Genomic DNA, 121,896 nt, shown 5'->3' with positions numbered 1-121,896 from the left:
CAGCTAAAAAAAAAAAAATTCCTGAGTGATCCTGGAAGTCACTTTCTTATAGCCAACAGCATAGAGGCCAACAGCATAGAGAATGACTCGGGTTTAAAAGCAAGAATTTATCAACTTACACTGCTTTGTGAATTGGCACAGTTAGCCAGGAGGTTTTGGTGTTTTGCTGATGAGTGTCTAGAACTAGGCTTCTCTTGGGGACTTTTCCATTTGTAATGTCCAGAGCTTGGGCTGGGAAGAAGAACACATCTGGGGTTGGTACATTGAAGGTCTCTAGCACCTCTCCTTACCACAGGGAGTGTCTCTCTTTGTGGACTTTCTAGCATGGTGACCAACGGGATCCAAAAGTGCTTGTCTCAGGTGGAATTGTCAATTTCATTTGTGATTAGCTGCTCTTTGATTAGGAGGCTGGTCTCCATGCTTCTTCCAGCATGCATTTCTGGGGGCCAGAGAGAAGTGCTGCCAGGAACCCAGGAGACAAGCCAAACAACCTCATAATCAAAGGATACATAGGCTGTTAGAGAGTCCAGTGGATCTAAGTTTCTCCTACGTTAAGTCAAACAGACAACTTGTGATAGATCTGTGGAGGGTGGAGGTATAGCTGAGCCGATGAGGCAGAGGGATTCGCCTGGTGAACACTGCCATGCTGCCCACACAGAAGATGGAGGAAGACTAAGTCGCAACTGGTATTATGCCCTATCTATCGCTTTGAGCCCGAAACTCACAGCTTCCTCATTCACAGTGCACTAGCGAACAGATAATCATCCAGATCGTAAAAATAGTATTTCCCCCTTTACTGTCACAATAAAGCCATCTTGAATGAGGCAGAAATATTGCCAGTCAGTAGCTTTGCTTTTGCCTGACTTTGCCCTTGATCCAAATCAAGCTCTTAGATCTGTCACCCAATCTCAGTGGTGGGCAGGCTATGCTCAGTCAAGAATGGTAGTAAGCTAGTTGCCATTGGGATAGTTACCAGAAACCATTGCATTTGTATAAGACAGGTAAACATGTTGTTCTATACTCTTTTCAATTGTCATACAGTTCATCAAGTCAGGGACATTCTACCCCCGTCCTTCCTTTCTCCTCCCTCTTTCTCCCCACTCTTCTCACAGCCCGCTGCACCCCGCCCTCCTGCTCTCATGCTGGCCTCACCACTTCTCTTTTCTGAGTTGGAGCCCAGTGCTTGCCCAAACTCAATGCTCCCCCAGTACAACAGTGCTGTCCATCAGACACTTAGGATTTGTGGTGGTTGCTGTCTTCAACAATTTGTTGCTGAGCTAAACTTTAGGGCAGGACAAGGCTTTCTTCTTATTTACCCTCAAAATCAAGTGTGCTGCCCATTCCCTAGTGGGACCTGAAGTTACAAATCAATGTTGTTTGTTTGTTTGTTTTTTTAACTATTGAATTTCCCAACCAACAAGGCCTTGAGAATGCTGAGATGATTAATTAATGTGCTGGTTGAACTTGTATCTCTTATGCTCATTGTGAGCATTTGGAGTCTAACCAAAGGAGCTACATTGATGTTTGAAAACAAACTTCTCCCATATAATTTCTTCTTTTTAATGAAATATCTTCAAGTGCATTCTACGTAAGAAAGGACCGGGGGAAAGTGGATATATAAGAATGTGAACTGAATGCTGAAGCCCTAGCATTTCCACACAGACATTATCACTTGAAATGAAAAAAAAAAACCCATAATTTTGGGTGGATTTCTGAAAGAAATCTGAAGACCAGAGGAAACAAGCACTGAGAGCTGAGCAGTCAGAGTTCCCTCTTCCCAGGGCGACTTGCGCCCATCTCGGTTTCCCAGGGCGACTGACCAATCTCCATTCCACTTTATCAAAGCTTTGGAGACTGGATAGGAAGGCAAGATTTGTGACCTTCCTTCTTCCCTTCAGGGTATCACCAAATGACGCCACTAAAGTCATGTGACTGCTGTGGTACATCCGAGGACCAAATGTATTCAGGAAGCACTCACATGAGTCCCTGGAGAAGCCCTGATTTCTTCCCTCATGAAGAGTCACGTGACCTTTCAAAGAACATTCCCAGTCGAGGAGAATTGACCTCTTTAGCAACAATAAATCTGGGCCTTATCCTGAAGCCTGGGGTCCTCCCCAGATACCCCAAGCTTATCTCTGCAGGCATCCTAGCAACCCCTATCCCTCCTCCCCAGCATCCACATCGGCACCACAGGCCTTGGCTTTACCCTCAACTACTTTTTGTTTAAAATCTGTTTCCAGGAAGGCTGGAAGACTGACACGCACCGCTGATGTCTTGTTCTGCCTTCCAACTACCTTTCCAACTTGGTTATATAAATATCTCCCCATTCACATTTATTTTCAGAGCCAGTGGCTTCCTAGCCATGAGGGTGTCACAACACACTGGCGTGCTTCCATGGGCTGTGAGCAGTGGAAAAGTCATTTGTTACTAACAATAGAATGTCAGTCTGCCAGGGGCTTAGTTATAAATATATAAATTAAAGGGGAGTCAAGTTAATCCCTGCCAAATGCCACACTCTGTTGCTCTGTACATAACTTCTGAAAGCCTACGATTGGAATGACGGCCACCTTTCCAAAGAAGCAATTTTGAGTTTTTAAGAGACATCACAGATCACAGTGCCTGCCTTCCATGAATACTGTACCTCAACGGCAATTCTAGTACTATAAGGACGGAGTAGTACAAACCTGTTCGAGTCTTCTCTTGACCTGCTGTGTAACCGCAAATGAGTTACTCAGAGTCCCTGTGTCCTTATGCTACATTACTGGGCATGGCAACATGCACCTTGCAGAATGCCGTGAGAATTACACACGCTCGTGTTTGGCAAGGACTACAAGAATGCCTGCACTGGGAATGGCTGGCCTTTGAGCGTTACCATTTGGAACAGTGAGCTTTTCCCCTCCCCCTGCTGTCTGCTCAGTCTGTTTTGGGTGGGAAGAGCAAACGTGCCTTTACTGTGATGGGTACTGTACTGTAGTTGGAACAAACAGGTGAGAAAGCCTGATTTCAACAGGCAGCTTGTCACGGGGCTGCAGGGTGGTTTCTTTGAGGCACTAGCTGTGTCACCTCTGTTCCGGTTTCCAGTGAACTGCTCCTTGGCTTGTTGGGACCCTTCCTCCTCTCTATCTGCCTGTGCCCTCTGCCTTTGTTGTCCTAGTCAGGGTCCTCTGTTCTTCTTACCTCACTGGCTTCTTTCTCCCAGTGATCTTATCGAGTCAGGGCTTTGAGAGCACACACAGCTGGCAAACATGGCCAGCGGAAGGAATCATCAGCTCCCCTATAGTGTTCAGTGAGGCAAACTGACGTGCAGACTGGACCTCTTGCTCTTGGAATAGTTTCATCATCTCCCCATGTAGCCTCTGCAGACGGACTGGGCTTCACCGAAGTGGGCGAGTCTGCACTGACTGTGACTGGGGTGCGCCCCAGGACTGGTCTTCTTTTACAGTGGATACTTGAGTGAGTCTCTCCATGTATACCGGACTCCCATGGAGAAAATAATATCAAAGGTTCAGCTTTGAAGCAAATACTGAAAGTGCTCTATGGGTAACTTCTTAGAGACCCGGTTGTGTTTATTTCATCAGGGGAGAGAGGAAAAGAGAACAAACTTGGGTCTGTGTGAGTTTCAAGGGAACCACGGATCAGTGTGTGTGTGTGTGTATGTGTGTGTGTGTATGTGTGTGTGTGTGTGTGTGTGTGTGTGTGTGTGTGTCAGCTTGCCCGTAACATTGTTTTAGATTCAGCTGTGAGTAAAGACACAACACTGGACCACTGTGGCATCCAATCAGGAGAATCCAGAGGCTCAACTTGATTTTCTCTGACTTTCACATTTGAAGCAAGTGAGAACTGAAGAAAGTTCGGAGTCAGGGAGGACACTGGCCTATAAGTATCATTAAGTTACTGTGTTCGTCCTCAGACATCCCACCAACACCCCCATATAACCCTCAAGACTGGCTGGAAGCCAGTAGCATGTGCAGTTACAGGACCAAGGATAAAATCTCATGCTTAGTGAGACTGCTTCTTTTGTTGACTGTACTGTCAGAACAAACTGCTCCCCCCCACACACCCGTCTGAATTTTCATCTTAACTCACAGCAGTAGAATTGGGGGTTCTGTTCCTCTCAAGACTGCTCAGAGGTCACACAAAGTATTCCTCCCAAGGTTGCTGGGAACCTACTATGGTTTTCACTGCTCCACAAGCAAGGTCAAGGCCAGTAGCACATGACTCCACTTTGGCTCTTCTGAAGTAGTATTGATTCTTCAATGCACGATGGCCACAGGTCAGGGACAGAAGTCAGTAGGTAGAACGGATGCAGTGAGTTCTCTTCTGAAAAGACCAGTTCTCTTCCCCACTATCCTCCCCTTACCTGTTGTTTGCTACAAAACTTAGTCAGAGCTTCATGGCAGGCAAAGCAAAGTGTTCCCTCCCTGAGTGGTATATACACTGATTGGGTCCATCTGCAGCTGCCCTTCATCTTTAGTTACTTGACAGAAAAACAATGTCCCTTGTCAGGTCATCTGGACACTTGTTTAATAAGCAAAGTAACTAAACCTCTAAGCACCTTGATTTAAAAATATATCTGTAAGATTATTTAAGAATAATGACTGTTTGAAATGAACAGTGAATGCTTTGGGTGGGAGAACTTTCCTCAGTCTGTGGCCTACTCACATATCAGGTTTAGATATGTGTCTCAGAGTTTAACCAAACAAGACCTGGATTTGCTTACGAAACAGATATGCGTTGTGCATTACTGATAAGCTTTTTATTACAACAAATGCCCTTGATTATCAAGAGAAAAATTCATTTCGGCTTATGGTTTGAGTCATTGCAGTCCGTGATTGGCTGGTTGCATTACTGTTGGCCTGTATATTTAAGTGGAAGGACACAATAGAGCAAAAGTGTATACTTTGTGCCCAGGAAGTAACTTGCTTGCTAGGAATCGTGATGTGGAAGGTTGATGGGTACTCAGAGATGATGTGGAGACCACTTTGGGCAAGTTTGGATGCTTTGATGGATTACAGGAGAGAAATGACAGGAGCTGATAAGCCAAATACCTAGGATTATAGATTGATCAAGTTTGAGGAATTACAAGGAGGGAGAATGACTTCTTGTATTGGGAGAATGCTTAGTTGATCAGATGAGGGCACTAGAGAAAACATGAGTTGAGATTTGGGCATTTGAGGCACCAGGGGAAATTCTAGTACAAGTATTAGTGGGCAGCGATGTATTTGGCTCTGAATGCCAGGGAGGGGAACTGAGGGCCCAGGTTTAGATATGTGTAGCAAAGAAGAAGATTATTAAGCTTTATTGTCAATGTGAATAAATTTAGGATCCACTAAGAGGCTGAGGTACATGTCTGGGTGTTTTGTGCCAGTGTATACAGGAAGATTATTTGAGGAAAAACACATCCTGAATATGTTAGCATGATCCCACGGGCTGGAGGCCTGAGTGGTTCTTCTCTCTCCCATGACCTGGCTGCCATGAAGCAAACAGCTGCCCTCTGCAGCACACTTCACTCTCAACATATGTTGCTAATCCAGCATCAGAACATTGCCTGGGGAAAATGGAATAAAAAGAAAAGAGGAAGCTTTCAAATCCTGGGGAACATGAGTACTTGTAAACAAGAGGTACTTTCAAAGGAGAACAGAATAAAAGCAGACAAAAAAAAATCTAGTGTACCCATGAAGCTGATAATGTGGAGGTTATTAGGACTGTGGCAGGAGGAAAGCTGTAGAACATTATATGCAAATGCCAGGGTTCTGTGAGCCTAGGAGGAAGATAAGGACCCAGGGACAGCAGGTAGAAGAACTCTGCTGAGAATATCTATGGATGACGGAAGGATGGTACTATTAAAATACTGCTCTGAAGGGAGACACTACTTAAAACAGATAATTGACCATACTTGTGACTGTTGAAATCACCAAGAAGAATCAAGAATGAACCACGCAAATAGTTAATAAGGATAGAGTGAGACACCAAGATAATAGGATGGTGTAGCCTGTCAACCAGAAGAGATGTTGGGTATGTGAAGGAGCCTTTCTCTCTTTTGTGAAAGGGAAAGAAACCAAAGGTAAGTCACTGAAAGATATGACAGCTCCTTCTAGAAGTATTCAGTGACTTGATGGGGCAGGAGAAACTCTCTTCTAGGAATGAGAGGGTTGGTGACATGTGCCAGTATAAGACATTAGTAGATGTTTCCTCCATCTGCAATGGAGAATAGGGTGGTCTTGTTGGTGATAGAACTCAGGATCCATAGGGCTTCCTAACCTTCTAGGTTGTGGTATTTCCCTAGGAATTCTTAGCAAGATGGCTGCGAATCTCAGAGCTGAACAGTGAAATTTTGCTATGTGGGTGAGATTGATTCAGGCAGGGAAGGGAGGTCGGATTCTGCCAGAGTTCAATGGTGGCCCTATCAATGATTCATAATAAGAGACGGGAAGCACCAGATTGGATAACGTGGATTGTACAATACAAAGGCAAAGGCAGATGGGGGTGGTGAAGAGATAAACGAAGAGAGCATACACCTGGGTAGATAAGATGGATTAGGGATGGAGAAGGAAATAGAAGGAAACGAGAAGCCTGTTTCTCAGAACTGTGAAGACAGGGTAGGGTTTGATACAGTAAATGATGAATGAGGAATGAAGGACTATTATGAAGGACAAGTGCTACAGATATAGGGTTTAGATGGGGGCAGAAAGAAGCTCTAAGAAAGTACAGTGGTTGGATGTATGAGCCCACCATAGAAGGCTTTAGGTGGAGATCATGGATAAGCACTGTATGTGATGGGGACAGACTGGAGATCTTGGGAAGACTAACACAAGGCTGAGTAAAGGAGACACGGAATGGCTGCATGAAGCCTCCCCAATATTCTTCCTGGTACAATTTTCTATTGCTGTGATGAAATACACAAGATAACTTAAAAGAAGAGAACTTTATTTTAGCTTACAGTTTCAGCCCAGTTTTAGCTCAGTTGCTTAAAGGTGAGAAAACCTTGGTAGAAGCACATGGGCAAAGGAACCAGCCCACTTCGTGTCCGTCAGAAAACAGAGGAGGGGGTAGGGGTTCTGCTGTCTCCCAAATACTGTCCTACTTTGCCCCTAAATACTTATTTTCTATAACCAGACCCATTTCCTAAAGACTTTACTTTCCCTCAATAGTGTCACTAGCAGGGATTATGCACATAATTTTTGTGGGGATATTTAAAAATCTGAATTATAACATTATATAACTGTCCCTGAAAGTTTCATGTTCATCTCACAAAGCAAAATGTATGTAGCCCTTCACCAAAGTATTAAAATATCCAGTATTGTTCAAAATCCAAAAAAAGTCACCTTTGAGATCTAAGGGAAACTCTTAGCTGTGAACTGTAAGCTTTTTAAAAAATAAGTTACACACTTCCAACATACAATAGCACTGGATAGACATTCCTATTACAAAGAGGAAGAAATTAATACCAATAACACTGGACCAAACCCCAGTCAGTGAACACTAAATTCTATAGTGCCAATGTCCCCTTAGTCAAGCCCTACTTCCAATAGTACCAATATGAGAAATCAAGCCCTTAACCTGTGACCCTTTGAGGGACAGAGGGTCAACCTGATACAGGCCTGTGTACTGGTGACAGAAGACTGACCATATATTTTGTGAGAATGAGTCCCAGTTTTCCTCTTTGTCTGGGGGTAAGTGAGAGGAAGGCTTGGGATTCTGGTAAGGAGCTAACGGAAGCATGCTAAATGCTAGCAAGTTCTGATCCAAAGGAGCTGGTGGTGGATTCTTGTCTTCCATTAGTCCCAAGACCACTATCAATATGGATGGGTCTCTGCCCTTTGGGTGCTGTCTGACCCAGGCAGATGTGGGAGCACACTGAAAGTCATATCATGGGCTATGCATTCTGAACTTTTCATAGCCCGTTCATAAGGTAACTCACATTCAGTCCCGTCTGCAAATTTTGCTCTTATTTCCTCAGAAGTCATGAGAGCTGTACCCAAGCTGTGCAAATACATGGCTTAGGCTGAATCCAAAGTGTTTCCTTCTCTCTTCTAACTGCACCTAGGCCTAGGTTTCTAACCTCTGTCCAATCTAATTTTCCCAGTTGACTGATTCGGTCCAGTTTCTCTTGGCTTCTGACTAAATTGCTCCTCCTGGCCTCGTACTAACTTCGGCGCTATGTTCTAATGTTCTGGTTCCTCCTCGTTCTCTGGCTCATTCTGCCTTATCTGTGTCTAGCTTTCTCTCTTTGCATCCTGTGTCTGTAAGACCGGCCTGGCAAAACTACCATACCTACCCACCACCTACCACCCATTTTTTTTCTCTCTTGCTGCTCTAAAGTGGTCTCTCTGCCCTTGCTATTCCCATGTGAGTTGGGTGTACCCTATCTCTCACTCATTCTGCCAAATCTTTCTCTGATTCATCACTTTGTCTGCCCCTCAATTAGACATCACTTTCAAATGTGGCTGCTTCCTTCTACAAACTGACCTTGCCTTCATTGTTAGGGATTAAAGATGTGTACCAAGAGCCTGTCTGTATCCTGGCTGGATTAAAATCCCTCTACACCTTCTTTCATTCCAAATAGGATTTCAGATGATCTTATTAAAACATGCTATCTGCAAAATACAGGCTTCAGACATTTGCTTTTCCCTGCTTACTGTGACTCCTCCGCATTCCTTCTTTCTATTTACACACAAAAAAATCTATGCCTAGTCTACATTTTACTTCCCTCTGAAAACCCGTCCATCATGCCAGCCATCACGTCTTTTGAATTTAGTCCTTATGTTCTAAATAATATATTTTGTTATGTGAGCGTATTTTGCTTTCATTTATTTTGCCTCACCAATTAGACCTATGCTCTTCCACGATAAGAGATTTGACATATGAATTATTAATGTCTCTAATATATGCTAAGGCATTTGGGACTTAGTAAGCCTTCGATAATTGGAATTATACTTTAGTTTAAAGACATGCACTTCTGCCAGAGTGACGGGCTGAGTACTATAACTAAGCCTAATAATAAACTCTCTGGGGAACACTCATGGGGCTCACGGGGGTCTGAATACTTTAAGTTACAAGGTCAGAATAAAGAAAGACACAAGATAAAAAAATATAAAAAGCAACAAAGTAGCAGTTTATATATTTTCTCCCCACTTAAGAGATACGTTAAAACAATGACAGGCTAATGCTGGAGCTTTGCTGGAAGCCAGTTGCTACACAGATAGATAGATCTTTTGTACCAATTTAAGTTTCAGTGAAGTGACAGGACTATTCTGGTTCCTGTCATGGTAGAAGCAGCTGTTGGGCCAGGAAACCAGAATCTGGAACTAACTGTAGGGCACTTCTTTAAAATAGAGCTCAAATGATCTAGCTCCAGAGAATAAAAATTAGCACCAGAGATTCCACATTTGTCTGTTACCTATGAATAGGAAAACAGTGGGGTGGGGGACAGAAAAGGCATTTGGAAGATCCAAAATAGAACTTTAAATGGTAACACAGAGGAGGCCAACTCCTAGCATGGCCTCCCGTGATTCTGCTTACTTTCTTCATTACTCATTTGATATTACTAAGTTTTGCCTTTCTGGATTACTTGCCTTGATGTAGGATTTTATAATTTTAATCTTCATTCTATTATATCCTCTGCCACTTATCCTTAAAGTTGCACACAAAGTGACTTCAACACAAAGCTTGTATTTCAGTGGGCAAAGTATAGTTTTATAGTGAGAAGAGGATTGGTGTTTTGTTCAGGGATCAGCCTTGGAACCTTTCTTGAGTAGTAGTTCTTTCTGGTTCCTGGCTTAGATTGTTTCTCAGACTAGTATTCTATAAGGGTCACAGTAGGAATTATCTTTCTGGTATACCATAAAAGCAGAGAGAGCATAGTGAAGGAGCTCATGGCCAATACTTAATTTAAATTCACTATAACCTTGTAGTGATGCATGTGAGTATGCACGATTTTTTTGCTTTTAAGATTTATTTATTTCATTTGTATGAGTACATGGTTACTGTCCCCAGACACACCATAAGAAGGCATCAGATCCCATTACAGATGGTTGTGAGCCACCATGTTGCTGGGAATTGAACTCAGGACTGTGGAGGAGCAGTCAGTGCTCTTAACCACTGATCCATCTCTGCAGCTCAACATGTTTCGTTTTTTTTTTGTTTTGTTTTGTTTTTTGTTTGCTTTTTTTTTTTTATTAATAAAATGTAGCTTTTAGTTTGTCAGTTTTTTTACTTCATATCAACCTGTATGTGCAGGTACTGGCCTAAGAACACAGAGCTGAATAAACTGTATTCTGGCTCTTTTAGGTTTTTAAAGATTAAATCAAGTCTGGCATATTCTCTAAAGACTTCATTTTCAGATTCCCAGGGAGAATCATGCTAGGCACCAGGGCAGCAGGGATTTCAACCCCCCCCCCTATTTTTTGCTTTTGGATAAGATATTGCTGTGTAGCACAGGCTGTCCCCAAATGTGATATCCTTTTGCTTTACCTCACCCTGAAGTGTTGCAATTGCAGCTATGCCTGTCAAGATCATCAGTTAAAAAAAAAAAAAAAAAAAAAAAAGCCCAAACCAAGCAACGCCCCCTCAACAGCGCACACTTCGCCTGTTTGTTCTCTGTGGATTGCATCACAGGAGAGGAACTAAGATCTACTGGGTCCACCCCACCCCTAAGTAGTCCTTTTCTAGGTCAACCGTGCTCATTTTCAGCCATGTTCTGAGCTTGGGTCAAAGCTGCAGTTAAAGATGAGTACAAGAAAGAGAGATTTGGTTTCTTCCAGAAACTCAGGCCATGTGGAGAACGTGAAAGAGCTAGGGGCATCATGTTACGGGTGACTGTGGGTGACTGTTTGATTATGCTGTTTCCTGTTAGCATTTTGTCTAAGCTCCACCCCACAGTTACCTGGCAACAGGCAGGTATGCCTGACTCACTATAAAAGAGGCTGCTTGCCCCCTCCTCTCTCACTCTCTTGCTCTCCCTCCTGCTCCTGCTCTGTCCCCTTGCTCCACCCCCTCCATCTCTCCATGCAGCTCATAGCTGCTCTCTCTCTCTCTCTCTCTCTCTCTCTCTCTCTCTCTCTCTCTCTCTCTGTCTCTCTCTCTCTCTTTTCCTCCCTCCCTCCCTCCCCCCTCCCCTGCCTCTATTCTATACTATATCTTTGTGTGGCTGGTCCTTCTTGGGAAAGGGAGGCCTCGGTATGGCCCTGCCGAGGCACCCTCTTCCCAACACCTTACCACATCCACCAAAACATATCCTCCCTCTCTTTATCTTTTTATAAACACACCACCCATCCATTCATTTACTGAACAATACAATTATCTGACAATTGTACCAAAAGAAATGTCGTGTGGTTCCTCCCCACCTCCACCCCCGTTCCCCCACCACAAATTCCCTCACAGAATTTGAAGCATGAGGAAACTTTTTCTTTTCGCTTTTTACACACTTTAATTTTTTCATACAGTATATTTTGATCATTTCCCCTCCCTAATTTCTCCCAGAACCTCCCTACCATTCATCTTCCTACCCACCTCAATTCTCTTAAAAAATACCACTCAAAAGCACAAAGATGAAATCTAGAACAAGCAAAAGTTCAGTACAACAATAAGATGTCAAAGTAAAACAGAAACTCCACGAAAACATAAACACAGAGTTCTCCTTTTTTGTGTGTATTGGCCAAATACTGGTGGGCCTGAGGCCTGCCCTGGAATGTGGCTGGCACTCCCCAGGAAAAACTGACTGGGAAGCAGTCCTTGACGCTCCACATCTGAGGGACAAGCAATCGAATACTGTAGTCCCATGTGTCTTCTAATTAATAAGCATGTTAGTGATGAGATTACGGTTGATGTCTTTGGCAGATACGGAAGTAAATTTCTTTCAATCTGGTGGGTTGTAAATTTAGTATCAACCCCATATATAACACTGTATCAACCCGATACCTTGTTTCACAGTACAAGCATCTGTATGGAACCGTCAATCACTTTTTTATAGAAGTGTCTTGTTTTTAATACATAACTTAGTATTCAAGCTCAGGAAACTTACAAAGCGCAATATAGCGGTAAGTCCTTTCACAAAATCCGTTCTTTGTGCCTGAGTTAATGAATGCTCATATTAATAAAGTCGTGAGCAAGAGAAGCCAGAGCCTCCTGAAACCCCTGTAATTACAGTGGAGAAAAGTGGAACGATGTGCCTTGATTTCCAACATCCAGACTTCTTGGAACAAGCTCATTTGGACAGGAGCCAAGAAATAAGTCTGCTGCAATTCTCCACGGCTTTGTGCAAATAGCGATGGGCTGGAGGCAAGGAAGGTTAACTTGGAATATATTCTATTCTTTCTTTCTTTTCCTTCTCTTTTCCTGGGCTTCTTCATTAAGTCCTACATTCTGCTATGAGAAAATTCGTTTTCAAGTGTCGCATCTTTTAGCATTTTCCATACTTTCAGGATACATCAGGTAAAAGTAACATGTGGATAACCTTCCCTGGCAGGCCCTTCTCATTTATGACTTGAGTTTGGGTTCCCACCCAGGCTTTCAGTTTACATTCCCGCTCCAACCTACCGGCCACTCATTTGAATACTCGGTCCAGTCCCTGTTTCTCATCCTTGAACCAGAAAGCTGGCTGGCTGGTCTAGAGTGGCGAGGTCACACTTTACCCCGTTAGTTTTCTGCACAAGCCTAATGCACAGAGCCCCGGGGCGCACGCACGGGGCCGTCCCGTGGCCACCCGGTTCCCGCTCCGCGCGAGCCCGCGCCACGGCCACCTCATAACCCGACCGCCCGTTCCCGAGGGCGCACGGCCGCTTCCGGGAGGTCGTCCACGCCGCTCCCCAGGCCGCCGGTCCCGCCCCGCTTGCAGGCCGCGCGTGCGCGCTTGGCCGCTGGAGCGCGCCTGGGCACGCGCGCTGGAGGGGCGGGGCCTCGAGACTCTCAAGTGTGTCCCCGCCTCCGCCCCGCGGCGTTCCGTTGTTGCCCTGGCAACCCGAGAGCGGCAACGGCGGAGGCGCGGGAGTCCGGCGCCGCCTCCCGGCCGCCCCGCAGTAGGCAGCGGCCGCCCGGCCCGCGCTGTTCCCGCCTCCCGGCCCGCCCTCGCCGGCCAGAGTGAGCGACCGCCAGTCCGCGGATCCCGGCCGCGGTCCGGGCGCGCGCAGCTAGCGGGCGCGACTATGCCAAGATGGTCCTGCAGGCGCGGAGCAAGCACCGGGACGCGGCTCCCAGGCCGCCCCGGCCGGCCCGCTCGTCGCCGCCGCCACTGAACGGGGCATCCGAGGTGGCCGCTAGGGAGCTGGGACCGGAGCGCGCGCCGCCGTCGCCGGGGCGCAGGAGCACGGCAAGCAGGAAGGGGCCCCGCGCAGAGACCGCTGCGCCCGCCCCGGACGGCCTCGCGGGCCGCCTGGCGGCCGGGCTGCACTGGGCGCTGGGCCTGCGGCGCGGGCGCGGCCGGACCTGGAGCACGCTGCTGCTAGGTGAGCCTGTTAACAGCTCTCTCCGACTTTTCCCGGGACGCTCCTGCCTCCTCCCTACTCCTCCTCGCTTCTTCCGGGGGCTCAGCTCCACTCATCCTCCTCCCCGCTGGCCGCCCGGGCTTTTAAAAACATGGCCCCGAGATCAACAGCTGCTCGGCTGGCCGCGGGCGGGCTGCTCCGCGCGGAGGAGACCCTCTTGTGCCTGCAGCGACAGTCCACTCTTTGCCCCTGCCTCAGCCGCTACTTCGGAGAATGGTTTGCTTGGTGATGTGAGCGATTCCTGGAGCTCGCAATACTCAGGTTTCCTGTCTTAGAAAGTTGCCAAACTTATAATTAAATTTTAGCGTGCCTTTTCCCTTCTTGGCCGCAAACACTGAGGGTGGCACTTCGTGGTTCTGTCACTTTGCAGGCTTTGTCGTGTTTTGGATGCCTAAGCTTTAACCTTGCCTGATGGCATCTCTCTACCTTCTTCCATGCACCAAATGTAACTGTGAGCCTAAAAGAAATAAAGTTGAAGCAATCACGTGTGGACCGTCTTCTGGGTTCGTTCTCGATTAACTTTGTTGGATAAGGCAAGTTTATAGAAGTTTGGATTAATAGGCCTAATTTTTCCAAGCCCGTCATAAAGATTCTGTAATATTTTTTCACTATGGGATTTAGCTGTTGAATTATGTAGTGATATTTTCTTACTATCTTTTCACCAATGCTTAATGACCTCTGAGAGCATGGGGTGCTTGAAGTTTGCGGTTTAGACAGACTATAGCAAAATCAGCCTTCTTGTGGGGACAACCTCTACAGCAGCCACATAGTTACTGAAAGCCAGTCATGGCAGTATGTGGGTTCACGAAGGCTGGCCTTGTTACTAGAATTTTTTTTTTAATATTTGGGCCAAGATTTGGCAGATTCATAATTTTCATCATGCCTTCTTCCAGCGGATAGCTTGAGAAACTGGCAAGTGTACAGGTTAAATTCACCTTGGGGAGGCAGCGTGGTACAGTGGATGAGATCGAAGGCACCCAGACCTGGTGCAGAGTGCTTGATTTTGGTTAAAGTCTCACTTTGAGGGCCTTTCCTCCTGTGTTATGTGGAGTTATCTCATGCCCTACTTTACCTAGGGATGTCTGGAGGAGCAAAGCTAAAAACCCTGTGGGTGATGCGTGTTTGTGCCCAAAGCACTCAACAGCATCAGTTCCTATGTAAAAGCAAACACATAACCCTGATTTCTGGTCCCACGACAGAATACATCTCCAGTTTTCGTGAATGGCTAGTATAAACATCAACCGTAGTAAAGTAAGGGATGACCCTGAGTATTTTAGGGAGAGATAATAATAGATTTTAAAGGATACAACCTTTTTCATGTTTTATGGTACAGTCCTTTGGGGTTTCTTATACTGGATGTCTTATATTTGGATTTAGTAGTGCCCTTGCAGAAATACTGTTTTGTTCAATGCAGCAGGGTAGCTTTTCTCTTGATCTGCTCTTTTTGACATTGCAAGTGGAAGTAGAGTGAATGTGGCAGATCATAGTCTTAGGTGTACCCTGGATAGAGGTCACAGGGGTGTGGCGTTAGGAGGAATACCACAGTCTTTGTCTTCTTGCTTGACCATCTGCTGTGAGACTACACAAAACATGGAGAGAAGGCTCTGCTGAATGATCAGACCTGGTGTCCTTGGTTCAGCTCTGGCCCTGTACTCTCAAGACCGGTATCCACAGTGATATCCTTTGTGCCACCATGTTGTCAAAGCTCAGAAAGCCGCTGATCCTGAAGTGGTTCTAGCAATTCCCTTGTGTTTGTAGGCTGCTTCGTTTCCTCTGATTTCGTCGTCCCAGTGTGGAGGAGTTGCACTTCAGGGTGGACCTTTAAAACAACTTTTGGTCCTCCACGTTGAGAGGCGTTGCCACCCACTTGTTGCTGGGATTACTTGTAGCTGCTCAACTCTAAAAACTACATTTTAAGCTATCCCAAAATGGCTTTATTTGTACTTTATAATAAACTTCCTGACTTGAAGAGCCATTGTAGCAGCACATGTTAGAACTGGTTAGAGGTTTTCTTCCTGTGTGCTGGTCCTGATAAGTCACCCATCAAGGTGGCTCTTCCCATTGCTCTGCAGTGATGAGCATTGCCTGTTTTAGTAAGTACATATGCTTTTCTTACATGTGACATTACTACTTATTTAATGGTGACGATTAAAGAGGTTCAAAATGTTTATTTTTAGAAGTTTTAAATCACTTGCTTCCAGCAACAGAAGGCAGTGGTGGAGGAAGAACCTTGAAAACGTTTTTTCAAACTTTCCTGACCACAGTAAACAATACACATTGCCTGCAGCCTGTTCCAACCATAGAAAGGCCATCCTAGCACATGTCCGTATGGATTTCTGGGCTCAGGCTAGAATAATTGAGCTGTCTTCAGAGGTAAGGGCAGGGTTTAGAAACCTAATTGCTGGCAAGGCCATGAACAGTGGGAATGTAGTACTGGAGAGGAAAGAGCAAGGCTTGGAGAACTGTCCCTGTCAGGCGGGGTGCTGCTGTGCTTGTGGGAGCCCACCCAACCTTCCCACACTCTGGTCTCCTGCTTGTAGTGACCTTGCAGGCTACTGAAACAGTCTGTGGAGCCACCTCCTGGGCCTGGGGTCAAGGCCCGGGTGGAGGATGGACAGTCACCAGCAAAGTTCCAGCTCAGACTCCCTTTCAGAAAGTTCCTTTTCTTTCCCTCTGAGCTGGCTAATTTTAACTGTCAATTTGACACTGCTTTAAATTACCTGGGAAGAGAGTGGTAGGAATTATATATCTGCGCTCGGCCAGTAGGAGGTTGTCTTTACTGTGGACTGATGGGAGAAGACCCAGACTATTGTTTGCTGTTCCACTCTACTCTGTAGGCCGTGAGAGAGAGGAAGCCGGTGAGAACAAGCAAGCGGAGATGAATCCACATGCTTCTGACTCCCAGCTCCTCTCTGAATGTGGTGCTTTAGGCTCTGAGCTGCCTTCCCTGGGGTTTTAAGCCAAGTAACAGTGACTAAGACAGAAGGTTATATGTGTCACTTCCGGCCTGGTTCCTGTGGCAACTGCAGCCCCCTTGAGCTTCACGATGTTTGGGTGGGACTGTCCTGTGTTCTGAGGGCCTGCGTTCCCTCTCCTGTGCTGCTTTCGGTCAGGATATTTCACAATAGCGAGAGAAATGAAACTAGGGCTTCCCTACAGCCTCATGTCTCTCTTTCCGGGCTAGCTTCAAACTTGTTGGGCTTCTCAGCCAAGAATTTAGCTTTTTAAACATTCGGTTTAGGGGTGTGTAAGATGAGAGATCTGGATGAGACCAGCAGTTCTTAACCTGAGCGCTACACCGGGGCTCTCTGAACCCTTAAAATGACCCACGTATCAGAGCACTTAATTGTGTATCTAGGAGTGTGAATATGGCAATGGGGGAGTGCACTGATGGGTTTTAAATGCTTATTTGCTTTTGGTGCTGGGGATTGACTTTGGGCATCTTCATACATGTTAAGTAAGTCCTGTACCTCTGACCTTTTGGAAGCAGATGAGTACCCCCAGGAAATGGAATTTTCATGGCTGAGATTTACTGACACTGTAGACCCCAACTTTTCTTTATTTTTCACTTATTTATTGTGTGTGTGTGCACCCCTACACGTGCGTGTGCATATGCAAGTGTGTATGTGTATGTATGTATGCATGTATGTATGTGTATATTTGTGCATGTGTATGTGTTTGTGTGTGTGCATACATGTGCATGTTCATGTGTGTGTATACATGTATGTATATGTATGTATGCCTGTGTGTATGTGTATATATGTGTGTGTGTATGTGTATATGTGTATGTGTGTGTATGTGTGTATATATGTGTGTGTGTGTGTGTGTGTGTATTGCAGTGCTTGCATGTCAGGATAAAATGCAGGTATCGTATCAGTTCTTTCCTGCTGCGTAGATGTTTGGGCTAGGACTCAGGTTCTCTGGCTCCATGCAGGGCACCTTTACCCACTGAGCTTTCTGCTCTGCTCTACCCACTTTGTTGAAATAGATGCAAGAACTGTCCAGTTGCTATAGTTCCCATAATCTTCATTGTTTCCTCAAAGTGGGGGCTATCGGTTGCCACTTGTCTGATGGAGCCTCATCTTTCTTACACCTACCTGTATCCTTCACCTTATTAAAGAAAGAGGAAAAGTTCTGGTAGTTGGAGAGGGCTCTGTTTCAGGGTGAAAGTGAGAAAAATGTGTACTGAACACATACACATAATAGCTAGCAGTCCAGGACTGTAATGTAAGATGCCGTTTGTAAAAATTGTTAAGCTGTAATGGGTGCTTTGAGTAAAAATGGCCCCCATGGTCTCACATATTTAAATGAAAATGCATGGAAGAGGCATGAATCATTAGGGAGTGGTACTACTTGAGAGGGATTAGGAGGAGTGGCCTTGTTGAAGTAGGTGTGGCCTTATTGGAGGAAATATGACCTTGAGGGTGGGATTTGGGGTTTCAAAAGTTCAAATCAGGCCCAGTATCTCTTCTTGCTATGGTGGATCCAGATGTAGAACTCTCAGCTTTCTCTCCAGCACCTTGTCTATCTGTGGGCTACCATGCTTCTTGTCATGGTGATAATGGACTCACCTTTCAAGCTGTAGGCCAGCTCCAGATGAATGCTTTCCTTTGTAGGAATTGTCATGGTCACGGTCATGGTGTCTCCTCACAGCAGTAACAGTGACTAAGAGAAAGGTTATGTCACTTTTATACTTCTGGCCTGGTTCCTATGGCAGCTGCAACCCCCTTGAGCTTCATGATGTTTTGGGTGGGACTATTCTGTGTTCTGGGACACTGTCGTGTGCCTTGCACAGGGTTTAACAGCGTCCCAGGTGCTACCTAGTGGCACTTCTCCAGTGGTGGCAACCAGATACTGGCCAGTGTAACTGGGAAGGCAGCCACCATACCGAAACTACTCTTTCAAAAGTCATGGCTTACGAGAGCCTGTGACTAGCCAGGGATAGGGAGGAAGCCTATAGAGGCAGGGAGTTGAGTCTAGCTGGGCACTGGGACCTGGGATGAGCCAGCAGAGGTGTGGTGTGATGTGGTGTATGGTGTGATGTATTGTGTGATGTGATGTGGTATGTGTAAGCCACCTGGTATTTCAGAGCTGACCTACATTGCAAGCCTTTTCCTACACTCAGAAGCTGTTTGAACTCTTCCCCAATGTTTTCCATCATTGTTTATTTTTAAGATGGGGATAGTAAATACTTTGATTAGAGTAAAAGAATAAGTGAGATAGTGCATGCCAAATAGTATGCGTGGTTTCTTTATAATCCCCATGTGCCAGGTGCATTCTGGGAAAAGATAGCCAAGGAAACTAGAAGCCTACTCCTATGGAACTTAGATTCTGAAAGTAAGAAGACTGTGTGACTTGGTGGTTTCACTTCGTAGGAAGGGCATTGGAGGAAAGGAAGGGCTTCTGCATTGGAGAAAGTGAAGCAAAGTGAACAGATGAGATCCCAAAGCCAGGGAATGTCCATGTTAATAAAACCAAGAAAAGCTGTGTAAGGTGCTGTGTGTTTGACCTTTGCCAGGTGGTGAAGAAGCAGTGGGACCAGTCTCAAGGCTAAGCTGGTGGGAACTGTATAGAGGATGACAGGGTGCGTCTCTCTCCCAAGGACGTGTAGGAAGGGAGGGACAGGTCTCAGTTACCCTCTCAAGGAGGAAAGGCAGCCCGTGTACCAGATCTAGAATGGAGCTGGGTTTATTCCTGTAGCAGTGGGAAGCCCCTAAGGAGTGTTGAACAAGACAGGGTCATGTTTACATTTTAATTTTGAGAACTCTGTGCTAGAAAAATAGGCTGAGACAACGCAAAGACAGTGGAGGCCTCTAGCACCACCCTCAGGTGGGGCTCTGCCAGGGCCCACAGGAGTTGTCCTGCATAGAGGGCATGGCTGTGGAGATGGTAGGAAGGATAGCCTACAGATGGGTTTTGGAGATGAAATGGTAGAACTTGGAGATGAATAGATCTTGGCGTGTGGAAAAAGGAGGGAGTGTTTTTTAGGGGAGACAGGGAAGACTGTAGCTGTGGAGCAGGACAGGTTTCATGGAGAAGAGCAAGGACTGTACCCCAGACACTGTTCTTCAGGTGCTTATGGGACCTTCAGTTGGAAATGTCAGGTGGTGATAGGACAGAGGTTCTGACCGGAATAGACAGTGGTAAGTTTCCAGCGAAGAGGTGCTGTTCAGTCAGGTTAATTGGCTTCGTACACCACAAACATCGTACACCACAAACATCGTACACCACAAACATCGTACACCACAAACATCGTACACTATGTTGGGTGCATTGCTGCAGATGGGCTCATTAACAGTAGACTTGGGGCTGACCATGGTGTTATGACTGTCATATTTAATCAAAAGGGGATCCAAAGCACATAGGTGCTTAGTGCCTTATGCAAGGTTGCTCCTGGAATTTTTAAGGTCAAGATTTGAACTCAAGCCTGGTGTCTTCTGAGTGCATGTGTTTAATTGCTATGTGGTGTTTCCTTTGGTGAGCGTGCAGCAGGTAGACCACATGAAGTCCCCCAGCCTGTTCTGGACAGCTCGGCAGTTTGTGCAAGGACAGACTTCTGCCTTGTTTCTTTCTTCAGAAGAAGTAAAGAAAAGGAATTATATGTAGAGAGATACCAGAATGAAGAATGGGAAGAAAGCAGCTTAGTAGTTGGGCTGTAGGAGGAGAGCTGAAATGTGAAGCCCAGGGAACACTGCCCCCCTCCTGTGCTGATTTCCAGGCTAGAACTTGTACCCAGCCAAGCAGGCAGCTGTGAGGGTGTGCTTGTGTTAATTACCGGAATCCCATCAAAGCCAGGGAAAGGATGGGAATTTGGGGGTTTGAAACCAATTTCTCCCTTTCTAAAATAGACTCTGGTTAACTCTTAAGAATATTTAGAATCACCTAAATATGCCTTGTTATTAATAAGATGCTCTAAACATGAAGTCTCTGAACATCAGGCGCTCCCAAGCACTAAAACTTCATGCAGTGAACTTAGTTCACGTCTTTTAAGTATAAGGCTGTATTCTTTATTTGTGATTTCTTTTTGTCAATAACAGTACATTGATACTGAAAGAGACTGAAATTTAATCTGTCTTTTCTCTCTGTCTATCTCCATCTTTCTTTCTGTCTGTCTAACTCACTGTCTCTGTCGATCTATGTCTCTCTGTCTGTCTGTCTCTATCTGTCGGTCTGACTATATCATCTCTCTATCTGTTTATCTCAGTTGCTGCTGAACAGCTGGGCATTTTAACCTTATCATATTATATTGTATTACTACCTCTTATGAGTGTAAAGATATATTAATGTCTTTTGTAAGTTTAATTAATGACATTTGCATTGCATAAACTACAAAGCTATATTATTTATGTATTTGTTTCTCAATTTATTTATTTTTTGGATCATCTTTTGCCATTAACTGTGATTTGCCATTAGGACATTTCTAGGAGATAATCCGTCACTTTCCTTCATTCCAGTATTTACCAGTGATCAGACCTAGTAAATGTCTCATCCACTTCTAGATACACACCTTTAATCTCCTGAAGAAGAAGCCAGTTTCCTTTGGGTGATCTTTTATAATTCAGTCAAGAACCATTTCAGAAGAGTATATTTTAAAAGTACAATTAATTTTGAGAATGCATCATTCTACAACAGTTGTGGAATGTGCTTTAATAATACTTCTTTTCTTACCACTATTATGATTAAGTGAAAAAAAGAAATAAAAGGAGGACATGACTGTTCCTAAGGGGTTGAGATTTTTATTACCGACATAAGGGAAAATACAGGCAGAGGCAGGGACATCGGGAGACTCCAGAGTGGACGTGACCAGGAGACTGGACCTGGCCATCTGAAGAGAGTGCAGAGGGAGAAGGAAGACCGAGGGAGAGGGTCCAGGAGCAGTGGCCAAGAGGCCAAGGGACCAAAAGATAAAAAGAGGTGAATAACCAAAATGGCTGGGTTATATAAGGAAGAAGAGCTGGGCTGTAGAGTTCAGGGTGTGCCAGCCTGGAGGAGCCTGCCACGGGTGGGGACTGAGGGATGCCGGGAGAACCTGGGACAGTCCACTTTGATAAGTTTATAGGCATCTCAGCCTTCTGTTTGAGGTTGAGACCTAAACCAGGCCCTTTAGGGAACAGGTAAGTTGTCCATCTTTGTTTGTGTCTTTCCCCCTGTTTGACTTCTTCTGAATTGGCTGCTTGTCAGGTGTGTTTTGTAGCACGAGAGCCATCACAAGAGGAGTATTTGGACCTCAATTTATAATTGTAACTTAATGTAGAGCTATCTGTTGACACAACTGCCCCCAAAGCATTGGCAAGATTTGTATTTGGCTCACAGCCTGATAAGGAGGGAGGTGGTTTAAATGCTCACCAACTGCAGTTTCAGCAGATCTTAGAGCACAGCGCATGTGCAAGTTGACCAGTCACTTTTAGAGTTTGCAGCCTACGTGAATTTCTAATTTGGGAAGATTTTTGAAATTCATAAAAAGTGATGTTTGATTTGTAATTTTATAATAATTAAATAATTATGTGACTGCCCTACCCTCATTCTTGCTCTGCATAGGCTTAGTAATCAATCATGGCTGTCTACTCAATCCTTACCACGCCTCTTGTTCTACTAGTTAAAATTTGATTTTAGAAGATCTTGATTTTTTTTTTGTTCCTCACTCATTCTTGATGTCTACAAAAATCTCCCAAGTAGTGTTATTGTTGAGAACTTTACCCCTGTGGGCGTCGTTCTTGAGTTCCCTGGATGAGGTTGGCCTTGCAGCCAATTCCTTGTCGGTCGGTCGTATTGGTCAATTGTAGGTCTCAGATCTGCAGCATAGACAACAACCAAAGGCCCATTGGTGGGAATAGGATCTCAGATTCCCTGGGACCCATTGACTCGTTAGAGAGCAGAGGTTTCTGTATCTGCAGGTCTGTCCACCCCAACTCATCCTTTTGGTTTGCTTTTGATTTCCTATTTAATTTAGAAAAATGAGTAAATTCTGCATTTAAGGGAGGAGAGTTGGTTGTCTGACAGTGCTGTAAAAATGATGGAGAATAAGTCATGTTTCTGACTCACTTAAGTTAAATGATAAGCTAGGCCTTCTGATACCCACGGGCAGTTTGCAATTCAAAGGGGTTTCATTATCCTAACATTAGAATGCTTTACCAGGGAATAAGCTCTGTGAAAATTACTAAAGACTTAGGTCTTTCTGTCCCGTCTTCCCCTGTGATCCCTGATCTTTAGGTGAGGGAACTGGATTTTAGATGCATGTGTCAGTTGGTGCTGGACACCAGCCACATGGTCCTTGTTATCTGCATCTGCAGTCACTGGCTGTGATTTTCTGTAATGGTTTCAATCTGTTGCAAAGAAACATTTCTTTGATGAGTGGTAAGGACTGCATTATTGGATGGGTATAAGAATAATAAATATTTAGAATATAGTTAGGGTTTATGCTGATTTATTAATAGTAGCTATAGGTTCTCCTTCAAGATTTGTGACTTCCCTAGCTCTGGGAAATTGGCTAGGTTCCCAGTACCCGATTTGACTTCCCCCTTGTTGATTGGGCCCTAACAATCAGCTGTTGTTTACCACCAAGATATGCGTGCTGCTGTTACACTTAGGGACATTGTGCCATGGCATCGTTGTTTTGGTTCAGAGGTGTTACAGTTGAATAGAGCATTGGCTGTTTTCCTCCCTTGGGAACTTGCATGGTGCTTTTTGATATCTCGAAAGCTAGTCCTTAGGGAGGAAGCGTTCAGATCAGCAGCAACTTGGATCCTCTGTTCATGCACCACGCTCTAAAGTCAGATGCATACAGATAACTTTATGTGAACCGAGAAGGGGTGTGTGTGTACCTGTATTTGTCCTTGTAACTTGTCCTATCTTAAAGAGACTTGCTTTCTATACTTTCCTCCTGGATTTATCAGGTTTTGGAAGTTTCCTCTACATATTCAGAAGGATATTATTTTGGTTGTATACTTATTCTTAAAACAGTACCATGCATTGTGTTTTGCTAGTGAAGAGGAAGTTAACATATAGAAATTATCAATTCGTATTACTGTTTGGTTTAGAAATATTTGTATAAGGCTAAGACTTTAAAAGGAGGATAGAATTCACTGCCTTTAAAACGTGCCTAGTGTAATCATGCATTGCCTACTCTAGTGTTTGTACACACATTCATATTTGAAATGTGAAGGCTGGCTTTGTGTGCTTTTCTGTAAAGTCCAGCCTTCTGTCTGCGGTGTGGTGTGCAGACTGCTGTGCTCTGTTATTTTCCTATCGTCACTTAGTCACTTCATTGTTTCTTTGACTTGGTTTGATTTCTAAGACATTTCTTAGACATTTACTTTACTCTCTTGGCTAATGTGCTCAATATTTTCACATCTGCACTTGGAGTCAGGGAGTCTGAGCTCTCTTCTGTGGTTTGTTGTGTCCTTGCTGCATGAGACCTTAGGCCCGGTGGGGAAATAAAAACCACTAGTTCTTTATACGGACTCCTGGATCTCTTATGTAAATATTGATGCAGACATTACATATGATCATTATAATCAGGAGTTCCGAAGTTTTTCTTAGCCAACTGTTGGTCATCATCCCTTACCACTGTGAGTTCTAGATCTTACCAGAAATGGTTTCTTTCAATCAGGCTGTGAATTTTAAATGCAGCTTTGCTTCTCATTTTGAGACTTAATGTCTCTATTAGTAAAGTGAGCTTGTGCCTTCTTTTTCCTATTAAAAATAGAATGTTTTCCCCAACCCCAAAGAGGGAAAAAATGGAAGAGATCAAACCTATCAAGGCTTTGAAGTTTTCGAAACAGGAAATGCAGTGCTGGTGGTAAGAGTTCTGGGCCCTACCTACGTTAAGCACTGGAGGCTGAGATAAGCCCCTGGTCCCCCATTTTGTACTCTGCAGATGAGACTAAGTCAGTGATGTCTTATAAAACCTGGAAAGCATTTCTGCTTAGGAAGGGCTTTAAAGTGAGTTTATGAATTTAAACTCTTTCCCTTTCTGAACCCTCATTTGTGACCTTTTGAATTTGGACCTTCCTTTTCCTTATCCCTCTCTGTCACTACCCTCCAGGACTCCATAGCTTGCCTGAAGGAATTGTCAGCCTGCTCTTCTCACTGGACTTGCTATCATAACTGTACCATGTCCCAAAGTGTGGACTATGTGAACCACTTGAGGTTTACTAATAATATATTGCTCAAGCCCCTGTACCTGTTGAATCAAGAGCAGGACCCAAGAATGCAGTGGTGGTGTGCTCCTCCCATGTGGAGGTCTGTTAGGGAATGTCACTGAGCTGTCTATGTCTTCCTCAGGCTTCTGAAATGTTGATTGTTGGTTAGGAGGCAAGGGTATGGCCTGAGATTCTGCACTGTCACCTTGCTCCTGGGTAATAAATGCCTGTTGGCATTCAGGAGACTTACTAAGGGACCCTTCTGTTCTCACAGTAAATCTTGTACAGAGTCCCTAACCTTTGCCCCAGTTGTTCTGTGATGTCAGTTACTTTGCTATCATTTGACTGTTAAGTATATCCCATAAGCATATGTGTTGAACTACTTTTTCCCCTATTGGTGGCTCTCTTTGGGGAGGTTGTAGATTTCTTAGAAGGTGGGTCCAAGTAGAGGAAAATGGGTCGTGAAGGCTGAGCCCTTAGGTTCGTAGCCCCTGTGGGAGCAGTCAGGTTCCAGTGGGCTATCTACCTTTCGACTATGGGTCCTGTAATTGGCTCTAACTTTCAGGAAGTAAATGGAAAAAGATTACATCTAGGTGTGCATCTTAACAAAAGGGTCAATTTTACAGGGTAGGTTTAGTTTATACCTTCCAATCAAACTTGGTTATACACAGTAATTTCTAACTCATTTGAACCATGTGTGTGTGTGTGTGTGTGTGTGTGTGTGTGTGTGTGTGTGTGTGTGTGAGCGCGCGCGCGTGAATGCAGGCTAACTGGAGTTAATTCAGGAACTTTGTTTACTTAAAAGTTTTGTTGTATTTTTCACCTCAAATTCCCCAAGATTGAAATTGATCAGGGTAGCATAGTTAGGAGTTGTAAGAGCCCAGTGCCTGATTGAGCTTTCATGTGGGCACTATGGATGCTCCTAGTCAAAGTAACAGGGCTTTCAACACCGTCATAGTAAGGGGCAGGATCCTGCAGTTACCTTTCCTTGACCTCCTTTAAGTTTTTTTTTTTTTTTGCAGATTTCTTAGAAGTTTTATTTTCAGTAATAAAAACTCAGCTACTGAGAACATGGAAAAAGCATGCTTATTTAAGTGGAGAGTAGCTTACCTATATTGTTAGAGGCTCCCCACATACACAGACCAAATAAAAAGAGGCTAGTAATTACTCACATTGATTTAGAGAAATTAATTTAGAATATTCTTTTATGAAGCCCAGAAAAGTGGAAATGCTTTTAGAAGTTTCTGTCCCTTTGTCTTTATTCCTAAATCACATGTTCATAAAGCAGTATCTTCCCGGAACTTCAAATGGCATACTATGTGTCATTTCAAATAAAGTATCTTCAGACTTTAATATAAAAAATTTAATTCACATGTGAACCTGTGTGTGTGTGCATATGTCTGTCTGTCTGTCTTTCTCTCTGTGTGTGTATGTGTGTGCGTGTGTCTCTGTGTGTGTGTGTATGTGTGTATGCACGCACATGTGTGTACCTCTGTGTATGCACCTCTGTGTGCATGCCTGTATTAATGTGCTTGTGCCTGTAGAAACCAGATGAACCATGGGTATTATTCTTTAGGAGCTGTGCACTTTGTTATATTGAGACAAGAGTCTCTATGTGGCCTGGGGCTTGAAGATTAGACTAAACTGGCTGGCCCATGAGCCTACAGAATGCTCCCTTCTGTCTCTCCAAGGCTGGGTTTGCAAATGCCATTGGTTACCACACCCAGCTTTTCACTTGGATGCTGAGTTGCTTATCAAGTTTGTGTGGTCAACATTTTCTGGCCTGAGCCTTCCCCAGGCTCTCATAATTAGTAGCGTCTATAAAGTATATTTCCTATATTGAGGGATTCATTGCAACAGTTTTGTTCTTTTCTATTTAAATTAGTGAGGGACTGAGACTAGGAATTCTTTGTGGACAAGATGGTTGAGAATTTGGCACCGTCTTCCTTTCTGTTCTCTAATGTAGAGGCCGTACAGTTTGTGGATTGTAGGTTGGAAGTCTTAAACCTAGCCCATTAGTTTGCCTACCTGTTGTGTATCATCCAGCAAGCTACTCAACTGTAGTGTGCTCCAGTTCTTACTTACTAATTGAGGACTTACTTATGCCCACACCACAGGGAAGCTCTGGGTATTTATTGATTTCCTGCAGGTAATCAAAAAGGTCATCCAAAGAGCTGGTAGGTGTGTAGTAAATGTTTGATGTTACCACTAACTTGAATGGAAGAGATTGAAAAGTGCCAAGACTTCCCATTGTTCAAATCGGTGCTAATGGAACCAATTAAAGGCACTAAAGATGGGGATTTAGCTCAGTGGTAAAGCGCTTGAGGCCCTGGGTTCGGTCCCCAGCTCCAAAAAAGATTCTTAAAAAAAAAAAAAAAAAAGGCACTAAAGACATCTGGCATCTTCCATCTTCTTCCAACAGATTGTGGTATTTTAAGAATGCAAAAGGTGCACATCTGCTAAAATATGTGGGCTACTAGGCGAGTCACCCTACACATCTTTGGTTGATGGTTCAATCTCTGTGAGCTACCATGGGCTCTGTAGATCTCACGGTGTCCTTGACCCCTCTGGCTCATTTAATCCTGTCTCCAGCTCTTTCACAAGATTTCCTGAGCTCTGCCTGATATGTGGCTGTTTGTCTCTGCATCTGTTTTTATCCATTGCTGAGTAAATCTCTCAGGAGACAGTTATGCTAGGTTCCTGTCTGCAATAGCAAAGTATTGTTAATAGTCACCAGGGGTTGGCTCTATCCCGTGAGATGGGTCTTAAGTTGGGGCAGTCATTGATGGCTGTTCTCTCAGTCTCTAACTTTTCTCTTGAATATTTTGTAGGCAAGACAAATTTTGTGTTGAAGGATTTGGGGTTGGGTCCCCTAACAATAGGAGCAGGGATTGTCTTGGTCTCTGTTCCCTGCCATTGGATCCCCTTCCCCTAACTGGATTGCCTAGTTGGGCCTCAGTGGGAGGGGATGTGCTTAGTCAAGCTGGGGTAGATGTTCCAGGGTGGGTGGTACCCAAGGCTGTTTTCCCTTCTCTGATGAGAAGGGAAGGAGTAGTGAGGGGAGGAATTTCTAAGAGTGGGACTGGGAGGAGGAGGGGGGCTGTGATTGGGGTTTTAAGTGAATAAATTAAATAAATTAATGAAAAAGTGCACAAAAGGAAGGTGACCTTGACAAATCCTTATTTTCACTACAGAATACAAGATGAAACTTGTTCAAGTAAGAGAAGTCAAGCTTAGCAAGGTTTTTTTGGGGGGGTGTATTCTAGATGATATTGGCCAAGTGGAAGATGCTAATGGTAAAATTATAAAACAGAAAAAAATTAACATTTGCTAATGATATTATCTAAAATGGAGAATTTAAAATAAGCTGAAAATACTATACTCAGTGAATTGGAAGAAATAAGCCAAGCAGATGCATCTCCAATCACTCTGCACAGATTTGTACATCAGCAGTGATGCGGGTTAGCATAGAAAACATGTCACGGACATTAGAAAAATTAAAATAGAAGTAGGGCGAATACTCCTAACCTGAAATCCCAAAGCTCTAACGTCTGTGCGCACAGGTGTTAACTATCACACCTCACCTCAGGATGAACCCGGCAAAAATGCATGCGGCCTAAAAATCCGCACCTCTGTGTTGTTGTAAAAAAAATAAAAATAAAAAAATAAAAATGAAACGGTAAATGTTTTTCTCTGGGTGTTTTACCCTGCTTGGGTTCCACACCTCAGTGCCCCAGATATCTGCTGGATATCTTGGCAGAAACACAGCCCAGCCACACACTTTCTTACACTGAGACTCTTACATATAAAAACACACCACACAATAATCTTAGATCCAATTGGTAAGATATAATTGCCCACTTAAACATACAAAGCCCGGTACCATCTATCCCTTGCACCTTTTATTTACCAAGTCTCCAGCTTCTCCTTCTCCCACAACGACTCCTTGCTTCTCCTCTCTCTCTCTCTTTTCTTTACTCACTCTCCCAAATATATCAACTCTTTTCATGCTTTAGTTTCTCCTTCTCTTACAACGACTCCTAGCTTCTCCCCTCTCTCCATCTCCTGTCTCTTCTAACTCTTCTCAGTTCCCCATCCTGTCTCTAAACCGTTCCCTTCTCCTCAACTGTTCCATCCTCTCCCCCTCCTGCTCAGGTTCCACTGGCTCAACTGTCGCCAACTGTCCTCTCTAACCCTATTCTCTGAATCTAATCCCCCTCTTGCTCCTGACTTTTCCCTCTGTCCAAATCTCACGCTCTTGCCTTTATTTAACAAATTCAGAGAAAATTTCAAGGCAAACCACGACATTTCCCCCTTTTTGTCCAGTTAAAAAACCTTTCCCCTATACATAGGTGAACTAAGCATTATTACCATTCTGCAATTTATAAAACCAACAATATGCTGATCACCCAGTCCATCAATTCTGTTCATTAACCATGTTATCTATATTATATCTTGGCAAGCTTGTATACTATCTGATAACTATCCAATAAAATATGTATATTCAGATTTATACAGCCTGATAGGCTATGAGACTATAATCAGTCTTCAACCCCGTCAGAAATCTGGGAATGACCAAATATCTATACACATAGGAAGCCTAACACGGCTTCCAGAACTGAGAGGTTGTAGAGACAAATCTCCACTAGCACAGTCCCCTGTTAGCAACATGTGAGCACAAGTCTTCAGCCTTCTGGCCCAAAATCAACTGACAGACTCTTGAAATGCAGATTTTGAAGGGCTGATCACCCTGTCTTGGCAGAGTTTATCAGTCAACCATTCTGCATAATTTATCCTTTTCTGTACAGTATTAGTCTGCAGATGAAGCAGGCAGTTTTGTCCAGTGACTGCCTAGCCACAAAGTATTGCATCACCTGGAGGTAGAGATGTTCACATTCTTCGTTAAATCCACCGAAGGGGAACTGTTAGGAACAGATATGTCTCAACAAAAGATAAATAACCTTAAATCTCAAATTTTGTGGATTTCTGACGTTTTTGAAAACCACCTATCTATATAAGACAATCTGTTTTGTTGTCTTTATATCTTAATAAAATCTTGAAAGTTCTCTCAAAAAATCAGGGCCATGACTTTGCTATTTGGATCTTAACTCACAGGTGTAATCAACTCAGAAGTTTGTAACGACAACAATAGAAAGACTGGCTCTAAACCTTGTACTTTTAAACTCTTTTGACAAATAAATTCTATACCAAAGCAAAGATATGATTTCAGCTTAGTTACCAAATGAGATTATGACTGTACAATTCAATCTAGCTAATTCCTCCCCGTTAAATTACAACCAATTTTCAATTCCTCATAAAAACAACTTTAGAATAACCATTTTTAGCCCCCCCAAAGTCCAGAGAATTGGGGCGACGACTCCTCCATAACTTCTTCAAGCTGTACATGGGCGTTGAGATATCCTTGGGGGTAGGGGGTAGGAAGAATGAAGCAAATGCTGTAGCTGATGTGTGACTGGACCCAGCTGAAAGTCCTTGAGACCAGGATTCCAAGTAGGTAGGCATGCTCTGTAAAATACAACTCTCAAGACAAAAGTTTAGAATCAAGATATCTTTTTGTTTGATTCTCTTGAATAAATTTTTCAGGCGGTCTACCTCTATCAAATCTGATCAGTATGACTCTGTGAGGTTTCCAGAGCCTAATCACATTTTTTAAAAGCACAAAGACAAAATCTTTCTCCCAAAATACTGTGTTCCTTAGTCTGAAACCAGAAAAGCTTGTATCTTGCACTCTCTCCCAGAGTAATAATATAATCATAAAACTCAAAGTCACACCCATCATGAATATTAAACAATTTCTTTAGAAAGGAAGTAAGCTAAACAATGAGCCTGATAGCCTTTGTACTCTGTAATATCGGGAAATTATCCCAAAATATATCCATCTGTTGGGAATTTAACCCAAAATATATCCATCTGTTGGGAATTTAACCCAAAATATATCCATCTATTGGGAATTTAACCCAAAATATATCCATCTGTTAAGCTCCCTACCCAGAGTCACAGATTTTTCTTTAACTTCAATAACTTCTAAAATATATGCCTGCATTCACTCTCCTTGGTGTCACAGACATTTCATCACAACTCTCTACTTGGAGTAAATGATCAATTTTTCCCTATCCAAGCTCTGAATCGTGGATGAAAATCCCCACCTGATTCAGGTATTCTCTTTACTCTCTTCTTTCTAAAAACAAACTCAATCACCTTTTAATAATACCTGTAATTAAGAAGTAGCTTGTCTAACTATTATCTCAGGTTAGTTGAGTTCTAATAGATTTGTTGGGCGCCATATGTTGTAGGGATAGATGGTACCGGGCTTTGTATGTTTAAGTGGGCAATTATATCTTACCAATTGGATCTAAGATTATTGTGTGGTGTGTTTTTATATGTAAGAGTCTCAGTGTAAGAAAGTGTGTGGCTGGGCTGTGTTTCCGCCAAGATATCCAGCAGATATCTGGGGCACTGAGGTGTGGAACCCAAGCAGGGTAAAACACCCAGAGAAAAACATTTACCGTTTCATTTTTATTTTTTTATTTTTATTATTTTTTTTACAACAACATATGGCGCCCAACAAATCTATTAGAAAGGGATAGATGGTACCGGGCTTTGTATGTTTAAGTGGGCAATTATATCTTACCAATTGGATCTAAGATTATTGTGTGGTGTGTTTTTATATGTAAGAGTCTCAGTGTAAGAAAGTGTGTGGCTGGGCTGTGTTTCCGCCAAGATATCCAGCAGATATCTGGGGCACTGAGGTGTGGAACCCAAGCAGGGTAAAACACCCAGAGAAAAACATTTACCGTTTCATTTTTATTTTTTTATTTTTATTATTTTTTACAACAACACCTCTGACGGTACAGTAGTTCAGAGACATAGTTGATTTGTATTCAGACATTGGTGTCATCCCCAGCTATGCCATTGTACAGATATTTCAAAATGTGAAAAAAATGATATTTAAAACACTTCTTGTCACAAGCCTACAGGATAAGAGTTTCTCCCTTTTCTCAAGGGTAATTGAGAAGTGATTTGAGTAACTGAGTGTGTATACTATGTTTATGAACACAGTCTATAGTCACATGTGTCTCCAGTGATCTTTGTACTTGGGCAGAACCTGAAGCGTTCTGCGATGTGATCTGTGTTACCGTTGGCCTTACCCTGAGTCTGTCTGTCTGTGTCCTTTTCTCCTTCCACTTTTACGGGAGTGCGACTTGCTGTGGAAATCCAGGCACTAAGGTAGTTTGCAAAGGCGGTGGTACTTTGTGTGTTTATTTCCATGTCTCACTTGTAGCCCACGGTAATGCGGCTCTTCGTTCTAAGGTACTTTAGCGGTGGACTTTGCTCCTGTGGGGTCTCTTTGAGGTGCTTTTGACCTAGCGGCTCCTGTACGGTATTGGCAACCATAGGGCCTCTCTGCTGTGTGGAGTGTGTGAGGGAGGGATGAGGACTGTAGCTGGAATGTAAGCTGCTCTCTCCGTGCTGTGCTTTTGAAGAGTCCGTAGTGCCTCCTAGATGCTAAGCCTGGTCCAGCCTTTCCTCAGCTTAGGCTTTGCACGTTTATCTCCAGTATGTTGATGAGGTCTACAGCCCTCTGCCCCGAATGTGCAGGATCTCATTGGAAATGCTTATCTGTAAGGAGAGAGTTTTCTTCATGCTGAAATAGTAATATAAATTTCTTTTTCTTTCAGCTTCCTTTGCAGCCCTATTGCACTGGTAAGATTGTTTTTCTTCAATGATATGTATTATGTAAATGTTCATAACTTACTGAAGATATGGCCCATGTATTTAAAGGGATGGCTTCTATAGCAGAAGGATGGATGTATCTTATCTGTACTATGGTCTTCTGAAAGATTTGGTTCATTGATAGAATTAGAATAATAAAGCTGTTATATAAAGTATCTATTATTAAAGAGGCTATATTTGATACTCTAATTTGCTTAACATTAATATGGTATACATCTTGAATGTTAGATTGATGTTTTTAATCTTCTGGGTGGAGAGATGTATGAATTTTGTGAACCAGGCAGTTTCTGAATGGTACCCAATGGCACATTCAGTGCGTTCTATATTTTTATAGTACATCACTTAAAATATCGTTATGGTTTATTTTAATGTTAAAATCTAATTGGAATGTGTTTTCTTATGGCGAGGACTTTCAGTAGAATTGTTAAAACCTGATAGAAAACAAATATAGATACAATTGTTTTTCAGTCTTGTTGCAAACTGTCTGCAATCTGTAGGATTTTCCTTTGCCTTTAAAGTAGCTCTCATAGCCTCTGCACTGCTGCCTTGTGTTAATGTTTCCAGGAGCCACATAACGCAGCTCTTTGAAAATGATCGGCATTTTTCTCACCTCTCGACGCTGGAAAGGGAGATGGCTTTCCGCACTGAAATGGTTAGTTCTGTGTGTGTGTGTGCGTGTGTGTGTGTGTGTGTGTGTGTGTGTGTGTGTGTGTGTGTGTGTAGTAGTTCGTTGTAGTATTTTGGGACTCTAAATACTTTAAAGCTTTTTTGGCATGAAAATTTTCAACAAGACATTCCTAAATAAAAGGAGTAGACAGTTCTGCCTCCTTATCTTGTAGCTTCAACAACAGACAGCACACAGTCATCCACATTTCCTTACCCATCTCTGTTTAAAGGAAATTAGACTTAACTTTTGTGCAACTACATTTGAAGTTACTCAAAGGACTTTTTGTCCCTAGCAATTCCTTAGCACCATCAGATGAAAATGTTTGAATGAGCTGATCGGTGCTTGGAAGCAGCTGCTGTCCTAACTGAAGTTGCAGACTGCACTCAGGTTTACTGCTGGATTGCTGGGCCTTACAATCTGTAACTCCCTCTTTATATATATTTATATATACATATGCCAGTTCCTCAACATACATGTAGTATACATGTATGCTATATATGCTATATAGTCTTGTCTATGGCTGTAACTCATGTTCTCTTATCCTGTGTTTTCTGAAGACCAATGGAAAATATGACTACTTTCTCGAAGGACTACTTCACAGCTGATGCTGGACCCTTTTAATTGTAGCATCTCAAGGTTCACACAGGGCACTGGTTGACTTCTCAGATGTTCAGTCTGGGGAGTAGCTTAAGGAGTGGTCTGGATGAGTTGTCTTAGAGCCCATCTTGTTAGTATAGACACTGTCATTATTTTTCTGCACTTGCTGACTTGTAACCCTGGAAAGGATTTTCCTGCAACATTGCTCCAGTTTTTTTCTAGGCTTACTAGTTAGAAGAAAGACAAGAAAATGATCCATTCTTTTTCTCATAAAAATGAATTGATTCTCTCACATCTTCTAGTTAGAATCAGTAGACTGATTGGCACGTACTGTGTAACCCCTGGTGTCTGGAACTGGCCAGTCTCTGCACTTGGCTGTGCTGGCCTCGGTGTGACCTCACTCGTGTTTCTTTGGTGTTCAGGGCTTCTTTACTTTGGGTGCTGTATGACATATCCTACCCAGCTGGCAGCAGGCAGTTTTCCAGGGAGCTTGGGCTCTTTTCAGCTGTAGATGGCATGTGCTGACCAGGACTTCTGTGCCGCAGGTCCTCGCTGCTACTGTAAGGGGCCATGGAGACTTGGCCTTTCAGTGAGCAGAATTAGGAAACTGCTTCTTTTTAAATCAAAAAGACCAGTAAGTCATAAGTTTATATTAAGAATTTTAAATAAAAATTTAGGATTGGATCTTTTTTACTTGGTGTTAAATTTGTTTTAATCTGAGAATATTAATTTCAAATTATTTATTTAATAGAATAAAAATGTCAAGCTCAGTACTAGAAATATAATTATTAAACGAGTTTTAGAGTTTTCTGGAAGTCTGCCTCGATGCAATGCGATGCTGTGTTCCACATAGATCATCCAGTAGGGTCACTTAGTATTCTCTTCCAATTTGATAATTAATGCCCTTAAACATTTTTGTTACATAAATGTTTAGGTTGTGTGTTTTGTGATTAAATAACATGTTAATATGTTTCTAAAGTGAAAGAGACAGGAAGTACAGTAGTTTGAGGCTTCTGCCATAGCAGTATCTACCCAGGTTGAAGGAAAACAGTGGGGATCTGGCTTCGGACAGTCCCAGAGTCTAGAAGGGGCAGACCAGGCAGTCTCCATGAGGCCGACTGTTGTTTTCTGCCTGTCTGGGTGTCCGTGGTTTACTGATGCACTGCTCTTCAGTGTCCGCTTCTGTCCTCTTGGTCCTTTTGTCCTTCATGGACATCTTGAACAGCTTGTTCTTCCTGCCTTCAGTTCCTTAAGCACAGGGCTCATGGCGTTGGGTGTGTAATAGTGGGCATCAACTCAGAGCCCCCTGCGTGCTGGCGAGTTCTCTGCCAGGCCAGCCCCATCCTCAGCCCTGCCTCATATTTTTTTTGTTTCATGTCGTTTCAGCTTTGCTACAACCCCTTTCAAAGGAGCATGTCAGAGTAAACTTTCCTACTTCTCTCGAAATGCACCCTCCCGGTCCCCAGTGTCAGCTCTTGCGCTGTGTTGCTGTGGGAGAAAATGATCTGTAAAATTATTGTTTAATAGGAATGTGTATAATGTGCAGTCTTCTTAAAAAACGCATTTAGAGTTTTAAATGTGAACGTGGAGGAAACAAGGCTGACTTTATCTATTCAACTTTGGGTATTGAATACACTCTGCATACATGGCATATGCTGAATTGCATTTATACATATTTAAATTCTGATACGGTTTTTGAAGCTATTTTGCATTTGATTATTTTAATTATGATGAAATTCTTATAAAATGTACTTTTTTGTCGCCTAAGAATTTATAAATGATCAGAAACCTGTGAAATTAATTGTAGCTATTACCTGCTTGACTGCTCACTTTTTCAAAACCAGTACTCTTTTAAATATTTGTAATCTAAGAAGATGAGTAACTGTGTACTTTTTATTGTAACTGGAGTGTGTCCTTCTTTCAGGGGCTGTATTATTCTTACTTCAAGACCATCGTGGAGGCGCCGTCGTTTTTGAGTGGGGTATGGATGATAATGAACGACAGGCTAACTGAGTACCCCCTAGTTATCAACACCTTAAAAAGGTTCAACCTTTACCCCGAGGTGAGTTACCGCTGTGATGCTTCATGAAAAGTGCCTTCTAAAAATTACATGGGAGTCTAACTCTTACTTATTTTTTTTTTCTTTTTTTCGGAGCTGGGGACCGAACCCAGGGCCTTGCACTTCCTAGGCAAGGGCTCTACCACTGAGCTAAATCCCCAACCCCGGGAGTCTAACTCTTAAGGTCTGATTACCATGAGTCAGTCTTTCTCTACTGAGAGGACTTCACTTCTGGATCAGTGATTATTGATCAATCAGTATGAATGCCCTCCATAGTTCAGTGTTGTCCCACAAAGTACTGCTCTCGAGTATTTCCTGTGACCATATGCAGGTAGACGTTACACACATGGGATTGCAGGGTGTGCAGTGTCTTTACGTGTGCATTTTGTCTTTGGGGGATGTTTGTAGCCACCCTCTCCATCACTTTTATTTCAAGACAGGGTTCTCTGTGTCACCATGGCTGCTGGTGTGCCTTTTGTAACGGTGGTATGCATGATCTTTTACGGACCTCTGAACTTTTCACACTTGTGAATATTCTAAGCAAAGTGGCAGCAAACTTGCGTGACTCTGACTCTTTATTATACATATCTGCCTTATTTAGGTTTTCCTGCTTTAGTAGAGCACTACGACCAAAGGGAACTTAGGGAGGAAAGGGTTTATGTAGTTTATCTAATATTCCCAGTCCATTGAGAAAAACCAAACTGGGAATTCAAGGCAGGAACTTGGAAGCAGGGCAGGAACTGGAGAAGAGATCATGAAGAATGTTGCTTTCTGGCTTGCTCCCCACAACCTGCCCATGAGTGGAATGACCCACATGAGCGGGGCCTTCTCACATCAATCATTAATCAAAGAAAAGGTTCCACAGACTTGCTCACAGGTCAATCTATTGTCAGTGTTTTCTCAAATAAGATTCCCTCTTCTTGAAATGTCTAGCTTTGTGTCAAATTGATAGAAACCACCAGTAAAATACTTACTCATTTTCAAAGCTATAAATTTGTGAATATAGCCCGTCAGTTCAGCAGAATGTGCATTGTAATGATTTGGGGGCATATTGCCAAAAGCCTTCCATATAGGTTATACTGATTGAATCCCTGCCAACAGCAGTTTGGGAAATGTTGATTTGCATCCTTGCTGATTTTGATAGACAAGGAAATTATAAGTAGTTGGTGCATTTTATTTAATTCATGTATATGAATGCATTTCAGTGCTATATAAATATCCATCTCTACTTTGAAAAAGAATTCCTGTTTATGCCTCCTTGTATCTGTTTCTATTGGGTTTCTTAAAGACTCATTTTTTATACATAAGATGTTATGATTATGACATTAATGAAATATTTATCTTTTTAGCTATAGATATATATTTTCTATGCAACATTTTATGCCCATGAATCTTTTAACTTATTACTTTTAAATATGCATGTAAAATATTTATTCTTATAGTTATATACGTATGTTTATATTTTTAACTCATTTGGAATTTGTGTTGATGCATTTGTAGAAAAGGATATTCTTTATACTCGTCTTCGTAACTGCTGAGGACAGGCCCGTCTTCTCACACTGACTTGAAGTAGCTTTCTCTTCTAAATGCACAGTCAGTGGACTTATCAATGACTGTCACCTGCGTTTGGATTTTATGCTCAGTATTGCCTTATTGAGGTCCTGAAAGTGGGCTCTGAATGCAGATTTGCTTGTAGCCAGAGTATGAGGGAGTACCCTTGGGCTGTACCTGCAAGAGGGTGGTGGAGGCAGAAGGAGGTGAAGCAGGGTTGAGCTGTCTCTTCAAAAGACCAGCCCCAGTGAATCCCATGGCTTCTCTGGGCTGGGATAGCTTACTTAGCACAGTTATGCTTCCTTTGGCAAAGGCCCCTGAATACACATCACTTCTATTGATTAGCTTATCACAGGCTGCAGTTTCCCTCGTGTGACCTTGAGCACATTACTTTCTTCAGCCCAGAGCAGTTCTGTAGAGTGGTCAGTGGCTGGGCTGGGAGCGCCTCTGCCTGGAAGGCGGATCAGCTTCTGTCTGCTGCCTCACGTATGACATTGATCAGTGTGGGAATGCGTCTGCCAGTGTCTGCTATTTTAGTTACTTTCCGTGAGAGACCTTTATATTCACCAGGACATTCCCCCTTTATTCTTCTATTTCTCTAAATTAATCAAAGATAGTGGGATTTTGGCTGGGATTGTTTTATCTTTTTTTAAAAAGATTTATTTATTATATATAAGTACGCTGTCACTGTCTTCAGACACACCGGAAGAGGGCGTCAGATCCCATTACAGATGGTTGTGAGCCACCATGTGGTTGCTGAGATTTGAACTTAGGACCTCTGGAAGAGCAGTCAGTAGTGCTCTTTGATTTTACATCTTGAAAAATTAGACATACACATAATTTGTTTAAGTTTTTTATATTTCCTGGTAGAATTTTATATTTTTTAAAAAGTGTTAATCTTGAAGATTTTTTTATTTAGTTTTTTTTCTTACCTGTGCATCACCAGTAAAAGACTTGACTACCCGAAGAGTCTGTGGGAGAGGCTGGGCCTCTTTAATTACAGTCCTTGTGGGGGAGGCTGAACCTTGCTTAACTAGATATAGAAGGAGCCAAACAGCAGGAGCATGAAAAGACAGTTTGACAATTATGAAAAACTCAAAATATATCTAGTAATGAAAACTTATTCCCTTTCATTTTGTTTGTTTTTTGTTCTGTTTGTTTTTTTTTTTAAATCAAGACAGGATTTCTCTGGGGAATCCCTGGCTTTCCTGGAACTCACTCTGTAGACCAGGCTATCGTTAAACTCAGAAACATCTTCCTGCCTCTGCCTCCCGAGTGCTGGGATTAAAGGAGTATGCCACTACTGCCTGACTTGGAAATTATTTCTTATGATGTCTTTATTTTTTTTAAAAGGTGATTTTAGCCAGCTGGTACCGGATTTATACCAAAATAATGGATTTGATTGGTATTCAAACCAAGATATGCTGGACAGTCACCCGAGGAGAAGGACTCAGTCCAATCGAAAGCTGTGAGGGTGAGCTCCTTTTCATGTCGTCTGGTCGTCTGTTGGCCTGCAGTCGGCTTACTGCAATCTCAGTGATATAAGTAGCAGACATTTTATTGTGTTCTTGGATTCTGCAAGTCGACAATTAGAGCAGGCTGGTTTGCTTCCATGGTCTTCACATGGCTGGGAAAAGTGAACTGAACAGGAAGCTATTTTGGTCATGTTTTGATCTTTGGGTGGAATAGTTCAGGTATTCAGAGAATATTCAGGAATGTTTAGATGCCACCTTTCCAGGGATTTTGAGCTTTTTTATAGCAAGGTACCTGGCACAAAGTAGCTGTGCTCTTCCCAGGGTAGCTTCACTCCGGCCGATGGCTGTGGCTGCTGAAGCGCTCTTCCCAGAGGCAGGGCTGTTGCGTCTGCCTTACTCTGCTGTAGCCCAGCCTACCCCCGTTACCTCCCTAAGGTGTATCAGCAGGCTTGCAGCCCTGTCTGCAGACCGGCATAGCTGAGTAGTGCTGTTCTCATCACTGTTCTGCATGCCTGTCCTGTTTTCATATGGGAACCAAGGAAACCATTTATCTGGCAACCGTTTCACAGTGAGCACAGTTTCATGTAAATTGCCAGACTCATAACATAATTTGTGGCTAGAACATATGCTTTGTTTATTTTTAAAGGACTGGGCGATCCTGCTTGCTTTTATGTTGCTGTAATTTTTATGTTAAATGGATTAATGATGGCACTATTCTTCATATATGGCACATATTTAAGGTAAGATATCTTAGAACGTATTTGCAAAATACAATGTTATTAGTAATTATTGATAACTTATTGCTCAATTTTAATAGTGTTTTTGAAATACTTATGTAAACACATTTCAGATTGTTTTAGAGCAGTGATTCTCAACCTTCCTCATGTTGTGACCCTTTAATACAGTTCCTCTTATTGTAGTCATCCCCAAATCATAAAATTACATCACTATTACTTGAAAACTATAATTTTGCTACTGTTGTGAGTTATAATATAAATATCTGGTAAGAAACGACCCCCAAAGGGGCATATCTCTCAGGCTGAGAACCATGTTTTAGAGACTTAAATAGGATATGGTAGGCGTATGTGGTAAGTGCTAATGGTTCACAGGCCTGTGACCATCTGCAATATGCATAATTTTTATGAAATAGAAAAGTGTCACTTTTATCAGATGATAGTGATGTCCACTGCTTTGCTAGTGTTCAAGGGTAAGTGTACTCCACGCAGTCCGCCTGTCTTCATAGTTAAGCAGAGTTCTTGCAGTGGAAGTAATGATAGTCTTTAAAGGTCTTACGTTTGTATTTTCCTTTGCACTTTGATGATAAATTGCAATATGTGTATGCTTCTCTGAACTATTGTATTTCACTTGTGTGTACATGCATGTGTGCCTATGTGAGTGCAAGAGTTTGGAGGTCAGAGGACCATGTTGAATGTCTTAGGTACTGCCAAACATTTGAGACTAGGTCTTTTGCTGGTGATTCCTCAAGTAGGCTATGCTAGCTAACTGATGAACCCTGGGAATCAGTCTGTCTCCTTTTCCTGAGAGCTAGGATTACCCACCTTTCCTCATGGGTTGTAATGGATTGGGCAGAGGTCCTCACGTTTGCAGAGCAAGCACTTAATGCCTGAGCCATCTATCTCCTCAGCCGCTTGAGCTTGTATGACCTTGAGAAGATCTGAGACATTTCTGTCTACTGCTTGCTGACTGACTAGTGTAGGACTGAGTGCATATGAATGTGGTTTTCCACTGGAGTTAATGGAAAGGAGTTGGGCTCCTGTAGGGTCCTGTTATCTTCTTTGCATTTTCAGTTTAACGGCTTGAAGACCTATGTTTTTAGGTCGGAGTTTGAGGTCACAGTAGTTACTTGATAAGTGCTTATCAAATGGAGAAGCAACTAGGTCATATTGAAATATATTTGCAATTTATAGTTTTATAAATATATTTATAAATAAACATTAAATATATATCTGTAAATAAATTGTATTATATAATATAATTACATCTGTATAATTATATACATTATATAAATGTAAAAATATAACCAGAAATATTATATAAATATTTTATATGTACTTATAGATATAAGCATCTATTATTTATAAAATAAACATAAATATGTAAATAAATATATTTATAGACACATAAGTATATATTTATATAGATTTAAAATACAGACACTTTACTGTATTTAGGAGACAATTTAAGATAAAGCAAATATGGTTACTGTTAGGTGTCACAGATAGCTCTGCTTTTATTGTTGAAAGACTCTCACCCTTGACTAGAGGAACACTCACAGTGATTTCTTACCGTGTTTGTTGTAACTTTGTATCAAGGGCTAATGGGGTGATATCTGCAGAGAATAGAGGGTTCTGGTACTGTTGAAGGGGTCTCAGTGGCACTGCCATGTGCAGCTTTCTTAAACTTCAGCCATACCTTTCCTGGTAAATAAACACTTCTCCGTATAGGCAGTGTGTGTTCAGTCAACACCTAAGATACATGTTCTTAAGAGAGTGGGCCATGACAGGATTGGAGCAGGCAGAGAGGCGAGCATGGTGGCCTAATGCGTATCAGTGGGAGACAGAGGCAGCAAGAAAGGGAGGGAGTCTGGAACCCTGAGGAGGGACAAGCTTGTTCTGACTAGCCCAGCTCTGAAGAGTAAGAGGGTTTAGATAGGTGGAACTATCCAGGAGGTGCATCCCACCGTGAGGTAGAAGCTGGAGCAGACAGCAAGCTGACAGTTTGATCCGAGTGTCCATGTTCCCCAGGGTCAACCAAAGCTGCAGCTGTGTGTGGGCTAGATAGGCCTTAGTGCAAGGCTGTTTCAGACTTACTCTCAAGTGAGTGAGGAAGTTAGCAGGTTAACAGACGGTGGGTCATGATTCAGGTTGAGTGACTCTTAGAAGATCCCTAAGTGTCATCTGTCCCCAGAGGCATTCAATGGACACTCAGCACTGTAGGATACTAGAGTATACCACCTGCTAGGAGCTTTGAAATCAGTTTTATAGGTTGGCACTCCAGTTGTCCTCATGGAAAGAGTATTTTAGGGGCTGGGGAAACTTGCTTTTCAAGCATGGAGACAGACGTTTCACCTAAACCCTCATGTATTGGTTGCTTCTCTGTGGCTGAGACAATATGCCATGGAGAAAGCACTTACTGGTGTACCGTCTGTTCCGGCATGGAGGCATCCCAGCAGGTGGCAGGCATTGCAGAAGAAGCAGGCAGCTAAGAGAGCAAACTGGAAGGGAGGCGCACTATAGATTTTCAAAGTCCATCTCTACTCTCCAACAGGTTATTGGATCTCTCCAGGCATCACTGCCACTTGCGGCCAAGGTCTGAATTGTCTGAGCATATAGGGGACACTCTCACCCAAAGTGCTATACCGCATGACACACAGCAGCAGCTACAGCAACAGCCACAAAAAGCCAGGCATGGTGGCACACCCTAACCCTGGGAAGGCTGACACGGGTGGGTCCTGTGCTCCTTGGCCAGCCAACCTAGCACACTTAGCCAATTTCTAGGCTGGCGAGAGACCTTTTCTCAAATATCAAACAAAAATTATAGATAGCACCTGAAGACTTACCCAAGGCTATCCCACCTCAGAGATTGTCCGCTGTCCTTTAATGCAGGTACACGCACACACAAACACACACACGCGCACACACACACATGCACACGCACACACGTACATGCACACACACACATGCACACGCACACGCGCACACACGCACACGCACACACAAAGGCATTCCTGAAGATGTTGTACAGCAAATGCTAGCCTGTACCATCTCCAGGAGTATCAGTACAACTTCGGTTATTCCACGCCCATGTGTGCTGGGTTATTCTGTGATGCTTTCTCTGTCTGCAGTTGCCGTCTTTCGAGGTCTACATTACATTTACGCTGGTGGCAAGGGAGCAGCTTAGGTTCAGAGCATCAGAACACCTTCTCCTAGGGTCAAGGCCTCCAGCTTATTTCAGCACCGCCTCCTTCCCGGCCTTTGGCCTCTTATGTGCTGCCCGAGCTCGATGCCCACCCGTTGCCTGCGTTACCAGTACACACTCATTTTCCAGCTGTCTTTGCTGCTTGTGTGACCACAAACTAGAGGTCATGTTGCCTGTCCCCACAGATGCCAATAAGCCAAGCTAGGAATTACCCTTTAAACTGCAGAGATCTGGGAAGGCAGAAGAACAGCATCCTAGAAACTACATTCCATCCTGTCTCCTGACCCCAGGTTCTAGGGTATGACAACAGGGGCTATCCATCATTCCACAGTTAGCCTTGTCTCTAAGGTTCCTGGCATTTCTGCTTCTGGTTACTCGCCCTCTACTTTCCCCTCTTATGGCCTCTTTGTGCAGTGGCATTTGGATGCCCCCAAGGCCACTAAGCCTTGAGCATCACTTGGTTAGAAGCTGCTTGGAACAAACAAGCCCTTAGTCAGTCTCTCCTCACTCTCTCTCTCCCTCCCTCCCCATTCTGTGTAGATTCCTCCCTGCAATTTGAAGTCCAGTATATCCTGTCATTTTTAGTAAGCCTCAAGTAATTTTGTTAGCTTGCCACCTTACTCAAAGGTGTCTCTGAGGATAACTAGAAAAACGAGCCCAGTTTCTCTGCTCACAATCTCAACACCATCAACACAGAGGCTTCTTTGACAAGTCTTGTTGTTCACTTTGGCTGGATGGCTGCGGGTGCAAGTTTGATGTCCTGCTGGTTAAACTGGAGGAAATGTGCTTGTGTTGCTGGCTAAGTCTACGGTGTTGCAGTATGGGGTGCAGTCATGTAGGGCGGAGTGTGGAGAGCAGTGCGGGCCTGCTGCTCTCTGATTGCCGTTCTCGTGAACCTTCTTTCTCTGCTAGGTGTCTGGAAGCTTCCTAAACTCAGGACTTCTTGTCATTTAATGGAAGCAGTGTCCTGTAGGGAAGATTGAGTCACTGCTGTCAACTTGCGCTTTGACCACTTTCCCATTCCTGGATCTCGGAGGTTGAGAATAAAAACTCCTAAACCCTCAACTCTGCCTTCAACTCCTTGTGACCAGCTCCCATTCCTAAACTGTCTAGGGCCACCAAGCTGGTTTTTAGATGAAGCTGAGGTTTAGATAATATTAAATAATTACTTTATTGGAATTTGAATGTAGACAGAGCTTCAGAGTGTGTACTCTGAATTTTAAATGTTTCTTCTATAGGAATTAAATTATCCATAGCTTTATTTAATTTATTATTTACATATGCTGAGTAATGAAGGCAAAAGAACTGTTTATTCTATTTTCAAGGAGAGTGCTATTTTATTTTTAAAAAGTTTCACCTAAGGTAAGGTAAGGCTGAGTGGCGTTCAGAAGGGTCCAGACTTTGTGTGCCCTCCCGCCTCACAGTTCTTTCCTACATCTCCACAGTCCTAGGCCTGAGGTGTTGTTAGGAAGACTGGCCTTCCTTCCCCACGTGATACCTACAGGCCCACCCTTTGAGTACTGCCATTTATCCGGTTCGTCCGCCTCTCGTCTGCTCTGTTCTCAGTGCCACGCAGGGCTTGTGATCATGGGAGCCTTTCTCTGGTTGACTTCTTTTCTTGGTGTCATTGTATTGACTTTCTAACTACAGCACAAACTGGAAGAGAAGCAGCCATGCTGGCTGCAGTACATTTGTGACCTTACGGTCCCTGTGATGTGCCCAGCCCAGGTTCAGTCTCCAGTCTTTATCACCCAGCCACGACTCTGGAGGTTTAGATGACGTGGCAGTGTTTGCCGCAGTCTATTTCACAGATAGCTTTTCTTGTAGTGGCTTTTAGACTAAAAGTAACAAAAACTTTAAAGTTTTTTTGGGGGGGTGGTGATAGGAATATTGTTCAATACCATCTGACTGGAATATCTGTTCAGTGCCATCTGGGACTCTCCTGTGCCTGAGCTTCTCAGTCACTTGCCTGTCAGAGCAGCGGGCGTCCCCGTATCTCCTAACACCACGTATCTCCTAACGACCCCGTATCTCCTAACACCCTGTATCTCCTAACACCCCGTATCTCCTAACATCGTGTATCTCCTAACATCCCCGTATCTCCTAATGACCCCGTATCTCCTAACACCCTGTATCTCCTAACACCCCCGTATCTCCTAACATCCCCTTATCTCCTAACATCCCCGTATCTCCTAACATCCTGTATCTCCTAACATCCCCGTATCTCCTAATGACCCCGTATCTCCTAACACCCTGTATCTCCTAACACCCCCGTATCTCCTAACATCCCCTTATCTCCTAACATCCCCGTATCTCCTAACATCCCCGTATCTCCTAACAACCCCGTATCTCCTAACATCCCCATATCTCCTAACACCCTGTATCTCCTAACACCCTGTATCTCCTAACACCCCCTTATCTCCTAACATCCCCGTATCTCCTAACACCCCCGTATCTCCTAACACCCTGTATCTCCTAACACCCCGTATCTCCTAACATCCCTGTATCTCCTAACATCCCCGTATCTCCTAACATCCCTGTATCTCCTAACACCCCCGTATCTCCTAACATCCCCATATCTCCTAACACCCCCGTATCTCCTAACATCCCCGTATCTCCTAACACCCCGTATCTCCTAACATCCCTGTATCTCCTAACATCCCCGTATCTCCTAACACCCTGTATCTCCTAACACCCCGTATCTCCTAACATCCCGTATCTCCTAACATCCCTGTATCTCCTAACACCCCCGTATCTCCTAACATCCCTGTATCTCCTAACACCCTGTATCTCCTAACACCCCCGTATCTCCTAACATCCCCGTATCTCCTAACGACCCCGTATCTCCTAACACTCTGTATCTCCTAACACCCTGTATCTCCTAACATCCCCTTATCTCCTAACATCCCCGTATCTCCTAACATCCTGTATCTCCTAACATCCCCGTATCTCCTAACATCCCCGTATCTCCTAACAACCCCGTATCTCCTAACATCCCCATATCTCCTAACACCCTGTATCTCCTAACACCCTGTATCTCCTAACACCCCCTTATCTCCTAACATCCCCGTATCTCCTAACACCCCCGTATCTCCTAACACCCTGTATCTCCTAACACCCCGTATCTCCTAACATCCCTGTATCTCCTAACATCCCCGTATCTCCTAACATCCCTGTATCTCCTAACACCCCCGTATCTCCTAACATCCCCATATCTCCTAACACCCCCGTATCTCCTAACATCCCCGTATCTCCTAACACCCCGTATCTCCTAACATCCCTGTATCTCCTAACATCCCCGTATCTCCTAACACCCTGTATCTCCTAACACCCCGTATCTCCTAACATCCCGTATCTCCTAACATCCCTGTATCTCCTAACACCCCCGTATCTCCTAACATCCCTGTATCTCCTAACACCCTGTATCTCCTAACACCCCCGTATCTCCTAACATCCCCGTATCTCCTAACGACCCCGTATCTCCTAACACCCTGTATCTCCTAACACCCTGTATCTCCTAACATCCCCGTATCTCCTAACATCCCCTTATCTCCTAACATCCCCGTATCTCCTAACATCCTGTATCTCCTAACATCCCCGTATCTCCTAACATCCCTGTATCTCCTAACATCCCCGTATCTCCTAACATCCCTGTATCTCCTAACACCCCCGTATCTCCTAACATCCCCGTATCTCCTAACGACCCCGTATCTCCTAACACCCCGTATCTCCTAACACCCCCGTATCTCCTAACATCCCCTTATCTCCTAACATCCCCGTATCTCCTAACATCCCCGTATCTCCTAACAACCCCGTATCTCCTAACATCCCCGTATCTCCTAACACCCTGTATCTCCTAACACCCTGTATCTCCTAACACCCCCTTATCTCCTAACATCCCCGTATCTCCTAACACCCCCGTATCTCCTAACACCCTGTATCTCCTAACATCCCTGTATCTCCTAACATCCCTGTATCTCCTAACATCCCTGTATCTCCTAACACCCCCGTATCTCCTAACATCCCCGTATCTCCTAACACCCCCGTATCTCCTAACATCCCCGTATCTCCTAACACCCCGTATCTCCTAACATCCCTGTATCTCCTAACACCCCCGTATCTCCTAACATCCCTGTATCTCCTAACATCCCCGTATCTCCTAACACCCTGTATCTCCTAACACCCCGTATCTCCTAACATCCCTGTATCTCCTAACACCCCCGTATCTCCTAACATCCCTGTATCTCCTAACATCCCTGTATCTCCTAACACCCCCGTATCTCCTAACATCCCCGTATCTCCTAACGACCCCGTATCTCCTAACACCCTGTATCTCCTAACACCCCGTATCTCCTAACATCCCCGTATCTCCTAACATCCCCGTATCTCCTAACAACCCCGTATCTCCTAACAACCCCGTATCTCCTAACATCCTCGTATCTCCTAACATCCCCGTATCTCCTAACATCCCCGTATCTCCTAACACCCTGTATCTCCTAACATCCCTGTATCTCCTAACATCCCCGTATTTCCTAACACCCTGTATCTCCTAACAACCCCGTATCTCCTAACATCCCCGTATCTCCTAACGACCCCGTATCTCCTAACATCCCCGTATCTCCTAACACCCTGTATCTCCTAACATCCCTGTATCTCCTAACGTCCCCGTATCTCCTAACATCCCCGTATCTCCTAACAACCCCGTATCTCCTAACATCCCCGTATCTCCTAACAACCCCGTATCTCCTAACATCCCCGTATCTCCTAACATCCCCGTATCTCCTAACATCCCCGTATCTCCTAACATCCCTGTATCTCCTAACACCCTGTATCTCCTAACATCCCCGTATCTCCTAACATCCCCGTATCTCCTAACATCCCCGTATCTCCTAACATCCCCGTATCTCCTAACACCCTGTATCTCCTAACATCCCTGTATCTCCTAACACCCTGTATCTCCTAACACCCCCGTATCTCCTAACATCCCTGTATCTCCTAACATCCCTGTATCTCCTAACATCCCTGTATCTCCTAACATCCCTGTATCTCCTAACGACCCCGTATCTCCTAATGACCCCGTATCTCCTAACGACCCTCTATCTCCTAACGACCCTCTATCTCCTAACAACCCGGTGCTGAGGGATGTGTACCTGATGTGGTAGTCATTGCACACTGAGTGTCCCTGACCCGACCAGAGAGATTTTAGATTTGGCTTTTATATCTTAGAGTATTTGCATAAACATGTGAGGTGGCATCTTTGAATGCCGCCAAAATCTAAAAGTGAAACTCATTGTGTAAAATATTGCTTATTATTTTGATCTCTCTGGTTTTCTATATTCTGATCAATCCTCCAATTTTACAACCGAACTCTTAAGTTCATATATTTTTACCCTTTATTTCAGCACCCGGCACCTCTGTGTTTCTCTCCTAGAGACCCTCTGTGTGCTTGCACTAGGTGGGCCATCTCTAGACCACCTCCCCTCATCTGTGTGTCACAGCCTGGGCTACCCACGGGCTCCACCGTCCTGAGAGCTGTCACCTTTGCATTTGTCCTCAGTTGGAATTCTGTAGTGGCCTCCTCTTATATATCCTTTATTTTGGAGAATCACATTCTCCAAACAAGAAATTCTAGAGATCATTTAAAAATAAATGTCTTGTAGATTTTCATATTTCTTAATGTATTTATTTATTTATTTATTTATTTATTTATTTATACTCTGTTGCTGTTTGCCTTGTTCCAGATTCTGTCTTTCCTTAGACATTGAAGGCTTGTTTTGCTTTTTTCTCAGCTTTGTTGTGTAATACTGTTTCAGGGAAGATGTAGACAATGTACTCACCTTGGATAGGGAACTGGCAGACTAACACCTAAAGATTCCACCGAAATCAGCTTGCTAAACCACTGAGTTTGATTGCAGTTACTTACAGGAATAAGGGTGAGGGGTACTTAAAGGAGTAGAAATGACGCAAAGACAGCTGCTTTGCCATGGCTCCCTCAAGCATGGGTGACAGCTCATAACTTGGAGCACACTGCACAGCCTGCACACAGCACAGCATACTAGAGAATATCCTTTCCAGGTAGCTCAGCTGCTCTGTTTCTCCCAGGCAGCTTATCTGAACTGCCTTTTCAGGGGATCTCAACTTGCCTCTCAGTTATATATATTTGGGGAGGGGGGGGCACCTGGTGAATTTGATGAGTTTCAGGGACTTCCTGAAGTCTTTCAGTTTACTTTCTGGGCTTAATGAGCTTCTCTACAGGATGGAGTATTTTACTTCCTTTTGATATTCTGTGTCCAAGGTGGAGGTTTTTATCTTGACCAAAATTGCTGCACAGCAGGGATGCATGCTATCAGTTCCTTCTGACCCCCCCTCCCAATTTGTTCCCTTTGTATCCATCTTTAAAAGTCTCAGTGTAGCAGATGACAGTTTTTTCTGTATGTGGCACTCTGGGCCCTGCATCTTGGACAATGACTCTCCTTAGTCTGCATGAACACTTTGTCTGGTTTGTTGTTTTCCCTCTTGCTTTTAAAGTGAGTTTGTTTGAATATAAGAATTTTTTCAAAATAAAATTTTAGGATTGCTTTTATCTCCCATTCTATCGGTTATACTTTCTGTTCCTTAGTAAACTTTCAACTTTTTAAAGAATCTGGATTTACAATTTTCTTCTGACTGTGCATGCGTGTGTGTATGCATGTGTGTTGTTTCTTATGGTTGATTTCCCCTTGAATTGTAGTTCCTCATTTTCTAAGTAGAGTGCAGCAGGAGCCTGGTGATCCTTAGCGCAGCTGGAGCCTGGTGATCCTTAGTGCAGCAGTTACAGTTTGGATGTAGAGAGCTTTTAGAGCCGGAGAAGATGGTTCTGTTAAGGGAGTGGGACTTTCAGACCAGCAGACACCATGAGTCTGGAGAGCTGTCTGTAGAGGAGACCCAGACTCCTTCTGTCTGCACCTCTCTTTGTGCCTCAGCAGTGTCTGCATGTGGAGAGCAAGCAGCAAGGAGAATCGTAACCGTTTTCCTTCCTCGTGAGTGTGGTCTGTGGACAGGATACCTGTATAGTGCTGCCGTCCACACAAAACAATGACACTGAGTGTGCGCACTGCCCAGGCAGCGCATGCTCTCCTGGTCCTCCTTTTGCCTTCACGCCGTGTGCTGAGCTAGCTTTCTTAGAACTGATGTCTTTTTTTTTCTCATGTATTTCTGTCCATTTCATATCTGCTGACTAGGGTTCCTGAGGCCACTGTGATCTGTCTCTGATGTGCTCCTCCTCTTTCTTGTGTCGTCTCAACTCTCCACTGTTTCTTTGGTTTTTGTAGATGGAGTTAGTCAGCAAAAAGTGCCCTTCCGTCAGCACATGTCCCCGGCAGGCTTCAGAGCGTAGCGTGTGTGTCTTTTGCCCTTCTCTCCTTCCAGCCTCCTTGGTCACTGAAGGTCAGAGTGGCTCTCTTGGTAGCAGAGAAACGTTTTCAACACGATTTTATTTCTAGATGTGTTCGAAAAGGCCCCAGGGCTTGGAAGACTTATCTGTACCCATCTCCCCCTTACTTCTGAAGGGAGCAGTCATTATAGTCTCGTGTCTCCGTGTCTCCGTGATCCGGCTCCAGGTCCTGATGAGCTGTTCTTTTGAGGCTCTGTGGTAGAATGAAATGCTCCTTATATCAGTGTCTCAGTGCCGCACTGCTTCCTACCTGCCAACTGTCTCTACTCTATACCTGTCCTGTTGTGCAGTTGTATGTGGTATTTTCTACTTCTCACCTTACCTTAATGCAGGCACTCACTGTTCGCCCACACAGGAGTTGGTAAAGTGTGTCTTAAATAGGCTGTGTTGCACAGTCTGAACCTTGGCCAGTTACGTACTTTGCTGAATGTTCTAGTAACTTGGCCTGCTGTCACATCTTTCATCCAACCAATGTGGTTTAACAGTTGTATATGAATATTTAACGATAAGTATTTCACTTTGGTATGTATAAAGTGATGAACGTTGTTGTTAGAAAATACTAGCATCTTTTCTCCAAATTCTTTCCCTGGTATGACTTTCCCTGTCTTAGCAAATGACACTTCATTCATAGTAATGCCTATGCCTATTCCTGGCTTTCTTTCCTCTGCCCTTGGCTCTAATCCGAATGGGTCAGAGCATCTCAAGTCCATGCACGTTCCTCTCCATCACTGTCATTCCACACACGAAGCCTCAGAACACTGGCTGCCCAGCTAATGCATCAGCCTTGCCCTCACCACACTCTTACAGACACTGTACTCCATGTGGGCATTGAGGCTGCCTGAGACATGGCAGACAAATGCAGATATTTGAACATGTGCTGATGTTTAGATTGGCATTGAGACATAGAATGGTAGACAAGTTTTGGGAACACAGAGGTGGCTTGTGCAGTTCATTTATGAAGAGTTTTGTGGACAGTGGCCACCTGAGCCACATTTTTATGTGTAGAGAAAGGTGACAGGCCTGGGAAAAGGAGGCTATGAGGCTGTAGCCCTCTGCCTGGTGGAAGAGGATGGCAGCCTGGCCTAGTGTGTAGGAGAGCTATAAAGGAAGTGTGTAGACTGCAGACATTAGCAGGCAAAGCTGGAGAGTTTCCAGGGAAGCAACCACACCAAAGACATGGTGGTTCCAGCAGTTGCTGGAGGAAGCCCCTGGGAAGAGGCTGCTGGGTATCACAGTGAGAGCTCCCCTGGCTGGAGGGCATAGTGGAAAGGCCTCTAGTGTGCAGAGACTCCACTGACTACAACTGTTGACCATGAATTGGCACCTATGTCTGGGCAAGTGGCTAGGGACAACATTGGCATGTTTGACAGCAAGCATGGCAAGCCAGTGAGCACCGCAGGCTGCTGGGTGGGTGCCAAACATGCACTTGTCTATGTCAGCTGCCATCCCTGAGGGTCTGCCATGCAAGGCTTGGTCTGGTACTAAGTGTGTGGTTCCTGTCAGGTGATAGGGAGGTTTGGTTAAATGCCTGCAGACACAGTTAAAGCAGCGACATTAACTAGTTATAAGATAAGCTGGAGACCTGGACAGGGCCAAGCAGAGAATACTTTTTAAAACCCTATTTAGTTGTTATTTCCTTCCCTGTCTTTACTTTCTTCTCCTTTTAAAATCATTATTATTGTGCACACATGTGCACATGTAACGCCATGGTTCGAGAAAGGAGGAAACCCATTGAGTTGCTTCTCTGCTCTTACCTTTGTGTGAGTTCAAAAGTTTGAACTCAGATTACCATGCTTGAGAGGCAAGAGCCCTCTCCCCGGCCAGCTCTTCTCTGTATTTATCATTCCATTGAGTTCCATCGCTGTAGGGAGAAGGCTTTCAACTCAAGCCTAGCTGCTGTTTTCTTCACTAGGCCAGCAAGAAGTCAGAGACTTAGTTCCCACACTTGGACTGAAGATTCTCCATTTAGCTTCCATAGTTGTTTCTTTCCTATGTACTAAGTGTTTATATAAGAAAACTTATTCCACGTGTTATTTACTATAGCTTTGAAACCCTGAATGTGCTTTTCTTTTCTCCAAATACTATATTTTGTATGTAGTACTACAGAGAACAAATTAACATTTGTTAATCATAGGATTAATAAAATCCATTAAAATTTGAGAATCAATTTCAGTTTTTAGAAATCAAAGAGTAAGAAAGATTATAGAATTATTCAATTTCAGAAGTAGGAGTTATTTTAATGGATATTTTAAATTTTAAGCTTTAATGCCCTGCCTTAATTTTCTATCTAAAATCATTGAGGCTCAAAGGGTAATTAAAGAGGCCAGGTAGACTTCTCAGTCCATAAAGTGCTTACTTGCACAAGCACAATGACCTGAACTCAGGCTCTGTAAAAAGCCATGCAGTACAGCAGCACATATCCGTAATCCCCAGTGCTCGGGAGGTGGACATGGATGCCTGGGGCTCACTGACCAGCTAGTCTGCTAAGCTCCAGGGTCACTGAGAGGTCCTGTCTCAAAACAGGAAGGTGGAGAGTCACAAAAGAATATACCCAATGTCGACCACTAATCACACACACACACACACACACACACACACACACACAACACATAGAACACATAAGAAAAGGTGAGTGAAGTCTATTGAGTGGAGATGACGGATGTTCAGGAAGCTTAGCACATTTTATAAATTTGCACAGTGGTGGTTTTCATGCTCTTGATGGTTAGTGATAGATATTGCAAAAGAGGAAAACCGAGACCTCAACTGTAATGGGGAAAATTAAATAATTTTAAATATCTTAATTACCACATCTTTACTGGTTAGCAAAGTAACATTTTTGTGGCAGATCAGAATCATAGCTTAGTATTAGGGACACTAATTTTGATTTTTGTTTTTGCAAGTCACATCATTAAATAGTGATTGCAACTCAAATTGTTCCTTATAGACAAACCAGTGCTACTCCACCACCCAGCTTGGCACATTGTGGAAGTGGGTCAGAAAAACCTGCCTCCCCGGGTAGCTAGGCACAGAAGACAGAAGGTGTGGGACTGGAACCTGTGCTGTGCAGTTCAGTGAGAGAGATGTGTCTTTTGGAGAGCGCACAGTCCCCGAGCCTCCAGCCTCGGGCTGGTAGCAGCTGGGAAGGGTAAACAGCTATGGCAGTACCAGCCTGAGATTGGTCAGCCTTTGCACTTCTTTCGTGTTTTGTCTCCCTCTGCTTTTTCATTAAGAAAAACTAAAGTTAGAAAAGTTTAGCTTGGCTTCTGATTTGCTCAAAGGAAGTCTTAAAAAGGGAATTTTTAAAATTCTTAAATGTTTCTTTTTGTTTTATGTGTTTTACTATAATCAGAGAATGAGTTGTCTCCAGAGCCCATTGCTATAGGAACATAAGAAATAACATACTCTCTGTACAGTCAGACTACTGTGTATTTTTTATAATTGAGCATTTTGGCTGTCTACATCAAATCTTTGGCATGTTTTCCTTGGCTTATGTGACCTGGCACATTCTGAATGTGTGAAAACAACCAGCATGGTCAGATTTCACCACATTCTCTGTGTTTATAGAAGGATTATCTTTAGTACTTGACTGATTTGATGTTCACAAAACTTTTTTTGGCATGATATAATTAAAATTAAATTAACGGTGAGTGGCATCTTTAGTGATTTAACAGGCAGAACAGTCTATCACAAATTGTATATAAGCTCAGTGCCATTCTGATGAAAAACAACATTTGTTTTGAAAAGGGGGCTGTTAGATCATACTCTGCAGAATGAGTTGCTGAGGATCACAGAAAACTGTCTCTATGAGTGGCTAGGCGTGGGGAGTTCTCCTGAGGCGTAGTAAAGTAACCAAAATCTTACAGGATAAAAATGGTACCATGTGACAGAAAGAATTACAGAATTAAATCAATTGATGGAATGGAAAAGGTTGTAGATTGTAGGAAATTACTGTTTGAGACAGCCTGGGTTGTATTTCTCTGAGAAAGGAAGGATTTCTTGCTTGGTATTTTGGCATGAATGGTGACTTTGAAGAGAATAGATTAGAGCTCTCCAGATAAAAGATCTAAGTGGGAACACGTGGTACTTGAGGAAATTTTAGGTAGCTATCTATAAATTTTTAAATGGAAAGAACCTTCATAGACAGGGCAGGCCATGAAGAACAAATAAAATTATTAACATACTTACCCACATAATATTTTTCAAGTTCTAACTGAATTACACTATGAATTACGTCAGTGTACTTTTCGACACATAAGACAGCCAGCCATTTGATCCCCACAGTCTTTAAGCAGAGAAGCACACAGTCAGAACATGAATACTTATGGGCCGTTATAGGCAGCTCATGGAAGAAATATGTGCATTTCATGAGAACAGTACAGTAGTCTTCCATACAAACAGGGAGGGAAATATAAGTTCAGATGACAGTGTGGGCTCTGCTTCTGGAGTGAGTGACCAGGTGCTTAGCAACATGGGTCACTCTGGTCTCCTGGGGGAAGAGACACAGGAGCGTGTGCATTCCCAAGATGTAAACATGCGACCTAGCAAGAGGCTGAAAATATCTGCACATCCATTAAGAAGAAATGTAGGAATTGCTGTGTTCGGAGACTGTGCAATAGTTAAAGATGTCTTTGGTAACAAATATTGATTAAAAATAATAATAATAAAGTAGAAAAGAGCAAATATCAAGTAGATGTGAATGGCACAGTTAGACTAGAAAGTGTATGATTATAGAGAATGGTTTAGAAGGAGACCCATGCAAAATGCCACTGACTTTCTTAAATGATGTCTCTCAGTCCCCCATCCCCTAAACCCTGGAGTATGCATATTTTGTGGGTGGTAATAAAAGTTGTTGTTTTTGTTTTTCTGACACCAGATATTCTTGTGTAGCTAAGTCTGGCCTTGAACTCCTGTTCCTCCTGTCTGTGTCTCAAGAATTGGGTCATGGGCATTTCTCATCTCAGTCAGGTGTAAGTTCTTTTGACCAGTGATAGTTTGGAAGAAGTCAAGCATTTTATAAACAAGCTCAGGTGAGGTCTTTTGTGACAAAGCCGTCTGTGTCGGTGGCAGGTTATCGTGGTACTTTGTTTTAAGGTTCAGATAAGAATTGACCTACCTTTCTGACAGGTAGTGAGTTACATTTTCCTACCCTCTTTTGCAGTGGCAGCCGATTGGGAGGCCTGGTCACAGTGCTGTGCTTCTTTTTCAATCATGGAGAGGTAAGTAGTCAGAATCACTACTGGAATACCAGCTGCTTCTGATTCATTTTCTTACATTTAATCTGTAATGGTGTTTCTTAAACATTCGATCCAGTTATTTTGACCCAAATTTTAGTGTTAGTGGTCTCTTAGGTGACAGAGTCTTACTGATTTGAGCAAGTAGTCTGATTTTAAAGCCAGTGATTCTTATGTTAGGGCAGTGTACTTTTAAATATCCTACGCAGATATTTGCCAAACCTATAAATGTGTAACTATCCAAGGCTGTGCAAAGATAGCACCATTGTCAAGTGCATTGTCTCTGGATCTATGCTGCCTGGGTTCAAACCCTAGCTTTTCCATTTATTATCTGTGTCACCTAGGCAAGTCAGTTAATCTGTCTGTGCATTCCTCTGCTTTTAAATGGGGTCATGATGTTATTTATCTCATAGAGTTATTACATAAATCAGATGATCCCATATGCTTGTTAGCTCGATTGGTAGTTTTATTAATCATTAATAGTTTTCAGATAAAATTCTAATAAATCCATATTTTCATTTCATTCCTTCTCCTGAGTTAATCGTACTTTCAATGACCTTTCTAGTGACATGTCTGTCTAGACTTCTCATGGAAATGTTTGCAGGGGAAAGAAAATGACGTGTAAGATAGCTCCATCTTTTCTCTTCCTGCCTGGAGTATCTCTAGTCTTTGAACACACACAGGTTTGAAGCCTGAGGAACGAGACACAGAGCGGCCTTGACTTAGAGTGTTTGAGTGTGACCGCAGCAGCAACCGTGCACTGCTACAGTTTGGGTTTGGGCCAGTGGTGAGAAGGAGGGCTTTGCCTTTTTCCTGACTGGATTCCGCACATTGTAATAGCCTGGATCATGGGATGTTTTAAAGCTGGTTCTGAGAATGGTGTGTGGAATGGTAAATGACTGCTGACTAATGGAGAAAGGAGCATTGTATGGTAAGAGGAGGATGCTGGGGCTTAGGCTATTATTGAATGTGGAGGTCCAGGAGAAAGGCACTGTTGTTGAGCACAGAGGGCCGTTGTGCCCCTCATGGTGTCCTGGGTTATTAGTTCTCTTCCTTACAGTTTCCTTACATTCATCCCAAGTAGTAGGAACATTGTTTCTTAAAATCTTCAATTCTAAAAAGATTAGTTGATTTTTTTAGGTTGTTTTTTTTTTTCCTCTTGACATTTTTTACCAGTTTATTCAAAACATGTTTAGTTAGATACCATTTTCTTTGGAAAAGGTACCTAGTAATGTTTGTAGAACATTGCATTGTGAAACAAATTGTATTGTGCATACAGCATAGTATTCACGTGACGGCATTCACGTGACGGCACTGGGCAGCCTTTAGATGTGTGCTCTGTGGATGGGGTGTAGACTCGGCGGCTTCGGGCGCCTGTACCTGCTGAGCCGTCTCCTGCCCCAGCACTTAACTTCCTTCGAAGAGATATTTATTCACATGCCAAAATACAGATGTAGCTTGTCAGTTGCTTTAAGTTCTGTTTTCATGAGCTAGTTGTCTTGGTAGTGGATCTAAGGTAATACTTGATGTACTGTAAAAATTTTTCCCACAGGTGATAGTACAAAGAAATGTTTGCCTTGATGGAAGAACTGTTCTGTTCATAAGGCAAGGGGCATTGCTCCCCTCAGAACCTCTCAGCAGTCTCCCTCCCAACTTCATGTTCTCTTTTTAATTATTATTATTTTAGTTCACTGAATCCAATCAGAGTTGCGGACAGGTGCACGGGTGTGGGGCAGCCTGCTGGGACACTGGCAGCCTAGCACCTGCCACCCAAGAAAAGCAACTCTCCCTCCCCCACAGCCATAAACTAGCAAGGGCTCCTCAGCTGGGTGTGGGGCCTTGGTAGCTCCTCCTGCAGCCTCCCCCTGAGCCCTTGTGTTGTTTAGCACCTGCAGTCTAGGCTCTGGCACTGAAAGAAAGGGCTGTGTGCACTCTGGAAAAAGTGCTTCGTTACAAGCCCACCCTCTGCTCACCGGTGGGACTATTTCACGTCCACATGGCTCCCATGCTTGGATCTACCTGGGTTGTGCAGGTAGCCATACCTGCTGTGAATCCATGTGTGCAGTAGCGAAGTCATGTGCAGAAGACTGGGTCACAGCTCCTCCCGCATCCAACCTCACCTTATGCTCCTCTTAGGTGATGATCCCTGGGCCTTTGGGTGGGACCAGTTGGTTTAGGTGCCTGGTAAATAGTAAATAGCTGAGCACTCTCGTCTCTTACTCTGAGCACTTTAAACAATTAAGAGTCTGAGTTAACCATTACCCCCCACAGTCAGACTGAGAACAGCCTAGATCTGTGGGTGTGAACATCAATTATTCCTAAGGCAGTTTGGTGGGGACTTCCCCAGGACTCTCAGTAGCCACTGGTACAGTGGAGGAGAACCCCAGCAGCTCCCCTCCGGGGTTCACAATCACCTGTGGACTCCCCAGGTTTGCTCAGGCCGAGTGCAGGCAGCCATAGCTGCAGTGGCAAATTATACACAGGAGACAACTTTTCTCCTGGTCTCACTGCTCCTAAGCTCTTTCCATCATGTCTTCCAAGATGTTCTGAGCCCTAGCTGGTGTGGGATGAAGGTTTTGTCCAGGGCTGAGCAGTCACCCTGCATCTACATTCCCTGCTGCTCACTGCAGAGAGAGATCTCTGAAAAGGATGGGGTAGCATTTCATTCCTTTTCATCTGTTCTTTCAGTCTGAGAAGATTTTCTTTCTGGTACTAAATGATGCCACAGGATCACCTTGTCCCAAGATCCCGAACCAACTGTCTTCACAGAATCTTGTATCCCGTTAGGGAAAATGGTATTTGGAGATCATACTTTGATCTGTAAGCACTTGATCTCCCCCAGCAGTGAGCACATCTTCATGCTAGAACAGTCACACTTTTTTAGGTGTTTTGAGATCCATCATGGACTGTTGTAACAAACACCCATCCTGTAGCCCTTCTATTCTCAGGCGTATCTCCAAAGGAAATACAACTTTTATCAAAATTTACTCGCACTCCCCAAATTTACTCGCACTCCCTGGGTTTGCTACAGCACCAGTCACAATACCCACGATGAAGGATCAACAACAAAGGTTAATTGATGCTCAGATGCGGAGTAAGCCGTGTGTGCATGCATGTACTTCACATGTGCCTTGACCCCGGTGCCTCTGTCCCAGCATCACTTCCCAGCATTTGTAATCACAGAGAGCCCAGCACTGGTGTGCACTGCACCTGTGCTCGTCAGAACCTTGAGTAAGTGCATCCTGTGGCCTGTTTGCTTTCCAGTGTACCCGAGTGATGTGGACGCCGCCTCTCCGAGAAAGCTTCTCATACCCATTCCTTGTACTTCAGATGTTGCTTGTGACTCATATTCTCAGGTAACGTTAACTAATTTCTCTTGATGGGGTTTTGTTTTCCCGTAAACATCAAATTAGAGTTTTGTACTTTTTTAAAAGAATATATTAAGTTTCCTTAATAAAAATTGACATAGTATATTAAGGTGATCTTGTTATGTTGAATTAATAAAGATAATCTTAAAGTATTTTTTTAAATGTAACTTGAAAGACCTTTTATTCACCTGCCCTCTGGTCCTTTTTCCTTCTGTGGTGACTGCTCAGGTAAATCCATTTTTGCTTTTACTCTCCACATTCCCTGGGCTTTCTCTTCTATCGTGTTAGCTGTCAAACGACGGAGGAAGCTGGCCATCCTGAGCCCCATCCTGCAGGAGCAGATTCAGAGAATCCCAGTTGGGAGAACTAACACACGGACTCTGTGTCCTGACGGCTGTCTAGTGTCTGAGTATCAGATAGCAGCTATAGAGAGCAACTGCCTCCAGTTTCTGTGAGAAATCCAGGATTGAATTAAGTTTACGTCTTACTGAGAAAGAGCAAGAGCAGCTGGTGTTTCAGTAGACACAGTCTCAGTTGAGACAGGCACTGCCTTGATCCACAGCGCCAACGTGGACTAGGGCCTGTGGGTCAAAACCTGGAAAAATCCCCAGCCTTCTTGGTCTGAGAACCCCACTGCGTGGTCTGGTGAACGCTGGAGAACAGTGGGGCAGGCTGCGATGCTAACCCTCTGGGCAGTTAGAAGGCAGAGGGCCTGTCCACAGCTTCCTGTCTCATGTCATGCAGCCTCACCAGTCAGACCTTCTACAGGTCAGGTTTGTGGTGCCTTTTATCCTGTGAGCTTTTTAAGTCCTCAAAGCTCCACTGCAGCCCTCCCCTGAGCCCTTGTGTTGTTTAGCACCTGCAGTCTAGGCTCTGGCACTGAAAGAAAGGGCTGTGTGCACTCTGGAAAAAGTGCTTCGTTACAAGCCCACCCTTTGCTCACCGGCGGGACTATTTCACGTCCACATGGCTCTCATGCTTGGCTTTCCCATTCCATCTATAGAGACACTAGACTGCTCAGGAGCGTCTGGGTCACTTCCTGTCCACTCCCACTAAATCTGATGAGGAGGAGCCTCCCATTCTTCTCCCTCCTTCCCTGTTCTGGGCCGTGGCTCTGTGGCAGCTGAGAATGAATCAGAATGGATCGATCCTTTCAACCTTACGTGCGTGTGGGTCTGAGGTCCTAAGCTGCAGGTTCTGGCAAGGCTGCACTCTGCCTGGGCCTCTGAGAGAACCAGTTTCCCTGATCCTTTGTGTGTTGGTTTCTGTTCCACATGAAAGCCAGCAGTGGAGAACTGTGCCTTTCCCCACATTCACACTGCCCTGCTCTGCTGCCGTTTTTCTACTTCCAAGAACCTTGTAATTACCTGGGTTCACCTGCATAGCCAGGGCCCTCTCCTTTGCCTTAGGCTGGGCGATTAGAAATCTTAATTCCACCTGGACATGCCTTCCTCTTTGCCATGTCCTGTGACATCACAAGGCTTCAGATACTTCTCTGGGTGCTGATCCTGTAGCTGTGGCCTGCTTGTCTCTGGGTCACTTTCTAAGGTCTTCCTCAAGATTCTTCTGTGGTGTGTGCTCCCCACCTCCTATTGTTTCTGTCTCCTTAAGGACAGGAGTACTTTCGAAATGAGTTTAGCAATAGGTTTTATTTTAGCGAATTGTTTTGTGCAGTTTAGCATTTTAAGTGGCTTTGCACATCCAGGTTTTATAGAAATCGCCTTTCTCCTCCACCACAGTGTGTTTTTTTCTTGGTTGGTCTTAGGAATGTTTGTTTTTTCGTTTCTTCTGTCCAGGGCTGGTGGTGTATTGATCATCACCAGCTGGAATTCCTTTGGTTTCTTTTGGTTTTTATGTTCTCTGAGTGCATTCTGAATCTAGCTGCCAGATTAGTATTACATTCTATCGCCAAATCCATAATTTCCCTTGTTAACTATTAAATGAAAATGGAGCCTCATATTCAAAACTAGTAGAAAATGCTTTGTTTTAGAGTGGTATGAGAAGTAAGTATTCACTGTGGTCCCACACATACATGTGAACAGGCAGCCATATGGTATCGTTTCCCAGGGTGCAACCCGATGTTGTCTACTTCATTGCAAGTGCTAGCTTTTATCCGCTTACTTGATTTTTAAGATTGCCTGGTGCTTAAGAATTCCTGGATTAGATTAGAGCAACAAAGCAGGCTTTGTCCAGTTCCTTGGAGAAGTAGTAGTCTAGGAAGACAGCTATGAAGGTACCCTTCACTGCCATGCCGGCTCCCCACCCCAGTATGCTAGCCTGCACGCTGCACACTCGTGAGGATGATGGCAGGCTGATGGTGGCACACTTGGGGACTTGGCACTGGCTCACCCGTGGGAGTAAAGGCTGTTCCTGAAAGTCTGGTAAAGTACTGGTTGGTCCTAACATGGCACTCCTAATGGTGGCTCTAAGACAGCTCCTTCCCTTGCCTCTACTTCTCTTTTCCAAGGGGCACCTGCAGAAGACTGGCTGTCATGCTGCTTCCTGGTACTGCTGTCTCATTCTATACCCCATCCCCACACCCTGCGTGGCTCACAGGATAGACCACGTGTCATTTCTCCTAGACACTCTCTTCTCCAACTCATGAGTCTGCTGACTCAACATTTAAAGAAGTTTGATTGTAATTCACAAAAATACAATGCAAAAAAAATAATAACTGTACTCATCTGGCCTCCCTCCCTCTATTTGGCAGGGCTTTGTGGTTTTGAAGTAATAATAGGTATTTACTTTTTATAGAAAATGATTGTAATTGAGAATCCAAAGGTATAATTTCTAACCCATTGGTTCATCTTGTACACAGTTTATGTGAACCCCAGATCATGTTTGTGATTCTAATAGGCAGCAGTTGGGAGCCATGCTGGACTGTTTTGTAGTTAAACCTCCTGATATTTGTCTTTCCAAGGACTACACAACTTTACAGAGGGAGTTTGATTGCACTCTGCATTTCCAATGTATTCTTCATGCTTCCTTGGCAGTTCGCCCAGTTTGTGCTTCTTACTCAGGTAAGGGGGACACATTTTTAAACTTAAGTATTTGAACTTAGGGCTTCTGATTATGTGAGCTCATTTGTATGAAATTATAACCAAGATTTATTTTTTTATTTTTATTTTTTGAGGATTTTATATATGAGGACTGCATTAACACCATCCCCCACTCTTCCATCCAACCTCCCAGTGCACCTTTCACATTCAGTGCTTCTATATTTATAAATGCAGCCTGCTGTCTGTTAAGTGTCAACTGTTTGCACACGACTATAGGGCTGACTGCTTGGATTGGATCACCTGTCATCATCCTTGGAGCAGACTGATTCTTCTTGTTTCAGGAGTCTTAAGGTCTAAGGTTGTCTAGGTCATTCTTATAAAGAAAATTCAGAGTAGACCTTTGTAAGATTCATTATTACTGTATGTTTTTACTTACTACTAGAACTCAGGCATGTAGGTATGCTTATCTGTTATTCTGTAATTGTTAGTGTGCTGGAAAGAAAACCCGTGGTTAATCCAAAGGACATCTTAGTTCCGTGTGTTTCCACTAGGATTAGATGTGTAAATATTTTGCCAGTATTCATACATACATAGCACTTATTTGCGTCAGAGCCATCCCCCTCACTCCCTTCCCTTCAGTTTCTCCCTTCCACACTTTCCTCCCAACTCATGTGCTTGGTGCTCACTGACCCCACCCTGGTGTGCTCTGCACCCTGCCCCTCTGAGTGCAGTTGGTTCTGTCTGTCTGTGCACAGGCAGGAGGGCATGCTTGGCGTAGCTTCCCTAATTGCCGGTTATTTATCATCTTGGCAAGGATTCCCACTTCTCTCTTCCAGGTTTATAAAGCAAGGTAGCCCTCTGAGAGAGGAAGCTTTTGTGGGCTCAGGTGATTCTGGTTTAATGAAATTAATGAAATTATTCTTTCCACATTTATGTAACACTGGTGGAGAGATGCTTTTAAATACTCAGATACCTTGCCTCAGAAATAAAGGTAGATGATCTGGATTTAAATTTAAATATTTACCACCTTCTTAGACAAAACAAACGAACAACCCAGAAAGACAGTAAGAAAAAGAGAACAACACCTTAACTTTTCTTTCTTCCAGATTAATCTCTTCTGAAGCTCAGGGAACAAAAGTGTGCACTTTCCTTGGTTGGTTAGTGTCACATTAGTGTGTTTAGGTCTCAGTCTCAGAGCCAGCACCCAGCCAGATGTCAGTGAGGTTAGCTACTTTGCTTTGTTTTATTTTTTGAGGCAGGATCTTGGTGGCCTCCAAGTGATGATGTGCTAGGTCAACTTCTCCATGCTGCTGAGCTGAGCTGAGCTGAGCCGAGCTGAGCTGGAAGCTTCTCCATCCACCAGGCTCTGCTAGTTGCTGTTTTAGTATTTAAGAAACAAAAAGGTTAGGGTTTTTTGTTTGATTTTTAAAAAAAACATTTTCTCTGATCTTATCTTTGAGACTTTGTCTCCTTTAAATTCCATTTAAATTCATTTCATCGGCTGAGTTATCCTTGGAGTCCCAAGATTGTGCCTCGTAAGTGTGCTGCTCTGCTCCAGGAGTGAAGGGGGCTTTAAGTTGCTTCCAGGTAGTAGGATAGTCTGTGTAGAGTGGGAAGGTGAGGGATATACAGAAGGGTCTACCCTGCCCCTAGGGGGGCTCACACAGAACAGCACTCACCTGCCCACATATCCTCTCATGTTAATCCCCATGGGTTTTCATGCTTTTATCATCATCACCATCATCACCATCACCATCATCAGTAGTAGTAGAAACATTTGTATAGAGACTTGGAAATAAGAAAGCAAAACCAAAACAGAACTTAATGGTTGGATAGGTTGTATTTACATATTATTTACATCATATTTATCTGTTAACAGTTTTTTCATGTTTGCTTGTGAAGAGGTATAAAATTTAATTTAAGTGTGTGTGTGTGTGTGTAAAGAGTAAAGAGACACTGCCATGAAACCCCCCTACATGAGCAAGAGTATCATTTAATCAATGAGTTCATATAAATTTAGAAATTTTTGAATTGTGATAATTCTGAGAATTTTAGAATTCTTTATAAATAACAGAATTTTCTTCAAATTGAAAAAAGTTACTTGTAGTATTGTTTCAAATTCAAAACTTGAACTTTGATGATTTATCTGAATCATACATGATACTAACGGAGGTGACAAGCTGGGAGACTTAATGTGTTTTTACATAAAGCTACTTTACCTAATTACTTTTTAGTTTACTGTGTCTTCGGTAATTATGTCCTAGTGGTCATGTTATGATTATATTCTCAAGTGTCTGATTGGCTGGAGGACTTTTTAATTATATGTGTTGACAGTAGAGTTAGGCTGATATCACGATGAGTGCTGTTTTGGGCAATCCACAGAGCAGACACTTCCCACCGTGTGCAATTGGAGTGCTGTGTAAGTGCAAGATCAGTTAATGGTTATATTCAGTAATAAGGTGCAGGCAGAGGGAAAACGAAACCACTCCATCCCCTGTAAGGATAAACAATAAGGTAGTCTTGTCTTTATTTGTGTGGGTATTTGTTTTATATGTGTGTGTGTTATTTTAACATAATTTCTTTTTGATTTCAGATTGCATCATTATTTGCAGTGTATGTCGTGGGATACATTGATACATATAAGTTACAGAAGATCATTTACACACATATGGTAATGAGTTCTCTTGTTTGTTTTCTACTTAGTCTGACCTTAATAAACTCCTGATTGAGATCTGATTTGTTTATTTATGAAACTAGTTTTAATGTGTTTCTTTAATGAATCACTGTCATTCAAACACTGATACTGTTGCCCTTATTCTTAATAGACTACCAAGAAAGTTTTCATTTGGATCTCATTATCTTTTGTACCACGCTGGGCACAGGGAACATGGAGTGGAGCACTGTCCATACACAGAGCTTCTGTTAAAATGAAGTGGGATGTCCACTCACTGGGCTTGTGAGACATACACATGGCTAGAACTGCAGTGTTCATGCTTCTGACCTAAGCCAGTGGGAAAACTGGGAACATAACGCATGTTAGAAAGCGGTTAAAAATTTAAGAGTGGTAGTCTAACAGAGAGCAGGGCATATTGAGAGCACAAAGCCAGCCACAGTGGAGGCCTTGAGGAGGAAGTGCTCAGCCCAGGTAAGGACAAGCAAGACAGAGGGTGGAGGCCAAGCAAGTGACAGACAGAGGACAGCAGTCTAGGTTGGAACAGCTGGATGAAGCCTCCAAGGCTGGTTGGTTTATGCTGGTTGCATGTTTGTACTTTGAAAGCATTTGTCTTCTCTCTGTCACGCTGCCTTTTACATCAGTAAAAGTAAAGTCAGTGTTTTCTTCTCTGGTGATCTCAATGTTATGGCACTGGACTATAACCGGCTTTTCTTCCAGTGCACACTTAGGGATGTTGGTTTGGTTTGTTACAGGAAGCTTATGAATAAAGTTATAATATTAACGAGCATGAGTCTGCTGTCCTAGCAAAGCATAGGCCACTCTCACCTCTCCTCGAGGTGACCACTGTCCTCACTGAGCTGTCAATGAGTGGTTTCCTTCCCGTCAGCGATGTCAATATTTTGAAGTCGTCCACATGCTCATGAACTAGAAACCTAATTTTTCAGGCTGATGTAGATAACTTTTTTCTGAGACTGAAACTTTCTCTCAGGTTTCTGGGATTTGCAATATTCACTCCTATGTATTTTCTGTGGCACAAACAAAACTATTGTTTCTGTTTCATTGTTGAAGACCATTGAAGTTTTTGCTTCCACTTCTGTCTCTTCATTAACAAGTAATGACGTGTAATTTTACTCGGATCTTCTGGGACAGTGTTTAGGCATGTCTCGGGAGTCTTTACCTAGTGCTGTTCTATGCCAAAGTATTAATATGTTCAGCTTGGTAACTATTAAGTTAGTTTCTCAAATGGTGATAGTATTTAATAGAGCAGTGCATTATGGCTCATGACACTCCATTTTCTTTAAATATGTTGTCTGGTTATAGAAAATAGTGTAATGCAATGATAATTTACATTTTTCTCTTTTTTCCCACGAATCTGTGCATCTTGGTGAGTTTCATTTGTGAGGCCTCCTGCTCAGATATCTTGGCGAACTTTGTCTTTGGTTAGCAAGAGGTGGGATTTCTGGTTCCAAGTGGTGCAGTGCACTGTGTTGGCTTTGTTGTGTGTATCACACCAGGTCCAGCCCTGTTCTGTGTGCTGCCTTGCTCTCCAGCTCCCTCTGAGCTTTGACTCTTTAGAAGAAACGAGTCTCTCGTGAAAGCCTTCCTTCCTCTGACTACGTGGTCCATGCTACCCCGTCTTCAGTCTGTTCTATGGTGATGTCACAGTAAATGAGCCCAATTCCTAACAGCTGCTATGTTTCTACTTCTCTTTGTGAATTCTGAGGTTAAACAGGTTTTTTTTGGCTTATTACTCTTTCAGTTTTATTGTTTTACCTTTTTAGTTACATATCGGAAGTTGTTCTGAAGTAAAAACATAAGCATTTGACTTATTTATTCATTTTTAACATTTATTGTCTTAAATATGGTTTAATTTTTCTCCCTAAACTGGTTAATCATTTTTTTACTTTGAAGTACTTGGGTTGTTTCTGGTCGTTAGCTACAGCCGAACGCCCCTGTGAATATGAAGATGTCTTTGCCGGTTTTCAGACTGGAATTGATCAAGGGGCAAACCTATTTTTATTTTTATTTATTTATTTAGAGAAATGGTGACACTATTTTTCTGTAGTGATGGTGCCATTTCACATTCTCTGCAATAAGTAGCATTTATTTTGTCTCTAAAGAGTAATTGCAGACAATCTAATGGCAATAGGACATCTCATTGCAATTTTTCCTTGTTTTAATTAAGAGATTGTGTTTTTTAGAGCAGATTTATTTAGGTTTACAGCACAGTTGGGCAGAAATTCCCCTCTGTATGACACCCTTAAAGTGGTTGTTCTGGACCAGCATGGCACTGCTGTCGTAGCTGATACACCTGCACTGACAGGTGATAAGTTACACCTGCACTGACAGGTGATAAGTTACACCTGCACTGACAGGTGATAAGTTACACCTGCACTGACAGGTGATAAGTTGCACCTGCACTGACGGGTGGTAAGTTGCACCTGCACTGACAGGTGATAAGTTGCACCTGCACTGACGGGTGGTAAGTTGCACCTGCACTGACGGGTGGTAAGTTGCACCTGCACTGACGGGTGGTATGTTGCACCTGCACTGACGGGTGGTAAGTTACACCTGCACTGACGGGTGGTAAGTTGCACCTGCACTGACAGGTGGTAAGTTGCACCTGCACTGACGGGTGATACATGCCTGCTGTTGAGGCTGCATCGGGGCGCACTCTTGGCATGGTGTATTGTACAGGATCTGATAGGCGACACATCCTATGAATGGGTTCAGTCCTGGAAGCCATCCAGCCTGCCTCCCCGTGTGCCTAGTAACTCCATCTTTGTATTGTTTTGTCCTCTGCAGAAGGCCATGCGTTTGGAGTTAGATAACTCCTAACCTTTTGCAGATAGATTCATTTTTTCCACTTACTGAATTGAGTTAGCTTTAGTCTTCTCTGCCTTGATAGCTCATTTTTTCATAACTGAACAACATTTCGACCTTTTCCCCCTTTCTTTTGGCTATGCCATGGTTTATCCACTTACTTACCGAGGGACATCTTGGTTAGGTCCAAGTTTGTATAGCTGTGAGCAAAGCTGCTGCAGCGACATTTGCTTGCAGGCTTCTTCATAGATTTAAATTTTAAATTCATTTGGAGAAATACCAAGGAAAGTTATTGCTGAATCATAGGGCAGCTGTTTATCTTGTGTTCAGAAAATTGCCAAACTGTTTTCAATAGTAGCTGTACCATTTTGCATTCCCACGGTAAGAGAGATGGACAGGGAAGAAAGAAAGTGGGATGTGAGAGAAAGAAGAAAGAATGGAAGGGGCCAGCTGCTTCTCCAGCCTCCTCCTCACCCAGGGTCAGCCGTTGGAAAGGAAGGGTCATTCATCCCATTTCTGACTTGGTGTGTGTTTGTTCAGGTCTTTGCTGTTGTTTAATTTGCTGTTCACATTCTTATTGCTGAGTTTTAATAACTCTTTGTATTATTTTATACATTTATGTATTTTAGTAGTTGTTTAACCGATGGCACCTTTCTCTTCTTTCTTAGCTGGATACTGGGATTGAACCCAGAGCCCCCTGCATGCGTCACCTGCTCCCCCAAGCTTCCGCCCAGCTCGGATGTACATTTACAGCCATCTTTCCTCCGTCTGTGGCTTGTCCTGATTTTGGCAGTGACTTTCTCAGAGTTGGAATTTTTTCTGTATAGATCTGTATATGTTTTGTCTGTGTGTATGTCATGCTTACATGTGTGACTGGTGCCTGCAGAGGGCTGAAGAGGGCAGCGGTTCCTTAGAACCAGAGTATAGAAGGTTGTGATTGCCATGGGGCTGCTGGGAACCAAGGCTACATCCTTAGCAAACGTCATAGCAAGAACTCTTGACCACAAAGCCATTGCTCCAACCCAGTACTTTTCACGTGTGTGTGTGTGTGTGTGTGTGTGTGTGTGTGTGTGTACGCACACATGCAGGTAAACGGTCTAGAGATCTTGTATATGTTTTGTTGGATTTATATATAATCATTCAGGTGCTGGCTTAAGTGGCAGTGAGTTACTGATTTCAGACTCTGCTGCTGCTATAACAGGCCTTTGGACAATGACCCACATCTCACCTCACTGCAGCTCCTTATTAACTCTTGCTGTGTTGGCTGTTGGAGATATTCTTCACAAATTGTCGTGCCGCCTGCAAAGAGATTTAATTTCTTCCTAGTAGTCTTCAAATCTTTCCTCACTGTGGGCTCTGGGCTTTTTGAGAAGTCACAGGAGGAAACGTAGAACCCAACTCCTGATCTTGGCAGGAAAGATTCATTATCTTAACTCTGGTGTGGGGTAACATGGACCTCTATAAATCTTTGTCACGTGGAAGGTGTTTCTTTGTTATTCTCGGTTTGCCGCAGATTTTCCTCTCTACGCCATGACTCCATGTTGAACTTGGTCAGATAACTTTTCTTCCCTCCTTTATGCTTCAGGGGGTGGATGGCCGTGCTCCAGGCTGCATCCATCCGCTTCTTCTTACTCATCGTCCAGTTTGGTTTGCTCATGGATCATTGAATTGAGGGGTTTTTTGTTTGTTTGTTTTTTGTTTTACTGCATCTATGTTTATGGTGGATACTAGCAATAGTTTTATTGCAATGCCATTGTCTGAATTAGAATGACAGTCATCTTGTCCATGAAGAGCGTTAAAGCATTTCCACTGCTCTGTATTGTAGATGAGCATGTTGCAAGCTGCTGTGATTTTCTCCTAGGAGGGGAGATTTTGGCATATTTCACAGCAATACTACTTTCTCCTCTTGCTAGAGTCATAGAGGATTTTCCTTAGTGGTCTTTGCTCTCAGAGTTAAAAAAAAAAAAGACCAAAGCTTAAGCGCCCGTCTTCTCAGCGCCCACCTGAGCAGCCATTACTCTGTTGCAGTGCAGGTCTCGCCTCCCTGTCTGGGTGTCTCCATGTCACTGTGCTCCAGTGAGTTGAGCTGCACCCATCTGTTTCCTTGTTCTGAGTCAGTTTTCCCCGGGACCTCACTTCTCTGCCTGGCACACAGTGACACTTCCAAGCTCTCATGTGGTACTCTCCTTATAGAGTCTCTTAATTTTCACTTTTTGATTATGGTAAGCATTTTTGTCACATGGTTCTTAGTAATTTCTGTATATTTGAAGAGATATCATTTCAAGTTATTAGTTCATTTTTGAATGAAGATATTTGTATTGAATTTTAGGAGTTATGTATATATGATGATTATGAATATTTGATTCTGCCATCCTTTGTCCCTTATGACCATTAAGTTTTAGATTCCAGTCCAACCATTTCTTCATGTACTCTCTGCTCATAGTATCCTGCCCAGGAAAATATTGTGAAATCCAATTAGAGGAAGCTCTGAGAGGTTTAGCATCCCAGCTTTCTGTTAGGCATCGTTCTTCTTGGAGCTAGCTTTGTGCATGGCAGAAGACAGTGACCCCTGCCTACAGGGCTATCTACTGTCCTAAGCACTGTCTTCAGAGGGTTGTCTCCATTGACTGATGTTGGAATTCTTGTAAAACATCATTGGTCCAGTCATTGCAGGGCTCGTGCCTAAGCAGGGTCAATGCCATTGGTCGACTTTGACTGTATGCCTGCTGTACAGCATTCCCTGTACTTTGGGTAACATCAAGCTCGGAAACCCCAGTCTGACTCTGTACCCTGTTCCCTTCACTGTTGCAGTCACCTTATTTCCCGGTACATTCTGCATGGATCTCTATTCCTGTAAAGATGTGGGTTTTTGTAGTTACTGAAGCAGATTTGCAGATGTCTGGGTGTCTGGGTGTTCACGTCCTCACACGGTAAATATGAGCCGGCCTCTCATTGGTCATGCTTTAATTGCCTGCAGTGGAACTCTGTGTGTGTGTGTGTGTGTGTGTGTGTGTGTATGTGTTTTCTCTATAAATCCTGTGCCTCCACAACTAAGCTGACCACTGAGTATTTTTATTCTTTCTGATGCTGTTGGCAAAATGATTTGTTTTCTAGATTCTTCTGTCAGATTGTTTCTTGTTGGTATGTGGATACTTGGTTGGATTTTGTGTGTTTTGTATCCTGTTACTGTCCTCTGTTTTTAACACTTGCTATTCCTCCTTTAGGCTTTTTTTCATTCAAAATTGTATCTGTGGCAGATCTTACCCTTCCATTTCCAGCTTGCTTCTGATGTTTTCTTTCGTGCCTCTCTAAGTGACAACTTCTTTGAGGGAGCGATTTTAGTCTCTCCCTGAGAGCGAGTGTGCTGTGACTTCTTCATGCCTGCCATCTAGCACGTGAAGGGGATCCATCCTGCCCCAGTTTGTTCAGTGTGTCTAGTTGGATGATGTCGAATTTTGCCAAGTACTTTTCTCTATCAATTGAAATGATCTTAAATTTCCTTTTATTCTCAAGTTGTAGATATATTTTTGAGATGAATTTCACACACAAATGGACATATATCAAAGGAAAACAAAACTTTTAGAATAAAGGATCAGCTTTCATGTTTAAGGATCTTTAAAATGATAAAGATGAGTCTTGAAGACCTACAGGAGATAAATGATAAATACGACGGGCATAAGATGTAGGCAGTAAGCACAGAGACGGAACAAAGATGGAGAATGAACTGGGGACTGCTTGTCTGTGTTTGTTCCATGTGGAGCGTTTCCCTGTGACACATAAGAAGAGCATGCGGGAAACCACTATCCAATGAAGGAGCACAGTAGACGTAAGCAGTTCAATTCACACCACACACCTGTGGAAGGCTCTGGCTCATACACTCAGTATTTCCCCTGGCGTAATGGAGTAGTACTTTAAAGAAGTAGCACGCAGTGTGTGTCAGCAGCATCGCCCTCTCAGATTAGGGGAAAGAATGGGTGCAATCCTTTTGTATAACAATTTGTCAGTATTTCGTCTTTTGATTTGAAATGGCTGCATCTTGGCCCATCAGGTTTTCTTGAGGTAGGGTTAGGGTGAGGGTTAGGGTGAGGGTGAGGGTGAGGGTGAGGGTGAGGGTGAGGGTGAGGGTGAGGGTTAGGGTAGGGTGAGGGTTAGGGTGAGGGTGAGGGTGAGGGTTAGGGTGAGGGTTAGGGTGAGGGTGAGGGTTAGGGTTAGGGTGAGGGTGAGGGTGAGGGTGAGGGTGAGGGTTAGGGTGAGGGTGAGGGTGAGGGTGAGGGTTAGGGTTACCTATAGGGATGCACTGGCAGGTTCATAAGATGCATCCAAAAGGTCCTTGCCGTTTGCGCCACTGATGAGGGAAACAGTAGACGCAGAAGGCAGATGTCAGGTGTTGGGCAGTACTAAGGGGAGTATACATTAGCTGCAGCTCGTGTGTGCAGTGGCAAATGCTTTCTCAGGTCTTAGTGAATTAGGTTGGTTTGGATTGATATGGGAAGCTTCTCTCAGCGTGTTAATAGCCAAAGCAGAAGAAGATTCTATGGGTGAGTGGCCACTTGGGACTTAGGAGAGAAATATAACTGATTTCCTAGTGTTGGTGTCTGGGAGGGTGTCCAAAAAATGGCTGGTGATGCCCATCTTGGAGTGTGGGCATGGGAGGTAGAGCGAGCTGGGTTTGCCTGGCAGCCCATTTTGAGAGCTTCAAACTCCTTCCATCATGGCAGCAAACAACGTGAAACTGAAAGCCCCATTCTTTCTTTGGGTCTGTGCTCACTAATTGTATTTCTTTTGGATTTGCAGATTTCCCTTGTGCTTTGTTTTGTGTTGATGTTTGGGAACTCGATGTTACTTACATCTTACTATGCATCCTCTTTGGTAATTATTTGGGTAAGTATTCCTTTGGCTGCTTTTTAAAACAATATAATTTTATACATGTATGCAGTGAAGTGTGATCACGGATTTCCCATCTACCCTCAGCACTCCATCCCAGCTTTACCTCCATTCTTTTCCTTGATAGCTCACTAGTTTTAGTTAATCTGTCTTTGGCTGCTTTAGAAACAAATAGTTTCACTTTCTTTATAAGTGGCTTGGGATTCATGAGCAGCAGGGTCATATGAAGTATCTATCAACTTTATGTCTACCTGACAGAGTGATGAAGTTCTCACTTGGAAAGCAGAGAAAATAAGACTCAGTGAAGTCACTGTGAGAAAGTTCCCAGCCTCCCTCACCGTGGCTGCCCGTGCAGCTCTCTTTCTCCCTCAGCTTCTCTAGTGCCTGCTTTGTTCATGGGCTCCTAGTCAAAGGTTTCTGTGCTTCTTAATTTTTCTTTTCATTTTTCCAGTTTAACTATAAAAGACTTGTTAAATTTAGACTCTTGTGCACTTTAGAAAATGACTTTGATTCCCAGGCATTAGTGGTACATTGTTGAACAAACAGAAGTTCTTCCCTCCACCTGTGGCCCATGTGCCTGAGACGAGCATGGCGCTCCCCATCGGAGCGCTTCCTGCCTTTTGAGAAGTGTCCTTCATTCACTTGATTGCTAGAACCCATTAATAAATTCGGAGTCTTAAGCTCCTGTCTCACAAGTTGCTACTTTAAATACCATTTCCAAGAAATGCGCTTTTCCCGCCTGAGGCGCTGCCTGTCCTCTTCAGCTGAAGCATGTTTGGCCGCAGTCATGGACATGTGCTGATGCTGTTTTCAACCCTAACTTGAAGTCGCTGTCATCGTGCCCAGGACTAAGATTGGCAGATTCTCTAATGTATGTTTGCCAGGTTTGAAGTGTGTTTTTCTCTCAGGTCATACAGTGTAGGGTTCATGTACCTGGATGACAACACAGAAATATTTTGTTGTTATAGTAAATCTCATGTATCGTTCATCAGGTAAGTCAGGAACTTTTAGCTTAAAGGGAACCTTAAAATTTTGAAATTTTATAGGTAAACCATATATAAAATAGAGAGCTACAGCTTTTGTATATGCTGATTTTCTTTTCATTTTACAAGCTCATTGAAAGTAGGATTTCTAACGTTAATTTTCTAAAGGGATGCTTTGAAATCACTAACTAACTGCATATGTGGACAGGGGATGATAACTGTGAAAACTCTACAAAACAAAGCAAAAGGCATGGCTGTGGGAAAGAAATTGGTAAAGAGAGGGGACAGGGTCTGAGGAGATGAGATGCACGAGTCACTAGGATGTGTCTTATATATGTGTCGAAATGTCAGATAACCAATAAGGAAGTCTATCACACGGTGAGTTTTATATTCTTCAAAGCCTTAATTATGGAGAATATTATTACTTGAGCTTCTGATATTTATTTCTGTTCCTATTTAGGGCATGCTGGCAATGAAACCACAGTTCCTAAAAATGAATGTGTCTGAACTCAGCTTGTGGGTAAGCAGAAACCTGTGCACTTTTTTCTTCTCCAAAATCTAACACTGGTTTGTTTTATGCTTTACTTTTATAGGAATTATGCACAGGATGCAAGGGCCCAATATATAAAGAGCCCTCTGGGTTTAGTAGTCCTCTGAAGTTTTATTTATTAATCCACGTTTCTTCTGAGGAACAAACTGGTGTGACCAACCCCACCATAGAAGTCGAGCAGTTCTTGTTTATATCGCTGATAAGCATAAATACATTTTTCTGGAAATGTCTTATGTTTTCAGTTTTTATTTTTTGTTATAGTAGCCCTTAGTTTCAGAGCAACAGGCATTTTCCCTTGGAGAGTGAGATATTGTTTGCATGGGAATAAAGCATTTGTTCTGCTCAGTTCCCCAGGCTTACAGAGGAAGAAGGAAATGAATTCCGTTTACGTTCTCTTCTGTAGGTTATCCAAGGGTGTTGCTGGTTGTTTGGGACGGTCACACTCAAGAGTCTGACTTCCAGGATCTTTGGCATTGCAGATGATGTAAGTGGACTTTTGCTTAAAATTGAAAGACTTGAACAGGATCCAGTGGGCAGAGAATAGATTATGGGATTATTAGAGTACCATTACTTAAGCTAGATCTCAAGGTGTGAAGTATATATTATTTTCTCTCTTCAATGACAGAAAATCAAAAACAGTGTGATTGTGTGTAGTTTTTAACCTCTAGAATTAAGACAGTCCCCCTTTAGTCCATGTCTATGTTACAAAGATGTAGAAAATGTAAAGAAAAACTCTGGAGATTAACCAGTTTCTGACTTCTTTACAGTCTCCCTTTAAAACTAATAGAACAGTATCTTCAAAGTCATGGCCAGAGACCTGCCCTTCCATCTTCTCTGTGATCAGTGTGTGTGGGGCGTTTGTTTATATGCCATTATTCCTAGTAAGAGCTGTGTCGGACTTAAGAGATTTTGATATGTTTGGTTAGGACAGAGAATGAAATGATAACATTTCTGTGTGCTCAGATGTAAGGTTATCCTGGGACTCTGAAGCCCAGGAACCTTACAGCTCTGGGCTGCTAGGGGAAGGTGGGGAAGCTGGAGAGGAGGCGCTGCCGCTGTGGACAGCTCTGTGGGACAGCTCCTGCAGTGGTGTTTCACTTAACTCTAGGCTGAGGCAGGAAAGGAGGAGTCACCACCATTGAACAATTCCTGATGCTGGCAGTAGGCTGAGGCAGCAAAGGTGTCACTAGTGTGGACAGGTCCTGAGGAGCAGCTCTCCCTGAGGCAGGAAAGGCAGTGCACCATGGGGGACAGCTCTTGCACTCCTGTGAGGGCTGGCTGAGATGTTGTGGTGCCACCATTTTGACAGGAGCCGCCATTTTAGACAGCTCCTGTGAGACATTTTACTGCAGTAGCCGTAGGCTAGGACAGGAAGAAGGGGCCTGTTGCAATGTGACATCTTTTGTGGGCCAGTATCTCTTCGGTGCACCACTAATGGACTACAGTTTCTGTTTTATTTAGGATTCTTATGGATAGTTGCTTTATTTATTTGTGTGTGTATAGAAACATATGTGTTCATGGTGCTTGTGTGGGTGGCTGTGGCTGAGTAGAGCTGGACATGAGGTATTCTGTTCTATCACTTTCTACCTTACTCTTGAGACAGTGTCCCCCACTGAACCTGTAGTTAGGCTGCTGACAGCAAGCCCCTCTGGTCTCACCCTTGACAATGCTGGGCTTTCAGGCATGCTAGTCTCATGCTCTGGCAGTGAGTGCTAATGTACCTCTCTCCTTGAGCCATTCCCTAACTTCACTTTGCTTCCTTTATTTTTGATGTTGTGATGAGCATATTCTCACTTGGGGGCCTCCAGCAATTATATTAATAAGAAAGGTAATGAAGGCTGTGACAAAAGAGTGGTACATTTGGGAGCACACAGGAGGAGAATCAGGAGCATCTCTGCAGATGAGAGGAGAGGACTGATGGAGTCAGTTTGGATGCAGAGGATGGGAAGGAAGGCAGTAAAAAGGCTCCAGGCTCAGGCAGACTTTGGTCCTTTCTGTTGGAGGACAAAGTAATTAGGGCAGATTCAGACTGAAGACATTGGAAACATTTCTGTTGTGGCCTAATGTCTTAGTATATGGTCAGTGAATATTTACACACGAGGTGACCTGAGCTTGGCGAACATCGCTAGAACTGCAACAGGGAAGCTACAGCAAGGGCTGCTGTATCCTGATGTGCTCTTGCTAAGGAAGCACATGCCAGGCACCCAGGCCTGGAGGGGCTGTGTCTTTCCTCCTCCTCTACTCATTATCCTTTTGGAGGAGCCGGAGCCTGTGCCCGCACCTGTGCCCGCGCCTGTGTCCACACATCTATCCGTTCTCTCTGGTGAGCTAGCAGGTGTGCGGATTCACGTATTTCTACTTTGCAAGTTTTAAGTAGGACTCATTTCGCCAGTAATGAATTCTAAAGCTTTCAAAAACAAAAACAAATAACCAACCAAACAAGCAAACTAAAGCCCACTTGTACCTCCCAACATGTTCTTTTCAGCAGTTTTATGGTTCCTTAGGTTTGAATGGCCATATTTGACCTGTGAAATCTCACACAATTTACCTGAATTAAAGGAGCTTTCTCAGGATAGTATGCAGTCCGTGTTCCATAAGCTTTAGTTGTTGTGGTCATGGTTAGTATTGTGATTTATTGTTATTGTGTGTACACACACACACACACACACACACACACTCTCTCTCCATTCTTTTCTCCATGGATCCACTTGTGAGTCCTTGGTTTGCTAGGTTGGCTCAGGTTGGTGGATAGCGCTGCAGTGCATTGAGCTGTGAATGATTCTTCGTTAGTTCATTTTAATGGTGTTCTAGAGACTGCAATGCATATCATAATTTTAAATAATCAACGGAGGTTAATGCTGGCTTATTCAGGTTTTATCTATAAAGCCCTCACTTTAGAATCTCTCTCTTCCTCTCCTTTGCACTGTTGTCACACACTGACCCCGTGTCTTATTGCCAGCTGCGTGAGTTTGGATTACTGCGCTGTCTGTAATAGAGAGGAAGAACAAAGGGGGTCATCGCCTTTTGTGCGCGTCAACATTTTCACCCCTTTTATCACCTTTCTTCTTGTGTTTGAGGAGGCTTGTTTCCTTTTAACCTATAGGACCCCATTTTCTAACTTTACATAGCCAGGGCTCTTAGCAATAGGTTTATCCAGTTTTAGTTTTGTTCCTCTGTTTGGTTTTGGTTGTTGTTATTTTTTTTTCTCAATTTGCCAGTTACAGAATTGTCTGTTGGTTGTAGCTTCCAAAAACCTAGCCTTTGTTATTTCTAAGAAGGCAATCAACATTCTTCATTAAATATTGATAAAGTTTCCAGTCATTTTTGCCTTCTGTGCCCTTTGCCTATTCCCTGTTCATATCACCTTCTTCTCTATCTACTGTGGGTTTGTAGAAAGCATGAACTCTCTTGGAACTCTCTTGTATATGTTCTCCAGGGGTGTGGGAATGTCTCCATCCCTAGATGGTTGTGTCATCTCTAGGTTCTCGAGATAGCGTTTACACCTGCTCACGCCACTGGGATGGCACTTTAGGCTCTGGCAGGATAGCCTCCCTCTTTCATTTCCTGCTGGTGCTGATTATGGTGTTTCTAATGTTTCAAAACAGGTCCCAGTGTCCTCAAAGAGACCATGCCATTGACTCAGCAAACTAGAGAATCCAAGGTGGTGTTGATGGTGGGTGGAGCAGCCTAGGCAAGAGTGCCACAGATCCCCATTTCTTCAAGGAAAGTTAGTTTTTAATCAGCAAATGAAACTTGATGGCTGCTAGGTTAGAAGACTGTGACCTGGCTGTTTGTGACACTTTTGTCCAGTTTTATAGCTGCCTTGGGGGAGGGAATGTCTGACTCTTCCGGATCCAGACGTCCCCACATTCACTGGCTTCCTAACTGACCCAGGGTTGTACATCTTCCCAAGCAAACCTCACTTGTTCGTTGTGTTATTCTTTCTTGGTAGAGCTGGGTTTGGCTGGCTAGTAGTTTAAGCATATTTGCCTTTAATCATGAAAAGTATAAGGTTCTTTTTCACTTGTAATGATTTAGTCTGATTTGAGTTTCAGGATACTGGTAGCTTCCCATGGCTTTGAAGACAGGTTCACTCTCTTATTTTCAGAGAACATTTGGGTAGGCTGGCATTTCCCCCTTAATTGTAGCCAGAGAGCAGCAGTGAAGCCTACAGCACTCAGGATCTTCTCTCTGTGGAGGTTTTCCCTGCCAACTTGACAGATTGCCTTAGGAACGTGGTCATCTGACTGGAGCTGTGGCTCGTGCCTTCAGGCCCACTTTGCCCCTTTTGTGTGTGCCGTCAAGGGAGTGTGCTTTAGACGAGTATCACTGAACCCAGCTAGCTGAACTTGCATGTGCAAGTTTTACGTATACCGTAGGTGGGAAATGGTCCTTTGTTATTAAAACTACTACTTTCCAACATCTCTAACTTGGCAGGTAACATTGTATGTCTACTGTGTACAGCATCATGTACATTATGCAACCATTAAAAGCAGCCTGTCTTGTATGCTCTGACCACCTCTCCCCTCACCTCCTCCTCTCCAAGCCAATTTTAACCACACTCTTCTGTGGAGATTAGCTTCTGTGGGGTCCATTGGCAAGATCAAGCATGTAGGAAGATGCTCGGCCCTTTTGATGTTACCACTCTTATGTTCTAGGAAGTTTGTCTTAATTGTTCCTGTAAATAGTGCTCTTCATATACTTTCTAATTTGGCATTTTGTGACTTTCTACATGATCTAAAGTTTATTAAATTTTGGCTTATTTATTTTCTAGCAAAAGGATTCCTAAAGCCATTCATAGTTATTTTGTAGTTTTACTGCATTTATGATTAGAAAAAAATTATATGAAACTTTAAGATACTGTTATGACTTGGAGTGTGTGTGTGTGTATGTTTATACACATACACTTAGAATTTTTTTTTTACTTTGCTTAAAGAGAGTGTGTCTGCTCTTCCTGTGAAGCTGATAGTCCTTCTTTATGGACATATTACTTACATCCTGTGATTTGTGCTGTCTTTTATCTTCTGCTCCTGGAGGAGTGCTTATCACTTCTAGTGAATGCCGTCAGCTCACCTCTTTCTCCTGCAGTTGTCATACCCTCTCAATCCATGCCAGTCCGCATACAGGCAGGCGTCATTTGACTCTGCCATTCACAAGTTTCTGTGAATCTCCATGTAGGTTTTTTTGTAGTGCGTGCGGGGGTGTGTGTGTGTGTGTGTGTGTGTGTGTGTGTGTGTGTGTGTGTGATGTATGTGAGGGGGGTTGGAGTTCTCTCTTTCTGGATTCTGGGACCACAGACTTCATTGGTTTGCATGGCAAGGACCCTTACCTGAATCTCACTGGCCCTGGAACTTACTTTTATGAGATGTTGCAGTTGCTGTCCTAGGTTTTCTGTCTCAAACTTCCATTGTTCATTTTCACTTCTGCCTTCGTGTGCATTTATCTTTTGGAGACAGCATAGTGGAGTATTTGTTCCCCTCAGCCAGTCTGAGCAACTGTGCTGAAGTCGGATGGTTTAAGCTCTTTGTGCAGGTGGCACTTCCCTTTTGCTAGGATGCTTCCTTCATTCTCTCTGGGATTTGTTTCTGTATGCTGTTTTGTAACCTCCCTTCTGGCTTCATGGCTCTACCAGCGCCTGCCTCTCTCTCTCTCTTTCTCTCTCTCTGTCTGTCTGTCTGTCTGTCTGTCTCTTTTTCTCGTGGATCTACAGTCGTCCTTTCTCTCTGACATCTCCTATATCACCACATCCCCTTCATCATATGCTCTGCTCTCGCTGCGACTGCCTGTTGTGTGGTGGCCTTAGGCTTTCTAATCTTTGCTGTTTTAGATAATAATGAATTTGGAAGTTTGGTGAATGCCTTATGTCTGTGAGCCTTCCTTTTCTTGTTCACAAAATGAAGGTGGTTGCTTGCTCTTTATCTTTTGTGGGGAGGACTGCACACAAGCCCATGTTGATTGATAGAAGAAGGCGCCTTTTATACTACTTCCTCCCATGTCAGCTACCTTCAAACAGTTCTCTAAAGCCCTTCTCAGCCTTCCCTCTGTGCTCCAGGCTCGGTTTCCAGTGTGGTGGACAGGAATCTGTATAAGTTCCTGCCAGAACTTTCAACCTCCTGGTAGAGGGCAAGTTGGGGGCTCTTCCATCAGCTGTAGTGAGCAGGAAACCTGCAGGATAAAAGCCTTGGGCATCGCTGAGTGGGCGGTAATGGACCTGGGTAAGAAGCTTTGGGAGCCGACATGTGCTGGAAGAACTAGACACAACTGTGAGGTTGCAGGAACAGAACTTATCTTAACGAAAGCCTAGAATTGGAACAATGGACTTTTTCATGCGGCAAAAATTATTTTAGGTATTGTTAAGATTAAAATGCAAAATTATAATATTTAGCTTAGTATAATGATTCCTGACTGTATTCCTTTCTAGGCTCATATTGGCAACTTATTAACATCAAAATTCTTCAGTTACAAGGATTTTGATACTTTACTGTATACTTGTGCAGCAGAGTTTGACTTCATGGAGAAGGAGGTAAGACATAATGTCCAGCTTTCTTCCCTTGGCTTTGGCCCTTTCCATTTTCATACGGGGGCTACTGTTTCAGGGTCTCAGTGTGCGGCTGTCTCAGAAGAAGAATGCCTCGCAGCTCAATGAAAGCACCTCCCGTTTGTATGTTTATTTGTGCCCCTTTCCATGGCGGCCATTTGGAAACCTGATTCAGACCCACAGTGCTTGAACGAGTGAACCCCGAATTGCCGATGGCCTCTTTTCAGGGCTACACTTCTTAGTTCGCTTGGGCCCTCTGGATCTTCCCCTCCACTCATGTATGGGGATTTGAATGATCTCATCGTGTTTAAATATCATTGAACACAAGTTTCCGTACTAACATTTCTCTTTTGAAGACTTGATTCAGGTATTTGATGATTAGAGGAATGCTAGCGAGTGGGTAGAGGGTTGTGGAACAGAATCCTGCAATGTTGGTTAGTGGTTTTGGAGGAGCACGGCTTATTCTTTATGCTATAGCCTACAGGTTCTTCGTATACTACAAACAGGTATTGTGAAGACAGAGTGAGAGTTCACATAGTAAAATGCTTTAGTCTCACACGTGAGATACCTTTTGCAATACTTGAATAAGCTAGTTTGTTTCAGCAAGCGTGTCCTTATTAGTCTTGGAAGCACCACCATTTGCATTCCTTTATTGCTGTCTATACCTGATACATTTCCTTGACGCCCATATGTGTAGGAATGTACTAAACTGGCCACTACTTTATTGACACGTTCATTACCCCTGCAATACCACTGTGATAGTTAATTCTCTGTCCTGAGTGCCAGGCTAGCAGCCTTCAGTGTAGACTCTGGTGTGCTTAGTCAAGTATGCCTTGATGACTCTAATTGCACGTTGGTCTTTATTTATCCTGGTTATGACATTGATATATGAAAGCTGATAAAAGCTATACAAATGGTAGGAAAAATCAAAGGAAGGGTATGGGTATCTCTTGTAAGATCTTAAAATACCAATTTATAGAAAGCAAGGTTTCTTTGGGAAACTGGTAAAGAAAATAGAAGGTAAACATAACAGAGAACAGATGTAGGAGGGGCTGGAGACTACGGAGAACATCGTGCGTGCTGCTCTAACCCGAGAGTGGCCGCTGCAGGTCTAGTGAAAGAGTTCGCGTATTGAGGCATAGCATGGCTTCATTCCACATAAGGCTGTTTGCAGTATGCTACGCTTGTGCATCTGAGTCAGGGTCTGTGCTGCTGAGGCCGCTGAGGATCCGGCTTTTGAGGGAGCGCATGGCGTATATGGTATTGTCTGTGTGTAGTAGGAACAAAGACAAACCTTAAATGTTAGTTATTCCACAACATACTTCCAAACTGACCCGGAAAGATGCTCAGTATATATAACAGAGTGAACACAGGTGATCTTACCTGTGATTAGCACACAGAGGTATAAGAGCTGTATGCCAGCGGTAGCTGGAGTGGCTGATAACTGAGAGCTACACAGGACTGTGCTACTAAATACATGGCTATAAATGTTTCTGTTGTTAAAGTGTAAAATCTAGTTTTATTACCTTCATAAGCATTGGCCATTATTCAGCATGTATTTGTGTGTAAGAAAGAGAAATGCACTAGATAAGAATATGCATAAAATGTGGGAGGTAGCTTGTCCATGTAAATAAATAAACACTGCCTACTTGGGATGAGCAATGAGAGATCTCCAGACAGGCAAATAGTGTATAAAGAGAAGAATCGAGGTGCCTTTCACAGGAGTTTTGGAAACTGCATTTTTAGTGTTTTCAACCTAGCACTGGTGAAATGTGTTTCTATGGAAACGTGCTTTAATTTCAATACCAGGAATCAGTGCACAGGTTGGACTCTTGGTTGGTGAAGGTTTGTATGAATGTTCTCTACTTATGCCTTTAGAAATTCACCTGCCTCACCATTTGAAAAAAAGTTTTGTTTGGCTAAAACATTTCCCTCTAACAATTCTGCTCCATTGTAGACTCCACTGAGATACACGAAGACACTGCTGCTCCCGGTCGTTCTCGCCATCGTCGCTGCCATTGGTAGGAAGGTGCGCTTGCCACTCAGAAGCCTGTTGTAATCGTATACACTGTATTTGTAATTGTAATCGTAATTGGCTTTGTATGGTAGTTACAGTTATCTGGCTATAAGATAATCTGATAGTTTGTCCTGGTTTATTGAAACATTTAGTATTGTCTTACTGATGGCCTTTGATACGAATACTTAGATCTCTGTCCGCCTAAAATAGACCCAGGAAAGAATCTGATCATGCATTTTGGAAGACCTTTCTGGATGTCACAATTGACCCAAATACAAATTTATTTACCCATGTCCATTGGCTAGATTTTAATACTAAGTAATATTTCCAAAAATATTTAACACTTTTGCTCTTTTATATGATATATGAGCAGTTTCCAGTTACAACTGAATGGGGTTTATTATTTATCAAAAAGAATTGGGAATTCAAGTGTGTTGGTGAACTGGATAACTTGCTTAGACTCCATGTTTACTTTGATAACGAAATTCTAAGCCCTGGTGTAAACTGGGCCTGAGAAACATCACTCTTCTATGAAGAAAAGCAGGAGTGAGACTGTTTTCAAGTAGTTTGTGATGGCTGTAACTGTGTAGGACTTAAAAGATGAGATTAACGTTCAATCGAAGAGGATAGGACAAAGCCTGACAATGATCTCTAGTGATTTGCATTAGCACAGTGAATCTATCTGTGGGATCTCCTGTACTGTAATTACTCTTCACATTGGGTTTGTACTGGACTCTGCACTCCAGAGTATTTCCCCATGGTGTAATTTGATGTGTTAGTCAGTGTCCTATGAGGCAGACAGATAGTGCCTTGCAAGATCAGATGTTGTTAGCAGCTCCCTTCGTGCCCGCTGTCATACTAGACTCCGGCTTAGCTCCCTCCTCCTACAGCAGGCCTGGCAGCACCAACTCTCCACCTGCTTCAGCTTCTGTCAGATTACTCAGTTTCACTACGTGGCAGGCTCTGAGCTCGCTTTGCAGTTTTGCACTTTGTTCATATTTAATAATCCTCAAACATTGTCAGATATTGACCATTAAGAACCTATTTAAAGACTACAGTGGTCGGCACGTGATGCCTACCTGGAGGCAGATGCAGATGGATGTCTGTGAGTTTGAGGCTGTCCTGGTCTACATACAAGTTGTAGGCCAGCTAGAGCTGCACAGTGAGGTGAGACTATGTGCAATAAAACAAACGAGACTGCAGTTTTGATGGCAAGATGTGATGAAATATCATTGCATCAGATGAGTGAAGCTCCACTGTGTAAAGAACAAAGGATTCAAATCGAAGCTGGGTAATTGTTTTCAAATACGAAAAGCCTACCATTTGGAAAATATGCCTACCTTTGGTGCCTGAGAAATCTGGTCAGTGGTAATTTCTGGAGATAGAACATTGGACCAGAAATGCATAGATCAATGAGAAAGGTGTTAGAGACTGAGGCAGCAGCCCGGTAGTTTCTTCTAGGGGATAAACTAAGGCATGCACAAGATGCTGTAGGGATGTTCCTGCTGGAGACAGGATGTTAACAGGTTGCTGTCTCTGAGCCATGTGGGTAGTTCTGTGTGCCTGATTAAGGGAGGCCTTGCTATCACCTCATGTGGGGGAGGAGCAGGAATGAGTATCAGTACCATCAGTGCTTCTTAACCCTCACCCCTATCTTCCCAGAGACAGCATTTCATCCTCTGGGCCTGTCAGTCACATCCTAAAAGGGGTATTGGAATTTTCGTAATAGGATTGGTGACTATTAGACAAAATCAAGGACTGTGCTAGTATAAAATAACATTGAAATTATTATTTCCTGAGTGTTCTCATATCATAGGGTGATATCATTATACAGCAAGGCAGGTCCAGGATAAGGCAAAGCCTATCACTGAATGAGGAGGAAGGGTAGGTGGGGAAAAAGTCTAGGAAGGAGAGAGGAGGGAGAGAAGTTGGGGATCAAGATGGAGACAACAGGCAGGATGATCCAGATGCAGGTGCACTAGGTCAATTGTATCTTGTCTAGGTGGGCGGTTATATCTTTATTAATTGGCATGAGTTTATTGTGTGGATGTATTGTGGATTGAGAATTTAACATGTAAATCTGATTGTTGGGTCTTGACTTTACTGGGTAGTTGGGAGTTTATTCTTTAACTACCAGGGAGCAGTTGCTGGGAGTGTGGGCAGAGTCCGTGGTTGGGAGCCGAGATAGGCCAGCCACTGCTGAACTTCTAGAACCATGATTTTGCTGGGACCAGAGAATTTGTGGCTAGCAGGGAGCCGCTGGAAAGGATACTAATCTCAGATGAATTAGCGCTAGTTCAAATGGCCCCATTGGAACTAGGGACCACCAGGGTATGCATCGGAATTATATTAAGGGTTTTAACATTTATTTTTTTATAACAACTTTTCTAAAGTCTTTAAAAATCCATTTGCAGATTATTAATGATATGCGGGGTGTCATAGCTAACCAAGAGACAGATGTAAGGTAAGTGTGCTCCTACTGTTCTTACTTCCATGCATTGAATATTTGCTCTACTGTGCACTTCTGTGCTTGCATATTGTATGCTCAGCACTTCAGAAGGATGCTCTCAGCTGTCACCATTCCCTCCCTGTGGAGGAGTCTCGGCTCTGCATTCATTTATCAGAACTCAGGCAGAGAAGTCTGACCAAGCCCCCTTCGCCTTCCTTCCTGGAGGGACACAGAAATGCCAGTTCAGCAGAGAAAATCAGTTGTTCTGTTTGGAGACCATTTGAGAAATAAACAGAGAAATATAAAACTAGATCCATTCCTTATTTTCTGCTCTACTCTAAGAAGCAATATTTAAATCATAGGTAACCAACCATACCTACAGATTGGCAAAGAGAATGTACTTGTAATTAAAGAAATGAAAGCCTTTTCTAAAGGATGTAAAACTTAGATGCTGGGAAGGTTGACAACATCAAACAGAAGAACTTCAGTCTGATAAAAGATGCTAGAAGCATTATTGAACGGAAAAGAATAATTGCAGAAAATATCTGTGGTATATGACTCAGGACTGATAACTGGTAACAAGCATACAAAGACCCAGAAAAAGTAATGGGAGCGTCTCCATACACACTGGGAAATGAGCGCAGGACCTAGGAAAGGGAACCAAAAGAAGAGCACGTTTGTATTTTCCCTCTCCGTCACACTCATGCCTAGGGCCTTCTCGTCAGTTAATGATGGTAAGCTGTCCCTGTGTCTGGGTTTGCAGGAGTTGAACCCTTGTCCATGCACTGCACTCCCTTTCAGCCCAACCCTTCACATAGCCAATAGGGAAGAGTAGTCGTTGAAAGGGTATTTACGCATGACTCATAGGGGCTCAGAAAGGCCTACAGTCTTGTGACGAAGACATTTTAGATAAAACTAAAGTCTTTCTATTTACCAGATTAGTAAGAATTGGCAATGACCAGGGCTTGCCCAGCTGGCAAGAAACACACAGCGGGCCCCCCTTCACACTGCAGCTCCATCCTGTGGAAATGTTCACACAAATGAGATGGAGGTCAAGGGTGCTTAGCATGGTATTGTGTGTATATGGAAAGTTAATGTGGTCAAGTATATATGTGTTAGTAAAGAATAAAGCTATGGCCCTGGTATAAAGGAGAATGTTTTACCATCTTTATGGGAATAGTTTGAGCATATATCATTGGATTTTTTTTTGAAAAGCTAAGTAATACATATATATGTCCACTATAAGTTATGTGCTCATATGCATGTTCTTTTATAACTTGAATGTGCTCACCTTTACACCGTCCCTTGACCTTCACAGCTACCATAGTGGAAAAATCTTGCATATCGTTTATCAGCCGTTGGCTATAGCTGCGCCTGCTTGTATGTGTGACGATAGGCAGGGAGGGGAAGTGCCTTTGCCGTATGACGCCGAAACTTCTCCTCATTTGAGCAGTGGTTTGGTTTGTTTTGTTTTGTTTTGTTTTGTTTTGTTGAAGGAGTTTGGAGAAGCAGCTTCAAAGTTAGAACTGTAGTGAACAATTCTGGAAAAGGAGCTGAAAACTTTTCATGGGAAAATAGAACTGAGGAATAACTTAACTACAGAGGGAATTCAGCAAACCAGGGTCACTGGGGTTCAGCGCTCCTGTGGAAATGGACTGCCTTGCTGATCTTTCATTTAGCATAAGAAAAGGTCATTATAAAACAGACAGGATGAGAAAGAGGTCCGTTTCCATTTGGATGTGATCACCATTAACCACTTTATTCATGGACCTGGAGGTCAAGGATGGTAGTCCTGGCCTCCTGTAGAAACTGCATCTCTCCGAGGTCATCCTGAATGCAGTCTTGCTGGCCGGGGTGCTGGGGTTGGACTTCCTTGCCGTCTGTCCATGGGGATGGCAAATGATTGCTGCATTTTAGCACTGCTTGTGCTTAGGAAATGAACCTGAGCTTTTGCTTGGAATGAAGAGGGGACGCCCTACCTTCTTCATGCTTGACTAGCGTATTTGATAGAAGCAATATATACACATTCTTTTGAGATCAGATTCCCAAATCAGATTATGTTCTGCCCAGATTGGGGAACAAGGATCACCCCGATACATATATTCATCTTTGTTCAAATCTTGGGAACAACTCTGAAGCTCTTAGTGCACCCTTTGTCAGAAAGCTTCCAGATCCATTTTTCCTATCTGACACCTCTACTTTCCCCATGGCTTATCTCAGAAGCCGTAGTCTTAAGTCCTGCTCTTAGATCTATAACCTAACAGGATGCAAGTCTTGCTATTGTCATATTTAGAATGCTATCCAAACTTCGACTACCCCTGCCAGCTCTTACTCTGTCCTGTCAGCGCTGCCTCTGTGGATTACCACCTCCTGCCACTTCCTAATTACTTCTGCCTCTGACCTTGTCTCCAGATGCAAGCATTTCCAGCAGAAGGCAGAACACACCACATGCTTGTTCTCTCCACTCCTTCAAATCACTTAAATGTCCCAGCCTTCATCCTGGTCTCCTGGACCTTGCACCCTCTGACCCTTACCTCCCATCTATGACCCTCCCTTAGTGTCTCTCTGCCTTTTCTCCTCTCCAGGTACAATCTTCATGGCTGACTCAGCAGAGCCTCCTTACACTGTCTGCTCTTTGCCCACAGGGTCTTCCAGTCTCCTCTCTGACCTACTCAGATACCACTCAGTGGTCACCAGCCTTTCTAGGCACTCATGATCATACATGTTACACTATTTCTTGTTCTCTGCAGGGAGACAGGACATCTGTCACTGGGGACGAATGCTTCTTTCCCTCTGAATTATATATAAACCCTGAGAGGAGAAGCGTGTTTTTCTATCTTGTTACCTCTCTATCTCCTGGGTGTTCAGTTGTCGGTGAACTTGAATAGATCATACTCTAGACTCTTGCACATCGCATTTTAGTAGAAAAGGGCAAGTAAGGTGATACCCTAGAAAAACATGTGAATTCTATCTCCTCTAAAAAGGGCAGTGGGATGGGTGTAGCCATGGAGTAGACACTGGGTAGGAGACAAGCCTCTCTGGTGGCTTTAGGGGTCAGTCAGCTTGTGACCAGGTCATGCAGTCGGGAGAACAAGGGAGAAGGTAGCTGTCCAGGGTGAGAAATGGGGTCACTGAAGGAGGAACATTGAAGCTGATGGATTGAGAGTCTGTATTAGTTACAGAGGAACCTTGTCCATTTTAGACTTTGAAGCAAAGGAGTAAATGGCTGGCTGGTCTTTTCTCTAAATGCTCTTTCCGAGGCTGTGGCAATTGATGCTCAGCAGGGAAAGCTGAGGGCAGGACTCGTCAGTCTCTAAGCACAGTGCCCAGAAAGACTATTCCAGCAAAGCTGAGGGCAGGTGTTGTGCCTGTTTGAATGTTAAGTCTGGTGCTGAGAAGACTGTGCATGTGACTTCTGTGTCCCTGCCATCTCTGTTGCTGCAGTAGTACAGAGAGCTCAGGGTTCATGCACCAGGGGAGGAAGTCGGCACATGGGCTCTGTAGGCTTCAGAGTTCTTCATGTCATGCCTTAAGTCATCCGCTGTGTACACTGTGTGATTATTGGCATAGTAAATACATACATAGTAAGATGCACATTGCCATTTTAAAAATGTGCTCTCTTGAATGGTTGTATACTAGCACTCGGATAAAGGTTTTAGTTTTGATTTATGTATCTGTGCCTCGAGAGCAATACTAAAACAAGTTGTAAAAGCTCTTATTTGTAGATAAAAGAAAAAGTAAATGGAGTACCTCTGTAGTAAGTACATTTTCTTTTCATTTCAGAAAACACCAAGTTGATCATGGAGAGGTAATATTTAACGTTACCAAGACATACATACATATATATATATATATGTATATATATATATATGTATATGTATATATATATATATATGTGTGTGTGTGTGTTGTATATTGTGTGTGTATTTTCATTCTTTGCTTTGTAGTTCTGGTATCTAGATTTATTGGTTCTTGTCATTAATTTATCTTCAAAATCCTTAGATATGTACTTTTTTGTGGGAAGGAGCCAGCCGATTGACTGACTCATTTGCTGATAAACATTGTGGTCAGTGAGTGAGTCCCTACAGTGACGTTGTTAGTTCCTGGAGCCCGTGAGCCAGGTGTGCGAGGTGTCCTTGTGTGGCAGAATGCCATGTTTTCCACATCTTGTCCAGAAGCTCCAGAGGTGTGATGGCTGCTGTTCCCACCTTTCAGAGACCAGCAGCTTCACACAGCCCAGGGTGGAGCACTGTGGTGTGGAGGCAGAGGCCTCCATTCCCCTGCCCACTTCTGAGCCTTGGTCTGATGGCAAAAACAGTAGACTTAAGGTAGACCCTGAAATCACGCTGTGCCTACAAGATTGACTCTGCCTGCAGTTGCACATATGTTTGCCTGTGTGGCACTGACGAAATGGTGCAGCCTGACAGTGCATGTTAGCAGTTTCTCCCTGCCTATAGACAGGAGTTCTCAGGTCTCACCAAAGTGCAGAGAATAAGCGAGTGGAGTGCTCAGCCACACATGTGGTTTCTCTATGATCCCTTTTGCTACGAAGCCGAGTCAGGGACAACTGCAGCAGCTTCTGCACACAGGGCTGCTAAACTCGTGAACTCACTGCAAGGGCTGCCTGCACAAGACCTGTACACCATCAAGCCAGTCCATATTCCAGCGTGGGAGGGGCCTTTGCTTATGAACCTTTACCCCAAACTGGGGAGCTATTGACTGTTGATGGCTTCTGCAGGAGGGAGAATCATTTGTCTTAAAGACATGGCCCCTGCTAGGTCCAAAATGCTCCAGTGGATGATCTCAACCCCATGAGAAAGTTGGGGGTTGGGGGGGGGGAGGAGAAGAGAGGGAAAGGGAAGATGTGTGTATGTATACATAGTGCAAATTATTGTTGTTTTAAAGGAGGACACAAAGTTAAGAGGATGTAAAGAGTTTGGGGTGTGGTTCCAAGACGCTGGAGTTAAGGGAAATTATAGGGAATGATTGTGTTGAGAATGCCTTGTTTGAAATGCTCTGAGAGTTAATATAAATATTCCATAGAAAGAACATTTAAGAAACTGTTTCTGCCCAGATTAACAATGTCTTCCCTTCACAAATGGTAGAGATGAACACTTTTCTTTCCTCCCATCAGTTGGTTTACCACGCTCTGCAGCTGTTTGCATACACAGCCCTCGGTATTCTGATCATGAGACTGAAGCTCTTCCTCACACCACACATGTGTGTTATGGCGTCCTTGATCTGCTCCAGACAGGTAACTTGGTGACAGGGAGTTCTAGCCCAGCCTTGGCTACCAAGGGATCTTACAGTAGTATTGGCCGACAGGCTGTGATTCCCTACCCCTGAAGTTCTTTGCTTCTGTCCACAGCTTCCTAAAGCCTAATGGTCCAGGCTGATCACCGTCTGCTCTTCTACCTTGTAAAGTTATCCTGGCAAACAGCAGATGCCACTGCAGACAGGGTTTGTCAGCGGTCAGCGCATGTGCTGACAGAGAGGACAGCTCAACTGCAGAGGAATTTCTTATCTGTATATCACATATTTGCCTTATTATTATTATTATTATTTTATTAGGTAGATTTTAGTTTTTCAAGAAAAAGTTCTTCTATATCCCTGGCTGTCCTGGAACTTGCTTTGCAGACCAGGCTGGCCTTGAACTCAGAGATTTTTGCTTGCCTCTGCCTCTTGAGTGCTGGGTTTAAAGGTATATGCCACCACCACCCAGCCACGCTTCGAGATGATTTTCCTTGTATGTGCATTTGTACCTGCTTCCCTGATTTATTCTTTAGTCATCCTTGACGAGTCACTCTCATCATGTAATTATATTCAGAAAGTTTTGCTTCTCTGTAGTGTGACTGATTCATCAGGTGGTCAGCAAAGGAACAGCATCGCCTCTATCAACTGTAACAAGTGTTTACTCTTAATTCTAGGAGTGTGTGTGTGTGTGTGTGTGTGTGTGTGTTCCCCAGAAGTGAGGCAGGGATGCCTGAGGGAAAGCACAGAGGGGCGGTTCTGTGCCGTGTGGACTGTTCGTGTGTAGCTGCTGTCACCATGCACAAGCTGTTAGAGAGGACCTACCCAGCTCTCTCATTCTCCTCCTCCAGGCTGGGCTGGGACAGCAAACAGAGCTGGTGGAAGTCCTCTGTCTTGACTCCCACCCCACTAATAGGGCAGGTAACAGTGTCTGTACTGTGTTGCAAACTCAGAAGGACTCTGCATTGGGTTAAGTTTGCTCCTGCTGTGGTCCTGGAGATCAAACCCAGGCCCACAGGCAAGTGCTGTAACTGAGCTGGGTCCCTAACCTATTCTGAACCAACGAGTTTTATAAATGGGTTCTCGGTTTTATTCTAGGTTGGGCCTTGTAAATCAGGCAGGTGGCCTGGCTCTTCTTGCAGTACTTCTGAAGCCGTGTCTCTTAGCTACGATAGTTTTGATACTGAATATCACTGCTGAAGTATTATTCACTGGGCCAGCAAGATGGCTCAGTGGGTTAAGGACCCTCAGTGACCTCGAGTCCAATTCCTACAGTTCGATGAGGTGGAAGAGAGAACTGACCCCACAGTTGTCCTGTAGCCTCTGGCACCTCCCACAGTAATAGTAATGAAGTTCTACTTCAGACAGTCCACATGTGGCACCACAGCAGAGGCTGGGTTCTTCCTCAGGAGTTGTCTTGCTGGTACACAGGGCTTTGTCCTGACAGTCACCAGGGTTGTTTCTTGGATTTCAGCTGTTTGGATGGCTCTTTGGCAAAGTGCATCCTGGTGCTGTTGTCTTTGCTGTATTAGCAGCAATGTCTATTCAAGGTTCTGCAAACCTACAGACCCAGTGGAACATTGTAGGGGAGTTCAGCAACTTACCACAAGAAGAGCTCATAGAATGGATCAGACACAGCACAAAACCAGGTAAGACAACAAGAAAGTCCTCCTGTTTTTAATCTAACTTCATTCTCTTTCCACCATGGCATACATTGCCACAGAATCCAACCTGAAGTCTTTTAGAGGAGTCAACACTATTGGCTACATGGTGTAGGGCAGGGAATGCTATACACATCTTAGTGATTTATTTTGCTATGTTCATATAAATTTAAATTTATAAACGTTTTCCAGATTTGTGAGTTCTACATTTAACATTTCGTTATGTTTCCTTCCTTGGTGGAATTTCAGTATTAGCCCTCCATTCCCTTTTACCTGTAAGTGATGGCCCTTTAATTCATGTGTTCCCATGGAAACTTGCTGTCCCAGTAGGAAGTGGTTGGTGCTGTGAAACTTTTAGTCATCAGGAGACTACTCTCCAAGATATTAGAAAAGGAAAGACAGGAAGGTGATACTCATTCCTCAGCGCTGACCACCCTGTTCCCCAAACCTGGCTGCAGACTGTCTCTCAGCCAGCCACCTGATTCATTCTGCTACTGCCCCTGAACCTTTAACTTGTGAGCCTCCCTGGGCTTCAGCCAGCTCTGTTACTTGTGAAATGACTGGGCTGTCCTGATGGCAACCCCTACAGATGCTTGTCCAGCATGTTCCTGAGATCATGTAATTGCTTCCAGATGCAGTGTTTGCAGGCGCTATGCCCACCATGGCAAGTGTGAAGCTCTCCGCTCTCCGACCCGTGGTGAACCACCCACATTATGAAGATGCAGGTCTAAGGTTAGTGCACAGGTGCATAATGGGAAGGACAGTCTCACACAGACAGACAGCAAGTGAGGAGCCCAGCAGAAGAGGAAGGAGCGTTTCTGAGAAGATAGGGACAACAGGGTTATTTCAGAGTCATTCATGGGGAAGGAGCAGCTGGGCTAGAAGCCAAGCTGTTGAGGCTCCATGGTTCAGTCATGCTGCTGTCTTTGGTTATGGCTTTCTATTGGGCAAACAGAAAGAAATCCTGTCAGTTTTCCAAGGTATCCCAGTCTCCATAGCGCTATCTCCCACGATTGTCCAACATTGACCAGTCTAAGCCTCCCCCTTGCTGGACATTTTCCCTGAAATCTGAGGAGTCAGTTGGAAGAGATTCATTCAGTGGGATTTCCGCTCTGCTTTTATGATATCGTTTGCTATAATGAACTTAGATCTTTTGTCTGGTCATGTAAGACTTACTGTTTTTCCAGTAAACTATGCCTTCTCTTGTCTTGGAGGAGATGATAGATTTCTTATAGAAATACCTTCCAGAGGAGGGAAAGCTAGCCCTTTTCCAAATGATCAGATGATTCTGTTAGTATCTTGTTTTGCATAACAATGGGGTGCACATTTTATAAATAAGAAGCTTTTTCATTAAAAAGTCAATTTCAGTGCAATTTTCCAAAGCAGTTTTATACCGTAAGTTTTTCTTAAATCTAGAACTCAGTGGAGAGTTGTATGGGTTGAACGGTTGCCTCTTCCAACCGTGCTAGTGTGTTTGCTCTCATCGCTGTCTGCACACAGGGTTGCAGGACAGCTGCAAGCAAAAGCAAGGGAGCAAAGGCAACATTCAGTTTGGAAATGTGGGCCCAGAAGCTTGGGCAGTGTCTGCCTTGTTGTTGTGGTCTCCGTAGGCGCCTTCCAGCTCCTCCAAGGCCTTTCCACTCTGTCTTCCCTGGACTGTGCTTAGTCTCATCTCATGCTTGCCTGTGCCCCTTTTAATCGTGAACATTTTTGCCTACTTATTTTTTCTTCAAGAGCCAGAACAAAAATAGTATATTCAATGTATAGCCGAAAAGCACCTGAGGACGTGAAGAAGGAATTGATAAAATTAAAAGTGAATTATTACATTCTGGAAGAGTCATGGTGCATAAGAAGATCCAAGTAAGTACTTCATACAGCTCATAGTTTATAATCTTAAGAGTCAGCAGTTAGCTTAGACCCATGGTAAGTGCTCTGTATATATGATATGATATGATATGATATGATATGATAGATATGATATGATATAAGATATAAAATAAAATATTTTCAAAAGTATGAATGAACATCCCGTATATAATTTGAATTAGACCTTTTTATTCATCATAGAAACATCCTTTTTAATAGTGATGTGTATGTGTGTGTATTTACTATTACCTTAAAATATATATATATATATATCCTTAAAGTGACTATATTCAGAATGATTGATAATCTTCCAAATTGTTCTTATTTGTGTTTGATTTCTTTCAAACACATTAGTTAGAATTGAGTACACTGTCTTTCAAAAGACCTCAGACTCTGAAACCAAGTAATGATGTAGTCTGGCTGTGCTCCGGTGGTCCAGCAACAACTCAGGGACTTCATTGTCCAGATTGAATATACACAGCTGACACATGTCCTGGGGCTGGATGTGGTTGTCTGGTAATAACACCTCAAGTGAAACTCTCCTTTCTTGCTTTACCTACATCCTCCTAAGTTTATATTTGAGAAGTTTGTTTCTATGAAGAAGTTCATTGATCAGAGAGTAGCTACAATGACAGGAAGATCTCAAAATGAAATATAACTTCTGAAGTGGACATGACCTAAGGCCTTACCAGAGGCTGGGCACACACCTGGAATCCCAGCACTCAGCATGCTGAGGGGAAGATTACTAATTTGAGTTACAGGTGGAGTTTGAGAACAGCCTGGACTGTATAGCAAGACTCTGGCTCAAAAACAGACCAATCAAAATGGAGCACAGCAATGCTGAATACAAGTGAGACAGTAGATGACAATGTCCTGCAGTGGCGGGACCAAGGCTTCCCTACATGGGGAGCACAGGACCTGATGATGTCACCAAGAGTTGAGGGCGTTGTATATTTTATATCAGAACTCTTACTACTGTTTAGTCCAACTGAAGCCTTCAGGGGACTGCTCTATCCTTGTATGCTGTTTACTACAGTGGTACTACAGGGCATGAAGAGAAATTGATCACATAAATTTCGTGAATGGAAACAGTTCTATGATACAGTATCTACATAGCTTTGTCTACAAGACCTAAGATAGTTACTGATTATTGAAAGCCCTTCCTATGAGTAGGTTCCAGGTAACTTGAGTTTAATCATTTATAGAAACCGTCAGTGCTGTTATAGTATAGAACATGTCTTAAATGCTTACACCCACTGTCAAGGAGGTGGCTTAGCATTAAGTGTACTGGGTGCTCCTGCAGAGAACTTGGCTTCCTTTCCCAGCACCCTTGAGCTGGCTCCCAACTCTGTAACTGTAGTTCCACAGGACCTACTGCACTCTCCTGGCCTCCACTGGCACTAGGCACTTATGTAATGTACATACACATATGCACTCAAGACATTCCCTCACATAGAGGAAAAATTTAAATGTGTGTAGTGATGTGGATATAATAATATTCATATACTCACCAATTGCCTCTAGTCTGTACAGCACACAGAATCCAAGTGCTAAGTGTTATGAGGCCATGCACAAAGGCAGTGCTGGGGGAACATTTGCAACAGCTCAGCATTCTGACAGCCTTCTGTGAAAGTGGGGTCTTTATCTCCTTGGGCTTCCCCTTTTAAGAAGCATGAGGCCACTGGAACAGGAGAGGGCCTGAGATTAAATACTTTTTGCAGGGCGGAGTGTCTGGGAAGGAAAGCTCATTAGCTAAGCCTCCAAGCCTTTAGGTACCTCTTTATAATGGAGATCTAATCTTGAGCCTTCAGGATCTGTGGTCATGTCCTCTACCTGTGGAGGGGCTTGGGCTGTGCCTCTATGCAACTTATGGTCATAAATCTATGGAGGGCTGTGGGCTAGGGACCAGCCTGGTTTCCCAGGAGTCAGGGACACCTACTGTCCCTTCAGGGTCTCTGGGGTTCAAGCCTCCTCAACCGGGAACCAGGGTGCCTTTCCCTGTCCCACAAGCTATAACAGAAGCCAAAGGAGAATGGACGGAGAGAAGGGGGCAGGTTTTTATCCTATTTTTACAGGTACCAGAAGAACTGAGTTTTTCTTATTCTGTCTGCATCAGTTAGGTTGGCTAGAGACAACCTCCATCTTGCTGCAAATACTGGAAAGTAAAAGTATGTCAGAACAGGGCAAGCAAAGAGAGAGCAGGAGAGAAAGGAAGGAACGTCTAGTGCTGAGAGAGTGTGCATGTGTGTGTGCCTGCACATGCTTGCCTGTGCATGCTCAGCCAAGCATGCATTCATGCATGATCTCCTAATAATCTGCCCTAATCATTCCTCAGGTACATCACCATGTGGTCAAAACTAAAATACACCTATTTTTAATTTCGTAATTGTAGATGAAATTTTATAACCTTTTATATTGTCTTTCTTTTTTCCTTCCTTTCTTTTTCCTCTTTATAGTTTCAAATAAAGTTTCTTTTAATTCAAATCAGGGTTTGAATAAAGTAATCATTCACATTCTTGCTGACGTTTCCCCAACCCATCTTCTTCTAATAATGAGTGCTGTGTGTTGCTCTGTTGTTAGCCTGACCCTGAACTGGCCTTAACTGATACTCTGATTCAGCCTTCTGGGGATCTAGGATTATGAACACACACCACTGTGACCAGTGTCACAAATGCTATTGAAAGATGGGGTTCAGTGTCAGGGGAGACTTTCAGAACTCCAGTAACAGTGGCAGGCGGGGACCCTAAGGCAGCTCTTTGCCCCTTCATTTTGCCTTAGCATGTTGAGCTCTAGAAAACCCAGAGTAGGTACTGAATTTTTAGCTGTCATGTTTTCTACAACCCCAAGTATGATAACGGTTCAGCCTTATGTGTGTGAGAAGGTTAAGAGTGGAAACCAGAAGCCCAGCCTTATTCTAGTTCTTCAGCTTGGTAGCATCCAGTGTTAATGAGGCTCTTCAGAAAGTGCACTGGAACCCTCTGTGGGGACATCACTGGCAAGCTCTCTGGACAGTAGTCTGATGGAGGCAACGTGAAAATCTGTGCCTTGGACACAGTGAACATTTAACTTTCAAAAGGGAGGCAGGCACCAAGAGTATTGCACTATGGCAGCAAAGTGGGAAACGACCGAAGTGTAATCCACCAGAGTCTTCAGTAATCACAGATCAGAACCAACGGCTGCAAAGAGGAGCAAGCAGGGCTTCATGTACTAAGACCAAAGAGTAACTAAATCGTACTGTCACAAGTCCCACAATGTCCCCAGTTTTGTGTAAGCAACCCAGAAATGTCCCTGTTTATATTTTGTGTGAGAGGAAACATGGATCAAAGCTCTAGCAGCATAGATAGATGCTTATGTTTATTAGCAGAGCCTCTGAGAAGTGATATTCAAGGCTAGGCATGAACCTGCTGAGTGGTGAATAGTCACAAAGATAAGATTAAATGGTACTCGGACTTCTCATAAGTGTTTTCTTCTTGTGGGGAGAGAGAGAAGGGAGGGACGGAGGGAGAGAGGGAGGGAGGGGGAGAGAGAGGGAGAAGGGAGAGGGGGAGAGAGAGAGAGAGAGAGAGAGAGAGAGAGAGAGAGAGAGAGAGAGAAAGAGAGAGAGAGAGAGAAACATAGCCATGGTTCATTCTCTGTAATTTTAGCTGTTCCTTTCCTTTCTTTTATGCTGAGTGGAGATTGACTGTGAGGGCCTCATCTATGGTATTCAGGCACATTGGCCCAGACCTTTTTCCTCTCTGTGCGTGTATGTGTGTGTGTGTGTGTGTGTGTGTGTGTGTGTGTGTGTGTGTGTGTGTGTGTGTGTGTGTGTTGAGATATCTCAGTAACTTGCTCAGGCTAGTCTTGAACTTAAGATGTTTCTACTTCAGCCTGTGCCAGTAGTACAGAATTTTCTTCCAAAACAAGTAAAAGCAGAATAGCCACCTGGAAATACACCAACTCTCTCCATAAATGTGATCTTAGTTTAAAATGTTAAAATTATTTGGATGAGTTATTGAGACAGGGTCCTTCTATGTAGTTCTGGTTGTCCTGGAGCTCAGTATGTAGACCAGACTGACCTTGAACTCACAGAGGTCTGCCTCCATAGTGCAAGGATTAAAGATATGTGCCACCATGCCAGGCTACTTATATTATTGTTTATACAAATATATTTTTGGCTGGGTATTGTGGAACACACCTAGAACCCAAAACCCTGAAACCCTGAGGCAGGAAGATTGCGTGTTTCAGGCTATCCTAGGGCATACAATGAGACCCTGATTTTGGAGAAAAACAAACAAACAGAAATACACCGTATTTGCAGTTTAATTATTCATTTAGCTAAGAAGTAAGCGTACCTCTGTCAGGTTTCAGGTATCTCATATATCCAGAAATGCTCAACCTGGACTATTGGAAGATTTCTGGTAGTTAGATAAAAGCCAGCATTCCTCAGGAATTTGTGAAACTGGTTCCCATCGGCCACAAGTGTCATAAGGAGTCATTGTCCTTGCCCTGTTAGAAGGGACACGTGGCTCCATTGGCGTGCACATGTGGTTACATGTTCTAGTCCATGCTGGGCCTCGGGCCCTCTCCATACCTTCCCACAAGGATTCCTTATACACTCCCAAGTCACTAGCACTGGCCCTTCCACCTCAGTCCCAGCTCTGTCACTCTCCTGCCTCCTGCTCTTCTCACTTCTCTGGCAGACAGCCCTGGCCATTTCCAGTCTGCTTCTCTTTCTCTCTGCTCTGGACTCTGGATACTTTTTCTTCTTTACCTACAATAACAATCATAACCATCCAATGGAGCAGCCATGTTGGCAGTTTCTCTGCTATGTTCCTCCCGTACAACCACAGTAAGACTCATTTTAGAGTGTAATGAGTACCTTCCCCATGAACTAAGCAAATTTCATAATTGTTAAAACTAATACTTTTGCACTCTGAGCCTGGTGCTGTAAATATCTGATTGTCCTCAGTGTACACATTCTGAGGGGCCAGCGGTGCTGTGGGCGTCTTCCCCTTACACAGTGGAGCCCCTCACAGCACAATTCTCGATGAGAGCAGAGCAGAGCAGAGCCTCCGCTACCTCATCCAGACCCTGAGAAACCTATCCCGTGCCCTTCTTCTACTCCTGACACTCCCGCTATGCTCCACTGTCTACTCCCTGACACTCCCGCTATGCTCCACTGTCTACTCCCTGACACTCCCGCTATGCTCCACTGTCTACTCCCTGACACTCCCGCTATGCTCCACTGTCTACTCCCTGACACTCCCGCTATGCTCCAATGTCTACTCCCTGATACTCCCGCTATGCTCCACTGTCCTAAGGAGGAGCTATGCACATTACAAAAGTAAAGGTAACTGTTGTGTGAGTTAGGAACTTTGTCAATTGATGGGAGTAGGAAAGGTGGGATGACACAAGAAGCGTAGACACTGCACTTGAATAAAGCTGTCTGCAGTTGATAGTGTGTATTGACTTTAACGTGTGTTCACTTCTCTAGGCCTGGGTGCAGCATGCCTGAAATCTGGGATGTGGAGGATCCGGACAACGCTGGGAAAACACCCCTGTGTAACATCTTGGTGAAGGATTCCAAGCCTCACTTTACCACAGTGTTCCAGAACAGTGTTTACAAAGTCCTAGAAGTTATCAGACAGTGACTGCACGGGCACCTGCCAGAGACCACATCAGTAATGGCTTTACTGCTTTGCCACTAACTCAGATTGCAAACCTTTTAAAAGTCTCTCAAAGTAACTGTTTTCAAATGGCAAACATTTGATTTGATCAATTTGCCAGTCTGATTGTAAAAATGACTTACACCAGATCGATTAGTTACTGTTTCAATGCACCTGTTAAAATTTGCTATGCAAATGAGTATATGCTTGTACTTGGTTTAAATATTTGTGTTACGGTGAACAAAGCCATCTGTGTAGAAATACATCATGGATCTTGATGAAACTGTAGTCACTTCTGGACTGGTTAGGGCCGTTACCACCCTGCTTCCTGTTTACCTCCTGGTCGCTGACCACGTCAGTGAGTCTGTGACTCCTGGTCTTGTCAGATGCCTCAGCTCTCAGTCCAGGCATAGCTGGCCCTGTTCACCTCACTTCCGGGTGCTCTTTTTGTTCTGTGTTGCTCTTGTGAACTGGGTGTCCTGCCTGTTGTTACCCAGACTCCTGGGTATGGTGGCGAGGGCCAGCTCCTGTAGGTTCCAGCCACGTGGTGGTGTTTCTCCGCAGACAGACTGGTTTCTTTTCCACATAAATGTGATCTTCTCTTTAGGTTGACTAGCAAGTGCTTATTCTTGGTTAAAAAATTAGTAATTGAGTATTTTTCTCATTTTTAGTATTAATCAAATATTATATTTTAATACCTTTAATTCATTTAAAAATTTTTATGATTAATCACACTTTTAGGAAAAACTATTTTGGACAACCCCAAATATGATGCATCTATAGCTTGATATATATATAGAGAGAGATAGCTTATGGTGGACTGTAGTTTATGCTAATTTTACTTTCAGTATTAAGATAAAATAAAATCCAAGTAACTTCTGTCAAAATGTAAATGAACAGTTTTTTATTTTGCTTTCAAAATTGCCTGTCTTTAATAAGACAAAGCTTTAAGCCTTATAATTTTGCCTCAAAAAAAAAAAAAATCTCAGTGTGAGGAGTGCTTATGCTCGATCTTCTCCAGCGTGTCCTTGTTTTTTGGGTTTTTTGAGTTTTTTTGTTTTTTAATTCGCAAATATGCTTCAAATTTCTTATACGAATTTTGTTTCTTAAAAGTTAATTTGTGTGAAATGAGATACTTCAAAACCATAATCTTCATTGTTGTAAGAAATGGTTTTGAGGTTTTAAATTCTAAACAAACTGTGACCATGGCTGACTACACATTTAATTATACAGTCTTCTCTTTATCAACCGCAGGCAGATTAACCTCAGTGTGGATTGTCCTTGAGACCTGAACCCTCAGGGATGGCTTCCGGTGCCTACTCCTGGCAGCCTCGGAAGAGCCCTTCTCTTTCTGCCTTCTTCCCAGAGCCCAAGGACAAGCTTGTCTGGGGGCATTGGTCACCTGCAAAGACAGACAGCACTTGCAACTGAGGAGCGAGGCCTCAGTGAGGAGCCGGCCTCACCAGCCAGGGTCCCCTCCCTGAAGCTGCCCGGGGACGGCCGTTCCCACTGTTGCAGACTGGCCAAGCTTCCTCATCTGACGTTTAGTTTTATTTCATAAGCTTTTCCAACTCAGAAAACGGGAGCGGCTGGAGGTCATGGTTTAGGAGTGCTTGAGCGATGACGTGCTAATGCAGAAGAATGGAAACAGGGACAGGCGTGGGTGGGAAGGACACTCTCCCTGTCTCCTGCACAGCCATTCTGCAGCCCAACATGGCTGCTGTGTGGATACAGCAGTTAGGATTTTTTTTAATCACCTTTTAAAAGTTATTTTCTGTCCTTACCCTCTAACAATTCCCTTCACAATAAGTTCACGTGTGATGATGGGAAATTCTGTACAGAGAAACAAAATATTAAAATACTATTAGAGCCAGTTCACACACTGGGAAACATTAAAAGTAGTCTAAATTAGTTTCTCTGCAGAAACCTTTTGTAAGTGTGTCTTATGTAACTCCACCAGCAAGCTCTGCTTGTGTGCCAGGAAGGCAGCTTGGAGCTGAGGCCGTGGGGTCCCCTGTGTGCCTGGCCTCCAGCACGTGGTGGCAGCCAGTGCTCTGCGGCGTAAACACTTTGGCAGCCTGGAGCAGTGATAGGTTTTATGTAGCTGACAGTGCAGTATTAAAGCTCAGTGTTCTGCATAGTTTTTGCTTCAGTGTGAGGAAGGAAGGGAAGACGGGAGGCAATCGAATAGTTATTATTGTGACATTAAAAAAGTGAGCTGGGAAATCCGTCCATTAAAACATAAACCTCTAAAATGCCTGGCAGAGTGTGTGCCAGCAGCACGAGGAGAAAACGGGAGGATGTGTCTGAAAAAAGCAGTCCTGCACAGAAGTATTGTATTTTTATGAATTTTATGCCCCTTGTTTACATGTACTATATATGTTAAATAAAAAAAAAATCCATGAAAGATGTGCCACATGCATTCTCCGCCTGCTCCCGTCCTCTGCACCCACTGTGGCTGCACACGTTCTCCTCGAAGTCCGCTGACGTGAGCCAGTTGCTTCACCTGCAGTCCTCGATGACGGGGAGGGGCAACCTGGGGCCTGTTGCTGATGGTGGGGGCCAGAAGCAGCCCAAACGTTACGGTGTTTATGGTCAAAGCCACACTCCTTTGTCCTTTCCCTCAAGAGACATATGGACTGGTATCGTTACAGAGTTGCTGGCAGCTTTTCCCATGCATTACACAAAAGACAATGTTATAAAAGTTCCCCCAAATTATAGTTCATATATTTGTGTATTATTGCTTATGCCACTTGAAGAGAAGGCAGCTTAGCTGTGTTCACCCATATAGAACTAACGTACTTCCTTTTTTTGTCCTGTTTTTATTGTTGCTAGATTTGTTTGTTTTACAACGCAGTTTTTCTGTGTATAGCTTTGGCACTGTCTGTAGACCAGTCTAGCCTGGAACTCCGAGATTTGACTGCCTCAGTCTGACAGGATTAAAGGCATGTGTCATCACCACCCAGCCTAGAACTGACTTTCTAACAAAGCTGCACTTTGATTTCTGACATCTTTGGAGACCAATGCTCTGATGTCCTAATTCACAAGCTAGTGGCCATCAGAAGTACCCAGAAAATCTGCAAATTTGCTAAGCTTCTCACTTGGCTGATCTAAGATGGGGACCCCAGGTTTAGATTTGTATTAGTGTGATTATATCTGGTGGGCTTCATTGTGACATTTTCATGCATGAACATATTTGGGTCACTTTCGCCCATTCATTGCCTTCTCTTGTCTCCTCCCACTCTCACTGATCCCCTTGCTGTTCCCAAAGAATCCTCTTCAGTTAAGTCGTGTGTGTGTGTGTGTGTGTGTGTGCGTGTGTGTGCGTGTGCAACCTTGCTAGGTCCTGGAGATTGTGTTCCTCATTGTGCCCTTCCTTCTGTCTCTTACAGTCTTAGTAAGCCCAGTAGAAAAGGAAGCTTTGCTGACAACAGCACTGGTCTATGGGTATAGTGATATTCAGAAGCAGATTGACAGCTACATCATGTTCTTTCAGCAAGGGCTTGCCCGTGAGGGCGTAAGTCCTACCCAGCTGTGGCTTTTGACTAGCTCTGCAGCACCAGGCACATGAAGCAGGTTGCCAGTCTCATTGCAAAGCAGTTATCCTTACCAGTCCCGACACTGTTGAACCACTGGCTGCATCTTGCCCTGCGGGTCAGTTCTGTAGTTAGCAGTGTCCATGATCATACACAGGAACATGGACAGTACCCTGCTAGCAGCTTGCAGAACCCCTTCCAGCACCATAGAATCTCACCAGCAGGAGGAAGCTTCAAACTCAGTAGCAACTTGATTTCTGCATGCCTTTCAACCAAAGGATGTACTATGTTCAGTAATAGGGTCTTACCATGTAGCTAAACTATGCAGCCAGTATCAGGGACAACGACCTGTATTGACTTTTGGTACATCAGAGACCTTTTGGCCAGTGACCTGTGGAGAGATGGCTCACTTCTGCTATTGGGGTTTTCATTTTGAGTGTTTTCATACATGTATACTGCATATTTTGATTATATTTGCCCTGCAAAACTCTTCCAACCCCCCTTTTCTTTCCCAATGAATTGCCCTTTCTTTGTCTTTGTGACTCAGTTTTGTTACAATTACATACAGGAGCGTGGGCAACTTCACCATGGCTAGACCACTGAAGAATTGTTTCCTTCCTGCCAGAAACCATTAACTGAATAATCTTGTGAGAAAAATGGGCCTTGTGATTGTCTCCCCTTCCCAAGGCAGTGTTGATGGGCTAGTTTTTCACAGCTGATGAGAGTTCAAGACCACAGAGAAGAAAATATTCCATAATACTCTATCCCTTTCTCCAGCTCTTGGATTCTCCCTGGACCCTCTATGGTGGTTCCCAAGCCTTTGAGGGGTGTGAGTGGTGTCCTGTTGAGAGCACAGTTCTGCCACTGAGTTTCTCTCAGCACTTGGACCATCACTGATTGAAAACATGCTTTTTAACTAAAGTAACAGCAACCCCAATCATCTCTGCTGTTATTATAGTGATGCCTGACAAGGGCAACTTAAGAGAAAAAGGATTTTTTTCCTAGCTCAAAGATCCACATTATAGGACAGTCACAGCAGTGGAAGCCTGAACTAGCTGGTCCCATTGCACCCACGGATGAGAAGCAGAAAGGAATCAAGGTACACTAGCTTCCTTTCTGCACTCTATCTGGCCCATGGTGATCCCCTGCCCCAGGAAGGGTCCAACCCACAGTGAAGATGGGTCTTCTCACAGGCTCAGAACCATCCCAGTGATTCCAGTGACGGCAGCCATCACACAGGGTATAATCCAAATTGTTTTTGCCTTCCGAGAGCAGCTCAAACATTTTTATTTTTAGTTTTGAAATTAGCTAATAAAGTAGGTTTGTTTATACATAGTTTGTTTGACCTAGTATCTACATTTCTTACCAGCGAGGTTGTGTGGATTCCAGGGCGCCATGCTTGACAATGTCTTCACCAATGGATGGGAATGCACTCACTGGACCGCTGACCTATAGGGGCACTCCATTCCTGTCAGCTTATACCAAGATGTCTTACATGGTCCCTTAGGTCCAGAGCTAACTTCCTCTGTCCCTCTGTCACACGGGGACTTGGATTTAATTAAAACAACGAGATAAGTTTGCAGCAGAACATTGCTATGAGCTGTGCCTCGTTTCGATACTCTGAGATAAGTTTGCAGCAGAACATTGCTATGAGCTGTGCCTCGTTTCGATACTCTGAAGCTGTGTTCACTTCAGAGATGGAGGAGGACTGCACAGTCTCGTGCCGTGGTGCTAGCCTTTGTAATCTTACTTTGCCTATGAGAAAACATAGTGAATTCAATGACACGTAGGGATTTTAAAGATTTATTTTCTCACTTTACTAGTTATTTGTTTTCCTCAGAAATCTTCAGTCTTCTCCCTATATTAGAAGGGCACTGTAACTCAGTCCCAGGTCGTCAGCCACCTCCTCGTCCTCCTCCTGCCTTCTGTATTCCTGTGCCTACTTCGATGTTCCTAAGACTATTCTCAGCACAAAAAGCACGAAGCTACCTTTCAGCTTGCTTGTGTTTTACTTCACAGTGCTGCATCTGGACAAGTGTATTGTCACAAACCAAGGTGGAAGGTCTCAGAGATTTCCTCCCATGAGTTCCAAATACGGCAGCTGAGGACTGTTTCCCTCCCTCCCTCCTTCCCTTCCTCTCTTTATTGTGAAGAACTTTAGATAGTGATACTGACACTGGCTTGATTTTCAAAGCAAATTTTTAAACTCAATTATCTTTAACCACAAACTAATATGCTCAATTGAAAGTGTCCCTGCAGTTGACATACAGGGAAGCAAACCACACAAAGAAATCAGAATGAAAACCTGGTACAGACTATCAACCTGGATCAGACTTCAAGGAGTCTAAAAGAAGGCATTTCATCTCCAGTGTATTTAAGCACAGTATAATTGGGGGGGGGGGTTTCCTGGTGTAATACAATCTCTGTTGCACAAGGAAGCATAATTACATTAAAACTCAACTCAGGGTAGTTTCATTTCTTCCAAGAAGATGGGCTCTTAAGATACACTACCTGTACTAGCTTAAGGGCCTGAGGCTCAAGCCTGGACTTGGTCATCTGGGCTATGAGCCACCTCTGATTCTCGATGTGGAAATTTAGGGAAGCCTCTGGCTCTAACAGTCATTTAGATTACTGCCCACTTCTGCTCCTGGTTGTAGGAGCCTGACATGGCCTGGCTCAACATATATCATCTTCAATTTTCAGGTTTCTGGAGAGAAGAATAAATTTTTCATCTTTCCCATTGGAAAGACAACCCATCCTGTGTGCTTAGCATTCCTGGTTTTTCCAGAGATCTGTGGGCACAAGGACTTCCATGCTTCCAACGGGCAATGTTTGTTAAATGACTTTCAAATAAATAGCCATGGCACCTGATATTCTGTTTGGATAGGCATGCTGTTTTAAATACAATATAATGTCATTTTATCAGTTTTTAAGGCATTTAGGTATATTTCATGGTATGCAAATGCAATACTGGGGAGAGTTTAATTTAGTAAAATTAAGCTCATTTAGTTGTTACACTAATTACTCCAATAGCTTTAATCCTTATCAAGTTATTTTTAATAAGACATGGAAATAAGAAGCACTTTGAAAAGATGTGGTACCATGCATGGGAGCATTCTCTGAGTCCTCAGGCAGTGCTCTAATGATGACGTCCTTTGTGGCCAACTGGTGGAAACAAATGCGGAGAACCACAGTCAAACATTAGTCAGCTAAGGGAAGAATGGGAGGAAGAATTGAAGGGACCAGGTCAAGGACACTACAAGAAAACCTATAGAATTGATTAAACTGGACCCATAGGGGCCACAGAGACTGAACTGCCAGAGAGCGTGTATGGGACAGACGTAGGCCTTTGACACACATGTAACACTGTGTAGCTCAATCTTCATGTAGGATTCCACAACAGGGACTGTATCTGGCTCCATTGTCTGCCTTTGTATCCCTTTCCCCTAGCTGGGCTGCCTTGACTAACTGCAATAGGAGAAGATGTGCCTAGTCTTACTACAACTCAATATACTAAAGTGGCTTCATATCCATGGGAGGCTTCCCATTTCCTGAGGAGAAAGGGAGGGCAAGGGGAAGGGAGGAAGAGAGATGAGAGGGAGGGACTGGGAGGAGTAAAGGATTTGATTCCAATGTAAAAGGAAGGAAGGAAGGAAGGAAGGAAGGAAGGAAGGAAGGAAGGAAGGAAGGAGACCTTCCCATTCAAATCCTTCAGAGGTGTGCCCTCCAATTTCGGGTTGCAGTTAATTCCAGATGTATTCAAGCTGACAACTAAGAACAGCCATCCTAGGCCACCATGCCTAGCATGGGCTATCAGTTTAGAACTCGCTTTCCATGCTTCATTGCTGGGTTTCTACCCTTTCTGAGGTCTCCAGTACGCCATTTCATTAACAGCAATTGATGGGTTTGGGCATTTGGCTCAGTGAGTTCATTACGTGGTGAACAATCGTAAGGACTATAATTGGATCTACAGCACCCAGATAACAAAACCGAGACCATAGGAAGGAGACAGGAGGATCCCTGGGGTCTGCTACTCAGTCTAGACAAATAAGAAGTTCTCAAACATTATAGTTCCAAAAGTAAGATGAAGAACAATTTACAAAGACACTTGACCTTGATGCTTGACCCCTGACTTCTGCATGTATCCAAAAACATGTGCATACAAGCATCTACATGTATGGACAACATGATTGTTAATTCTTGCTGTATTTCTACTCATCATGGAATTCAATTGTGCTTGTTTAAATGCATCAATGTACAATTCTATCCTTTTGCATATGGCAGAGCCTATGAAAGGAGCAACAGTTTAAATTTCACTCATTTATAAGTCCTAGCTAGTATTCAAGTTAAAAATTCAAAGAAATGTTTTAAAAGTTACTTTAACCATTTAATATGTATGAAAAATCAACTTCTCTTTGCATGCGCGCGCGTGTGCGTGTGTGCGTGTGTGTGTATGAATATACTTTTCTTGATCAGTGTCACTTTCTCTGTGAAGCCTTCCCTGACTGCCTTTCATTTGGCCAAGTGAAGTGTCCCTTCCCCCTTGCCTCATCACTGATGAGCTCTGTACATTTATTAAAGTGATTCTCCCTATACTCTATTGCATCCTCATAGAAGAAATGTTCTCTACCTATGGTGAGTTCCCATGCCTTCTAGCAGTGACCCTGCTAGTCACAAAGGTTAATAATATTTTGAATAAACTATACTTTCTACTTATAATATGGTAAATTCTAGGGGACATAAAATTCATTTTTAAACTCAAAGAAATGGAGTTTTATGTAGACTGTTGAGGGTAATGAGAAACAGAAAATCTTTAGATGAGTTAATATCACAGGAGAAAAACGTTTGTGATGAACTCCCAGACAGAAGTAACCCGGTAGTATAGCCTGACTAGGCACCCTGGAAAGCAAGGTAGCCAAAGCAAGTGTGTCATCCCTAGGTCCATGAACCCAGTTGGGCTGTACATCTCAGGTATGGGCTAGCCTGTGCTGCAATGTGCGTCTGACTCAAGAGCAGGAAACCTGGAGATGTGGTTACAAGGAGGTGAAGGGCACTCCTCACAGGATGAGACAAGATCAGTATGTTAGTTATTACTTGAGACTGTTAGGCAAAGAGTCAGTAACCATTCAACAATTCACCCTGGATTCTCCATCTAGCTACAAAGTGTCACAAAGCAGATTTCTTAATTTGAGCATAGTTTCTTGTTTTTCAAATATTTGCCTTCTAGATGATAATTAGAAAGATAAATCCAGAATCACAGCAAGGGATGTTTAACACAACTCTTTAGAAGTTGATATGGTATGGTATGGTATGATATGGTATGATATGATATGATATGATATGATATGATATGATATGATATGATTGAAGATGAGTTAAGAAATATAAGTGAGTACTAAGCACTCTTGGCATGGTACTCATACATAGAAGAAGGGGCACCCAACAATTAAAGACTGTGCACTCTGTTACATTACCTGTGAGATATTTCCCAAGGATTGACAACAGAACATGCATGGGGGAAACACGGCTCCCGAGCCTAGTGTGTTCATAAATGTAACTCAAGCACTTAGAGCCCCTGGCCACACAGATGCTCAATCATTGTTGAATGAAGGGGCTGGTCATACAAAGGGCCGAACATTAATTCTCAAAAGCAAAATTGAGGACTGAAAGCCATTAAATTGGAAGTCAATAGAAAATAAAGAAACAAAATTTTAAGTAATCCAAAAAAAGAATCTATGACAAAAATTGAAGGAACAGGGGGGAAAAAAGCTATCATCTCACAACCAACTCCAGGTGTATAAAGTGGCTCTAAAAATCCAGTTATCTTTCTCTTCTTCTAAGACCATTGCACAAAGCCAAAAAAATAAATAAATAAATAAAAAAGACTGATGAATTCAAATGTCTGTCAGGAATATAGATAAATAATCGCAAAATAATCCCTCCAGGAAAGGCTGAAAAGAGCACAAATGGATGAAATAGAAACCAAATAGAAGAGATCTACAACCCCAAGGCTGTTTAGGGAAACTGTGATCATGACAAAGGTAGGAAGTTACAAAGCTAAAATGACAGAATTTGCAGAGAACTGATGGATAGCGGGAAATCCAAAGCAACTTGCACAGTGGATTTCAGCAAAAAGGCTGCATTCTTTGAAAAATACAAGTTTTCTAAACTGAACCAAGAAGAAAAAGAAAATACAAGTAAGTCAGTCATAGCAAAGGAACCGAATACATTTTTCTTCAGGAGGAAAATAGTCTTCCTCCAACGATATTATCCAGTCTCATGTGCCTTTTCTGCTGAAACCTTCAAAACAGTGATGTCTCTGGCTACTTTTATGTCAACTGGCCACAAGCAGAGTTATTTGGGAAAGGGGACTCTCAATTAAGAAACTCCTCCTGTAGGCAACCTTGTGCTACATTTTCTTAGTTGATGATTGATGTGGTAGGGCCCAGGTCACTGTGGGCGGCACTACCCCCTATTAAGGTGTCCCTGGATGCTTTAAGAACACAGACTGAGCAAGCTAGCAGAAGCAAGCCAGTAACCAGCACTCATCCATGACCTCTGTATTAGTTTTTGTCTCCAGGCTCCTGCCTATTTGAGTTCCCTCAGTGATGTACTGTGACTGGGACGGTAATATACCATTTTCTACCCAAGTTGCTTGGTCATGATATTTCATCACAGCAATGAAAACCCCAAGATATGTTGTTACAATTCGTCTCCAGAGACAGAAAATAGAAAAACAGTTTTCAAAAATTTCTGTTTCTTTGGTGGCATGTGTGTAAGGTGTGTATGCATATGCCATGTTGTGTATGTGGAGGTCAGAAGACAATTTTTAGGGAGTTTGTTTCCCCCTACAAAGTGAGTCCTGGTGATCAAACTTGGGTTATCAGGTTTGTTGGCAAATAATTACCAACTGAGCGATCTCATTGGTCCTGAAACTTAATCTTTTAGGTAACCAGAGCATTAATAGCTTATACAGGGCTGGAGAGATGTCTCAGAGACTAGGAGAACTGGTTACTCTTCCAGAGGACCAAGGGTTTGATTCGTAGCAGCCATATGGTGGTTCACAACAGTCTATAATTTCAGTTCCAGGGTTCCCAAAGTGTTTGTGGGCCCTGTACACAGATGGCACATAGATATACATTTATGAAGACAAAACACTCATACACATAAAATAAATATATCAAAAAATAAAAGTAGAGAAGAGTCAGTGCAGTGAAAGAAAACTGGAACTATGACATTCAAGAATAAAGGTGTAAACAAGGAGCCAGAAATCAACTTGTAATAGTTTCAGCCTTTTTCAAAGCTGCCTATACATTGAATCAAATCTATATAAGACTCTCTTATGGGACTTGACAAATGGCAAATGTTTTGGGGTGAAATAGAACAAGGGTAAGTGTGATGAACCTGAAAGAAGGGCACTTTCTCACCAGACAGCAAGGCTACTGTATCAGCAGAGGAAGAACATGTCTGCACAGGAGTTCGAACAGCTGGCTAACAGCAGGAAACAGCTTGGGACCAAATGGTGTATTTAACAAAAGAAGCTGTGTGAATCCATAGAATTAAGTCCTCGTTTCTCATACACGGAAGTACGATTCCAGATGGGTTAATTGCAAAACACACAGACAACAGTTTAAGCGTTAGAAGACCAAATAGGATACGATGTCCCTGCTCAAGGAAGGTTTTTCTCAAGCAAGGAATTCTCACATCCCCCACCAGACTAAAGAAGGGATCAGTATCTCACTGTGACTCCAAAGAGCAGAAGATGCACAGGAGAGATTCACCACTGTAGACCAGAGGAGGAACGAGAATCAAGAATCAGGAAGAATTACGGAAGCATGGAGGACCTATCAGAAAACTAAAGGGCGTGGCACAGAGGACCTATCAGAAAACTAAAGTCTGTGGGTCTTTCCTAGAAAGCAAAGTCATGTAACCCATAGACATAACAACATCCAAACAATCCAGGATCGATGCTGTGCAAAGCAGAGCTATATTCTTGCTAATTTTTAAGACTATTTTCATATAATACATTTGTAATAATCGTCCCTCCAACCCTCCCTCGACTCATCCCAGATTCCTTTGCCTCCTCAGCCATCTAGTTTGTAATTCTTTTTCTATCTCTCTCAAAAATGAAGGCGAGAACAGGAGCGACAACAGCAAAAACCAAAGAGAAAAGAGAACGCAAATCAGTAACAAAGTACTGAAGGAAACAAAAATGCAAGCAAAAAGCAAGGAATTGTGTTTTGTGTTGGCCAACTACACCTGAGCATGGGGCCTGACCTGGAGTGTGGTTGATATAACCACTTGAAAAGCTGTCCACCCTCTTGCTCTCTCTTGCTCTTACTCTCTTCCCCTTTATCCTTGCTCTCCCCATTCCCCTCTCCCCTTTCTCCACGTGCTCACTGCCTGCCTCTACTCTCTCTCTCTCTCTCTCTCTCTCTCTCTCTCTCTCTCTCTCCCTCTCTCTCTCTCTCTGTCATTGTCTCTCTGTCTCTGCCTCTGTCTCTATCTCTCTCTCTTTCTCTGCCCTACTACCCTCTTAACTCCCCTTGCCGTGTCCTGAATAAACTATTTCATACTAAAAAAAAAAAAAAAGGAAAGAAAGAAAAAATGAAAAGAAAAGCTGCCACTGTAGGAGGTGTGTGTATGTGTGTGTGTGTGTGTGTGTGCGTGTGTGTGTACAGTTTAAATGAGGTCACAATATAATTAAGAGTCTATGCCCCAAGGACACTGTTGTTAGGACAAAACGATAATTAACAACTTGGGAAAAGATCTTTACCAATCCTACAACAGATAGAGGGCTTATATCCAAAATATACAAAGAACTCAAGAAGTTAGACCGCAGGGAGACAAATAACCCTATTAAAAATGGGGTTCAGAGCTAAACAAAGAATTCACAGCTGAGGAATGTTGAATGGCTGAGAAACACCTAAAGAAATGTTCAGCATCTTTAGTCATAAGGGAAATGCAAATCAAAACAACCCTGAGATTTCACCTCACACCAGTGAGAATGGCTAAGATCAAAAACTCAGGTGACAGCAGATGCTGGCGAGGAAGTGGAGAAAGAGGAACACTCCTCCATTGTTGGTGGGATTGCAGACTGGTACAACCATTCTGGAAATCAGTCTGGAGGTTCCTCAGAATATTGGACATTGAACTGCCTGAGGATCCAGCTATACCTCTCTTGGGTATATACCCAATAGATGCCCCAACATATAAAAAAGACACGTGCTCCACTATGTTCATCGCAGCCTTATTTATAATAGCCAGAAGCTGGAAAGAACCCAGATGCCCTTCAACAGAGGAATGGATACAGAAATTGTGGTACATCTACACAATGGAATATTACTCAGCTATCAAAAACAATGACTTTATGAAATTCATAGGCAAATGGATGGAACTGGAAAATATCATCCTGAGTGAGGTAACCCAATCAATCACAGAAAAACACACATGGTATGCACTCATTGATAAGTGGCTATTAGCCCAAATGCTTGAATTACCCTAGATGCCTAGAACAAATGAAACTCAAGACGGATGATCAAAATGTGAATGCTTCACTCCTTCTTTAAAAGGGGAACAAGAATACCCTTGGCAGGGAATAGAGAGGCAAAGATTAAAACAGAGACAGGAGGAACACCCATTCAGAGCCTGCCCCACATGTGGCCCATACATATACAGCCACCAAACTAGACAAGATGGATGAAGCAAAAAAGTGCAGGCCGACAGGAACCGGATATAGATCTCTCCTGAGAGACACAGCCAGAATACAGCAAATACAGAGGCGAATGCCAGCAGCAAACCACTGAACTGAGAACAGGACCCCCCATTGAAGGAATCAGAGAAAGGATTGGAAGAGTTTGAAGGGGCTCGAGACCCCATATGTACAACAATGCCAACCAACCAGAGCTTCCAGGGACTAAGCCACTACCTAAAGACTATACATGGACTGACCCTGGACTCTGACCTCATAGGTAGCAATGAATATCCTAGTAAGAGCACCAGTGGAAGGGGAAGCCCTGGGTCCTGCTAAGACTGAACACCCAGTGAACGTGATTGTTGGGGGGGAGGTTGGTAATGGGGGAAGCATGGGGAGGGGGAGGGGTTAGGGGGATGTTGGCCGGGAAACCGGGAAGGGGAATAGCAATCCGAATGTCAATAAGAAATACTCAAGTTAATAAAGATAAAAAAAAAAAGAGTCTATGCCCCAACTAGACATCTTACAACACTGAGTAAAGCATCCAGTGCCAGGAGTGGATTACATCTTGTTGGTTTGGGTGAGAATGGCTCCCGCAGGCTTTTATATATTTGAATCTTAGTCACCAGGGAATGGAACTGTTAAGGAGGCTTCAAAGCTGTAGCCTTATTAGAGTGGGTGTGACCTTGTAAGCAGAGATGATTCACTGGGACAGGCCTTGAGATTTCAAAAGCCAGTATCAGCCCCACCCACCCCCCTCTCTTTTGCCTGTTGTGTCTCATCAGAATGTAAGCTCTCAGGTACTGCACCAGTGCTGTGCCTGCCTGGCGATTTGCTCCCCGTCATCATGGTTACGGGCTTACCCTCTCAAACTGTAGGTGAACCCCTGGTTAAATTATTTTCTCTTAAAATTTGCCTTGGTAATGGTGTCTCCTCACACCAACAGAACAATAATTGTAACAGGAACCGGTTACATTTTGATTAGATTTAAAACCCATCCCATGAACTAGAACTCATGTCTAACAATGGTAAAGTGGCCAAGAACCTGAGAATAGATAGGTTATGGGAACAGGGGGGAAACTTGCTACGATTATTCTGCTAAAAGATAATAGCAATAAAACTATTCCTAATAATATACTGCTCTGCCCACAGTGCAGATCATCATTGAACTCTCATCATAGAAGCTTCCTCTTACAATAGATGGTAATTATCACAGAGATCCACAACTGGACAATGTGCAGAGAGAACCACCTTCTCATTCTGTTATCTAGTTGATATACATACATAAATACATACATACATACATACATACATACATACACACACACACACACACACACACACACACACACACACACACACACACACACACACACACCCCTACATGGCATGTCATTATCTATCAATTTTTTTTCCCTCAAAGCTCAGGATTCTATGTGAAAGAGGATATAGACTTTTCTAATACTAAAGTGATGATTCCATGATTCCAGCAGTGTCTTCCATGAGCAACAGGATTGCTACACATGTTACCTCCCAGACGATGTCGGCATGCAGAAGATTTATACAGGCTAAAAGCAAACAACATCCCTGCACAGGGAAGCAGAAGTGGACACGAACTTCAGCCCCAGCCACAGAGCGGCTTGTAATTGATTCCTGCTGAGAGAGGGAAAATCTGTTTTCTCTAATATTATCATTTTAACCTGTAAAGTTGGTTAAAATGTTAGTCTGAGAAGCAAGAATAGTGCACACGAATTCTAACTTCCTCCTGCTGGAAAAAGAAACCACTTTGAAGTAATTGACTACTCAATATTTTTGAGAATTTTCATTCTGTAGCCTAGTAATACCTTCTTCCTTTCTTATCTAATTGCTATACATACATACATACATACAGACAGACAGACATACATACATACATACATACATACATACACAATTCAAGAAAAAATATTGTTGATTCCAGAAAAAACTTCTAAACCATGGGACTCTTGTAAGATATTTTCTGTATAATAGTTTACAGAAACAGAAAACTAGAAAAGTTCTTCCATGCCCTGGAGGAGCAAAGACTGGAAGGGACAGGGACACCAGGTGTAAGCACACAGCAATGCCATACACAGTTGTAAAAGAACTCTCAGAAGCATCAGTAATTCTCAAGAAATATAGTTATATGGCAATGGTTCAATGGACAGAATATATATGTCATGAATCCACTTATAAACATTTCAATAACATGAAAAGTTAATTCATGTGTGTGGTAGTGGGGACTATGTCCAGGACCTTACACATGACAAACATCTTAAGAATACTTTCTACAGCTGATCCACACCCCCAACCCTAGTGTTTAAAGGGATAGAAATAAGGTAAAAGGTGACAAAATACAATCGAATGATGTATATGAGGTTAGATTGGCATTCATCTCTCGGAAGATGCTCTGGAAAGGGGAATGAAGGGTTTTCAGGGTTAAGGGTTATATTCTTTAAAATTGAACCAGTATCTGGAGGTAATTTTTTCTGGTAGATAGATGCTCCCAGACATATAATGGCATTGTGTACTGGAAAATCTATCATTGCTTTGAAAAAAATACCTTAACTTGAAAATGTGTTAAATTCACCTAATCTGTTGAAAGTGATGGCAACACATTCGAGTGGCAGGTGTCATTTGAGTCTCTCATGATATATGACTGACTTGGAGCCATTGGTTTGCTGTGTCTGTCCAGTAGCTTTCGAGAGAATTCTGTATTTGTATGAGCTTTGGAGAAGATGAGCTTGGAAAAATGCAAGATTTTTATTTGATAGAGCTCTGTCTTAGTATTTTACTGCTGTGAACAGACACCATGACCAAGACAATTCTTATAAGGAAAACATTTCATTGGGGCTAACCTACAGGTTCAGAGGTTCATTCCATTATCATCAAGGTGGAAACATGGTAACATTCAGACAGGCATGGTGCAGGAGGAGCTGAGAGTTCTACATCTTCATTTGAAGGCCATGAGGAGAAGACTGGCTTCCAGGCAGCTAGGATGAGGGTCTTAAAGTTCATGCCCACAGTGACACAGTTCCTCCAAAAAGACCACACCCACTCCAACAAGGTCAGACCTCCTAATAGTGCCACTCCCCAGGACAAGCATATTCAAACCTTCTGGCCCATATGAGGCTCTAGTTTAGTCTCCGACTTCTGAAAAGAAAATAAATAAGAGAAATCAACATTTAAAGTAATTTCTACCAAAAAGCATATATACCATTTGCACCTTTGTAAAGTTGAAAAGTCCCAAACTAAACCACTGTAAGATTAAAAAGTGGATGGAATTCTGCTCATCCATATTTTATGATTACATAGTCAATGCTGAGGAAGGCTAGAGGCTCTCAGACGGTAATCCAGATGACAAGAACTATCCAAAATAGGTGTGTCAGAAAGGGAGTCGATCTTCAGCAAATACAGAGCACAAATGACATTTCCCTCAGTGCCTTAGTGGCCCCTCAGTTCAGTTCAGTGGAAAGTGGAACAGTAAATGAAGAACATCGATGTCTTTTTTATAAGAGTGTCAGTGGCTATGGAGATATCAAGGCAAGGCCATAGTTTCAGATAAGATTGAAACCAACGCACCCTTTTCTAGAAGAGGAAATGAAATTATTTACCCCCACCTACACAAGAAGTTAGTGGTGAAGTTAAAAATGAGAAATATGGTCACTAGGTCCTAGACAAAACACTCCATTCACCATGACATAGGGAACAAACGTTGACTGGAGACTTCATTGGCACTACTGAAAGCACAGGTTCTATTGCTTGGTGTGTAAGTTGGCACAACTCAATTTGAGTCCCTAAATCTCCTTGTCTCCTAGGGAAACTGTAAAAAAAAAATGACAGAGCAGCAGGTGGCTAGGAAGGTTAAATTATTGTGTACTAAGGTTTGTTTGGGTGACATAGATGCTGTCTCCTTTCTTTTCTTCCACCTCACAAAGACTGGAGACAAGGAACCTCAAATTCTACAACATTGTCATCTCCATACAGAACAGCTATCTGTTCCCTATGGAAGACCCCGCACTGGTGCCAGACAGAAGTTCCAGGTTTCTCTGAGTTTACTTGTGAATGATAGGGCATAATAGTGTCAATATCTTCTCGGCAGCCCTGCATTTAGTTTCATGTTCACACTGAATTTATTTCCAGTTAGAGGAATGGACACTTACTTTGCAGATGTGAAGACGACAGTGTTGGTTCACTTGTCCCAGGTCCACAAAGCTTTCCCTATTATTAAAACATCCTTGTGGTAAACAGAGAAATCAAGCTGAACTCATTTCCTAAGCCAGAAGCCTTTAGCATTCAGAGGTGTAAGCACTTCCTTTTTCTTTATCTTCCCCATCCCATTCTCAAGAATGGCTAACTGTTGAGGAATATTTCCAACCCCTTGTTATTAGTTGGAGTTCTCTAGTGTTATAGAACTTATGAATAAATCTCTCTCTCTCTCTCTCAATCAAGGAGGATTGGCCTTGTTGGTGTAAGTGTGGCCTTGTTGGAGAAAATGTGTCACTGGTAGTGGCTTTGAGTTTTCAGAGGCTTGCCAGGTCCATTTGCTCACTCTCTGTTTCTGTTTGTTGTGGATCGAGATATAGGACTCTTGGCTTCTCCAGCACAATGTCTGCTTGCCTGCTCCTATGCTTTCTGACATGATGATAATGGATTAAACCTTTGAACCTGTAAGCCAGCACCAATTAAATTTTTTTTATAAGAGTAGCATTGTCATGGTGTCTCTTCACAGCAGTAAAACCCTAAGAGAGCCCCATTACCATCTTATTCTTACTTGAGAATTTCCCTAGTTTGCTTCTCTATTGCTGTGATTAAAACCCTGACCAGAAACAACTTGGGGAGGAAAGGATTTATTTCATCTTATCATTCATCATGAAGTTAGGGCAGGAACTCTACCAGGGCAAGCACCTAGAAGCAGGAACTGAAGCAGAGGCTAGGGAGGAATGCTGCTTACTGGCTTGCTCTCCATGGCCTGCCCAGTTTGCTTTCTTATGCAACTGAGAACAACCTGCTAGGGGATGGCACCACCCACAGTGGCCTGCATCACATCAATCATTAACCAAGAAAATGCCCCAGACACTTGCCAACAGACAAATGTGATAAAGTCTATTTCTCAAGTGATGGTCCCTCTTTCCAGATGGTTCTTGCTTATGTTAAAAACTTAATTAGCATAAGGATATTACCCTAAGCAAGAAAGAATTGAGAAGTATTAAGAATACTATGTAATGTGACTGCTCTTCTCCCATTTAGAATCCTGTTCTTGGCTCAAAACTGAAGATTGAGGGACTAGAGCTTGGTAATGTCTACACAGGGTCATTGGAAGTTGTTGCAAAGTAATATGACGTCCCTGTTGTGATATCTATAAACCAACCATTAGAAAGAGAACTTTTGGCCACGTGGTGGTAATGTATGCATTTAATCCCAGCACTTGGGAGGCAGAGGCAGAGGCAGAGGCAGAGGCAGAGGCAGAGGCAGAGGCAGAGGCAGAGGCAGAGGCAGAGGCAGAGGCAGAGGCAGAGGCAGAGGCAGAGGCAGAGGCAGAGGCAGAGGCAGAGGCAGAGGCAGAGGCAGAGGCAGAGGCAGAGGCAGAGGCAGAGGCAGAGGCAGAGGCAGAGGCAGAGGCAGAGGCAGAGGCAGGTAGATTTCCATGAGTTAGTAGCCAGTTTGGTCCATAGAGTGAGTTACAGGACAACCACAGCTACACAGAGAAGTCCCGAGTTTCTGGAAAATAAAATAAAATTTAAAAATAAAATAAAAATAAAGAGAGAATCTTTGATTCAGACTGATTTCTAGAGTTCTGAAAAAGAAAGCCAATTTCCCTATGGCAAGCTCTCCCTCAGTCAGGAGCCAGGTGCACATGGCTTCTTGTTCTAGCTTGAGTATTTGCTCTCTGAAGTCTGCAGTTGACTGGGGATCTAATTTCCCTCAGAAAGCACAGAACCAATACTCCCTGCCTTGCAGAGTTGTTGTAAAAAAGAATGTGAAGGCATCTCACACAGCACTCAGTACTCACAGTATAGGCATTCCAAAATTCCATTATTATTGGTATTTGAGTGGAAAGCGGCCTCAAAGAAGCTAGCTGAGGAAAGCCAGCAAACGATGCTGCCAGCAATCAGTGCCAGGGGCTCTGAGCAGCTCTGTTCAGAAGCAGCAAAAAGGCGTCACAAAGCTCAAGAAGACAGACAGCTGCGCCCTGGGGACAAGAACAGTTTTCTTTCTGGTGTCTGAGCTTTCTGCACAACGGGTCATGGTTTCCTCAGGGATAACTTCCAGGTAAAGCCAGTTCTGGTGAACCAGGCCTTCTCCAGAGTACCAAACACTAGATGGTATGATTTAGATGTGGAATGCATTCCCGAGAACCCATGCTCTGTGATGGCGGAGACGAGCCTAGAAGGTAGAGAGAAGCTTAGGAGTGGGTCTGGCTTTAGGTAATTGGCGTGTTCTCTGATAGAGTATTGTGGAACCCTATCCCTGTTTCTGTTGTTTCGTTTCCCCATGAGTGAGCAGTGTTACTCAGCAATCTGCTCTCATCCTGACACATTGATCTGTCATAAGCTCATAAGCAATGGAACCATGCACGGAAACCGCCAAATCTCTTCCTTTAATGTGATTGTCTCAGTGTTTGTTAGAGTAACGGACAACAGAAAGTGTTGCTGAGGGTACTGTGAGCCTTAAGAGGATTATGAAGGCAAGAAGTAACAAAGGTGGAAGGATTAATGGACAAGCCTGAAGACATTACATGCCTTCACCAAGGGCAGCATTGGTTGGACCAGCCTATGGAAAAAAGTTAGCTGGAGAAACCAGGAGGATTCCTCAAGATCATCTCACACAGAAAAGAACATAGGCCCAGGGACCCTAAAGTGGTTAAACCTGTGTCATTCCCTCTTGATGTACCTTGGTGGGTCCCTGTGACTACCCAAAGTCCCTAGGACCACCTCACATATGCTAGAGACTGTCTTAAGCTCTCTGGAGGAGTGTCTGACTCCTGTCGAAGAAAAGCCCAGGTTTCAGTGAAAGAACCACCATGAAGCCTGGCTAGCAGGAGGCCAAACTGAAGAGCTAAGGAACATGGGCCAGCAGAAATGCTTAGAACAGTGAATAGACATCCAAAACCATCTGCAAGGATCCAGAGGTGATCAAGAAAGCAGATCCGAACACTCAGACGAGTGGGATCCACAGTGAAGTTTCAAGATGGGTTGCCTACAGATACTGAAAGCCAGGGCAGACAGGGTTAGAGAGGAGGTCTTCCAGATCAGAGTCCAGGTCTCCCTAGGAAGACAGAGGAGCTGGTGGCAGCACAGTCCATCAACATCCCTTACCAGAGAGGGCATTCCCACATCTTCGCTGCACAGTAAGGCAGTTCCTTGCCACACACAATTATAGAGCAGTTGAAATGTGCCTGATAGGAAATTACACTTTGAACTTTAGTTGTTTTCAAGCAAAGTTGAAATAGCTGCAGGGTGGTAGTGACAGCCACCTGGTACAGTGTGGCGCCAAGAGTCTGGCTGCTCATATGGTAGGTACTGGGTCTCTTGGGTTGATTAAATTCCATGGATCGAGGGTAGGCAGTTTCTTAGATTCAAGTTCCAAGAGAAGGGCTGTTTCCCATCTTATCCTAAAAAAAGAAGTTATCTTTTCTTCCCATGTTTCCTGCTTTAATTGTGTCCACTACTGGACATCCCTCAGCTATCTCTCACTCACCTCTCAGGTACAAAAGAACCAGTCCTTACTGTCTGCCTCCCAGTTAGCTGGATGCCTGCTGTGTACTCTCTAAGCTCTTGGGTGTGTCCATCGTCCAATACTGGCTAGCTTTTCTGACCACCTCTTACCAAGCTCAAATAAGTTGGCGTTCACTTTATGCATCATAATTCACCCTGTCCTGGCTGAATGACTGCAAACACAGTAACTGACTTTTGAGCTAGTTGTGGTATATTCTCCACGTCATAACCTGTAGAATTTCATTTCTAGGATCCTATTTAGAATCACCATGTTAAGTATCTGCTGCAAGCCAGGGATTGGGCAGTCATCATAGAATAAATGGCACACTTCAGACCAGTAATGATGGCTGCAGCTGTGTTGGGAATGTAGGAGTTTCATCAAAACCAATCTAATTAAGACCATGGCACTAGCTTGGAGGAGCTCAGGGCAGGGACTGCATTGTGCCTTGGCCATTCTCCAGGAAAGCCTGAGTGGAACTCAGCATTGTGGTAAGATTTCTAAACTTCTCTGTGTCTAGCATGTAGGAATGATGATTCTAGAGCACTGTGTATGGGGTACATCTTAATGGGGCATTGGTTGGGTGACATTTCTCTACCTGTCAATGCTTAGTCTTTTACTTAACATTAAAAAGGGGCTCTAGAAATCTAGCGACGACAGCATCTCTTCTGTGACTTCTTCCTCTCCAGGAACTGAGGCAGCCTATTTGCCTGTACGACAAGTAAAAGAGCAGCAAGCTATGGACTTCTGCTGGGGTCCGGATGAGAGAAGGGCTGTGACATCCAAATGCCACTCCGTTGCCTCTTCCAACATGGAAATCTCTTTTCTTCAGCCTCCTTCTCTATTCTACTGCCTTAGGGTCTCTGTCTCATCCCTCCTCTGGTCCACAAAATCACAACAGAGCTGCTTTGGGGCAAAGCCTAAAACCCTGTTCATTGAGTGGAACACTTTATTTCCCGTTGATTTGATCTTCTCATCTGGGTTCTCTCTTCCTAGGGGGAGTCGCGCTCACAGTTAAATGTGTTCTCCAGGTTGTTTTGCTCACTGGATGCTTCCAAGCTCTATGAGATAAATTCTCTGACCACTAAGCTTACACAGCAGGCATTTAAAGCAAATAATTGCCTTTCTACTTTCTCTTTCCTTATGATGCCCAGCACAAAGGAGCAAATTAGGGCTGCATCGTTCAGGTCTCATTCCTAATCATTTTCATAGCAAACTCCCCGGAGGTTTTTCTTTTTAGCATTTCCTCCCAAGTGCTTTGCCAGCTCACCTAGAATCAGTTCTTGCTAATTTTTTCTCCTGGCTTTTCACTCAGAATGGTAGCGACTCACTCAAACATATGGAAACTTAGGGTGGGGAAGAGGAAAAAGTAAGTGAATGACTCCTCTGTCAAAACAGTGTGAGTTCCACACCTGTCCCTTTCTCTCAGCCTTTTCTCAGAGTGGGTCTGGCAGGGGGAGTGGGCTGGAGGCTCAGCACAGCGAAGCGTATGTCACTCCCAGCAGAGCCAGACTCCCTTTTGAGCTGTGCAGGGAAATGACTGAGTGATGACAGGAAAATGGCTGCCAGCTCCAAGCAGGCTCGCCACCTCTGAGAAGCATCATCTCTTCAGATGGTGTTTTCAGCATAAGCCTGCTCTCTCTGCTGCATCGGCGCACCTGACGCTCTGAGTCCTGTCCGCATGCGCAGGGCTTGCATGGCTGAGAGCCGTGGAGTGGTCTTCTGGAGGATTCCCACCATGCAAACCGAACATCCAACACCAGAGAGAAGAGATAAGGGATAGACTGGGAGGCTGATTTGAAGGGTGATGTAGTTTGGATTTGGACTGTCCCCAAAAGGCCAAGCATTAAGGTCTTTGGTTCACAGCCCAGTGTTTACTGGAAGACAGTAGAAC

The 121,896-nt window shown here is 43.4% G+C and overlaps 1 protein-coding gene across 3 annotated transcripts; it reads left to right on the top strand.

Annotated features, from left to right (window-relative positions):
• The first annotated feature begins 12,984 nt into the window (after positions 1-12,984).
• Positions 12,985-101,445, top strand: Dpy19l1 (dpy-19 like C-mannosyltransferase 1). Of its 3 annotated transcripts, XM_039081362.2 has the most exons (23): positions 12,985-13,442; positions 32,323-32,347; positions 32,942-33,029; positions 35,566-35,703; positions 38,605-38,725; positions 39,373-39,466; positions 55,256-55,313; positions 58,593-58,684; positions 61,617-61,716; positions 64,289-64,366; positions 71,987-72,073; positions 73,520-73,579; positions 74,013-74,093; positions 80,031-80,132; positions 82,105-82,176; positions 84,579-84,628; positions 88,397-88,421; positions 89,748-89,867; positions 91,338-91,512; positions 92,157-92,256; positions 93,259-93,384; positions 98,867-99,053; positions 100,293-101,445. In XM_039081362.2, the coding sequence occupies exons 1-22, from the start codon at positions 13,151-13,153 to the stop codon at positions 99,021-99,023; spliced, it is 2,241 nt and encodes a 746-aa protein (XP_038937290.1). In that variant the 5' UTR covers positions 12,985-13,150; the 3' UTR covers positions 99,024-99,053; positions 100,293-101,445. The 3 variants fall into 3 exon arrangements, with proteins under 3 accessions (XP_038937290.1, NP_001178720.1, XP_038937291.1); NM_001191791.1 differs by having other exon boundaries at positions 13,151-13,442; positions 98,867-101,445; XM_039081363.2 differs by lacking the exons at positions 32,323-32,347; positions 32,942-33,029 and having other exon boundaries at positions 13,313-13,442; positions 98,867-101,445.
• Positions 101,446-121,896: the final 20,451 nt, after the last annotated feature.

Source organism: Rattus norvegicus, chromosome 8 (genome assembly GCF_036323735.1).
Source record: "Rattus norvegicus strain BN/NHsdMcwi chromosome 8, GRCr8, whole genome shotgun sequence".
NCBI lineage: Eukaryota > Metazoa > Chordata > Mammalia > Rodentia > Muridae > Rattus > Rattus norvegicus.
Note: the sequence above shows the minus strand (reverse complement) of the source record. Positions and strands in the feature narration are given on the sequence as shown.

Coding starts and splice junctions, on each gene's coding strand:
- Dpy19l1 (XM_039081362.2), top strand. CDS start 13,151: ATGGTCCTGCAGGCGCGGAGCAAGCACCGGGACGCGGCTCCCAGGCCG. Junction 38,726..39,372: donor TCCAATCGAAAGCTGTGAGG/GTGAGCTCCTTT, acceptor TTATTTTTAAAG/GACTGGGCGATCCTGCTTGC. Junction 92,257..93,258: donor TATGAAGATGCAGGTCTAAG/GTTAGTGCACAG, acceptor TTTTTCTTCAAG/AGCCAGAACAAAAATAGTAT.